Raw genomic sequence first — 144,179 nt, 5'->3', positions numbered from 1 at the left:
CAAGGAAGTGACAGTGGCTGCGCACGATTGCGTCGCATGAATGTGAAATGTGTAGCCTCTCAAATGACGTCAATGTATCCATATGCATTTGTATTTTAGCGTGCAGTTGCTGTTTGTTTGCTTTTCTTTTTTTAGCGAAGTGGGGGCTTGACTATGGCAGGCCTGAACTGTTTGAGATCAAGTTAAATATTTATTTAAAGCTTTCCTGAGGCCTAAAACTCCATTTGTGTTGTATCTGTGGAAATACGATTTCCCATCATCATTCTGTTGTTCTGTATACTGATGTCCATTTAAAGCAAGAATAACATCAGGAGAATGTGGCTGCTAATATTTAATTTCGCAACAGATGCTTAAGCTAGGGCAGCGCAAAATGCTGAAGCCAGTCTAGTGCTCAATAATACTGGGTGAGGTTAGAGCATTGAAGGATACTGGTTTATATGTACGGCACTCACACGCCATGCACGACTATCCTACGAGGGTGGAAGGAGCAAGCAGTCGGAGGTTGCAAGCCCAAGCCATGGATGACAACAAGGACAAGTGAGCAGATGTCTATACCATGAGGTAATGCTAATTTAAGCATCTAGATCATCATCATCATCCTCAGCCTGACTATATCCACTGCAGGGCGAAGGCGTCTCCCATATTCCTCCAATTAACCCGGTCCTGTGCGAGCTGCATCCGCTTGACCCCTGCAAACTTCTTAATCTCATTCACCCACCTAATTTTCTGCCGCCCCCTGCTACGCTTTCCTCCCCTTTGAATCCAGTTTGTTGCCCTAAGCGACCATCACTTATCCTTTCCTCGCGCTACATGTCCTGCCCATTCCCATTTCTTCTTCTTGATTTCCATTAGAATGTTAGTGACTTGAGTTACTTCTCTGACCCACTCTGCACGCTTCCTATCTCTTAACGTTATCTCTACCATTTTTCTTTCCATAGCCCTCTGCGTTGTCCTCAACTTTAGTAGAACCCTCTTTGTTAGCTTCCACGTTTCAGTCCCATAGGTAAGTACAAGTAAAATGCAACTGTTGTATGCTTTCCTCTTGAGCGATACCGATTAACTGCTAGTGATAATCTGGGAGTACTTGCCAAATGTGCTCCATCCCAGTCTTATTCTCCTTGTTATTTCCCTTTCATGGTCCGGATCTGCTGTTACTACCTGTCCTAAATAGATATATATTCGCCTACTACTTCCGGTGCTTCGCTACCTAACGTAAACTGTTTTTCCTTCCCTAGGCTATTAAACATTACCTTAGTCTTCTGCATATTGATTTTCAAGCCTACTTTTTTACTTTTCCTGTCTAGGTCATCATTATTTGCAATTCATCCCCTGAGTTACTTAGCAAGGCAATGTCATCAGCAAATCGCAGATTACTGAGGTATTCTCCATCTACTCTTATACCTAACTGCTCCCATTCTAGATGTCTTCTTTCTTAGATTCTAGCATCTAGATGTCACTACATAAATTGTTCATGGTTTTTTGTGCACCTATTTCTGCTTACAGCTTTTTCTTTGCTTGTAATGTAAATTATTTGTGTTTATTTGATGAATCCCCCCCCCCTATGTAATGCCCGCAAAGGCCCTTAGGGTATTTGAAATAAATAAATAAATAAAAAAAATATATGGGTGTGTAGTGCTAACAGTAAGTGCTGGAGTAGCTCGGTGCAGTAAGCAGCCAACAAGTGTGGCAGTTACGAGACGAGACGTAGTGTTGGGTTGAGCGCTGGGGTATTATAGTGTATAAGTGTGTATTGCAACCCAGATTCAATTTCAGTTTGGTGGAATGACTATACAGGTAATTCATTGGGTATAGGGTGTGGCATGTCCAGACAATACCAACGACAATGGCAACAATGTGGCCTCACAGATTGACACTCGTATGTTTTAATTGTAGCTATAAATGTTTTTCAGTCACTTAACAAATTGCTATCCATAGCAGAAACAATACTCATGCACTGAAAAATAAAATGAAAATACTGAATATAATGCACATATATATACATTGGTACATGTACTGTACATGTAGGAAGCCAAGGATGCGAAAGTTGTCCAGAATAAACGAGCGGCTGCGTCTCCAAGACTGCTGACAGTAAAAACAAAAAATGGCATAGACACATGTAAATACTGAAATGAAGTGAGTGCTCTACCAAGCAGTATTGCATATGAGATATCAGCCAAAGTTTATAGTCTACTAACACGTATACAGTAACAAGGCAGCTGCAAGTGACCTGAAGGAAGTTAAGCAAGCTACCTTCCTGGCCGCATTTTGGCAGCTCGCTGCATTCGTTACTCTGGGCCTCAAGCGAACTACTGTATATTGTGTCATAGTGTATATATATATTTTTTTTATTTTTACCTACCCTGTCCTTTCTCCTTCTCGTTCACCTCTTTGATTTCCTCTACCCCTTCCTCGCTATCCCTTCAATTCCACCGCCCCTGTTCAGGTGCTTCAGATATCAGATACCGGGGCTGGCAAACATCTTTTCTTTCCTTTTGTATATGTAATAAAATAACCACTAAAACAACAAATGCTGGTAATGCTAATCATCTTAAATTAGAATCAGATAAGCAGATAAGCAGCAAGCTGACACAGTATAGTGCCTACGTTGTCATGTTGCGCTGTCGCAAGCTCCTGATAGAAAAAAAAATGTATTTGCGCAAAGCTTTGTTGGAAACAATTTAATTCCTTCCAAAGTCATTTTTGCTATACTGTTTATATATCCATACATGTTCTGATAAAACACACGAGTTTTGCACCGTCTTCAGATTGCTTTCCAAAGCTAGAAGGTGGCATCCATGCCACAGAGATATAAGTAATTGACAAATTACACGCTAATTTCGATCTGTCATATCTGCAAGCTCAAAAACAATTAAGTACCAGGTTGCTGTTTAGCTTAATTCACTGCTAAATGACACCTCTCGCATTGATTTCGCGGACAAAAATGGACACGACGCCCACCTACCGCTGCACTCAGCGCACTATGTCAAAAAACAACAGCAATGAAAATGGCTTACGTGAGAAGCGACGGCCGATGTGAGATCGTTGACGCAGACATCGCAAATTTGCTCGGTACCCATGAATCGAACGTCCGACTTTTGCAGTTGAATGGTTTAATGTTAAGGGTGCGTTGCACTACCTCCGCTGCAGCAAAACCACGCCAATAAACTGAGAGACTTTACAAACACTGCCCGAATGCGCCGACGACGGCGTCGTCCAGAGCTCGTCATTCCAAAAGCTCTGGACGCCGTCGGCGACAACGAGGAAAGAGCCGAAAAGCCCGCCAGCCCGCCACGAATCTGGGGACAAATTCAGACTCAACTAGGCACATAATAGTCAGCATTTAGGTGCTTTGTAAAAACATGGCGTTCAATGCGCTTGGGGAAATCTAGGGACAAAATTTTAGCCGAAAAAAACCTATTCATGGCGGGTTTTAGTCTCGCCCCAGCTGGCATCGTTCCAAGGCACGGAGGTATAGGCTTCCAAAGCACCGTCGAGCGGCGCTGCTGCTCCTGACAGGGAGCGCCATCTCTGACAGAAAAATAGAAACTGGGGATAAACGCGGCGGCACCACCTAGGCATCCCGTGCAAGTTTTCTCCTTTCGCTCGCTCGCTTCTGCGCACGTGCAGACGTCTCGCGCTGCTTTTGTCGCGCGGACAGAAAAGCACGCACTGGACGCCGCCGGCTCAGCTCGCTGCCTTCACGGCGTGCGCCGTGCGCTTTCTCTCGCACGAGCACGCGCCTTGACGCGCCCCCGCAGGCGCACCGCGACATGCCACCTGCATTCCGGTTTTATTGGGCAACCTGACGCGTATTTACATGAAGGATACTTAATTATAGGTGGGAAACTTTTTATTCACATCTGCACTGTAGAGCAGACAACAGACGGGGATGAGTAAATATTGATTGTGAATGCGTCCTACGTTAGCAAACACGTAGGAAGTGCATCTCGAGGTAAGTCCGCTATGTATTTATATTGTCGTATATAATATGTTTAAAAACTGCTAAAGTATCTTCAGTACTGTGAAATAAAGTGGCCCGCTCGTTGACCATCGTTTTGGCCTGTAGCATGCGATCTATATACGAATTTCTTTTTTTATTATTACAACGTTACCAAAGAAAATCATGCAGTAGAAGAATAAGTATGTAGTCCGAAGAAGGTGTTTCTTCAAAGACAAGAACGCTAGCAATCTCAAAAGCCCATGCGTGCTCCGTGCGCTGCACGCGACATAACCGGCTCGCTGGCTCGGAAGGCAGGTGAAATCCAAGCTTGTACTACATAGTGTTTTATTTCAGTTCTTATTAAATGGTTGTGCTTCATTTATAAAATTTGGTTTGCACTCACGAATCCTTTGACGCGAATGGGGTGCTCCGTGCGAGTAGTGTCAGTCGAGCCATAGCTAGGATCACGTTTGTACTGCACTTCCGACATATCTTCGTTATTATTAATAATAATAATAATAATAATAATAATAATAATAATAATAATAATAATAATAATAATAATAATAATAATAATAATGATAATAATAATAATAATAATAATAATAATAATAATAATAATAATAATAATAATAATAATAATAATAACAACAATAACAATAATAATAATAGTAATAATAATAATAATAATAATAATAATAATAATTGGTTCACTTATTTGCCAATTTGCGAAAATCTGTAAAAGCGTCTCAGCAAGGCATGTTTTCCAACGCCATCCCCACCCTCGAAAAAAAAAAAGAAGGCCTCGTTGCTAGATATTTTCTTGGTCAATCTAAAAATGAAAAGGCAACTGTGGACACTTAGAGCACATTCACACATCAATCTCGATGGCGGACGTCGCATCAGGTGATTTGGTTGCTTTCAGAGCACCCACAAAGCAGGGAGAGAGCACAGAAAATCGCCGAAACTAGACACGCGGGGAGCGGAGGGCAGGATAATCTTCCACCATCTTCACTTTTTATGCATGGTGTTAAACCACTGTACTTTTTTGACGCCTCTCCAAGCCGTCTTTGTCAACTGTCAACATTTCTGAGTTTACAAAGAAAGGGGAAATTGGCTCTTTTCGTTTCCACAAAGAACGCGAGACTGCAAGAACGCTGCCATGCGGTTGGAAAACAGGTGTAGCGGACAGGCTTCCAAAGAAAACTGCGAAGTTTCACACGTGAGCCTCGTCTTTTGGTGCTTCGTCTACTATTGTGGCTTCCCATGACACAATGCTACTTAGTACATCCGTTTCACATCAGCGGAAGCGTTTTTGTGTCGCCAAATAAGCACCAGGCGCAACGCGATCGCCGCGCGTGCAAGGAAGCTAGCGGAGCGTCTGCTCCGGCGAAGCCCCATCGTTTCACATTTCGCCACCATGCCAGGAATGCGGCGCTGCCGTCGCGAGAATATAACGGAGGGACGGCCGCCGCGAGTATGAGCCGTTAAGGAGAAGCGTTTAGGGGTAGCTCGGCTGGAAACGCTGATTGGTGGACACGCCGCAGCCTGGCGTGACGTTTTTTGCGTCGGGCTTGACCGGACGTGACGTAGTCAAAAACTGGGTTTGCTTGTTTTTTTTTCGTCTCTAGACGCTCTAGGGAATCGTTAGGTGCCCCCCCGCTCTGGCAACGCGCGTTATTCCGGCATTCGGTTCGTGGATCTCGCTGCTACATGGCACCGGCGCGTTCGGTCACCGAGGTGCTCGACGATGGCGGGCCTGCGCGTTTACGTGAATGCGCTTTCGGCACGCCGATCCGTGCTTTACGTTGGGCGGAATGACGTTGATAATGGCGACGACCTGCGGGAGATCGCAAGCACCGTCAAGGTAAGTATAAATTGCGCAAAATTGTCTCGCATTTTGCTTATTTATAAGTGCTGTGTCGCTTGTCTCTCCCCACGTGCTTCCAGGACCTCGTGCAGCAGCAGCTCGTGGAATGGACGCTCCTAGTGTTCAAAAAAAAAAAAATCGGCCACGGCTATGGAGACCTCCACGAAAACATCCGCCGTCGGCAACTAACCGCTGCCTGGCTGCTATGCTGAGGCGCACGTCTGCCGTGCGCATTCTCAACCCTGATTGAGGTACAAGAACGCAGATTTCTTTCTCGAAGGTTTTGTAATATGTTGCGCATTCATCAAATCGCTATGTTCATAATGCAACTTTTTTCTACTCCTTTACAGCACCGTTTCCTGTATGCTGCGAAGAGGCCGAGGATTTTCTTTGTACGCAGCAGCCCATATGTCAGGGATCGCGGCATCGATCAGCTCTCCAAGATCATCGCCGCAACCCTCGTAAATGTCTACAGTAGAAGCATCGCTACAGCATCCAGGGCAGCATATAGGCACCGTGCAGGAGTAACTCGCGGTGCGACGCTCGCGCCCCTCGCGGCGGGAAGAACAGTTTGGTAGGGAGACGTGCGCCCGGCCGTGCAGCGGAGACGCGGCGGATCTGCTGAGCGTGGGGCACATTTCCCGTTCGTTCTTTCGATTCGCGACATTATATGGTTACAAATGAATTTCTAAGTTGCAGTCCTTCCATTGCTGCTGTTGCCCACATTTTCACTGGCCTGATAACATATTTTTCGCGTCACCGAATAAGCTTTACGACGCGATGAGACGCTAAGTGCGAATCGCTGCCTTCCAACGAGCAGTGAGCTGGCAATCATGCCCGGATATTGCCGCGTCCAGATTTACCGCGAAGCATTTTTTTTTCGAAAGAGGACACACTATACCTTTACCTGCATTAGCATCCTTTCTCAACATGCAAAAAAAAAAATAATAATAATATTTAAAGAAATTGGGCAACTCGCATCAGTGCTACTGGGACCTACGTGCGCGCCCAGTGGGCCGCGCTCGTGAACGCAGTTGTTCATTGCATAATATTTATGTATGCTGTCCTGTGGTCTATATTTCCCTGTCTACGATAGCTTGCATAAGCACCAGTACAATGCAGAGAGTAATCAGCAGGAATGGAGCGTTTTAATGGCGCTTTTACTATGTCTTGCGCATTAGTTTCGCGAATGTACCTTGTCAACTTTTTTTTTGCTTGCTTGCTTGCTTTCATTATTTTTTTCCTCCCTCTCAGCTCGCTCCTTTTTTTCTTTTCCTTCGCTGTCCGCTTCGTCCTCCTCTGTAGAAGTGATTCAGGAGATGTCTTTTTTTTTATTACGTCTTTATTTCTGCTTACGGTAGGCGTTTACCTTGCGGCAGAACTAAGTTGCTTCATGGATGTGGGGGGGGGGGGGGGAGCGGTCATTCCATACGCTTTAATCATTTAGTTGTGTTAATGACATTTCGATGTCTACTGAGCTGTTGAACCTCGAATGATAAGCTGTTTCTCATGCGATACTGCTCAATCGAGACTGTAGTAGTAAATAAGTAAAAAAAAATGAATGCATTTTTTTTTACGTATTTGTGGAGACTCTGAGCATATCTGGCATTCATTACATGCCATCCTACTCCAAACAAGTTGTCGAGCGGCTGACTGCCACCTGTTACCTTCCCCTGTCAAAACTTAATTTTGTGGCAGAGGACTTGAAAGTACCGCTAAAGAGGCATTAAGGATCGTTAAAAAAAACAAACGAAAGAAAACTAGCATTCAAGTCGGGATGAGGCAGGACGTTCTTTCGACGAAAAAGAAAATTAAGCATACTACAATTCTGACATGTGACAGAGAGGAAGACATGCATGTGTATTGGAAACTGTAGAGCGTTTGTGCAGTGCTGTAAGGGAGTTTTCATTCTCATAGCTGTGTCGCTGTATCAGTGACCGCGTGCTGTCTGCCATCCTTTCCTTTATCGTCGAGAAAAGTGGCAACCGCCTCACTAGAAAACAGCTTCATTCATTCCTATCCTTCTCCCATACTCGTTCCGTCCTTCTCGGCCGCTCGATTCCCCGCAGCTTTTTTTTTTTTTTTTTTCTCACCCACCCCCACTTGGGGCATTCGAGCTAGCCTTTGTGAAGCTGTACCACACTTGGGAGGAGGGGCGTTCGCCACAATTTTTTTTTTTGTATTTTTATACATTTTTACCGTGTTTTTACGCCCCCCACCCTCCTACCCCCTTCGTTGTTTGCTCGGCCTTTTCCAACTGCGCGCGCTTCTCCTGTCGTCTTCCGTTTCGCGTGTTTCTAGCCTAGAAATAAACGCCCAACAGGTGCCTAGGGCTCGTCTCTGTCTCTGCGTCTTGTGTCGTGTGGCTCTCGCATCGTTTGTGCTTCGCTACGTCGCTCGAGCTGGCTAAAACTGCTACCATTTCGTTGTGCAGGCCGCCTTTTCAAGCGCGCGCCCTGCCTAGGCGGCCGCGCGTCTCCCTATCAAACTGTTCCGGCGCTCACTCGTGGCGCTGCCTGTTCGCCGCGAGTGCTGCCCCCTGGGTTTCTGCACGGTGCCTATAACCAGGCACTGTGTACGACGTAGTGTACCACTGTTGACGGTGCACGGCAAAGGGCCACGGACGAGTGCAGGGCTTTGTGTTCGCCACGCCGTCACGTCGCTGCGCATCCAAACGGCCCTTTTCAGGGCCGCCCCAATGTTTCCTGGCAGACCGCAGACCTGCACATCCCGTACTCCTCTTCCCTCTCTACGTTGCACGTGGCTTCGTATCAATCGCCGCGGCCACCAAAATAACTTGCGCGCTAGGCCTCTTTACCAGGCTATACGTAAATACACGCATGCATAATCGTGTCAAATTTGATTTAATAAAGTGCTACAGTGCTTATTACCTGCTTCCCTCACGCATTCTTCCGAGTCTTCGTGCAGCAGCTGCAGAACACGTGGCAAGCGTCACTCTGCTGCCGCGACGAACGCTAACTAAGCCCATACAACAGGGTTAACAGCTAGAGTATTCTCAGTGTGGTGCGGCTTTGTTCAGCGATGTTAATGGAAGTATCGACATTTTATATAACAACTGCATAATCGTCTTGAATATTGCTTCATAAGGAACTGTACTGCTTAATTCTCACTTACCTCGTGCATTCCACAGCTGCTGCAGCTAGCACGTGGCCAGCGTCGTTCTCTTCAGTGCTGCAGTGACGACAAACTATAGGCCTCGCGATAGGCTACAATATACACCGCGGCTTTGTGCCGCTGTGTATTTTTTTTTTTATAAATGCATCACATTTCGAAAGTTATAGTTGCCATCCAAGGATCACTTAACTCGAGGGCACGGGAAAAGGCAGAAGTGTACGCACCTAGATTCGATGCTGTGTACAACGCCGTGTTATTTATTTTTTTTTTTACGAAAGCATCCTACGCGCTAGGCGTCCTAGACAAGGTTCAAGTGCAGTGTGCCTTTGTATAGTAACCATGTATGGGGTGAGCGGTTGCCATGTTTTCAGTTCACTTTTGTTGGCTGTTTCTTAAATAAAAATTGTCATTGGTCTCTGTGTCCGTCACTGTGTCTAAAAGCTGCTCTAGCCGAACCACGTACGTAGCGATGGATTGCACCGCGGCAGTATGGCTTTGTTCCAAGTTTAACAAAACAGTTGAGGCCAAATCAAAATCGGAAATGACCATTTCAAACTTGGATATCGGCCCCCAGTCAACAATTTGGAGTCCAATTCAATGGCAACACTTCAGCTCTGTGCCAACATTTCGTACAATTAAGGGAGTCGAAATTATGGAAATGGCATGCATTTGTGAACATCAAACATGCTTCCCATCCAATTAACATGTCATGCAATATAAAAGCTCAATATTCTATTGGGGAACTCAATGAAATCTGCTAGAGCATGGAGCACACGTTCGTAGAGATATTTTTTTTTTAATTACCAGCACTCGCAAAGACTCGAAAATAAAAAAAAAACGCGCATTTCGTACAGCGAAGCGACAAGGAAGCCCAAATGCGTGGGTAAAATACCATGAAGTTGAACACTTGTTCTTGGCCGCGATTGTTAAAGCTAAGCGCTCCTTCTACGAAGTCGACCTACCAAAAATGATAGTCGATAACCCCAAAAAATTCTGGAAAGTGATAAACCCAAAAGAAACGCGCGCTATCACCCTCACTAACAATGCCGGTGTTACAATGACTGATACCGAATGTGCAAACGCATTTAACACTGCTTTTTCGTCCGTATTTACTGACGAATCCGAATTGCCCTGTTCTACATTACCACTTGTTATCACCACAGCCATGGAACCCATTACTTTCAACAGTAGCGGAATTTCATGCATAATTGATAAAATAAAGAACTCATCCGCTACCGGCATAGATGATATAAACTCAAAAATGTTAAAGAACGCTAAACTAGCTTGCTCCAGTATCCTTTGTGCACTGTTTACGCAATCATTGTCCGAAGGAACCATACCTGACGACTGGAAAGTGGGGAAAGTGTTGTTCCCATCCACAAAACAGGTACTACTGATTCACCTTTTAATTATCGCCCTATTTCATTAACAAGTGTACCCTGCAAATTAATGGAACATGTCATTTACAGCCAAATCATACAATTCCTAGATTTCAATCACTTCTTCCATCCGTCCCAGCATGGATTTCGGAAAGGATTTTCCTGCGAAACTCAGCTAACCATTTTTCTTCATGACATTCACGCCAACCTTGACACTAACCTACAAACTGATGCCATATTCCTAGACTTTGCTAAGGCTTTCGACAAAGTATCTCATCAACGCTTGCTTCTCAAACTCTCTCAGCTGAACCTAGATCCAAACATCATCGCATGGATTAAAGAATTCCTCACGCATCGTTCTCAGTCTGTCTTCATTAATAATCAGCCCTCCCACCCGCTTCCAGTAACCTCCGGCGTCCCGCAGGGTTCCGTTCTCGGTCCTTTGTTATTCCTTATTTACATTAACGACCTACCCCAGCATGTATCTTGTCATATCCGTCTGTTTGCTGATGACTGCGTTATTTATCGTTCAGTCACTAACCCTTCTGACCAAGAATCCCTACAGGCTGACCTAAACCATGTGCAAAACTGGTGTTTGCAGCGGCTGATGACACTCAACACTAACAAATGTAAGTATATGTCTTTTCACCACCGCCGAAATCCTTTTGTTTTCCAGTACACAATTTCTAACTCCTCTGTCGACCTCGTCCAGTCGTACAAATACTTAGGTATCACCATTTCTAATGATTTATCCTGGCGTCTGCATGTGACTAACCTGATATCATCAGCTAATAAAACACTTGACTTCTTGAAACGTCACCTGCGGGATGCCACTCAACATGTAAGACTACAAGCATACATTTCACTCATCAGAACTAAACTGGAATTCGTATCGGCCATCTGGAACCCTCACCAAGCATATCTAACAAACGCCCTCGAAGCTGTGCAGAACAGGGCCACCAGATTCATTCATTCCTCGTATTCATACGACGTTAGCATATCATCTCTAAAATTGCAATCAGGTCTATCTAATCTTTTTGCTCGCCGTCGCACTGCCAGTCTCGTCTTATTTCACAAGTTTTTTTATTCGCCACTCAGACAAGAACCCTACATCTGCGCACCCCCGCCGCGCAGATCCCATCGCATCAGTCACCCTCTTCAAGTTTTGATCCCACGTGCCCGCACCACTCTTTTCTCTAATTCATTTTTTTTTTGCCGAGTAGCAGCTGACTGGAACGGCCTTCCCCACGATATCGCTGCCATCACCTGCCCTGGATTTTTCATGACTGCATTGAACACCTGTACTTCATAAAAACCCACCCCTTATGTAACACCCCGCAAGGGGTCTTTAAGGAAAATAAAGTGATGTGATGTGATGTGATATTGGAAATAATTCAGTCAAGTCCCATTCAAGGAATCAGATGAACAGTAACAAAAACTAATCATCCTTTATATATTTGGTTTAGTACCTTAATGAAGAGTATTAGGCACACTTTTGCTGAATTTGTACATAAATGACATAATTCATACTGACAACAGTGTTCAGCTCATCATGTATGCTGATAATAGTGTGTTTATTACTGGCTTTGATCTCAATGAGACTGTTTTACATTGAAATTATTTACTTGAAAAATCGTTTGCCTGGTCCAATTTCATGAAGAAATAAACACAGAAAAACTATTTTGTTTTGAGACTTTAATGGCTCATGCTGTCGTGGACGGGGTCGCCGACGAGAGGGGACGTGCTTCTCATCGGCCCCTGCTATTATGCCAATTAACGCAGTGTTAATTTACAGTTACCGCGATATATTTGGTACCAAAGTGTGCGCGAAGGTGCGGGGCATCGACCGGTACCAGTTTTGACCAAGTGGTACGTGATTATCCCGATTTACGAGGACTTTTCTCTGGTGCGGTGCGGACTTTTCTCTAAGCCTAACGTCGGCCTACCACGAGTACGGCCACCGGTGGTGACGGGCCCGGCCGCTAGGCCTAACCCGGCGACGAGTACGACCAAGATGGCGTCCGAAATGGAAGCGTCCGAAATGGAAGTGGCCACGTCGATGGGAGACAACATGACGTCAGCACCGAGCATCGGCAGTCTCGGCGGGCGTACGTGCATTGAAGTTCAAGGAGAGGACATTACACCGGAAGAAGTCGAAGGCTGGTCGGTCTCCGGCAAGCGCGTCAAGCAGATCATGGCCGGCAAGGAAAACGGTGAGTCCGCCGCCATTACTCGCCAGTCTAGACCCAAGACTAGGGCCAGCTTTGCTAAGAGAGTTGCAGCCTCGGTAACGAAAGCGGCGAGGATGCCGATGGACATGCCGAAGGAAGACACTAAGATAGTCATGAGACCACGGGGAGGTCTCAACGTAGCGAGAACTGAGGTTTCAATAATTATGTCGGCCGTCATGACGGCGGCTCGAGTAACGAAGGAAGAAGCCAAAGCAGACACCATCTGCACGAACGCGCAGCAAAACATCATCGTGGTCAGCACCCCGGACGAGAGGCGTGCCACGCTGTACTCTAAGGTCAAAACCCTTAACGTAGGAGACAGGCCATACGAAGTCAGCGCCTACCGAACGGCGCCGGACGGCACGGTCAAGGGAGTCATCCGAGGCATAGCCGTAGACGACACCCCGGAGGAGATAGCCGAAAACATCGTGAACCCGTGCAACCCCCTAGCGGTGGAGGCGCACAGAATCGGCAATACAACCACGGTGATAGTACTCTTCGCAGGAGAGAAAGTACCGAACTACGTCAAGTATGGCTCGATATTAGTCAGGTGCGGGCTTTACCGCAAGCACTTTGACGTGTGCAGGCAATGCGGCAAGATCGGCCATAGAAGAGACGTATGCCCGAATCCCAACACCAGAGTATGCTTCGGCTGCGGAATCGCGAACCCCAGCGAGGATCACAAACGCGAATGCAAGCCCAAGTGCAGGCTCTGTGGGGGACAGCATCCAACGGGCGAGAGGGAATGCAAGAACAAGTACAAGATGCCGTATGTGCTCAAAAAACGGCAATGGGAACGCAAGATGGAAGCCAAGCAGCAACAACTGGATCCGAAAAGCTTTCCGCCGCTGCGAGAGCCGTCTGCCGAGAGACCCCGCGGAGATTCGAGGCAGCGCGACAGCAGCCGCAAGAGGGACAACAGCAAGGGAGGCAGGAGCGCCAGCCGCCACAGACCGTCGCAATCGGGGGAAAGAGTCGCCTGGGCCGAAACAGTCAAGGCAAACATGGCAGAGAAGAGACAACCACCGGCCCAAAACGCCACGAAGAACTTCCAAGAAGAGAACGGGGTGGTAATAAAAGCCCTAAGAGACGAGAACGAGAAGCTAAAGCAGAGAATCGCCGAACAGGACGCAACCATCAAGGAAATCAACGCGAAGCTAACGACATTAATTGCGATGCAGCAAAAGCAGCAGCTGCTGCCGAAGCCCGCACAAGAGAGGAAACAAGAAGAGATAACCGAGGACGAACCAGAGGTCGAGGTGGACCCGAGAGCCACGAAAGCGGCGGGACCGGCTCCCAAGAGGAGAGCCATAGAGGGCGCCAGGGAACGAAAGACAATGGAGAGAATCGAAAAACAGGACGACAGACTCGACCGTCTCGAGGCGATCAGCAAGGTAACCAACGAAAGCCTTACTGCGCTCACGCAAACGGTTCAGCAGATGACAACGAACATACAGAGCACGATCCAGAACATGATGGCGCAAACGCAAGCACAGCTGCAGACGCAGATACAGGCACAAATACAAGGTATGGAAGCACAGATCACCGCCAAACTGCAGCAATCATGGACGGGACAGCACGTGCAGCAACATCCACACCACCAGTGAGAGACCTCTTGGTCTGGCACTGGAATTGCAACGGCTTTAACGGCAAGAGAGCGGTGCTGCAGCAACACTTGCAGCAACTAACGAGGAAACCAGACGTCATAATGATTCAAGAAACACACAGCGAAGAGACGCCGAGACTGCCGGGCTACCGGTCGCACGACAGCCCGCCGAGCAAAAGGGACACGTCCAAGGGCAAGGGCAGAGGGGTCTGCACCTTCGTTAGGAAAGGGATCACCTTCGTGGAACACGAAATGATCGGAAGAAGCGCCATCGAACACTGCACGGTGGAAGTAATCACGGGCAAGAAGAGGAAGGAGAGCACTTTCCTGGTGAACGTCTACAGCAATCCGTCCCACGGACAACAGAAATTCAAGGCACTGCTCCACAAGGCAACTTCAGTCGCGGGGAGCAATACGCTCGTAGTGTGCGGAGACTTTAACGCTCCGAGCCAAGACTGGGGCTACCACAGAACGACGGTCAAGGGGAGAGAGCTGATGCAAGACGCCACCGACGTCGGACTGAACCTAATCACGGATCCGGCCTTTCCCACCAGGATCGGCACTTCTGTTACGAGAGACACAACTCCGGACCTTACCTTCGTCAAAACTGACGGAGGATCAAGAGAAGCGAAATGGAGAAACACGGGCCAAGAGCTGGGCAGCGATCACTACATCGTGGAGGTCGTCGTACCGCTCGAAGGCCAAGGCAACACCGGCATAAGGAAGCATCGCATTACGGACTGGGACGCCTTTCGAAAGGCGCTATCTGCGGTGCAAGAGGACATTACGGACATCGAGCAATGGGCGGCCAACGTCGTTGAGAAGACGGAAGGAGCCACCAAAGAGCTAGAGACGGACGAACGGATAGACAAGATGGACAGTCGGCTGGCCCACCTGATAGAAGCCAAGCAGTCCATAAAGGCGAGGTGGCAGAGGCGACGAACCAACCGAAGTCTAAGGAAGAAGATCGCCGAGCTCAACAGGCAGATCGAGGTCCACTGCAGGGTGCTATGCACCCAACAGTGGAACGAGGCCTGCAACGAAGCCGACGGACAGATGCACAAGGGCAAGACGTGGAACATGCTGCGGAACCTCCTCGACGAAACCAAGACCAAGGGCCACCAACACAACAACCTGGCCAGGATCCTACACAAGGCAATCTGCGAACACGGGGAAGACGAGGTCAAGCGGCGCTTGGACGCCAAGTACCTGCCGACCACCCCCACGGAAAGACACCCGGATTACCAAGGCAAAGAGAACGAGACGCTAGATCGCGACATCCAGACCTGGGAAGTCAGAGTTGCCCTGCAGAATCTCAATGGAAGGTCTGCCGCGGGTCCCGATCGAGTGACCAACAGAGCGCTCAAGAACCTCAACGAAGCGGCCATCGAAACGCTCACGAACTTCTACAACAAGTGCTGGCAAGAAGGAAGGCTACCCAAGCAATGGAAAGCAGCCAAGACGATCCTCATCCCCAAGCCTGGCAGGCCACCCAACATAGAGAACCTCAGGCCGATCTCGCTCACTTCGTGCGTGGGAAAGGTCCTCGAGCACGTTCTCATGAACAGGTGGCAGCGTTACCTGGAAGAATCGGAGTTTTACCCAAATTCCATCATCGGGTTTCGGAACAAACTCGGGACGCAAGACGCCATGATCTTACTGAAGAACGAGATCATCGACGATACGACGGGCACCAAGGACAACAGAGCCGTACTCGGGCTAGACTTGCAGAGCGCCTTTGATAAAGTGAGGCACTCGGCTATCCTGGCCCAAGTATCCAGGCTAAACATGGGCAGGAGGACATACCAGTACATAAAAGACTTCCTGACGGAACGGACCACCGAAATCTGTGCGGGAGACCTGCAGCTCGAAGAGAAGAAGCTGGGCAGCGTCGGAACTCCGCAGGGGTCGGTAATCTCCCCGCTACTCTTCAACCTCGTGATGATCGGGGTGGCCACCCGGCTAGAAAGAGTAGCGGGAGTCCGGCACACCATCTACGCCGACGACGTTACGCTATGGGTACCGGGAGGAAGCGACGGACACATCGAGACAACGCTGCAAGAAGCGGTCAACGCCATCGAGGAGCAGCTGGACGGGTCTGGACTCGTTTGCTCTCCGGCCAAGTCAGAACTGCTGGTGATTCCCCCGAAAGGATCGGGCAGGAAAAGAAAGAATATGGAAGTCAAGTACGAGCGTCCCAAGATCACGGTCAAGACGGCAGGAGGACAAGTAATACCGGAGGTCGAGAAGATTCGAGTACTCGGGCTGCTCATCCAGCGAAACCGAGCCAACGGTGAAACGGTCAACAAGCTCGCGGGCAAAGCGGCTGCGGCAATGAGACTCATCAAGAGGGTGTCCAACAGAAAAGCGGGGATGAAGGAGGAGAGCCTGACTAGGCTCGTTCAATCCTTCGCAGTTAGCCACATAACGTACGTGGCCGCCTTCCACAACTGGAGGCCGAGTGAACGTAACAAGATAGACGCCACCATACGCAAGGCATATAAGGCGGCACTCGGTCTCCTCGGGAGCACGAGCACCGAAAAATTCATGGCGCTGGGAGTCCACAACACGCTGGACGAAATAGCCGAAGCACAGAGAACGGCGCAACTCGAGCGTCTCTCTGAAACGAGAACCGGAAGACAGATACTGCGGGACCTTGGCCTCGAACCGAGGGAAGGCAAGCAGCAGAAAGACGTACCTATACCAGATAGCATCAACAGAAAGCTCAGGGTCTTCCCGATCCCGAAGAACGTGAACCCCGAGCACAACAGGGAGCGGAGGTTGGCGAGGGCCAGGGCTCTCGTAGACCTCCACGCCAGAGAAGAAGGCGCCGCCTACGTGGACGCGGCGGAGTATCGAGGGAACACCGACGCATACGCGGCGGTGGTTGTCGGGGCATCGACGGGTGCAACGAAGACCGCGGTGAGCGTCCGGACTCGAGAAGCGCACCGGGCGGAGGAGGTGGCCATCGCCTTGGCCGTTTCCGACCCCGGATGCACTACAGTGTTGTGTGACTCTAGAACGGCAGTGAAGAACTACGCCAAGGGTAGGGTATGTAGTGAGGCCGCGCGCATACTGCGCAAGGCCGAAGACATCGAACGCAAAAGTCCTGTGGTGATCAAGTGGTTTCCGGCCCACATGGGCAGTGACGTGTCGGAACGCGGAAACGTGAACCACAACGAGACGGCCAACTCGGCCGCGCGAGGACTAACCAACCGCGCGGCTGCAAGCACGGCCGACTCGGAGTCTTGGTCGCGGCGCAGTGCCAAGGACAAGATGACCACCTTCAACGAAATAGTGAAATGGTACAGACTGAACAGACAGACTATGCCGCCACCTCACCCGGGGCTTACCCGGAAGGAGGCAGTGTTATACAGACAGTTACAGACAGGGTCCCTGCTTACCCCGGTGCTAGCTAAGCACATGTGTCCGAGTGTGCACGCGAGCGACATGTGTAGACTATGCGCGAAGGAGAGAGCCACCGCGGCTCACATCCTTTGGGACTGTAGAGTAAATCCGCGCGAAGCCAGCGAGAAGACGACGATCCCGCCGCAGCTAGAGGCTGCAACGAGGAGCTGTGATCAAGAGACACAACTCAAGGCCGTCCAGCAGGTCTCGGCAGCTCTAGAGAGGCAGCGACCGAGCGAAACCGAGGAGAGGGGGGGCAGCACCCCCAAGAAGGGGGCGGCGGCCCTCTCGAACCCGCGGAAGTAGCGAGGGACGTAACAAGACCTCAAGGAGCACAACGCACGAGACTGACGTAGTGGCCGCGTCGCGGTAAAAGCTCGTCCTCCCTGCGTGGAGGGAGCCTAACCGATTCTGCAGGCATTTTAAATAAAAGTTGTTCTCTCTCTCTCACTATTTTGTTTTGAGTCTGAAATAAGAAAATGATGTAAGAGATGGCTACCGATCTATAACAAAAATATTGACCTTGTAGAAACTCGCATAAGTCTTAGTGTGATTTTTTTTCATTTGAGATAGGAAATTTGTATAAACAACACTGCAAATAAAAAAAAAAGATTTCTTCAATGAGTGAGCTTTACCTTGATGTGGTACTGTCCTTGCCTTTAATTATGCAAGTCTCCACAGATAAGGTATTGCAGTTTTATGTGGGCAAGCACCACAAGAGCAAATATCAATAAAATGATAATTCTCAGTAAATTAAATGTGTGTTTCTTACATAACCGATATTGACTGCCGGTTTACGACATGACACCTCCGGGCAGAATACAGTATAATTATCTTTAACTATGAATGCCACTTGTTGAATGTTTCCTATTTTTCTTGGCAGGACAGTAAAAGCTTTCTTTACTCGATGGCACTGCTGCAATTTAGAGCCACTCCGTTTTTAACCCAAAACTCCAACCTCTGGTTTCTCCCGCACTTTCACACTTGGTGCAACCTGCAATCAATAAAACACAATCTAATGGTCTCACTGAATGAACTTAAACAGGTATTCCTGAAATTGTGAAAACAGCTATGAATACACTTTTTAGGGTTGTAAAATCAGAAATGTTGCAAAGTTAAAGAGCACATCAGAATCTGCATTGGAGCAATGCAAAAGAACGGATGGTGCTGCAACATTACATCACCCTCCATCGATTGACACCACTCATTAACCTCCACCACTTCTCAATTACTCACAACTGCTGCGGACATGATTTTGCAGACATGTTCTACGGATGCGGTGTGCGGACGCGGTCTGCGGACAGAAATCTGTGAAATCTGTGCGTTTTCCAGCGCTGTGTTAATGTATTTTATGTTATCACTTATACTACTTGAGAATTCGTTTAGTGTTCTATCAGTGTGTTGTGTTACCCTGCTAACAAGTTTCCTTATATCTTCTTTGCATGTGTTATTGTATGTAGTTGTATCCCCCCTACAATAATGCCTCATGGGCGCTGTAGGTACTTACAATAAATAAATAAATAAACATAGCAAAGTAATACTTTCGCATTAATAGATCTTCTAGACATAGGGTCTCTAATTCTTGCACTTTTTTAAATAATGTGTAATTCGGGGTTCAAATCCCGGTGCCGCGCAATTCTCCACCGGATGAAAAAAAAAAAAAAAAATCCGCGTGTCGATGGAATTGCATAAACAGGTTTGGGGTGCGACCTGATGCCGGTGAACACCTCCGGCAACGCACTCCCTCACCAGAACAGGAGTTGGCCACCCTGGTGCAGTAATTGGCCGCAACCTCCTATGATAAGCTCCATACAACCCCGGCCCTCAGTCACCAGCGGCTGCGGAACAACTGACCACGGCGGCGGTCAGACCTGTGACGCAGCAGGGGGTGCTAAGAAAGCCTGGCTCCGCTGGACAGGCCGCCATTGGAAACTGACCCTGGCAACGTTTAATGCTAGAACCCTAGCTAGTGAAGCTAGCTTAGCAGTGCTGTTAAAGGAACTAGAGGGCATGAAATGGGATGTCATAGGGCTTAGTGAGGTTAGGAGGCCGAATGAGGCATATACTGTACTCAAGGATGGGCATGTACTGTGTTATCGGGGATTACCAGAGAGGCGACAACTAGGAGTAGGTTTCCTTGTCAATAAGTATATAGCGGGCAATATAGATGAATTCTATAGTATTAATGAGAGGGTTGCAGGCATCGTAATTAGGCTTAATAAGCGGTATAAACTGAAGGTTGTACAGGCCTATGCACCTACATGTAGTTATGATGACCAGGCAGTTGAAAGCTTCTATGAAGATGTAGAATCGGCAATGCGAAAAGTAAAGACGCAGTATACAGTACTAATGGGCGATTTCAATGCCAAGGTAGGGAAAAAACAGGCAGGAGACAAGGCAGTAGGTGACTATGGCATTGGTTCTAGGAATAGCAGGGGGGAGTTACTAGTTGAGTTTGCAGAGCGCAATAACTTACGAATCATGAATACCTTCTTCAGCAAACGGAAGAACCGGAAATGGACATGGAAAAGTCCTAACGGAGAGACTAAAAATGAAATCGACTTCATAATGTGATCAACCCCCGCCATTATGCAAGATGTAGAGGCAATCGGGAAAGTGCGATGCAGTGACCACAGGATGGTGAGGTCCCGAATTAGCCTAAATCTGAAGAAGGAACGCAACAGATTAGTAAGAAAGAAACCCATCAACGAATTAGCGGTGAGGGGGAGGGCAGAAGAGTTCAGGATCTCGCTACAGAATAGGTTTTCAGCTCTAACTGATGATGGCGACATTACCCTAGAGGGAAGGAACAATAATTTCAGAGATATCATTACTGAGTGCGCGGTAGAAGTAGGCGGTAGGATAGTTAGAGAGGATACCGGCAAGCTGTCTAAGGAGACGAAAGATTTGATTAAGAAACGGCAGAATATGAAAGCTTCCAATCCAACAGACCAGATCGAATTGGCCGAGATATCAAAGCTAATCAATAAGCGCAAGGTGGCCGATATAAGGAAGTATAACATGGAGAAAATTGAGCATGCTGTAAAGAACGGGGGAAGCCTTAAAGCGGTAAAGAAGAAATTGGGCATAGGCAAAAACCAGATGTATGCGATAAAGGACAAGGCGGGCAACGTCATCACTAATATGGAAAAGATAGTCAAAGTAGCCGAAGAGTTCTATACAGATCTCTACAGTAGCCAAAGTAGTCAGGACCGTAATGAGATTGGCGGTAGGGAAAAACAGTCAGACGTTCCACCAGTGACGAAGGACGAGGTCAAGAAAGCACTAGAAACTATGAAAAGGGGGAAATCAGCTGGAGAGGATCAGATAACTACAGAATTGCTGAAGGACGGGGGGGATATCGTGCTAGAAAAACTGGCCACCCTGTATACGCAGTGCCTGGTGTCATCGACAGTACCGGAACCATGGAAGAATGCAAACATTATCCTCATTCACAAGAAAGGGGACTCTAAGGACCTTAAAAATTACAGACCAATCAGCTTACTGTCTGTTACGTATAAGGTATTTACTAAGGTAATCGCTAATAGAATCAGGACAACCTTAGACTGCAATCAAGCAAAGGATCAAGCAGGGTTTCGGAAACGGTACTCTACTATCGATCATATCCATACCATCAATCAGGTGATAGAAATATGCTCGGAATATAACCAGCCCTTATACATAGCATTCATTGATTACGAAAAAGCATTTGACTCAGTTGAAACCTCGGCGGTGATGCAGGCATTGCGAAATCAAGGGGTAGACGAGCCGTACGTGAAAGTGCTGGAAGATATATATAGTGGCTGCACAGCAACCATAGTTCTGCATAAAGAGAGTAACAAAATTCCCATAAAGAAAGGTGTTAGGCAAGGAGACACAATCTCCCCAGTACTATTCACAGCTTGTTTAGAGGAAGTATTCAGAGACTTGGAATGGGAGCAGTTAGGGATAAGGGTAGATGGAGAATACCTCAGTAATCTGCGATTTGCTGATGACATTGCCTTGCTAAGCAACTCGGGGGATGAACTGCAAATAATGATTGATGACCTAGACAGGAAAAGTAGTAAGGTAGGCTTGAAAATCAACATGCAGAAGACTAAGGTAATGTTCAACAGCCTCGGGAAGGAACAGCAGTTTACATTAGGTAGCGAAATACTGGAAGTAGTAGGCGAATATGTCTACTTAGGACAGGTAGTAACCGCAGATCCGGACCACGAAAAGGAAATAACAAGAAGAATACGATTGGGATGGAGCGCATTTGGCAAGCACTCGCAGATTATGACTAGCAGCTTACCGGTATCGCTCAAGAGGAAAGTATACAACAGTTGCATCTTGCCTGTACTCACTTATGGGGCTGAAACGTGGAGGCTAACCAAGAGAGTTCTACTTAAGTTGAGGACAACCCAGAGGGCTATGGAACGAAAAATGGTAGGGGTAACATTAAGAGATAGGAAGCGTGCAGAGTGGGTGAGAGAAATAATTCAAGTTACCGACATTCTAGTAGAAATTAAGAAGAAGAAATGGACATGGGCAGGACATGTAGTGCGAAGAGAGGATAACCGATGGTCGCTGAGGGTAACAAACTGGATTCCAAGGGAAGGAAAGCGTAGCAGGGGGCGGCAGAAAGTTAGGTGGGCGGATGAGATTAAGAAGTTCGCAGGGGTCAAGTGGATGCAGGTAGCAGAGAACCGGGTTAAGTGGAGAAATATGGGAGAGGCCTTCGCCCTGCAGTGGGTATAATCAGGCTGATGATGATGATGATGATGAATTTTTTTTATCCTACTGTGCAGCTAACGTCTGCTGCTCCTTTGTAAATGGGTCCAGGACCTAAGTGCATGAGTTACTCTCTGAAACATTTAATTTAGCTCTCGAGACTATCTAATATGCTTGAATTGAAATCATTGACTCCAGATTGGACTTTGAAATTAGTTTCAAAATTTTTAACGGCAAAGCCTATTGAAATCTAATATGTTTGGGTGTATTTTTACTAGGGAGCGAAATGCACCAGCTTCCTTTAACATCTTAGCCAGCACACACACAATGCATAATTGAAATGTAGTTTGAATTCCAGCTTCACCATGCATAACAATTGTCCATTCAGTTTGGATGTTCATTAGGAATATCAATTCTAACCCGTAAGATGACCATAACTTAGCAGCCCATAATAAAAATAAATTGCTTCTTTACAGAGAGTTAAAACTATGCAATTGGGACTAAGTACTTATTCCAGCTGGGAGGTCATCTGGAAACTGGAAGACATTTGATTATGGAAATTCAATTAGAACTGAAAATTCTAATTGGAAAGAATGAAAAGATGCCTAAATGGAATGAGGGCTTCTAGAGAAAGTGTAAATTCTGGAAACTCAATTGTATAATACAAGACTCTTTAGCAGGATCTGACACTGACAACATTTCTACATTACTTTGAAACAACCCAGGCAAAAATCCTAACTGATGTAAATGGTTTAAGGAACAAACTTCCAGTTCATACCAGTTGGATAACAATGGATCCCCAACTGGAATTCAACTGGGATCAACATTCATGCCTACAAGCTACCCGTTGCATGCGAGCCTTGCTACCTGTTCATGGTTTACAACTCAGAAAGAACACAAAAACGAGGGCACAAGTGCAGATAAGGCGCATGTTTGCAGTCTCCATGACCGGTTGTATTCGTTCCTCTGTATCCCATGAAAGCACTCCATACATCCGGTGCAATAACGTGGGGCAACCCCCCCCCCCCCCCCCCGCTCTTTTTCATGAACACACCTGAGCGCAATACCATCAACTACTTTGTCGTCAAGGCTTTCTTCGATTGGGGAAGTTCGTTTTTCGTATCGCACAACATGGTGCAAGCCGAGGCATATTTTTTTCATTCATTTCTTAACGTAACAAGCATACCCCACAACTGATAATAAGCTATATTACGAGGGGCATATGTCATATTTTTCTTTTCTTAAGAAAGGTGCATTTGTGAAGAACTAAGTAGAGGTTTTTGACAGATGAATTTCTAGATTGGGACCACTCAAATAAAAGGTCATATAAAAACCACAAGAATTGCAAACTTTGAGCATGTAGAAATACTTGGTAACACGCACAGTAACTAAAAAGTGGCAAACTGGCAGATGCGACCAGGATTATAACACGGTGCCATTGTGAACAATTTCGTTTACATCAGGCATAGCGCAGTGCCAGCAAAAGCCTTGAGAACTGGCCAATGTGCTGTATTGCAGTTCATATTTTTTATGCTTCCACAAACTCTTCATAAGGACTGTTGAAGGCTTTGAACATGCACAAGACAACTGCAATTACATCGGCCACAGTGACAAAGAATAAAGTAAATACGAACCAGCTAGAATGTTAGACTGGGCGTTCACATGCAAATATGGGTGTAGAAATGCCATTTGAGAAGTAAGCATGCTAATAGTGAAAGGACAGCTCGAACACACAGAAGAGAACTGAAGTTACAAAAACAAACAAGCAGTCATAATTGAGGCCTTCAACAACTACGCTGTAAAATCAAATTTTGCAGAGGGACAAGTGCATAATTAATCCTGCCGCACAAATGAAATAAGCATACCCCTCGATCAATTATAGAAATCGCTTGTGTACAAAAAGTGGGAAACACTGAAGTCATCTTGCTTTCAGCAACTAATTTCAGATATTATAAATCTTGTTTTGAAAGCTGGTATTGATCTAAAGAGCATAAAGCAAAAAAAAAATCCGACATGCCAACATTTTCATTTTCCGGTCTTTAAGGCTTCAAAGCTGCTACTCGGTTTGTCAAAATCAATGTTTTTTGCCAGCTCACCTACGAGAGATGATAATGCAAGATCTGAAAGCGTGCACTGACCCATCATAGGTCCTCTTCCTCACAGGACACAACCTCCTCCTCTCACAGGATACAACAGACACTTATATATTAGGAATAGTTGCAGGCTGGGGAGAGGCTCTAGAAAATCTCAATCTGGGGAACTCCAATGCTGTCCAACTGTTGGCCTCTTCGAGTCCAATGCTTGCCACTTTAATTAGAGGTGTTTCCTCAGCCAAGGCATTTCAATGAAATGTGTTCTATCAGACACCTTGTCGCACAAGGATGTAAGCTTCGGAATACATACTTTAAGGCTTGAGAGGTCCCTCAGTAGAATAAAGAAATCTCTTCACTTCAAGAGGACCAGATATGTTCTGCGGCTTCTAAAATCGCTTTTGATTTAATGCAGAGCTCGGCATAAAATCTACGAGTGCAGTCAAGCATCACCCCTTTTATTTTCTTCCTGCAATGAAAACCTTGAACCTCAGACACATTCCCCTACCATACTCTTTTTGAACTTCTGGGGTCTGTCTACTGATATTCTGAGCTCATTTGATTTTATGAATTTCTGCTCAATAGCCTTGCACACTGTGGCCATACATCATCTTTGAGAAAGAGCTTTAAATCATCCATCTTTGCCACCACTTTGTAAAGGTATAGGTGCTTTGTCTGCAAATGAAATTGTGCAGCATTTACTACTTCAGGTACTGCATGCTATAGGTGCAAGCAACATAAAAAAGCAATGGCACAGACTACTGTAGCCTCCATGCAAATAAAAAAGGTACCAATGAGCAGTGATGCCTTGCTAACAGAATACATTTAGTCTCAAAGTGGTCTTCAGCAGCGGGGTGATAGTGGGGGTCGTCAGGTTTGATTTCATGATGGACTGACTTGTATCTCTCATTTTAACAATAACCTTCTCTTACAGCAACAAAATAGAGAAAGCATTCTCTTGAGGAAAAGAACTTAAGGCCCACAGTATTGCAGCATGTGAATTGCCTTGCATATATTTCTCTAACTGCACTCTTTGCATTACCACCCTCTCCCCCCCCCCCCCCCATTTCCAGCCACACTTTCCTGAGCACTGAACCCAGTGCAGTCCTCACACCCCTATAGGGACAGAAAGGTGTCTAACCCCTCCTTTATGCTAAAAAAATGCCTTTTTATATCCTGAAAAGCAATCCCACAATGTCTGGACAGCCTGCAATTCAGCAAATACTCGTTTTACTCATCTTTGCACCTTAGTAATGTATAAGAATTTATTTTTTTTTTGGGCTGTTGACATATTAGTTGCATAAAAGGTGGCATATGCCCAGAAAATTTTGTTAAAAATTGGCTATAGTGCATGCTACCTTTCTCTTTCATAAGTCTTTTGCAAACTGAAGTGGTGGACCACATTAACTTATTCATCATTGCATTATGCCATCATTGTGCAATTAAAAAAGTGTCCACTTAGATATATTCACAAGTGCTGTTTGATAAATAATTGTTTTTAAACTCTGAGGTTGTGTGAAAGAGATACTAAATGGAAGGAAAATAGTGTAGCACATATATAACTTTATATGTGTTTGTAAGTGTAAGGTATAGCTAAATAAGAATGTAAAGAATTTCTGGACTGCAAGCAATCAATGTAACAAATGACAAACATTTACTCAAGGCAATGAAAGTTATTAAAGCATTTCAATGTTTTTATGAACGAAAATAAATGCAGTGTTTGAATATATAACAAACAAATTTGTGATGGCAGTCAGCAGTCTGTTTCAGGCTTCAGGTCCAGTTAAAAATCACAATTGACACATATGACGGATGCAAAACTTGCTGCCGTGAACGAAATGCAGAAGACGTAAGACGCTGTTTATTACATATTAGACATGCGAAGCCATGACAAGCTGAAATGGTCCATGCGTTGCATTAGAACAAGCACTAAGTCATTAAAAGATGCATGCATCACATGGATCTCAATTTGACAGCAAACATATGCTGACACTTACAAAACATACAATGCCATTACTCTTCATGTGATATACGCTGCCATATTTTCATTGTTTTCTAAAGGCTACACACAGTTCTGTACTACTTAAAAAGTACACATCTTATAATGCTCCTATAGTTACCCATATATAACATGACCGCCTTAGTAACAATGTACAACATTTCTTCTTGTTAGCCTGAAATCCTGAGGCTGAATGTTCTGAAATCCGGTTGTATTAATTGCGACTTTATGATATGCTCCATCAACGTTATTTAAGGTGGCGGTCCCACTCCAGCGGTGAAGAGACGACATTTTTGGCGATATTCATACGCCTACTGCGCCTCACTAGTTTAGTTTATAAATATTACTTTAATATATTTGTAAAGTTTATTTCCTCTCCTTTCTAATGGTGCATTTGATTGATAAATAGCTGCACCGATGTTTAAGCTGTAAAGGAGAACACAAAGGTATGAAACGGCTTTTCAGCTCTACTTGTCTCGGGAAAAACAAAATTGTGCAAAATCTTTTGCACCTAGGAAAACACCGTTTGAGATGTTTTGATATTAGATGTTAATGAACAAAGTTAAGCATTTTTATTACTGTGTATCGCATAGTTTATTAGCCACGCGCCTGTGAAAAGTGTATAAAACAGGTAATTATACATACAATAACTTTCAAGATACGCATTCTGCTGAGGAGATTTTTTGCGCAGTTGGAGGTCGTACATAGTTCGCTTATTCCTGAAAATATCATCTGTCTGCTTCATTTAGTGTAAAAGTTATTTGTGATCAAACTTTGCGTTTTTTGCAAAATGGCTTAAAGTATATGCTAAACTGTTCAAGTAATAAGCTCTTATCTGTGCTGAAATTTCGCGTGGAAAAACTTTGCACCTCGCTGTCAGAGGATAAGCATCGGTTTTGTTCTACGACTCTCGAGGAATGTGCACTGTGAGGATGATTTCAGCTAATTTTTTCGTGGTTCACTTGAAGCGCGCGAGCTCTTCATGAAATATTTTAAGCATGATTGAAATGCTCCATGGCTTGTTTGTTTCTGGCGAATATAACTTAAAGGTTCGGGCTTTCGTTCCCTTATTCAACCGGTAACAATTATCAACTACAAAGTCAAATAATAGTAAAATAACAGAGCCACGTGTGATAAACGTAGTAGGTAGCGCCATCTATGAAATTTCATGTACACTAAAATGTCGCAGTTCAGAAAAATTACGAGGATGGCGCCACAAACACCCTGAATCGAGGGGTATTTACGAGAAGGTATTGTGCTTCTACAACGTTTTCCCTTTGCCCTTTCCTTTCCATCGGGCGAGAGAGGTAAGCACTGGCGAGTCGGGTCGAGTGGTCGGGTCGAACTGAGGTGCACGTGCTTCGCGCACTCAGGTGCTTCGCGCATGCGCAGTAGCGCTACTTGAAAATGGTCCCTTGACAAATGTACACTTGCTTGCTTTGAGATTTATTTATCGCCTCGAATTAAGTGTGTCATACTGTTTGTGTGCCGAAACGTTGCCAGCTAAGGCTCTCGCGCTACTTACTTACTCTACTTACTCAGCAAGATATAATCGTGGCGGAGATATTGAAATTTTTTTTCTTGTTTTGTTTTGTAGTCTTGTAGCGCCCCTCGCGCCGCGCTTTTATCACAAACAACGGAACGGCGCTGGACAAAGAAGAATTTGGCACTAAGCGTCTCAGTGAAAGCAGCAAAAAAAAAAAAAGACAGTTCGAACCCGAACGCTGTCGGAGCTGGTTATTCCTCGTCTTAGCTCCGCCACAAAGCTATCTTCAGATGTTCGCGGTGTTAGCATATATTGTGAGGATGTGGAATTTAGACTTTTTTTTTTCCAGTGGCAAGCAGGAAAAATATCTTCCCCTTTCTATGATAAAATGAATAGTAGGGCACGGAACTATAACACTGCATAAATTAATATAATATAATTTCAAAGAGCGTCTCCCTAGGAGAAATTGCACGAATACTTGTACCCTCTGCCACTTTACTGGTACAGATAAAATGTTTCGACAGTCTGCCAAGTACAACTTGAAAACCTGAACATGCACAAGCATGCCTCTTCAACCTTCCCACTGAAGTTCCTATATGGCTCCAAAGAAAAGGAGAAAAAATGATATAGTGGGCAGCCGAAGATAATCACCAGCGTTTCAGTCATGTTTTTTTTTTCTTTCCTTTTTTTTTTCCGAATGTTGCGTTCCGGTGATGATAGTAAAGGTGCCGCAGTAGCTGCCGGGGATGTTTTCGGTGAATGGGCAAGTAGGAAACAGCCATGTGAAGCTTCTCCAATACAAAAATGTGATGTTGAATCGGGTTTTGTCACTGCATTTCCGTCATTCCCCTCACTTAAAATTAAAAAAAAATTATGAGGCTCAACGCAACCGAATGTCGAGCTTAGCTCAAATGAGAGAAACCACTGTAATCAAGAGTTCGACGAAATGCAGTCTGATCAGGTGGTGGCATAAAAAAATATGCAGGCTCACTGACCAAGTCAAAGTTTCATGAAAACGTACTATCGTTTCGGCAGCCCTACAGCTTGCTTGTTCGAGAAACCAGACAAAAAGCATTCGTTTATATCTTCTTCAAATACTTTGACTTGATCAATGGCCCTATATATATATATATATATATATATATATATATATATATATATGAAAACACTGAATTGGTTTCCCGTTTGATGTTTTTATTTGCGCTTACTTTATTTATTTTATACGTGCATGATGTCCCGTCCTCTTCCCAGGTAATTCCGCTTCTTGGAGGGGGATATACCGCGGATTGTCCGAAGCATTATGGCGTCTAGGGTAAACCGTTGATGCATTCGGCAGGGAAACTGGTTTGGCGTTCATTTTGCTATAATGCTATACTTGCCTAGCATCGCCTGCTACCGCGCTTTGCCGCTGTGGCCGGGGGCTTGGGGAGTTCGGTCTAGTTTGCCTGGGCACAGTGAAGACGGCGATATTGCTATGGTGATGGCTCTGTTTACGATTCTTAGAAAAACGCGCCACTCGCGCAAGTGAGCAACAGAGCTAACGCTCTAAAAGCCCGTCGGCAGGCAGAGCGTTTCCAAAAGAATGGGGCCCTTATCTCGAGTAAGGTAGATACCGTGTCAGCCAGGCGTCCACTCACTCGCCGTCTCAACGCCCAATTTATTGACTTTATATTTGAACCTTGTTTGAAGCAACTCGACTTCCTGTGCTCTGAAAGGTATCCGATCATGTTAGCAAAAGTGACATAGAAGCGTGTGAGAATTTCGAAGCATACAAAGAACGTGCTTCCGTTTGACCACATGAAGCAAAACCGCTGTACTGCATTGGTATGGACAAATTCACAAATTATAGCACATGCCAAATCTGACCGAACGCGATCTGATCGATGCGTCTAATCGTTTGGCATTTGCAGGAAAACATTTGGTAAGCATGGGCGCTCTTGCATGGAGTAAAAATTGGGCTCTGATTATTATGTTGCAAATGTGTGAATGTACAAGTGCCACATCACGAAATTATTTACTACCAACACATGAAGCCAAAAGGCGGGCTCAACACTAAAGTATACTTGTTGCATACGTGTGTGCGCCCTGTAAAATGAGTACAATAAAGTAGGCTACAAGCTACAGTAGTCCACCTAATATATTGGTTCAGAAACCGCATACATCATCACGGGAAGCTGCAGCAGGACAGGTCAGCGTCTTCCATAGCATGCTACTTTTCACATCAGATTTCAGTGTCGAGTGAAATTCTGCAGGAGAAAAATGTTTCTAGGGGATTGATTGTTAAAATTTTATTCTAATTGCCTGAAAATACTGTGTTCCTTTAATTGCACACACACACACACACACACACACACACACACACACACACACACACACACACACACACACACACACACACACACACACACACACACACACACACACACACACACACACACACACACACACACACACACACACACACACACACACACACACACACACACGCGCGCGCGCACGCACACGCGCAGCACGCGCGAGCGAATAAATAAAATGAAGACTGTGGAGCATCCAACTGGGAGTGGGGAAGTGGCCGCCATAAGCGCCTAAAAAACTGTCCCCGTTAGGTCCTTTCTTCTGACAACCTTCCTTTACAACCCCTTCTCCCCTTCCCCCATTTCCCACATAGTTTAGTGTGAATGCGCCTCCTCAGTGCCGAAGAGAGCATGAATGCATGCCGGCCTCCTGCGCGATACATAGCCTCTTGGTGGATTTCACATCTATTTCGGAATATCGATTCATCTCAAAAGGAAAAAATTGGCAATCATTCACTTATTTGCACATTGTAACTTACCAGCTCTAGTTTCCAAGATTGGACAAGCACGAACAAAAAATAAACAAGGGCGACTGTTGACTGAAGTTCAGCTAATTAAAGCTATATTATCATATTTGTAATCACGTTTGATAAAGCAAATTTCTGGTGACCGCAAGAGCTGACAGCTTCCACTACAGTCAAGGAATGTTCCGATCCTTACTATATCTATGGCATCAACAATAGGGAGGTTTGCCCTGTCCCCCTACCGCTTAGGGGGACAGGGCAATAGCGCGGGTGACAGTAGGAGAACAATTCTCTATTATAGCGCGCACGCTCCGCTATTACTCTATCCCACTTACGGATAGGGTCGCCGTATTCTAAAGCTCGCTAATGATCACTCGATTGCACAGCCCAAAAGACGAGGATCAAAAGAACACAAGACAGGCGCCGACTTCAACTAAGGTTCATTGACGAAGTGTGCAGAAATAGTGCCATTCGCTTTTACTTTTCACTCGTACTAAGACTGCACTGTGCAATCATGTTGACACCCTGTTTTATTTGTGTTCAGTCAAGCTAGCCTACTGCAGTCCAGTACCCCCTCACGCTCGGCGGGTAGGAGCAATGTTCGTGGCTCTACAGCGGAAACTATACTTCGTCTCACAAGATATCTGCAGCACTGCGAAAGGCAGAGGAGCCCTTTCAATTGTGCTCCTAAGTGCCTCTAGCCTGTGCGCACTATAATAGAGAATTGTGCTCCTACTCTCACCGCCGCCAATTTGGGGGGGCGAGAGGCGCTTAGAAGCACAATTGCCTATTGTACGCGTGATCCTGGTTGGACCGGCTGGGGTGCCTCTGCTTTTCGCTGTGCTGCAAACATCTTGTGAGACGAAGTATAGGCAAGAGAGGGAAGCCTCTTGTCCAATTGTCAGGGCGCGTATTGTTCGAAGTAGTGGTGCGGTGGGTTGAAGAGGGGAGTTCAATGGGGCAGCCCATGCTGCGCAGGACGGGGACAAAAATTCTTCCCTTCTCTGCCTGGACACTGCTGTGAAAAATCTTTGAAAGTCCACGCAGCAACACAAGAAAAGCGTTCAGGCAGCTCAAGTCGAGAGGGCTGAGTGGCTGGGTACTCAATTCCTCGTCATGGATTAGTGGCGTAGCCTGGTGACAGAATCTGAACTACTTCCAAGATGGCGACCGTAGAACCGCCACCTTAAGGTATGAAGGCATTATGCTCCAAGTGCAAGATGGCGATTTGCTTTATTAACCTTAATCTAAAACAAGCCCTGATCAATGTGAAATGACTTACATAGTTTTATAATAATCATAGCCCAAATGAGAATAGGATATTTATTAGGCACCTAATTGTTTTTAACAACAGGGTAACCAAAACAGTGAGAGGTCATCCTTTAATACTACAGCTTATTTAGTTTTTTTTTTTTTTTCCTAATCGACATATCACTCCCAGCAACACAATTCTGACCTAAAAAATTTGTAGAGTCGAATGACCTACGTATCTCTATTCCCTTTGTCCTCAAAGCTTTTTTTTTTTTTTTTGCCCCCTGCAGTCATGGACTAGCTAGCTATTGCAGCTAGGATGTGCTTATAATAGCGCCGGCGCCGCGGTGTTGCCGGCCGGCATTATATGCATTCGCCGGCGCATTAGTTTGGAGGGAGAAAATTAGGCCCTTTTTAGCCAATAAGAGCGGTCACCGAGCACATTTCTGGTTAAAACAATTCATAATGTACTATTTCGCTTAGAAAAAGTGCGAATTATATCGGGACGCGTGGCAACGGGACGGACGACCGTTGCCGACAGCCTGCGCACGTTTTGCAAATATATACGAAATGTGCAGAAGAGCGGAATCACCGCAAGCATGGTGTACAGTTGTCACTGGAAAATTCGCCCGGCCGGCCTACGAACAGGTCACACTGCGTTGGCGAACCTCGATTGTTTTTGTCGCCGAAAGGTCTCACACAGATCTAGGTAAAGGAAAAGCAATTGAACTGTAATTTCCCCGGCAATTCGTGTGGTGTGACAAGCTGGTTCGGAAACCTCTTCACGGCTCGAAGCGTGCATATGTTATTTGACATCGCTGCCGTTTCCACGGTGTCCGCACTGCCTGCAAGCTAGGCCTCGTGCCTCTCCGCCGACGGCCATCGGCTGGGCAGCTTCCGTTTGCTTGCGGCGCGCCGCCAACACCGCCGGCCATGCCGCCGGGTCGCGCCCGGGCGCTCTGAAAAGCATGGGGAATCCAGGGACAGTCTAGGGAAAACACGTGCGCCCTACATCCGGACATGACATCATAAAATATCACGTGACCCATGACGTTGTTTGTGACGTCATATATGACGTCACAAATTTTGGGCCAATCAGCGTTTCCAGTCGAGCTACCCCTAAACGCTTGTCATTAAGGTGGCGGTTCTACGGTCGCCATCTTGGAAGTAGTTCAGATTCTGCCACCAGGCTACGCCACTAATCCATGACTGAGCATGGATTAGGAAAGCATGAGCAATCACTTAAGGCCAAAGGGAAAAGGGATGCCGGGATAATGAAGCATAAGGCATTGTGGGGATACAATAGGTATGAGGTTTTGAGGGGTATTTGGAAAGGAATTATGGTGCCCGGACTTACTTTCAGAAATGCGGTTTTGTGCCTAAAATCAGAGGTACAGTCGACATTAGAAACAAATCAGAGATCCGTTGGACGATTAGCACTAGGTGCCCACGGCAAAACTACAAATGACGCGGTACAGGGAGATATGGGCTGGGCATCTTTCGAAGTACGGGAAGCTCAGAGTAAAATATTATATGAGGAACGCCTGAGGAAATTGGACAGTAACAGATGGGCAGCTAAAGTATTTAAATACCTGTACCTAAAAAGCGTTGACTCACAATGGAGGAAAATAACTAGGAAACTAACTAGTAAGTATGCTAGTAACAAGGACGGAGAAATAAAGAGCATTAAGCAACAGGTGAAAAACACAGAAGGTAAAAATTGGATAAATTCGATGGAAAAGAAACAGAGTGTGGAATTATACCGAAAGTGGAAAATGCAGATCAGGAAGGAAGATTTCTTTGATAACTCAAGAGGCAGCGCCCTACTTTTTGAAGCTAGATCAGGGTGCCTTAGAACACGCAGCTACAAAAAGAAATTTAACAATGGAGATGACGCATGTGCTGTATGTGGAAACTCCAGTGAAACAATTGCCCATATTATACTCGAATGTAATGGTATCCATCCGGAAGTTGGTGCAGGCGCAATCACTGTTCCTGAAGCTCTGGGGTTTAGAAATAACAGTGGCCGGGTGAATAAACCGGCGGTGGAAATTAGCAAAAAACGACTGGAAGATTGGTGGCGTAAAAGCGGAGAAGTGACATAATGTTAGTAATGTAGGAACAAAATTTAATAAATAGAATGATGGTTTAGTTAACCATTCTAAATCAGTAATTAAGATATAGGGAGAAAAATGAGCATGATAGCTACTGCTACCACCCCGTTTCAAAGGGGACGCTCCTATATTCCATCCATCCATCCATGAGGAATTGAGTACCCAGCCACCCAGCCCTCTTGACGTGAGCTGCCTGAACGCTTTTCTTGTGTTGCTGCCGCGGACTTTCAAAGGTTTTCGCGGCTCCACAGCAGTGTCCAGGCAGAGAAGGGGAGGGATTTTGTCCCCGTCCTGCGCAGCATGGGCTGCCCCATTGAACTCCCCTCTTCACCCCACCGCACCACTACTTCGAACAATACGCGCCCCGACAATTGGACAAGAGCCTTCCCTCTCTTGCCTATAATTCGTCTCACACAAGATGTTCGCAGCACAGCGAAAGGCAGAGGCACCCCAGCCGGTCCAACCAGGATCACGGGTACAATAGGCAATTGTGCTTCTAAGCGCCTCTCGCCCCCCCCCCCCCCCCCCAAATTGGCGGGAGTGACAGTAGGAGCACAATTCTCTATTATAGTGCGCACAGGCGAAAGGCACTTAGGAGCACAATTGAAAGGGCTCCTCTGCCTTTCGCAGTGCTGCAGATATCTTGTGAGACGAAGTATAGTTTCCGCTGGAGAGCCACGAACCCGACTGCTCCTACCCGCCGAGCGTGAGGGGGTTGGACTGGACTGCAGTAGGCTAGCTTGACTGAACACAAATAAAACAGGGTGTCAACATGATTGCACAGTGCAATCTTAGTGCGAGTTAAAAGGAAAAGCGAATGGCATTATTTCTGCACACTTCGTCAATGAACCTTAGTTGCGATACACAGTAATAAAAATGCTTAACTTTGTTTATTAACATCTAATCTCAAAACATCTCGAACGGTTTTTTTTCTAGGTGCAAAAGATTTTGCACAATTTTGCTTTTCCCGAGACAAGTAGAGCTGAAAAGCCGATTCTTACCTTTGTGTTTTCCTTTACAGCTTAAACATCGTTGCAGCTATTTATAAACCAAATGCACCATTAGAAAGGAGAGGAAATAAACTTTACAAATATATTAAAGTCACATTTATAAACAAAACTAGTGAGGCGCAGTAGGCATATGAATATCGCCAAAAATGTCGTCTCTTCACCGCTGGAGTGGGACCGCCACCTTAAAGGCTTTCGCCTTGAAAACAGAGGCCGACGAAATTAAGCCCCAGTTGAAAGCGACCGAATTAGCTAAGCCGTGCGAACTAGCCCAGCAGCCGGCAGCTCGCCTGAGCCCGCGCTCACCCGCGCGCGCACTCGCCGGCGACCGCATCCCGACCATAGAGTAAGATGTATGTCCCGACTACGTACAGCACCACCGCTGCATGCATTACAGAGGCGGCCCATCCGCAGGCGCGAGACGCAAGACTAGCAAGTTTTTCCAAGGACCGTAATATTGCAGCGCTCCCAACAAGATTTGGAACGAACGAAACGTGCGCGGTCACCGTGCTCAAGTGAGCGGCCGCCACTCATTTTAATGGCTGCATCACGACACAAACACACACAAAAAAAAAACGACCCTGCGTTGAATTAGGCGACTTGAGCGCTTTTTCTTAATTTTTTGTTCCGTCAGTGTGACAGCTCGATATAATCTTCATACGAGATTGCGGTCGCTGGCCTGCCCATCGCTGATCGTGGCTCGGGCTTTCTGTGTTCCAGCAAAATGCGCGGACGCAGTTTTGAGACTACGCTGATAGTAGCGTTCGTCGAACGCTTATTTCGAGATGGGGAGTGTGCACACCTCGTTAATTCAAAACGCGCTTGAACGCAGGGCAATACAGTAGCGCAAGGCCGCAGTCATGTTATTTTATTTTTCATATTTCGCGGGCTGAAATGTTTTTAAATGCTGCTAAACGATCACGTAGGAAGTAAGGTAATAGAAAACTCGGGATCGGTTGTATCTTGACCTACAACTTAGTGAAGTGTACTTGGCCCTGAAGTGAATGATAGTTTTTACCTGATCCATCTAAGTTAATTCGGTAATTGAGCTGAATGTAAAAATACTCCGAGGAGCACTACATGACGAAAAACAATATGTCCTTGATCTCAGCTAGCCAGAAGTTTCGCGTTTTTTTTTAAAATCTTTGGTTCAAGTTCTGTGAAACACCTATATATCAAATGTAACCAAGGTTTCAAAAATATACTGTGAGCCCTAGCCCTAGTAAACCAATTTGCTCGTGTGACAAGGGTATAAGAGTTGTTCACAGTCCTCTATACTAATCTACTGTATTTTTTTCGTTCATCAAAGTTAATTAATTACGAAAGACATTAGCTACCTTTACTTATTGGATTAAAAACAAAGTGTGAATCGAGAAGTTTTTTTTTTCGAAAAGTTTGCCACGAGGCATAAGTTGAGAAAGGGGGATTGGGATGCAGAAGATAGAAAAGTTAAAAGAAGGAGTGAAGTCCAGTTGCGCTTTTGTATTCGCAGAGGTTGGCAGTGTAGCGATTGTCCACTTCTCGTAATCACAATCGCGATTCCACCGCAGGCCCACCTTCATGAGCATCCGTTGTCTAATGTGCGTCGTTGATGGACACGTCCACAACAAGTGACGCACATCGCAGACGTCAGGGGCAGTGTCACAGTAGGGCTCCTGTCACTCACTGGTAGACCTTTATCCCGCCATCGATGTCGTACAGATGGGGTCAGAGCCGCTGTCACCCGTTAATAATTAGGGGGGATTATTAACGATGCGCCCTTAACGGTGCGCACACTCCCAGACACGCTTAGAGTGAGGGGGGGTAGCTGTTCCGGTCGCAAAGGAGATGCCCTCGACCTGCGTGGCAAGCTCAGCCGGAATTCAACTACCTTGTAGGGACAGAAGGGGGTGGCCGTTTGGTGCCCAGCTGTCGCCGGTTCGAACCAGAGTAAGGATCGGAGTCAGAAGTAATAAACAAAACAAACTTTATGCACAGCAAGAGACGATACAGAGGAATACACAAACAGTAAAATTGCACAGACCAGAGGTTCACAGAAAAACAAACGCTAAGCATGCAACTACAGAGGTATTCAATAACATAGAGGCTTTACAACACAGATGAAACACGAGAGAGTTACATAAACAAACACCAAATTGTTCACCGGGCACTGTTGCAGTCCGACGCCTCAAGAGTCACGATGTGGCCGCCATACAAGACGAGCGCCGCTCCCTCGCAGGTCCGTGGGCTTGCCAGCAGCGGGTGATCCCCGGGAGTCCAGTCGAAGCACTGGCGAACACGCCGCAACCACTGACTGACTGACTGACTGACTGACTGACTGACTGACTGACTGACTGACTGACTGACTGACTGACTGACTGACTGACTGACTGACTGACTGACTGACTGACTGACTGACTGACTACACAAGCGGCGCGGTCTCTCTAAGCCGCGCGTCATCATTGGCCCCCAACCGTAGCAAATTCTGGAGATATCTGGCATATTCCTGTCTGATGAGTCACCGTCATCCCCGGGCAATGGGAAAGAGGGTGACGGCGACGCGTACAAAGCTACGCGCTCCCTCGTGCGGAGAAGGAGGCTTTTTGTCGAACTTGTGGAACCGTCCATGCGGCGCCGCGGGGGCCTCGCGCCGCGCCGGCTTGATAAAAATGTGCGCCGATTTCGTGACACTGCCGCTCCCTTAAAGAATATTGTCCTACAATATTCACAACAACCACGAACATCGCGCGCACATGCATGCGCTCACAAATATATATGGGGCAAATGTCCACTTCACGCACATACATTGCACTAATTTCACAAATTGCAACCACAAATTGCAAAGCACACATCAGAAGTCTCACAAGTTTCTCAGACTCTGATGACAATTTTTTTCACACATCACTACATGACCCCGCAGGGGGCATCTGTTAAAGCAGATGCTTGCGTGTACTGTGCGACACCACGGACCCCGAGCACCCACGCTTAGCCGTGCGTGGCATCGCCGTGTCTGGGGAAAAGGGGATTCTGGTGGTTGAGCCGATGCCGAGTGTTTGGACCTTTAAGGCCCCTCGACGGAGGCAACACACCACTTTGGCCCACGCTTCCCACAGACGGCACCTCCGGGCTGGCCCACCCGGGGGAAATCGGCAGTTGCCTTTTCCTGTCCTCCCCTCCATCTTTCACTTTCCTATCCCCTCTCTTACAACTGTCCTGTCTTCTCTTACCTTCTTCGTTTCTTCCTACTTCCAGGCGGCGAGGGTTAACCTTGTGTGGCTAACCACCCTGAGTTACGCCATATTGGGTTATAGTTACGGTGTACAGCTGGCGTGGGCAGGACTTGATTGCCAATTCCTGTCCCGTCCCCTCGTTGGGCTCCGTGGTGGGTAGCTGGCACCGCAGCCGAACAATATACATTTTCTATGGCTTCCTCTTCTTCTTTAACTGATAGCCCTCCTTCGAAACGAGGGCGCACCGACCAAACTGCCCAGTTCTTTTTGAAAACAAAGAGCACCTTCCCACACTTTCATGTAGTTCATAGTGAGCACTCAGAAAAGACAGCAAGACAAGCCTCACCGTTCATTGTTGCAAAGACACTGACTGAAGCTATAGGCAAGGGTTACAAGATCAAGAAGCTTGCAAATGGAGACCTGCTGTTGGAACTTTTATATCATCATCAGTATGAGAAACTCTCAGGAGTCAGCACTTTTGGTGACATTCCTGTTGTGATTAGCCCACATCGTTCTTTGAATACTGTTCGTGGTGTTCTTTCTGACCAAGATCTAAAGTACATGACAGAGGAGGAACTGCTGGAAGGGCTGAAAGAGCAACACGTGACAAATGTATACCGAATAAAAATAAGACGTGACAACAAAGAAATCGAGACTAAACACTTTGTCCTTACCTTTGCACTGAGCGTACTCCCCGAGTCTGTGGAGGTGGGGTACACAAAAGTCAACCTGGGACCATACATTCCGAACCCACGACGTTGCTTTAACTGCCAGAAGTACGGTCACGGTGCTCAGAGCTGCCGAGGCCGACTCACTTGTGCAAAGTGTGCTGCACATGAGCACCAAACCGATGACTGCCAAACTCAACCCCATTTCTGTGCAAACTGTCAGGGCAACCATCCTGCTTATTCGCGTAGCTGTCCGGTGTGGAAGACTGAAAAGGACATAATCACTATAAAGGTAAAAGAAAACATCACGTTCACCGAAGCACGCAAACGATATTCAATCCAACACCCTTCCTATTCCTCTGTGGCGCAGCAGGGCGCGGCACCACAGGAGTCTTCAGCACCTACCCAGGCCACGAAAAATGAGTCTGGGGTGGTGCCATCCGCGTCCCTGGTGGAAGTAGCTGGTGCTGCTCCACTACCCCCAAAACAGGCTGCGCTGACCCCCAGGTCAGCGGGCCCGAAGGCCTTGTCCCAAGGGGCAAGGTCAAAAACAAGTGTATCCGTGCCTTCTGCACGAAGGTCCAGCACATCTGAAGATGTGATGGACACATCGCCCCCCTCGCCTCCGCAGCAGCGGCGGCAAAGCTCTCTCGAGCGTAAAAGAAGGGACAAAGTCCCAATAACGGGTCCAAAAGACCCAACAACATAGATTTTCAACCCTATCCCCAACTAATCCGCCACCATGGCATTTCTAGTTCACTGGAACTGTCGCGGGCTTTTACACAACTACACTGATATAACTGACATTTTAAATTCATTTTCTCCAGTTGCGTTGTGTCTCCAGGAGACCAATCTCGGACCACAGAACAAAAACTTTCTTAAAAAATATCAAGTCTTCCGTTGTGACCGACAGAATTCAAGCAGGCTCTCCGGAGGCACTGCTATTTTGGTCCAAGGTGGCGTTGCGACACGAGGAATCAACCTTAAAACCTCAATTGAAGCTGTTGCAGTCACCGTGGTGCATTTTAAAACAATAACAATATGTTCTTTATACATCGAACTGCATCCTCAGGAGGAAGTCTTCCAAATACACTTAAGGCTTAGCCGCTAAGGCAAGTGCTCAAAATGGTAGCACATTCACTGTCTGTCCAATTTGCATTTATGGTGATCCTTTCGAAGCGCAAGAGGAACGCGTCGAGATCGTCTCTTCTCTCGTCGTACTTCGGAATCAATTTACTTGCGTCTATCCGCAAGCTGCTATGTCTTTCACTGGAGCTATGCACTTCAACCAAACCATTGTTGTTCCCTGAACTTTGGAGCTGAAGTTTCATAGTAAGTAATTCCTTTTCCCGCTGAAATTCCTCTTCCCACTCATTCGAGCCCTCTCTCGTTCTCCCTCGGCTTCTTTTCGAGCCCTCTCTCGTTCTTTCTCGGCTTCCTTTCGAGCCCTCTCTCGTTTTTCCTCGTTTTCTTTTCGAGCCCTCTCTCGTTCTTCGTTTTCCCTCTCTCTTTCCTCTTTTTCTCTCTGGCTAACCCATTTGCGCAGTTCGGCACCGGACAACCCCAGCTGGGTGCCAGCCTCAATTAGCTCTTTCAAATTCATATCTGAAGCGCGAACCGTTTGGGTGTAGCCCAGTCTGCTTAGCGAACCTCGCCTAAACGCTTCCGCGCGGCACTACCTCTCGCTACCGCTCTGCTGCTACACAGTTTACGACCTCTTCGTAAACTCTTCCAACTCTTTCTCCGTCCACAGAGATTGAGTGCACCAAACGTCCTGTCGCGGACGCCGGAATAATTGTCACCCATTAATTTATTAGGGGGATTATTAACGATGCGCCCTTAACGGTGCGCACACTCCCAGACACGCTTAGAGTGAGTGGGGGTAGCTGTTCCGGTCGCAAAGAAGATTCCCTCGACCTGCATGGCAAGCTCAGCCGGAATTCAACTACCTTGTAGTGACAGAAGGGGGTGGCCGTTTGGTGCCCAGCTGTCGCCGGTTCAAGCCAGAGTAGGGGTTGGAGTCAGAAGTAGCAAACAAAACAAACTTTATACACAGCAAGAGACGATACAGAGGAATACACAAAAAGTAAAATTGCACAGACGAGAGGTTCACAGAAAAACAAACGCTAAGCATGCAACTACACAGGTATTCAATAACATAGAGGCTTTACAACACAGGTGAAACACGAGAGAGTTACATAAACAAACACCAAATTGTTCACCGGGCACTGTTGCAGTCCGACGCCTCAAGAGTCACGATGTGGCCGCCATACAAGACGAGCGCCGCTCCCTCGCAGGTCCGTGAGCTTGCCAGCAGCGGGTGATCCCCGGGAGTCCAGTCGAAGCACTGGCGAACACGCCGCAACCACTGACTGACTGACTGACTGCACAAGCGGCGCGGTCTCTTTAAATAGGGCGAGCCGCGTCTGTCTGTTAACACGCGCCAAAGCTAGCGCGCACACAGAACTAGCTTCGCTGGTTAGAGCGCTCCCTTTTCCTCCCATCGAGCCGCGCGTCATCATTGGCCACGACCCGTAGAAAATTCTGGAGATCTCTGTCATATTCCTGTCTAATGAGTCACCGTCATCCCCGGGCAATGGGAAAGATGGTGACGGCGACGCTTACAAAGCTACGCGCTCCCTCGCGCGGGAAGGAGGCTTTTTGTCGAACTTTGTGGAACCGTCCATGCGGCGCCGCGGGGGCCTCGCGCCGCGCCGGCTTGATAAAAATGTGCGCCGATTTCGTGACAGCCGCCTCTGACCGAATCCGGCGCACTGTTACCTCCTCCTGCCGAGTAAGACCAGTAAGACTACGGGGGAGAGGGTGCGAACACGGAGGAATGAGAGCGCGTGTTCGCTGGCGCAGAACTTGAGAATCGGAAACGTGGGACAGGAACGGATCTGGGGGAAGAGGGGAAGGTGGTGGTTGGTGGCTAGTGGTGGATCGCCTGATGTATTTATGTGCGTCATAGAATCCGCTTGAATATTATGTGGATCGCGAGCATGGCCGCGAATCTAGTGTATGCGCACAAGACATGGGTACTTTGAACAGAACAAATTAATGGACTGTGTTATTTGGAATGTGCGTCGAACGGCCTTAAGCTGTTTAAGGGCAGTGAGAGAGTCTATGTAAAGATGAACTGCATTGAATGTAGGAACTGGCGGAAGGGAATATATGACATTCTAAATGGCTTGAAGTTCCAGTATCAGAGAGGTGCACGTATCCGCGGTATATGTCACGTAAGTGTTGAGATGTGGATGAGAGGGACTATACACATAAGTAACTCCTCGCTCTGCAGTATGTGATGTATCGGTATATAATATGCACCCTTCAGGCAGATGTGCGGATGATACCGACGGGGAAGCAGTGGGGTGATTGTCCGTGAGCTGGCAGTACGACCATGGAGGTAGTGTCTTTAAACGATGGAGTTGTAAAGACTGTTTGCGAGCTCTGTTTGCCATCCGCTGATCAATGAGTTCAGTGAGCGTATTTAGCTGGGCGTACTCCCGAAGTACTGGTATGGGTGTTAGGCGGGGAAGACATGTTATTGCACGCATAGCCTCACGATTGATGGCCTCGAGGGAGTTCCACTGTCTGCGGGTGAGACGTTGAAACTGTGCCTGGTAGATTACATGCGGCTGGAGGACAGAGCGAACAAGCTGGCGGGCCGTGCGAGCACGCGCGCCGCCAGAGCGCATAGCTATGCGATGAATCAGACCTAGAGTAGCGTGAGCGGCATTACGGATGGCTGTCAGCCACGGGGTGCCAGTCCCAGAGGAATGAAGAAGAAGACCAAGAATGCGAACGGTTTGTGCCTGAGGAATCGGGGTATTATCTCTCATAAAATTTATAGGGGGAGCTTTCCGTAAGCCAGCTTTATTTCCAATGCGAATGAAACAGGATTTTGTATGCGAAAGAGTTAGACCCAAAGGAGGGAGGCGAAATGTCAATACATCCAGCGCATGCTGGAGGGCCGCCTGATGGGCAGACGTATCTGGGTGACAGCACCACAAGGTTATAATCGGCATACGCAAGCACGCGTATAGAAGGGATGGCCTCTAGGGCTCGAACAAGCGGAATGAAGGCCACATAAATAATGTAGGGGCGAGAACAGAGCCCTGGGGCACTCCTCTGTTTGAGGGGAAGTGACCAAAGGGCTTTCCATGGACCCGCACATTGAACGTTCTATTTGTTAAAAGGCGTGAATGGAGAGGAGAAACCTTTGAGGGAGACCAAGAGTTTGTAGGGAGGCAAGAATGGCTGAGTGAAGGATGTTATCATATGCCTTTGTTATATCTGTAGCGATAACGGTTCTAACAAGATGACTGTGCGGAGAGTGGTGAAGCACGTCAGCAGCCAAAGTAGCAAGACCGTCCTCCGTTCCTATTTTTGGGCGAAAGCCAATTTGGGATTCTGTATAACAATCATGGGATTACAACCACCACGATAAGCGAGTGGCGAGAATATTTTTGTAAAGCTTGCAGATTGTTGGCGTCAGGGAAATTGGACGAAGGGCCGAGAGAGATACTGGAGGATGACCTGACTTCGGTATTGGAACAACAATAGAATGCTTCCACTCGTCCGGCATGACACCAGCATGCCACACGTCATTGGATGCATCAAGCAGGGCCGGCAAAGCAGTCCCTTCCAAGTTGCGGAATAAAGAGTTAGGTATGCTGCCGTGCCCGGGAGCAGAGTTAGATTTCAGGCGTTAAATGGAGGCCAGCAGCTCTTCCATGGTTAGGTCAGAAGTAATCTCATCGGGGGGTTCGGTAACCGGTAAGCAAGGTGGAGAAGTCGAGGTGGAATCTTAGTGGGGAAAAAACTGTCTGGCCGCCTGTTTTGCAAATGTGTCCTCATCCACATTCATTGCAAGGCGAATGCTCTCTGTGTAATCAGAAACTTGAGAAGAGCGCTCCATGGCGTGAAACACTCGCCAAAGTTGTCGATTACCCTGCTTGGAGGACAGGCGCTCTCACCATGAAGCCCAACGTTGCCTTCCTAGACGCTTTTCATACCGCCTCGCACGTGCGGTAGCCCGGTGAAGAGCGGGGATAGCCGATGGGTCATCGGGGTTACGAGCAGCCTAATGATCCGCCTGGCGACGCAGAGCCCAAAGATTCAGGAGATGGATGTCCGGGTTTGGCTCGTCTTCATTTACAGTGGTGGTCATCGTGTGGGACGCAAGAACAGCAGAGCGAGTAGACAATGCTGATGATGGGGTGAAATCAGATAAGCGATTGTCTGCGCGTGCAGAGTCCCATGATGTTATTCGTACGCTACGGCGTATTTTACGTATGCGCGAAGGAGTGAGAGAGATAAAGATAGGACTGTGATCACTACCTCAGGTATCTGGTTCAACAGCCCAATGAGGGCTACCAGGGCCTAACCACCAAGTCAAATCAGATGAATAAGGCCCACCTCGTGGACGGGTAGATGTATGCGGGTGGTTTAAAAGATGAAAAGAATTATCTGAAAAGCTGCCCTGGATGTGTGCACCCCTGGGAGAATCCGATGGGTAACCCCCACAAGGTGTGTGCGCCGTTGAAGTCTCCACCGTCTAGAATAGGGATACCCGAGTAGGTAGAACGCAGAAAACGAAACCATCCAAGATTAGGAGATGCGGAACCAGGACGGCCATAAAAGGAAACTAGAATAAGTGGCGTGCGTACAGGCTTAACTAGGAGTGCTACCACCTCTTGGCGTGTGTTACACCACCGTGAAAGGTCGATCGGTGTGTGGAGAACTGAAGTGTGAATATAAATTACAGATTTACCTGGGCTGAGGGATGAGGTGATACAACGGCGATCAGGAATGGAAGGTGAATGGTAAGCGCAGAATCCTGAAAGGCGAGGAAGTGAGTTATGCTTTTGAAGTAGGAAGGTCCGCGCCTTTAGACTTTTGTCGCGAAGACGGATGTTCACTTCAGAGGCTTTATTCGCAAAGCCTCGACAATTCCACTGCACCACCAGAGACAGTGCATTATCCATTGCGAGGCCGACGAGCTTCTACGATGAGTGAGGTCACCTGCTCCATAAGGAGGGTAATATTTTATCCACTGTCGGGGTAGTCGGGGTTAACGGGTTGTCTGCACGTGATTGGGGTTTGATGCTTGTTGGAGGTGATTCATCTCAAAATCTTATCACGAGGTATTAGACTTCTTCGAGGGGGGTGAGAGCGAAGCTGTTCTCGGAGCTGGGTGAGTTCGTCTAGACGTTGGCGAGCCTCTGCAATGGCATTGTCTAAAACAGCGTCTTCATTTGCGGCATCCACATGTGACTGGTGCACTGGACGTTTTGGTGTACCATTTGATCCACGAGGGTGAGTCGCTTGTGCGTATGAACGATGCTGAGAAGACGTACGATGAGCAGGTGGGTCAAGTAAAGGAAGTGCAGGGAAGTCGGTTTCATCACATGTAAGAGCAGCGAAGCGATTACTTGTAGGAATATCTGTTTTTCCAGGCGGCTTGCGCGACGGCCTCGTTCGCTTCTTCTTTGGACAAACGGGGGAGCGCATGTCATGGTCCGCCGATTTGCATAGGGCACAAAGCGCTATTGGTTCATTCATGTCGGCCACAGCTGCCGGATTAGGGCAGGTATTTTGCATGTGCCCTTCTTTATGGCAGTGATAATAAAATATACGACGAGGTCGGAAGGGCTGTGGTTTGATAATCTCACCATAATACGTTAGGTACTCAGGCAGAGTCAACGGGTCTTGTAGGGTGAGTAGGTATGAACCCCGGCGCCCTAGAGGCCGTGCTTGCAACACTGCGTGAGTTGAACAGCGAATGTTTGCTCGCACCTCCTCGGACTTCTGCTGTCGACATGGTAAACGACGCAGCGGAGGATGTCAGGGCCAGAGGCAAAATATATTTTCACTGGGACATGCTCATTCGCATCCAGGGGAATTTGAGTAACTGCACACATTTTCTGGGCGTCCACCAAGGATGGAAAGTTCACCGTAATGGTGTTCGATAGGCGATGGACGACAAATCCACAGTAGTTAGTAGAACCTAGAACTTGGTCAATTGTGGCTTGGACACACCGGAGAGGTATAGTCGTTATATCAAAGCGCCATGTAGGCTTGATGGTAACGCGGAACGAGTTAGCAGCAAGTGGAAGCGAGGCTCGACTCACTGGCGGCATCTGTGGTAGTGTCAGGGGCTGACACGCTGTAGTTGGCCTTGAAAGGGAAGACTGAACCGGTGCGACGGGCACAGTTCCTTGAGGGAGGGTTACAGGCACAGAGGCGGCGGAGCTATCCATGGGACAAGCCGAAGTCGTTCCATCCGAAGGCGAAGCAGAGTGGGGGCATGTAGGCGTTGATGATTGCGTGGACGTGGATGCTGCGTCAGGTTGTAACACAGCGGAAATCCGCACAGAAGTTGTATATCGACAAGTTGTATATCTACTTGAAAAAGCGCTAGCTTATGTTGTTTTCATCAAGCTATCATTTACGCAAAGCAATTTTTTTTTTTTTGCTAACCAGAAACGATACCTGGAGCTATTCGCGGCGAGATCGACCTAGAGGTGCCGTCATTCCGGTAGTGTGGATCGGCAGCCGGCGGCGCTCGCAGAAACGCACGCTGCGTAGGTCTGCTTCCGAGTTTACGGCGGGTTTGTTGGCGATGAAAACGTGTTTTCTACAGTATTTCTGCGATACTGCAGAAAAAAATCCAAGGATTTTGCCAATGCAGCAGAAGAAGCGCTGATTTTAGGAAAACAAAGCACGCAACCACCAGTCTTCTAGATTTACTTTGCACGTTTCTTGCGCTGTACCGCGCTCACGCGCCTAATACTTGGGCCTGCCTAATGACAGCTTTGTTTTTCTTATCGACTTTTAAACAGTTTGCGCGTATCTCATGCAAGTGAGACCGGCGAATTTAGTGTCAAGCCCGATACAAGGTTCGTGCTCTGGCCTGCAGTACTTTAGATTGAATTGAGAAAGCCTGGTTCATTATATCGTACTTGACTGGAGGATTAAGCAGGTTAAATGTAGCACTGGCAGCATACTGCATTATGGCGAGTTGCTTTAGATTGAGTGCACATCAACTCTGGCCCAGGCAACCACGCACAAGTATTCCCCCAAAATGAGATCACGCCGACACTATAATGGGAAACCTCGCCGCACAGGAAAGCTGATTGTTCACGTGTACAGCGCTGAATGGATTGAATTTGCTGAGATGCTTTTTGCGGCCATTGTCATAGAATGTGATAGTGTATTACTGCATGCGCCACTAACTGTAAATGATTTCCTGAAACCAAGAAAAGTATAAGAGATTTCCGACTGTGATGTTAATATATAATGATAAATTAGTAGTGTAATTATTTTGTTTTGCAGTGCCAATAAATTTCACTGTGTGAGAGAACTTTTACACACTTCACAGAATTTCCAATAATCAGCGATTAATTTTCATAACGTTAAAGTGCAAGCTGCAAATTACTCGCTGCGAAGACATCGTTATAAACTGTGCATGAGCACTGTAATGTTCTGGGAAGCAATTTTAAATGCTGAAAATTTCTTATCACTAATTATTTAGCAGTGACTAAATCTTATGCGAAGTAAATTATTAGGCTTGCTTCCAAAACAGGTGCCGGATATAAAACTATTTCGAAAGAAATGGAGGTCATCTTATCATGCGACTATAAAAATGTATTTATTCCCGAACTAAACACTGATATTTAAGCCCGCATGAAGCTGTTTTACTCCCCTTGTCTGAAACGACGAGTTTGCTCGGAAGACAGCACTTGGACGAAAAGGGATTATAATGATTATAATAGGCTACCAGTGAAGTACATCATTCTAGGTGTATTATGTAATATTTAGTGTAACAATTAGGTGCAAGGAAGATGTTTCCCAAACATTGCAGCATTTCTCTAAATCAAAATGTGCTCACTACTACTTTTACGGATGCACAGAAGCCCTAAACAGCAAAAAATAAAAAAAAAGAAAAGAAAAGGAATGCATATTGGCCCGGGTTTAACGCATAAAAGCGGCATCGGCTATGACGGGTGATTGCAGAGGCTGGTTTTGATGTCTTTTTTTTTTTTCATTATTAACACCACACTTATCACGTGGGATTGTTTATTGTGCAGTCAAATCCCACAGCAGAGGAGCACCTTTCGAAACGGTCGTGACTGAATTCCCCGTTCTCGAAATCAGCAGTCGAGCGCCCTTACCATTGAGACACCGCGACAGATGTTTAAAAGCAAAAAAAAAAAAAAAGTCTATCGTGCATACAGAAGGCATAGCAGGCATAGAATTGTTTGCTCAAACCACCGGTCGTGGTTCAAACTACATTCTGCTATATGAAGCAGTCTGCGGTGGCATATGTTTTGGTAGCTGCGGTATTCCAAACAGAAACGGGAATATGCGATTTCTGAGCGTTTGCATTAACTTTTATTGGCAGCAGCGACCTGTTTTGCTTTGACACGGCGCTAACGACAGTACCACTTCGTTTGAGATATTGCGCGTGCCAAAGGATCTCAAGCGCCGAAGACCGCAATGGATGATGTCCTTATCCAAGCATGACATGCTCGATACAGACAACTATTTTTTTTTTAATGAAGCGTGGGGTTATAGACTGTTCATATTTATTTTGCAAGATGCATATAGGTAAGCAAAAGCTCACAGGAACTGCGAAACAAACAAAACCACTCCTGTACACGCCGCACGCGCGCGTAAATCACTGCGGGCTGGCACGCGACGCGAAAACGCATCCACACTGAGTAGGTTTCACCGCTGAGCCGCAAGGTGGAGACTCTGCTCCATTTCGAGGCCAAAAAAAAAAAAAAAAAAGAAAACTTCCTCGTGACGTCAGCGCCACTTTAAAGCACCGAGACGCGTCCTGTATAAAATCTGCTTTTCTCTTTGTCGCTCTCTTCGATGAAGCTAGGAGAGAGAGAGAGAAAGAGAAAGAAAAGACTTTATTTACATGGAGCTCGGGGCAGGATCTCAGCCAGGGGGAGGGTCTCGATCCTTGCCGGCTCTCCTGCGCAGTGGCCGCAGAAAAGGTCTTGAAGTAAGCCTCCTCCGCCTGGCGTAGGACATTCTTTTGTTCATCCGCATTTTCGCTGCGGATGTAGGACTCCCAGGTAATTTCATCAAGGGGATCAGTTTCTTTAGCTCCCGGAGAATCGGGGCGTTGCCAGATTAGATGATTTGGACTCAGAGGTACGTTGCAGAGATTGCAAGGATATCACCTGTCAACGTATGCAGAGTAACATGAGGAAAGAAACGATTGGCCTGAATTTTTCGCCAGGCCCTGCATTCATGACAAGGAACGAAGACAGCATAGAGCAAAATTTATTCAAAGCAAACTAATAAACGCCCTCCTGAGTAATCAGCCTATTGCGATACTGCCTGCGGACTAGAAGGCGCCGCGGTCATAGCAGTGGTAGATGAGAACCACTCCCAGAAAGTAATTTGATCCATTAATATGCGTAACGCTTTATTAGCTGAAGAGGCCGCGATAGCGCTAGCATGTACAGGCACTAAAGCAAAAACGATCGTCTCAGATAATAAGGTGGCTGTTAGGAACTTCGGCAAAGGCCTAATTTCCAAGCAGGCGGCCAGTCTACTGAGAAAGCACCCGCTAAACCGGGAGGTTTTAGTCATCTGGATTCCAGGGGGTCTACCGGGCAATGAGGCTGCACATCACCTCGCTCGAGATGTATGCACCAGAGCGGCCATAGAGACCCCGCTACCCGGAGACAAAGAGCCCCTCATCACCTACAAGGAGCTCTCTGAGGTGAAATATTTAAATTACTGCTGATCACGTGACGGCTTCTTTTTTTTTTTTTTTTTTTTTTTTTTTTTTTTTTTTGGAGAGCCTAAGAACTGCAGATGAAGTTATGTGATGTAAGTGAGAGACCAGAAAGCATGGCGTGATATGGTCCATAGGGTCACGAAGAGTCGGACACGACTGAACGACTGAGCTAAACTGAAGATTACAGCTCCGTAAATCGCAGTATGATGAAAACTAAGTGGAAAACTCAAGCGCTACAACTTTGGAGTTGACCATTTTTTCTTCGAGCCAGTAATTAAAAAAAAAATATCCGATTAGTCTAATTACTTAACCATGATGAGCGAAAAAAAAAACACTACATTAGGATCGGATATTCACGGTAACCTATCCTATAGGTTCATTTCACATGACGTCATCGTACCACATGACGTCATGGCACGAGCGCCGTCCGCCATTTCTTTTGGTCACGTGCGCAACGCTGCCCGGTCGTCGCACACCAAAGTTGGCGTATGGTGGAGTCACATGACGGACAAAATCGTGAAGCACTATCGCGATCTGGCATTGCGTGACTATAGTGAGCTAGAATATTCTAGCATACTGTAGACGTGGCCCTTAAGTCAGCGATTTCCACCGCTTTGTTTCCGTCCGCGAGCAGCGTTTTCGCAGTTCGGATTCATGCACGAAAAACACTTTCCCTTTGCTTTTATTTCATTTTCTTTTTGTAGCGGAAAGCATTCCAGCCAAATTTTGAAACCCAAGCATGCACAGCGTAACATGTACAGTGTCTGCTCGTGGAAGACAGCTGGTGCTAGCAGCGGCGATGACGGTGCGCAGCGATTTCAGTGACCTGGCGTAACTGAATGAGGCTCAAGCGCTCAAGGATATAAAAAGGAAAACAGCATGAGTAAGGAAATATCCATTGTCATGATTCTATCTGCTCGTTCAATTTACACATTCGACAGCCGCTGGCGCGCATACCTCGATCGTCACCACCGCAAAACGCCAAGCCCCGTTCGGGGCAACGTTGCAGGGAAAAGACGAGTTCGTTACATGCCTGGTCGTCTGGGAGAGCTGAAATTGCTGCCCTATCACGTAGGCGCTTTTATATTTCACGAGAGCTTTTCGAAGACCAATAAATAAATTAAGCTACGTAAATCGTATACCTAGTTTGACGGACGTAAAACGTATAGCTAGCCGTTTTTCGGGGCCATTTACAACTTTTGCCCTGACACCATCTTTCTCAAGGCAAAAAATAAAAAAAAAAATATATATAGATGATTTTTCTTTTTAATACTAGTCAACATGAGCGAACGAAAAAAAAATAAAAAAGACTGTAGACTGGGATAGCCGACCCTCAACAGCTCTGAGTAGATTTCACGGGGCTAGTGTGCACGGATGCCGACTGCTCCCGGGCTCGAGCCTCCCAGAGCCACTTTGGCCTCACCCTCCCCTTCGCCCGCACACACGTGTTAATGTGATCTAACGAACTGGGCGCGCGCGTTTGTGAAATCATTGAATCAATTCATCGCAGTTATTTAGCATAAAATATAAGAATGCTTAAATACGAAATGAGTGTCTCTTTTGCTGACTGAAGATGGTCCCATGTGCTCTTGAGGATAAAAACAGTTAATATTTTTTAAAATTTCGCTGCCAACAAAATTCACTCCGTCTCGGAAGCTGTTTGCAGCACTGCGAAAGCAGGAGAGACACCGCCCGACCAGGATTATGCACGCCATAATAGATATTTGTACTCCTACGCACCTCTCGCCCCTGAAATTGCGGAGGTGACAGTGGGAGTACATCGATTATAATGCCTATTGTGCAGATAAGAACAGGGATGAGGAGGAGGAGGAGGTAAACTTTATTAAAGAAGAGGTCGTAGGCGCGGGGTGGGTTGGCGTTCCCGTCCAAGAACAGGGATGGGGATAGGCTACCGGCGGATTTCAAGTTACCCGCCACTAGCAATATTGTGACGCGACCAAAGCGACATCTTTTGAACGCCAGCTGCGCAGAGATTGATTGGACAAAAAAAAGTGTTGCACTCTATAAAAATGAAAAAAAAAATATTGTGGTAATATTTTTTATAACGAAATTGTTTTTTCCAACTTGTGCAAAGCTTTTGGTACTTTTGTGTTTTACGGGAAGTGATCGCCACAAGCCACACAGGCCAGACCGAGCCGCAACTAGTTCGTATTTCTTCTTAAGTCTCAGTCGACGAATTGACCACCAGTTTTACACTACAGTTATAATTACAATCAGCGAGCATATTTACTCACTGGCGGCCTACGTACTTCGGCCAAGCGACCATGAACAGTAAGTAATGTTTTAGTGTGCTTATTTCTCAGCTTGCATCGCGGTTCAACCATTCAACCAGAACTTCAGGAGCCCGACGCGCATTTTTCGATTCTCCGTCTGTCCGTGCCACCGTGGTCCGTGCACATGTCCGTGCGGCTCGTTTATTTCTCAGCTGTCCGCATTTTAGCATTATAATTTAAGGAGCTCGATGCGCATTTCTCGGTTCTCCGTCTGTCCGCGCACATGACCGTGCGGTTGGCTTATTTCTCAGCTGTACGTATTTTAGCATTATAATTTAAGTGATAGCACTGTAACGCCTAAAATATACTACAGGGTCTTGAATATTAGGGGGCTGGGATTTAAAAAATTCCTACGCAAAATCTACTACCCCATTCGAGCTGAAATAACGTTCACAAAGTAGCAAAATATAGTCTACGTTATCTGATAAGTGATTCAACATCTATATTTGCCTAGATTTTCCGAAATCGAGAAAAAACTGCTCTCGGTGGCGTGCACAATTTTCGCAGAAGAATCGAAAAGCTATTTTGACATGGTGCGTCATCTGTTGGGCAGCGAGGCAAGCGCGTCAACGATGGAGCTTGCCTCACTGCTCGACAGATGACGTATCATTTCAAAGCAGCGTTTCGACTCTCTTCTGCGAAAATTGTGCACGCCGCCGAGAGCGGTTTTTCCTCGATTTCGGAAAATCTAGGCAAGTACCGATGTTGAATAACTTATCAGATAACATAGACGATATTTTGCTACTTTGTGAACGTTATTTCAGCTCAAGTGGGGTAGTAGATATTGCATAGGAATTTTTTTAATCTCAGCCCCGAAATATTCAAGACCCTGTAGAGCACGTCAAACTTTGCCTGTTATGTTTGTGTGGTCGACAATGCATGCGCATTTGTTTCACTGTGCCTTACATGGTTTCAAAATGCAAGGCTTGTTCGTACTGACAACGTACTGGGCTTGCGTACAGGTGAGCCATTTCTTCGGCCCCGGTAATGATGCATATTTTAATGTTTTTTGAGAGCTATAGTCTCTAGTGTTGTCGCAAATTCGAAGTTGTTGTTGACGTTGCTTTGTTGTGTGGCTAGTGTTTTTATTACTGTGCATGCTCGTGTTCGTGTATCTCTTTCACATGTTACTGAATGTTCCCGTCTGGCCTTAGCGGTTTTCACCTTGGAAGCTTAAGGTTATTGCCAGCCCAAAAGGAAGGTTGGTACTGGTGTTGGTGGCGTCGACAGCCGTGTAATGTTTGGTTTTCCCTTTCGTTTGCGTTTTTCACTGTAGTATGTACTGGTGAACGCGGACACTCCTATGGATGGCTAGCTAAACCAGGCTTGTCTTTACGCCTGGAGAGTGGCGAAAGGCTCAAAACAATTTCAGTTTTCTTGCCGGTAGTAATGTCGGCACCCGATGGCTTCATTGAGAGAACCAGGATTGTTTTCCCAGAGTTCATTTCTCTGCATGCTGCCACTTCTGTTCCGAAGTGGCAGTATTCAGAACTGCCGCTTTTTTTTTTTCGTAGATTAAAAAAAAAAAAAAAAAAGATTGATTGTTAAACTCTTCTTTCAAAGACAGCCTCTGTAAAATATGTTTCTAATGTGAAACTGTGGTGTAAAAATTTCTAGATGAAGTCAGTCCCGCACTACTTGGAGCTTAGACATGGACAAATGCATTTCACCTTGCACCTGTGCATACGTGCTTGCCTACAATCATTTTACTGTTCACTGAGATTGTTTACATTGCTATCAAAGGCTTGCATGTCGTCATGCAGTCATGGGCTTTTACTATTTTTTTATGTAATCGTATATGGGAGACGCCTTCACCCTGCAGTGGGTATAGTCAGGCTGATGAAAAAAAAATCGTACTAGAGAAGGGTCTTGAATGGGGTAGGCAGCCACTGACACCAAGCAGATGGTTGAAATTTTCCATTTATTTTTGTGTTGATCAATGTAAATTAATGTACTTGTGGATAAAATAGATTAGAAAGTAGAGTGAACCAACTGCATGCTGCTGGAGAGATCCAAACTACTACCTTAGAATTTTGTATCCGGTGCTTTGCTGACTAAGCTACAGAGGCATCTGTTTAACCTTCTACTTTCTTTCTTATTTATAGACAAGTGTCAGCCCGTGACGACAGTGGAGATACGGCGGTGCTAGTTACAGCGGGGACTTTCGGGGTATAGGCAAAAGCCCTGGCCGTCTGCATTGGATGTGCGGCACTTGCTTTGTTTTTGAGCATAATTCACGATATTTTGGCAAGCTGTGGTGCGGTTAGTCGGGGCATTAGACACAAGAGAGAAAAAAGATTGGCTGTGGTTAAACCTAGGGTTACTCGAGAGCAATCTGCATGGCTATGATTAGGTCCGGCTTGAAAGTAAAGACATGGCTTTTGCACATAGCAGTTTGCTCTCTTTATTTATTTCATAGGGTAATCACTTCACGTATGAGCACCCCTTGCCTCTCGTAGTTGACCATTCTCATCATCATCATCATCATCATCAGCCTGACTATACCCACTGCAGGGCGAAGGCCTCTCCCATATTTCTCCACTTAACCCGGTTCTGTGCTAGCGGCATCCACTTGACCCCTGCGAACTTCTTAACCTCATCCGCCCACCTAACTTTCTGCCGCCCCCTGCTACGCTTTCCTTCCCTTGGAATCCAGTTTGTTACCCTAAGTGACCATCGGTTATCCTCTCTTCGCCCTACATGTCCTGCCCATGCCCATTTCTTCTTAATTTCCACTAGAATGTCGGTAACTTGAGTTATTTCTCTGACCCACTCTGCACGCTTCCTATCTCTTAATGTTACCCCTACCATTTTTCGTTCCATAGCCCTCTGGGTTGTCCTCAACTTAAGTAGAACTCTCTTGGTTAGCCTCCATGTTTCAGCCCCATAGGTGAGTACAGGTAAGATGCAACTGTTGTATACTTTCCTCTTGAGCGATAATGGTAAGCTGCTAGTCATAATCTGCGAGTGCTTGCCAAATGCGCTCCATCCCAATCTTATTCTTCTTATTATTTCCTTTTCATGGTCCGGATCTGTGGTTACTACCTGTCCTAAGTAGACATATTCACCTACTACTTCCAGTACTTCGCTACCTAATGTAAACTGCTGTTCCTTCCCAAGACTGTTGAACATTACCTTAGTCTTCTGCATATTGATTTTCAAGCTTACCTTTCTACTTTTCCTGTCTAGGTCATCAATCATTATTTGCAGTTCATCCCCTGAGTTGCTTAACAAGGCAATGTCATCAGCAAATCGCAGATTCTCAATCGGGTGTAAAAGACATCTAGTGGTATGACATTATCTCTACGTCGAACTCCAGAGCACACCGTGGTCACAACATTCAAATGAACCTTCTATCCTAGCAACTTGCTGCTGTTGTTTGCCTGTATTAACTCCCGAGTTATCTATCTTCTTCTTTCTCTTCTTTTTCTTGTTCTCACGGACAGGCAAGGCAAAATGACGAGACTGTGGCCAGTGTAGCTCTCGCTACAAAATGGCGGATAGAGATCAAATTGAAGGGCAGCGGTGGGGAGTGCGGCAAGTAGACTCATTGGTGACGGATCACCTTTGGGGCTAATGTGCGTTGCACGTCTGTATTGACACTTGATCGGTTCATCTGTGGCTATTCCTCATGGTTGCTCTTCGGTCGTGCGATGTATGGGGCAATAACAAGCGCCTGCAGCTCATGCATGTTTTTTTGCACTCTCAATATAAGAACTTTAGTTGCGATAATTCTTGTGTTTGTGATCTTAAGTCAAATGCACGAAGCCCCATTGAAATTCTGTTCACTTGTGCTACTGCCTGAGCATCTTTTCGTTCAGAAAAGGACACAGAAACTCCTGCCAATCACCTTGAGTGGCCACACCGTGAGCCGGTCACATCGAACTTCTAAGCACTATGTTGCCAAATGAGCACCAGGCTTATGAAGTAGCACACATTTCTCTCTGTTCACTTTAGCGAGCTTTGAGTGACTCTTTCATCTTCACTCCTAGAAATTGAGTAAACGTCACTAAGATCTCGACAAAGCCATGCAGTGTTATGTCCCAAATTACCTGAATTTTCTTATTGAAGGTCAATCAGAACCTGGCAAACACACAAAACATCCATGTATGTATACTCAGATCAAGTGGAATAGGGGTATATAAGTACCGAAGGGATATCGGCTATGCGGCATTTGAAATATGCAGAGTAAAATGATGCATTTGAATAGGCAAGCCAAAGTATTATCGTGATTCACGGGTAGCGTGGTGTTGGGTTGGGACCAGCAATCAAGTGGGCGATAGGAGGCAGAATTAGGAGAAACAAAGGAAAAGAGCTTTATACAGCTATATACAGTATGAACAAAGAACTCGGAGAGCAGGACGGCAGCCTGCCTCCATTGAGAGCTTCTCGAGCAATCTCTCAGTCGCCTCGCAACACGCTCGTCCGAAAACACTCTCATCTTCCTCTCGTCCGGCCCTGCCCACAACACAGTCACATATCACTGTCAGGCAGCAGGCGGTCCAGATGCAGCTGCAGGTCCCAAGGTCGCAGGAATGGGGCACAGGTCCTGGGACCCATTTCGAAGCCAATGGTAACAAGCGTCCGATAGGCGGCCGCGCATCCAGGCCTGTGCACACTGGAGCAGCCACGCTGGTTTCTTCTCTCCCGCTTGCCGAGGTCGCGTTCCTCCCGAAACCGCAAACGTAGGGGGAGAACAAAGTCCATCCCGCGTCACCGGGCTGTGTGGCGCCGCCGTGTCGCGGTGAAGCTTGGCCGGCCCAAATGCCCGAGGGCTTCAGCCGGCCTGGCACAACAGTATATAGAAAAGGCTAAGTAGAGTGAGCGTATTTTTCGCTGCAGGTTACTGGAAAATGTTTGCGTTTGCGCCCATGCATCTCTCCTATAAAGTCAAGTGAGGAACAAAATAAGAGCATTCTTTTAGACCTTCATGTGCGCATTAACCTAGCTGGGAACAGTTGCATCTTGCCTGTACTTACCTATGGGGCTGAAACGTGGAAGCTAACAAAGAGTGTTCTACTTAAGTTGAGGACAACGCAGAGGGCTATGGAAAGAAAAATGGTAGGGATAACTTTAAGAGATAGGAAACATGCAGAGTGGGTCAGAGAAATAACTCAAGTCACGGACACTCTAGTGGAAATCAGGAAGAAGAAATGGGCGTGGGCAACCCCGCCGCGGTGGCGCAATGGTTACGGCACTCGACTACTTTTCCCAAGGACGCAGGATCGAATCCCGGCCTCGGCAGCAGCTTTTCAGTGGAGGCGAAAAGCAAGGCGCCCGTGTGCTGTGCGATGTCAGTGCACGTTAAAGAACCCCAGGTGGTCCAAATTTCCGGAGTCCTCCACTACGGCGTCTCACATAGCCTGAGTTGCTTTGGGACGTTAAACCCCAAAAACCAACCAAATGGGCATGGGCAGGACATGTAGCGTGAAGAAGGGATAACTGATGGTCGCTTAGGTTAACAAACTGGATTCCAAGGGAAGAAAAGCGTCGCAGGAGGTGGCAGAAAATTAGGTGGGTGAGCGAGGTTAAGAAAATTGCAGGGGTAAAGTGGATGCAGCTCGCACAGGACCGTGTTAATTGGAGGAATATGAGAGAGGCCTTCGCCCTGCAGTGGTTATAGTCAGGCTGAGGATGATGATGATGATGAATTACTTTGACTAGTACCTCAAACATTTATTTCATTGAGCAGAATAAAACAAGTAATTGGCTGTGAACTAGGCAAAGTTACAAAGAACAAAACAGCAGCTTTATGACGCTGCTGATAATTTTCTACCTTCGCTAGAGTGAAGGTGCTTGGAGAAGCAAAAAAAAACCCATCAAAAGGTTTGTCATATGAAGAAGATGCTTCCAGTTGTTCATGGTGTCGTCCTCTTTCTTGAATGCGCTAGTAATAGGCCTGGAAGTTGAGTGTAAACTGTTAATCCTTGCCTTTTCTCATTTTCATGTTATTGAATCAGTTACTGTACAGTTGCCTACTGTAGCTGCAATTTCAGTGAGAAATAGCTCCTATCCTGTGGAACAAAGGGCCTTGTTTTAAATGTATTATATCCAAACTGTGCATCTGAAGACTATTTTGTTAAAATATGTGATATATAATTCAGCACAACTGTTGCTGACTTGAAAACCTTGCTGATTGGCGGCAAGGATCTATGAGTAATGACTGCAAATATTTTGCATAACGTCTTTATTGATGAAGTTGGAATGACGTACAGCATCCCCAGGCAGCGGGAGAAAAGTCTAAGGAATCTACTGCTCTCAAGTGTTATTGAACGCAGGTTTTTTATTTGTTTTTACTAATGCTTTAGTCATTCCCAGATTTTCCACTGTGTCTGTAAAATTAGCACACCCTCCTGGTACTTATGAAATATGTCGACAAATTTGAAGTGAGTCATGAAGAAAAAAAATGCAAGTAATACTGTATATCCATGAGGCTAAGCTCTTGCTGCAGCCAGCATAATTCACATCACACTGTTCTCCAAGTGACTTGCATTTCCTAGTATGATAACTGATGAGTCAACAGATGATGTAAGTCTTTACATAAATATTTTTGAGTGCCCTTTAAGTGTGTCAGGTTCTAGGGGTTAAAACTAGGTTTATTTCTTCAAACGAAAAACACGTCCGTGCCGCAAAACGTCAGTCCCATACTCATTAGTCTACTCCGCTGACCAGCGGCCCAGTTAAAACACCGCACCGCACCACAGATCACACACGCTTCTTCCGTTGTCCCGACACCATCTTCCTTCCTTCCCGCGCACTCCTAGCCTCGATCCCAAACCACCGCTTCGCTACCCTAGTAACTGCTGGGCACCTCACATCCTCCCTCCCTTATCATGTGTACATTATCAATCTGAATAATATGGTATGAGTTGATCCACATTATCTTTCTCGCACTGCCGGCTCGTCTGGGGATCTCTAAGCTTGTAAATCCTTAGTGTTCAACGGATGGGGAAAACTCTGCACTGCCTGCACTTTTTCTGGGTCGGGGCAGCAGTTGGCAGGGGAGATAATATGTCCAAGAAATTTCAGGGTGCATTTGCAGAGCTGAACCTTAGCTGGGTTTTTATGAGGCCAGCCGCTTGTATCCGCTTTAGCACCTCTTGCAGATGTTCAATGTGCGCCTCGAAGGACTCCGAGTAGAGGAGCATGTCATCAAGGAAGGCCATACAGTACTTGGGCTTGATGCCTTGCAGGATCTTGTCCATTAGAATTTGGAAGGTGGCTGGGGCCCCGGCCAAAGCAAATGGCATCCGTTTAAACTGGAATGAGCCTTGAGGGCATAAGAAGGTGGTCTTGGAGATGTCCTCCAGGGCAACCTGAATCTGGAAGAAGCCCTGCGACAAATCGAGGCTGGTAAACCACTGCACTTTTCTTAGTTGGGCGAGCACCCAGTCCGTTCTTGGCATAGGGTACACTGGTACCCTTGGCTTGGCATTCAGACTTCCGTAATCGATCGCAAGGCAGTATCCACCAGACTTTTTGGGGACCAAGGCAGGTACACTTCCCCAAGGGCTTGTACTGAGTTCTATAAGTCCCGCATTGAGCAGCTCTTGAAGGCACTGCTCCATGGCCTCTCTTTTCTTGGCATTCACTGGGCAGAGCTTGCAACGTGGTGGTACATTGTCTTCCGTGACAATCTTATACTCCACGAGGGTGGCGAGTCCCGGCTTTGCACTAAAGGCGGCCTTAAAGTCATCGAACACTGTTAACACACGCCTGTCCAAGCCCTCAGGCTGGCTGCTCACTCTGCTTTCAGTGTGCTGTGGCACTGGCTCTTGAAGGAGAGTGTCCAGGGCATACACATCATAGGTCTGTACAGACTGTGTAGGCCTAGTCACTTCGGACGCACAAACTTGATGAGAGAATACAGGTCTGTGCCAACTCTCCACCCACCACGGCCCATATGAATACACATGTCTTATGCCACGAGGAAGTCTCTTCCTAGAACCACATCCCTACACAGTCCCGGCATGTGCAAGAAGCGCTGCTTGCAACTGGCCCCTGCCCAGCAAAACCAACCGAGTAGTGCCAGTCCACCCTGTCGCTAGACGGAGAGAATGAGATTCTTCTCTAGGAATGGCACCTGCCAACTCTGCTGCTGCCATAGCAGAGTCACCAAAAAGGCTTACACTTTATCTGGCATTCAGGAGTGCGAAGACTATCGCCAACTGCTATTCCAAGCAAAGGCTCTTTGCTTCCAGCCGCAGCTGCCACTTGCAGCGTTGCTACGTAGGAGCCGGCTGGAGCAGCACCTATACCCGAGCGTTTCTTGGGCAGTTGGCTCTAGTATGCTCAGCCCTGTTGCATTGAAAGGAATGGGGGCTGTCTTGACTACCTCATAGCAGAATGCCTAGCAAAGTGGCCTGCACCTCCACAACAATGGCAGAGTTGTTGCTGCGAGTGCTGTCAAGGTGCCTCGGGGGCGCTACTTGGTGAATACCGCCACATACTGTTGGGAGGCAATGGCAATGTGGCCGAATTTGTAACATCGCCTGTGCCACTTGCGTTACCCACTGTTCCCGGCCAGCAGTCACTTGATGCAAGCATGCTTGCGAAATGGGTAGTTTGCAAAGCTGATGGGAGAAAAGGCCTCTTATACGCAGGGAAATTTAAAGAGCTCTGGTTGCTTTGTCTGCCTCCTTGAGCTGCTGCAACGTAGTTGACAATGGCTAGATCTTGGGCAACTTCGTTACTTTGAGGAGGGGGTAGCACATAGTTGAGGCGGCTTCACTCCTTCTTCATCAACGTTCCCGCCGCCTTCGCCATATTGCGCAGGTTCTTAACTGCATGTTTTCCACTAGATCTTAGAACTGAGGGTGCATGAGTTTCGTGGCTGTATGAACCTTTTCCTCTGCAGGTATAGGCTCACCAATTCTCTCATAATATTCCGCTATCACATAAATGAAGTGGCGGAGATTCTTCTGCGGGTGCTGTGTGCAGCTCCGCTTTCAAGCGCTCATTATAGTCGATGGACGCAAACTCGGCCTGAAACTGCTGGACGAACGCTGCCCAGGTATCAAAATTGCCTGTGAAGCGCAGCCACAGTTTTGCGCTGCCTTCCAAGACCGCCGGAACTACTTGACGCAGGCGCTGTTCTTCTGTGATACCCGAGATGTCGCAAAACTCCTCTAACCGCTGCAAGAATTTATCCGGCGTTTGGTGGTCTTCGAAGCCTGAAAACTTCGGCATTTCCAAGGCGCGGACGGCACAACCGCCGCATCAGTTGGATGTAGGCCTAGCTGTGCCACCTGGCCTACTAGGCTGGAGTCCACCGGTGTCTGGAGGGACAAAGTGTGAACCTCCCCTGCGATTTGCTCCCATGCCAGAGTTGAACCGTCGGTGTGTGACAGCAGGGCCTGGATTACACTGTGAGCCACGACTGGGTGCGGCGCCTGCGGCTCGTCGCCTTGTTCCACACCTGTGTCCATGGTGATGCTTAGGATGAGCCCCCAATTTTTCCGGTTCTAGGGGTTAAAAATGGGGTTATTGCTTCAAATGAAAAACACATTCATGAAGCAAAACGTCAATCCCACACATAAGTCCGCTCCGCTGACCAATGGCTCAGTTCAAACACTGCACCACAGACAACACACGCTTCTTCCGTTGTCTCGATACCATCTTCCTTCCTCCCCGTGCACACCTAGCCTCGACCCCAAACCATCGTCTTGCTACCCTCATGACCGCTGGGCACCTCACAAGTGTCTCGCCCCGCAGGGGCACCTGTTAAAGCAGGTGTTTGCGTGTACTGTGCGACACCACGGACCCCAGCACCCACGCTTAGCCGTGCGTGGCATCGCCGTGTCTGGGGAAAAGGGGATCCTGGTGGTTGAGCCGATGCCGAGTGCTTGGACCTTTAAGGCCCCTCGGCGGAGGCAACACGAGGCCCACGAGGCCCACGCTTCCCATAGACGGCACCTCCGGGCTGACCCACCCGTGGGAAATCGGCAGTCGCCTTTTCCTATCCTCCCCTCCATCTTTTGCTTTCCTATCTTCTTTCTTATAACTGTCCTGTCTTCTCCTATCTTCAATTCTTCCTGCTTCCGGGCGGCAAGGGTTAACCTTGTGTGGCTAACCACCCTGCGTTACGCCATATTTGGTTATAGTCAGGGTGTACAACTGGCGTGGGCAGGACTATCTTCCAAGTTCCTGTCCAGTCCCCTTGTTGGACTCCGTGGTGGGTGGTTGCCACCCTGGCCGAAAAACATACTATTTTATGGCTTCTTCTAAACTTTCAACCGATTGCCTCCCTGCGAAGCGGGGGCGCACCGAGTTCACTGCTCAGTTTTTTGTGAAGACTGCAAACAGCTTTCCCCGATACCATGTAATTCATAGTGGGCACACTGAAAAAACTGCAAGACACATCTCCCATTCATTGTGTCAAAGACTCTAACCGATGCCATAGGGCAAGGATACAAAATAAAGAAACTAGGAAACGGAGACCTTCTTTTGGAAGTGCTGTACCACCACCAGTTCGAGAAACTCTCAGCAGTCACTGCATTTGGACACACACATTGTTATAAGCCTGCACCGTTCGTGGTGTCCTCTCAGACAATGACCTCAAATACATGACCGAAGAAGAGCTTCTGGAGGGACTGAAAGATCAAAACGTCACAAACGTCCACATGATAAGAATCAGACGAGACAACAAGGAAATCGACACCAAACACTTTGTCCTCACCTTCGCTTTGAGCACACTTCCAGACTCGGTGCAGGTGGGGTACACAAAAATCAGCATTAGACCCTACATCCCTAATCCGCGACGTTGCTTCAAGTGCCAAAAGTATGGTCACGGTGCACAGAGCTGCCGAGGCCGACCCACCTGTGCTAAATGTGCCGCTCATGAGCATGAAATTGAAGATTGCAATGTTCAACCACACCTTTGTGCAAACTGTGAGGGCGCCCATCCTGCCTACTCATGAAGCTGCCCAGTATTGAAAAGAGAAAAAGATATACTAACCCTCAAGGTCAAAGAAAACCTAACATTCAAAGAAGCGCGGACAAAGCTTGAGAATCAAAACCCAACATACTCCGTTGTGACGCAGAAGGGCGTAGCATCACAGCGGATTTCGGCGCCTGCCCAGGCCACGCACAGTGAGCCAGGAGCAGCGCCATCTGCGCCCTTGGCGGAAGCAGCTGCCGCTGCTCTGCCGCGCGAACCTCTCGGTCAGCCGGCCCCAAGGCACCGTCACACATGGGGAAGTCTAAAACAGACCTATCCATCCCCTGTACACAATCTTCCAGCACATCTGACGATGTGATGGATACAACCCCGCCTCCGCTGCAGCGGTGGCAGAGCTCTCTGGAGCATAAAAGAAGGGACAAAATCCCTATTACAGGTCCAAAGGACCAACCAACATAAGTTTTTTTTTAACTTTTTCACCGTTTTCTAAACATGTTATTCCTAATCCACTGGAATTGTTGTGGCCTTTTAAAAAACTACAATGACGTAACAGACCTTTTAAATTCACTGTCCCCTGTGGTGCTATGCCTACAAGAGACCAATCTGGGACCTCAACAAAAAAAAAATCTTAAAAAAGCGCAAAGTGTTTCGATGTGACAGAGAGCAAGCAGGTCGCCTCTCCGGAGGCGTTGCTATTGTTGTGCAGAGCAGTATTGCAACGCGAGAAGTTCATCTCAAAACTAATTTCGAAGCTGTTGCAGTTACTGTTGTTCATTATAAAATAATCACAATATGTTCTGTCTACCTTCAACCTCATGTCATTGTTACCCTTCACGATTTAGAGGAACTTTTACAACAGTTACCTGAACCATATATTTTAGTTGGAGATTTTAATGCACACTCCTCCTTTTGAGGGAGTGAGCAAACAGACAGTAGAGGACGTATTTTAGAAGCTTTTTGCTGTGCAACAACGTCTGCCTCCTGAATACAGGTAAACAAACATATTGCTCCCCAAGCTCAGGAAAAATGAGCTGCTTAGATCTATCATTTTGTTCACCATCAATTTTCACCGATCTTAAATGGGACGTTCTCGACGACCCATATGGAAGTGATCATTTACCTGTCATAATAAGTCTAACATCCTCACCATCCATCACTCTAACCAAACCACGGCGATGGAAACTTCACTTGGCAGATTGGACACTTTTCCTGTCCAAAGCTGACCTCATAAAAGTATTTTCAGAAAATCTCAGCATAGATGAGCTGAATGAAGAGATTACAGCTTGTATTATTGCTGCAGCACACCTAGCTATTCCACAGTCCTCGGGAACTGTATAGCAAAACCATAAAGTGTGGTATACACAAGAGTGCAAAGAGGCAAAAAGAAAACAAAATAAAGCTTGGGGAATATTCCGGAGATATCCCACACATGAGCACCTTATAACTTTTAAAAAGGCCAGGGCTAAAGCACGGTGCATTCGCCACAAAGCTGGAAAAGCCTCATGGCAAAATTATGTGTCATCAATAAATAGCTCAACCACATCTAAAAAAATGTGGGAGCAGGTTAATAAACTAGACGGCAAATACTATATCCTTTCACGATTCCACTTTTAACAACTCCTGGTACACAAATGAGTGTAGAAGAACAAGCAAACATATTGGAGGAACATTTCGCTACAATCTCTAGTTCGGCACACTATACACATTCCTTTATAAAGTATAAAAAAGCAGCTGAAAAACAGACTCCCAATAGCTGGAGGCACAAATTAACCTTTTAACTTTTTAATTACACTTGAAGAAATAACTAGAGTATTAAATGCCGGCAAACAAACTGCACCAGGTCCAGATGAAATACATTATGAAATGCTTGCTCATTTGACTCCATTGTCAGTAGATGCATTATTGAAATTTTTTAATAAAATATGGATATCTGGAACAATACCAGAAGCCTGGAAGACAGCCGTTATAGTACCACTCTTAAAGCCTGGCAAGCCCCCGGACTCCCCAGGCAGTTATAGGCCAATAGCCCTGACGAGCTACCTTGCAAAAGCTTTTGAAAGCATTGTAAATACAAGGCTCATGTTTGTTCTTGAATCCCGGAAACTTCTTGATACCCATCAGTGCGGCTACAAAAAAGCATGTTCAACTATTGATCACCTTGCCCGACTGGAAAATACTATCCGAGAAGCCTTTATCCATAAACAGCATTGCCTTGCCGTATTTTTTGACCTCGAAAAAGCCTATGACACCACGTGGAGGTTTGGGATCCTGCGTGATTTGGGAGAGCTTGGCATTCGCGGCAGGATGCTAAAATGTATAAGCGACTTTCTCTCTCAACGCTCATTTAAAGTACGTCTCGGTTCTGCCCTTTCTAAAACCTTCATACAAGAAAATGGTGTGCCTCAAGGATGTATTTTAAGTACTACTCTGTTTATAGTAAAAATTAACAGTATAGCAAAAATAATCCCAAAATCCGTTATGTACTCTGTCTACGTAGACGACCTTCAGATTGCATGTACATCCTCCAATGTGTCAACATGTGAGAGGCAAATACAGCTCACAGTAAATAGACTGGCAACGTGGGCAGATAGGAATGGCTTCAGGTTTTCTACTCAAAAGTCGGTAGTCGTTTTGTTCTCTCTCAGAAGAGGACTGCACATTGATCCCACCATCCACCTTAATGATGTTAAGCTACCTGTAAAGCACGAACATAAATTTCTAGGGCTAACTTTTGACAGAAAGCTTTCATTCCTTCCCCACATAAACAACCTAAAAAAGAAAGCTTCAAAATCTCTCAATATATTGAAAGTCCTTTCACATAAACACTGGGGATCTGACAGAACATGTCTTTTAAAAGTTTACCGCTCTGTGGTTCGCTCATGTTTAGATTATGGCTGCATAATATATGGATCTGCAAGGCCGTCATATTTAAAACGACTGGACTCCGTACACAATTCAGGCTTGCATATTTCAACTAGTGCATATAGGACATCCCCCATAAACAGCTTATATGTAGAAACCAATGAACCATCACTTACAAGCTGAGGAAACATGCTCACATGCTCATACATTCTAAAGATCCGTTCACTGCCAAACCATATCTGTTACCCAATAGTTACAAAGTGCCAGTCTCGAACACTGTTCATAAACAAACCTCAAAAAATAAAACCACTTCTGCTCCGCTTTGAAGAGAAATGTCAAGTTTTAGACTTAATAGACTCATTACCTAATATTACCCGAAAACCTGATCCACTTCCACCATGGTACTGCCTGCCATCTGTATGTGACTTCACATTAAACCAATTCCAGAAAAAACAAACACCACGTGAACACATATTGCAGGAATTTTTAGCCCTAAGTGAAAAATACAGAGAATATGTGGCATTCTATACAGATGGTTCAAAATCTGCACAATACGTCGGAAGCGCAGTGGTCCAAAACAATTGGAATAGAACAGTACGGCTACCACAATGTGCATCCATTTTCACTGCCGAGTGTTATGCAGTCCTCATGGCCCTAGAAAAAATTAAAATTGAAAACATAGAGAATAGTGTCATTTACACTGATTCTTTGAGCATACTAACAGCATATAATCATAAAAATGCAGGCAAATCGCTTATTGGTGACATCATACACAGCATAAAAACAGCCACAACCCAGGGACATACCGTAAAGCTTTGCTGGGTTCCGAGTCACATAGGAATTGATGGAAATGAAAGCACTGATATATGCGTTGCACAAGCTCGACATATAGAAATGAAGAAAGTGCACGTTCCCTACAAAGAAGCAGTCAAATTAATGCAGTCTAAGCTAAGAGATAGATGGCAGTCTAAATGGAATAATGAAGAAAATAATAAGCTACACCTAGTAAAACCTGTCATATCTGAATGGAAGTCATGCACACACCAAGAACGATTCACTGAAGTCATTTTATGTCGCCTCCGTATTGGACATACACACCTTACACATGGTTATATTCTTAGAAAAGAGGAAATACCAACATGCAACCTTTGCGGAGAAACAATCACAATTAATCACATTTTATATTCCTGTACAAAGCTCGAAGAACTAAGAAAGAAGCATTTTCCAATATTTTATTCAGAATATATTCCTATTCACCCTAGCTTACTCATAGGAGAAAATGCTCTTGTTAATATATCATGCGTTTTTATGTTCTTAAAAGATGCCAACCTTCTTAACAAATTATGAGTTTTTTTTTTTAACCATATTCAATACATCTGCTGCATGGACAGCAGATCTCATCATGTGTTTGGCGCATGATAGCCTTAGATGCTTATGCGCCATAAAACACAACACACAACACAACAACAAGTGTCTCGTTAGCTGTTGCTTCTTTTCAGAAGCTATCCTGGTGGACAGACATCACGCCAGCACAGGCTTGTATGCGGTACAGCAGGCCACTGCAAAATTGCGGAAAAACTGCCCCTTATGTCACTGCTGCAAGCGGGTTTGAAGAATTTGATCTGCTGTGGTCAGAACCTGTCCTTATTTTTTTCTTTCAAAGCCAGCATGCACACTTGACAAGATATCGGGAAATGTGTTTTTCTTTGCTAGGACCAACTAGAACGTAAATAATTGCATAGTTGCAGTGTCAGGTGACACGAGGGCATGCTAAAGCACTGAAATGCAGCATGTGCTATTGTCTTCATTGTGACTTGCAGTGCCCAGAAGCATGGCCACAGCGTTTCCCGGAAGCACGTTGGAGTCGACAAGTGGAGCCAGTGAACACGGAGGGGAAGGATTTTGTTCTTCCAACTGTCGGCGTTCTTCTCTGCATACTCGGGTCTGTTCTTGGCAGTATCAAAGTGTTCTGTCTAGTTGGAGCACTGTCACATCACTGGTGCCTGCGTCATCATGTCTGCATGACAACAGTGCAAGGCGCGCGGTGCAATTGAGCCTGTTTACTGTCATGAGCGTTTATCATGCCTGAATTTTGCACTCAGGATGTAGCAAGTCTGGGAATAGAGCAGCTTGCGTTTCACTCACAGCGTGATTGCGGCATGCAGTAAACGCTGTGTGTGGTCAAGGCTTTATGATTTCCGATTGCATTGAGCAGACGATGCGGGGGTTCCAGCTGACTGCTAGGGCAGAGGAATCTTTTCCACTTTTTCAAATTCATTGCTTGCGATACAACTGTGCACCTGGAAAGCACTGACCACATGCTCGCTGGCTGCAAGTCATATTAAACGCAATGTACAAACAGGACCAGGAAAGGGCATGTGTCATATCATCCTTGTCGGGTTTTAGTGTGCTATTTGTTTGTCATCTTGTTTTGGAAGAATGCAGGCAGCGGCATCAGCTGTAGTGGAGTGCCTCCTAGAGGGCCCTGCTAGGGAGTGAGAGGAAAATTGCTAGTAAAACCTCTTTACAAGAGACACTCAAGGGACCCGAATACGGTGTCTCTTTTAACCAAGGTCTCTCGTAACCAAAAGTTCGTACCAACTAGTATGTGCAGCACTTTAGATTTCCATAGCAAAATTCTGTTCCTCATTAGCGTCCTTTTACGTTGCAATATGTCACCAACTGAGGAGTGCCACCTCTTGACTGGAAAGTCAAAATGTCCCCGTTATATCAGCCACACAGGAATGTGATGTGAGTGGTTGAAACTGCGGGGACATTTTGATTTTTCAGTCAAGAGAAGTCACTCCTTTGTTCCTGACATGTTGCAACATAAAAGGACACTAATGAGGAACAGAATTTTGCTATGGAAATCTAAATTGCCACAGATACGAATTGATGAGTCAGCTGCGTTACATGAGCGTACCTGGGTTAATTGTAATTCTTCTAAATAGTGATGAAGTTACTTAGGACCCGGAAATGTTGCCCTAGTAACAAAGTGTAACCAACCAGTGTAACTTAGTAACCAACCAACCATTTTCAAGTGCCTTTTATAACCGAGTGTCTCTTGTAATGCGATTTTACTGTAATTGAGTGGTGAAAAATTGTTTGCTTATGTCATAATTAGCACAGTTTTCTGCTGTAGTTGCATGAAGTAAGAGCTTGCGTTGACCATATTTGCGGCTTTGCGATAGAATGCCTGCCTGCTGATCATAAGGTCCAGCACAGTGAGTCTATCTTTGCCATATGCTACTTCCTGTTCCCGTGAAATTTGACTTGAGCTAAGTTTAGGCAAGTGGCATAGAAAGGACAAGTCTGGGCTTAATTTGAGGCCTTAAAATGTTGTATTAGCTCTGGTATATTCTGCTTGTGTGCTTTGAACGCTTTTTGTATGGTGGTACGTTTTCTTATTTCTAAGCGTAGGGAACTGTTTAGCACACTCTTTATCACTATAGAAGTTTGTTCAGGGGACTGTTGATTAGCTCCCATTGTTTACACTCATGCTTTGCCATTAAAGCATCCAGTGCAGGGAATAAAAGGACCGTTATGTATACATAATTGCAAAACAGAACAGGTTTATTTTGTTAGAAGCCCCTTGTTTATTAACCCAGAACAACAGAGATGCCTTTTTAATTATGAAATGGGCCCTTTCATTGAGATAATAAATAATGCACTACAAAAATGTATGGCTGTTTGCAGTTGTTGCAGTTTGATCCAATTCATTTAAGACAAGTCCTCAATGCTGGTGGCACAAAAAGAGGTTGTTTATATGATTTTGTGCATTGGCATGCATAAGTTAGCAGCTGTTTTTCATCTTCTGGTTGTGGACAAAAAATGTAGGTTAGTTTGCATAAATACAGAACTTTGCACCGCAGCATGTAGTAAATACTACAGAAAATAGTCATTTTTGATTTTTGTGCCTTGATGCAGATTGCAGCAGAAGACAAATAACGAAGGCTTGCAGCAGAGCTTCATGAGATGAGCAATTAGGTGAATACTTCCTGTTTTCTGTTATGAGAGCCGCAACTTTCGCAGTTCAGCTGTGCCTATAAATTTGGTTATAGGCAAAAGAAAAAACCACAATGGCAAGTGGTGCATTTTGTGATAACTGTCTTCACACCCCTGTATTCATCTTTATCATGCACTGAATACAGTGCCATGTGCCACAGGTGACAGTTATAAAACTGCCATCGTTGAAGCCAGTCTTATTTCGTTTGAGCAGGGTTCTCAAGTTCTTTTGCTCAACAGCCTTCGGTATTTACCACGGAACCACTCACACTGTCACAAAAAGGCAATGTTGCTTGCATATGAACTCCTGGTTTTCTTTTTTCTATTTATTTTGTAAGCATTTTTTTAATGTTGCTTGCATATTAACTCCTGGGTTACTTTTTTTTTCTGTTTATTTTGTAAGCATTTTTTTAATGTTACTGGCATAACTCCTGGTTTTCATTTTTTCTATTTATTTTGTAAGCATTTTTTGTTTTCTTGAGTTTGGCTACATGCTTTGACGTGCATCATGGCACGATGCCAAGATCTGGGCTGCGGATGATGCCTACGCTGATGGTGCGAAACTGAGAAACAAGCTAGGATAAGGAAATCTAATGCTCTGAAATAGGCTTAAAAGACCCGTGCATTGTGCCTGACTCACTAGCATAGCAAGGAGTGGGACAGGAGCATTGGGGGAAAAGGTGTGGGGAAGACAGGGAAAAAGCTGTCTTTCCTCCTGCGGTATGACGCAGGTATAAAAAATACGGTTCGCTGAAGGCAATACTAGTGCCAGTAAGGCTTCAGTATTGCCAATGGAGGTGGCACTGCCCACCAAGTGCTGTTTTGGCTGCAGATGGTTCATTGAAAAGCCATTCTTCTATTTATTTTGTAAGCATTTTTTGTTTTCTTGAGTTTGGCTACATGCTTTGACGTGCATCATGGCACGATGCCAAGATCTGGGCTGCGGATGATGCCTACGCTGATGGTGCGAAACTGAGAAACAAGCTAGGATAAGGAAATCTAATGCTCTGAAATAGGCTTAAAAGACCCGTGCATTGTGCCTGACTCACTAGCATAGCAAGGAGTGGGACAGGAGCATTGGGGGAAAAGGTGTGGGGAAGACAGGGAAAAAGCTGTCTTTCCTCCTGCGGTATGACGCAGGTATAAAAAATACGGTTCGCTGAAGGCAATACTAGTGCCAGTAAGGCTTCAGTATTGCCAATGGAGGTGGCACTGCCCACCAAGTGCTGTTTTGGCTGCAGATGGTTCATTGAAAAGCCATGAACTGCTACGTGGCTGGCTGCATAACTTAATTTCCCGTGGCACTGTATGTTAAAGTTCATGTTTCTTTGTTGCTATGAGAGCTTTGACACACCTTTTAGCCGTACATGCTTATTAGAGCTGATCCTTGTACAGTCATGAACAAAGTTTGCAAGGTGCAGATTTGCAAAAAATATATGCCTCAAGAATCCGCGTATAATACAAGCTCGTTATAATACAAGGTGCAATTTTGGGATAGTAAAAACGGAAAAAAAAATTTTCAACCACGTCTGATACAAGCGAGGAAAAATCAGTGAAGCATTGATTGCACTATATTTCGCAGTTGGCTCATCGTTTTTGCGTCCAACACCACCCCACAACAGACATTCAATAATGCTGTGAACCTTCATGTGCCGATGCTGGTTCACTTCTCTACTTGTGCTGACACTCTTGGTCAGAGAATTTTATGCGTCATGAGAAGAGCAGCTCATATTTGCCCCAGTAATCGCAGAAGCCACAAGGTCCTACGGTTGTTCTAATATCTAAAACTAGTAGGCCGCTCCCGGCTCGGACGTAGAATGGCAGCGCACGAGCTACCGACCATCATGCACCGTGCTCGCGCCTGTTCACGTCAACATCTCATGCAGATGCGTGGTGTGTGCACCCAGGAAGTGTTCTCAGGTCCAGGGTTTTTATTTTTTTTTATTTATTTATTTACATTACCCCTCAGGGCCAGAGGCATTACAGAGGGGGAGTGGTAAATACACAAAAAATGAACAGAGTACAGTATGTAAGTACATGAATGTCAAATAGCACCTGAGTATACAATGTTAGCTAGAGCTACGCGGAACTGCTCATAGTTAGTAATGCCAACAATTTTTGCGGGAAGGTGGTTCCAGTCTCGTGAGGTTCGCGGCAGGAAAGATTGTGAGAAGCATTTCGTGTTACATGATAAAATTCCAACTTTGTGTTGATGGTCAATGCGATGGGATACATAAATTGGACGGGGAATGAGGCGATCACGAAGAGCGGGATGATGGTACAACTTCTGGTACGTGTATTGTCTGCCGAGAGTCCTTTGCTGGAGCTATCTATCAGTTAAGGTCTTTGTCGGTACTTCTAAATGCGTTCAGTATCCCGCATTTCTTGAAAGCACGACCAATGTGCTCCTTGGGAATACTGTTCAAACGTCTGTGGCTCAGCTGTAGGGCGTGGCAAGCACGACTGGAGAGGCCCGTGAGAGACCTGTGCAATGTGCCAGGTGATCCTTTCTCTATCCGCATAATTCATATCCTGAGTCTCTTTGAGAAGCTAAACCCTCAAAACCAAACCAAACCTTTCTTTATTCTTCATCCCTACATCGTGCGAGGTGTGGCCGACCTTCCGGCCGTGTGTGCGTCGCGGGCACCATAGTCGCAAGAATCGTGATAAAACCGAAGCCACCAAAACAGTCAGCCTATACCACCTCTAGATAGTGCCTCGTCTCGCTGAAAGCCTGATGCTGATGGCATTGATTGATAATGAGACCAGAACTGTGAATTTAGGGTGAAGTTTGTTTGGATCTGCATATAATGGAAGGCAGAAATCTGACATGATAAGATTGGGGGAAATAACCTCATATTATACGAGGCTTTTACAATATTTTATTTCAGTATTGTCTCACTAGCCAGTCAGATGGCATTTGTTCCAGCAGATATAGCACTCAGTTCTCCTCATGCTTCTACACTTTTTTTTCTTTCTTTTCCCGCCGGGGTGGCGCAGTGGTTACGGCGCTCGACTACTGTTCCCAAGGACGCGGGATCGAATCCCGGCCTTGGCGGCCGCTTTTCGGTGGAGGCGAAAAGCAAGGCGCCCGTGTGCTGTGCGATGTCAGTGCACGTTAAAGAACCCCAGGTGGTCGAAATTTACGAAGTCCTCCACTACGGCATCTCTCATAGCCCGAGTCGCTTTGGGACGTTAAACCCCACAAAAGCAAACAAAACCAAACTTTTTTTCGAGCCTGCAACATTTGTGCGGAGATATGTAAATACAAGTTTACATTTCACTTTATCCGAGAGGGATAATTAGTGTTTTTCAACATTGACACATTGTCACCACATAAACATTCTTTTTCTTGGACTATCACAGGCTCCTCACTAATCTTCTCATGTCGCAGAACACTTTGATGGTGCACATTACATGTGTAGGGTCTAAATATTGTCCAAAGTAAAGCCTGTATGCTATTTGTTATTAGTGTTAATACAATTCAGACTGGTCCAGGACAATTTATTTATATACTTACATCTCAGTTTTTATTGTGTTATGCTTAAATTCAGTAAAATAGCTATTGGTTTTAATCTTGGTTTCTGCCCTGAAAACCTTACCTGCAGAAGCTGCCTGAAGCTTGCCAGTGCTATTTTGGAGAGGTGTGTGCTTTGCAACTAGTTCAGTCTCCCTTAGCACTATATACTGATAAAAGAATGCAGATTTGCTTAGTCCTTCCAGGGGTAACCAGCAGCCCTTTTGCCTTTTTGTGAGGCCATAAAGGTCATAGTCATCGCATACTATTTTAGTTGATATCATGCTATAGCATTGTTGCTCGTGCTATCATCTTACATACTTTAATTGCATCCATTTGGGCTGATACATGTATGCTGGAAAGTATGCATCAAATTAAGGGTCAAATATACATTACTGGCTATAGGCAACATACCGTTATTGCATTACTGCAGTTTACCTTTGGTTGTGAGCACCAGCTAATTCCAACTTAAATCGTAGGGCAAATGCATATTTAACATATGCGATAAAGGACTGTGATGTGGACTGAAAGCTGCAGGTCTTGACCATTGGTTTCAACCTCCATGGGCTGCTAGAGTGCTGCCTGAAACCGCTTGCGCAGCCTGAGAAATTCCAGCCCCAGTAGCAGATAACTTGCCATCTGCATTAATGAGCCAATTTTATGTAACAGTTGCATAATAAGGCAGTGCAAGCAGAAGCCTACAGTGCCTAAGGAACATCTTAGCCAAAGCTACAGTGTCCTAGAAGGGGGCAGTGGGCTTACTCAGCTGCTTCTCTGATGCAGTCCGCGTTACATCTAAGAGGTGGCACCACAAGCAACTTCAGTGTAAGCTTCTTGCAGCTTTCGTTTTCCTGACGTGTCTCTTGATTTCAGATTAAGTTGTTAAGTCCTTTTTTTTGCTTTTAGTTTTGAAACACTTGAGGTTCTTCTTTAGCAAGCAGCACAGTTGTTTAGGCCACATGATATTTCGCTTCATAGTACCTTGTGTAAAAGGACGACAGCAACTCCGGTGATTTGCCTATCCTAACCGTGAGAGATTTTATTGAAATAAGTCGTAGCCGACGAATTTTGTTCATGCGGAATTAGTAGGTGGTTATTTTATTATATATCCAAACGAAAGGAAAAGATGTTTGCCAGCCCCGGTATCTGCTATCTGGTATCAAGCACCGTAACTGAGGTGGTGGAAATAAAGCGATAGTGAGGAAGTGATGGAGGAAATTAGACAGGTGAGTGACAGGGAGAAAGGACAGGCTTTTAAGTTTTCTGAATTATCAGGCGACAATAAAAAAATTATGTAACAAATCTTGCATTAGAGGATCGGTGGGCAAATATACTGTTTCGTTGCGTGTCGACTAAATTAATTTTGTATCAAGGTTATGTCTGGTAGTCCACCAGTGAATTAAAAAAAAAAGCGCGTATACTTCCTAGCCGAGCTATAAAAGCAGACATGCTAGTGAAGTTTGTGAATTTGCTAAGCCAGAATGAAATATTGGGTGTATGGCTTAAATATTTCCTGCATTTGTTACCCACCATACAGTTACAATATTGTGTCATGGGTTACGTACGTACAGTAATATAAGTGAAACCCAAATGAATATAACAGGGCTGTTACTGACTTGCAGCTTTTATTTCCGAGAACTGAAGTGCAACATCCAGCCATTGATTCATGCATATGTGCAACGGCTCAACTTGAGCTGCTTAGCCCTCTAGCTATCGCTCACTGTAAGTCAGCAATTGTAAGTTCCTTCACGTTGAAATGATGTATGATGCCATAAAAACTAATTATTTCAGCTGTGAGGGTAGGAGCGTGTGCATCACAAACTAGTTCGACGGAAAGTCTGCTCTGAACAGCTGCCAGCTAGTATTTCCATTATGCTAGCTCGCCCTGATCAGAAGCATATTGGTCCGTGATGAGACCCTCGCTTTTTCATGAAGCTCTACAGCTGAATGAATGTATAAAGGAGGCTTCTTCGGTCACAGTAGTTCGTTAGCCTCTCCTGTTTGCTGTTCTCACCTCTCTTTTTTGGAGGATGTGCACCTAAACACTGAGCAGATATCACGTGGCTCGAAATGGAGCTCGCATACTGCGCTCATGTTGTCCAGGCACTCGTCAGCGCTGTGGTCTGCGGTCTGTTGAGGTTTGCCTACTCTTACCGCCTATTTCCATCTTGGAAACGCCAAATAAAGACAACTTCTGTCCACCCTTCACGTAAGCGTAGCCCCCCCCCCCCCCCCCCCCCCCCCCTTCCGCCCGCCACACGTATCAGTTTTTTTATATCGCCATTGCTCGTGGCTCAGTCACCCCAAAGCACACTTATCTCTTGCATGCCGTGTGCGACAAAAACATTGAAGAAAAAAAAAAAAGAAACCTTGCGACGACGTTCACAGCAAACTAATGCAAATCAGCAACCTGGGCTATACACGCGGGCTGCTGCACTACAGTAGCTGGGCTGTGCCACTGCTTCCATGTTCCATTGAAGCTGACAACAGTGGCGCCACTCGGCCTCATATTGTCGACGTCACGGAGCTGGCACTCCGCATAGCATCAGCCGGCGAGTAAGCTTATCATGGTGTTTCCGAGACCAGATTGTAGGGGAGCGTTAACTTAGCATTATCTGAGCTTGAGTACTTCTAATAATGTCTGACAGCTTAGTCAAGCTGGTTTGTAGATGGCTTGTTTGGCTGGACTAGCTGAAAACACAAATGTCTTGAAAATGGCAGTGAGACTTGCAGCCATAATTCGCATGCATGTGCCATTTTGATTGTTGAAGGGCTCTGTTTTGAAAGATACATTGATTGAAGTGAGGTCTTATAGAAGATCTACTACTGCCTCGTTGTATGTTGCATATCCTGCCTATATGTTTTCTTGCTTCTTTAAATGCAACAAATATTTCCTGAGGGCTACCTCTTTAGATGCCATTGGCAGGACGCTTGCATGGCGAAACGCAATGCAATGCTGTAGTCACTGTGGCCGTACTGCCACCCGAAAATTTCGCGCAAGTGCAGTGGGCAGCAGACAACGCACCGAGCCTCGCCTCCATAGCTGCAACAAAGCTGCGCATCAAAGCTCGGGGGAAGTGTGCTCAGAAAGAAGAAACTTAAAAAACTTGCGTCATGCTTGTTCGCTGCGGCTGTGGCGCACTTTTTTTTTTTATTTATTTTTTGGTGCGCTACAGGAAAATAGGCAGACACTGCTTGGACCCATAGCCAGCGGCTAGTAAAGGGTCCAATGGAAAAAGTTCATAGGTTGCAGGCACCCAATCGTCAAAGTTAGAGACATCAGAAGCAGTTAACGTTACAATAAACATAAGAAAGTTAGTTATCGCTTATACATTTGTAAAATTACCAATGAAGAGAAGAAAACATAAACTAAAACCTCACAAATCAAACAAAAGCGCGTAGAACTTATACAAGAATTAAAGCAAAGAAAGATGAATGCATAATGTCACCACACTATAACAATACATAATGTCACATGTCGCGGAGAAATAACGCATCAGATAAAATACAGGTATATGTAGGGGTTACATGGGTAATACCAGGCGAACAATGTAAAGTTAAGTAGGCAAATGCGAGTTTAGACTCAAAGTGTTTCATTCATTTTAAGGCAGTATTCTTTTATTGCAATGGAAAAGTTCTTGGCAAGCTTTACGTCACAGGGTAGAGAATTCCAGATTTTGAAGCCCGTAAACTGCAGCATACGCTCACCATAAACGTTTCTTTTTATGGGTAAATTAAAATTTCCGTAAGTGTGGCTTCGGGTTGCACGTGACGGGATGTTAAATATAGATATATCGAAGGGGAGGTTGTTACTTACTATTTTGTGAATACATTCAGCAGTGTTTTTCTGACGAAGCAGGTCAAAAGGCAGCACGCGTAGTTTAATAAATAGTGGTTTGCTGGGTCTAGAGTAGTCTGAAAACGAGATTATTCTGAGTGCTCGCTTTTGTGAACGTCTAATGGGTTCTAGGTAAGTATTGTACGTCCAACCCCACGACTCAATGCAGTATGACAGGTGAGTATGTACTAATGTGAAGTAAAGGATTCTCAGAATATTGACATCAAAATATTGACGAAATTGATGCAGAGCATAGCAACCCGATGCAATCTTCGTGCAAATGGAGTCAATCTGATGTTGCCAATGTAAATGGTTATCTAGGGTCACTCCAAGGTACGTAAAGACAGTGGTTGGTTCAAGCTGGGTCTGACTGATAGTTAATCTAATATCACTCGAGTCCAGTGATTTTTTTCCGTGAATGGAACAGTATGTATTTAGTTTTCTTAGTGTTCAATGTTAATTTGTTCGCAAGATACCAGTCTGCAATTTTTTTCAATTCTGTGTTTGCGATGCTTTCTAGTTCGGCAGTATGACAAGCAGTAACGATAATGGCAGTGTCATCGGCATACATGAGAGCTCTGGCTGAGGATAATATCTGAGGAAAATCGTTGACGTAAAGTGAGAACAGTAACCGACCGAGTGTTGACCCTTGCGGTACTCCTGTGTATAAGCACCGCACATTTGATGTTAGGTTATTCATTGAGGCAACTTGTTTGCGATCAGTAAGGTAACTAGAAAAAAAGTCGAGCACCCTATCACGAAATCCATATATCCTTAATTTATTAAGCATGATGCCGTGGTTCACTGTGTCGAAGGCTTTTCTTATGTCCAGAAATATAACAGCGGCCAGCTCATTGTTATCTAATGCACTGTTAATTGCCTGGGTGAGTGTAATGACTGCTGAGCTAGTAGAGTGCTTTGGGCGAAATCCATGTTGCTGGGGGCAGATAATATTATATTTCTCAAGAAAAAGGAGAATACGTTTGGACAGAATTTTTTCAAATATGTTATTAATAACGCTAAGTACGGAAATAGGCCTGTAACTAGAGGGGTCAGAAGGGTCACCATCTTTAAATACGGGGGTAACTCGGGCTACCTTTAAGGGTGATGGGTATGTGTAATTCAGCAGGGAATGATTGAACAGCCGGCATAGTATGGGCCCTAAGATATCAATATTTTCCTTAATAAGCTTTGCAGGAATACCGTCCAAGCCTGCTGCCTTGTTTGTTTTCAACTCCATGACAACCGACAACACCTCATTGATTTCAACTTCGTGCAGAGTGAAAGAATTAACAACTGACGCTGGAAGATTATTGTCTGCACTGGCATCAGGAAGCTTTGCAGCTAGATCTGGACCGACACTTGTGAAAAATGTATTGAATTCATCAACAGCTTTTTCAGTGATATTAGAGGGAAGTGTGGGACATCTTTTCAAGTTTTGTGTTACCTCATTCATAACTTCCCACATTTTTTTTGGATTTCCAGCAGAACCTTGAATTCGGCTAGTAAAATATTCTTTTTTTTGGGCGCTCATTAAGGACACTGATTTATTACGCACGCATTTGTACTGATACAGATAATATTCGTTGCCTTTATGATGTAGCCATTTATGACACCAATAGTCCTTTCTTCTTAATATGTTCAATATTTCTTCGGTCATCCAGGGACAAATTGGTTTATGACGCTGGGAAGACTCTACACTTTGGCTGCTGCGATTTATAAGGTCAACCAGAGCGCTAATCAAGTTAGAGAACTCTATATTCACATCTTCATGATATATTAAGTCAGTATTGAGTAATAACAATTTGTTACGGAATAATTCATAATTTAACTTGGTTGTATTTCTTGGTTTCATACCTTTTACTTTTGTAGGTGTGTCTACCTTAACAAAAATTGACAAGTGATCCGAAATTGGTGTTTGGTAGACGCCAGCATGTACACCGGTGTCAATATTTGTCGGTGCATGATCGATAGATGTTGCCGAAAGGGTGGTTATGCGTGTTGGAGAAGCAATCAAGTTGCGGAAGTTGTATGATTGAAGAAGGTATGTGTAATCTGGGGCACTCGTGGAACTAGTATCAATATTCATGTCACCAACGATAATAACTCGGTTTTTGTAGCTTTTAGTTAAAGAGGACAAGATTGATTCCAGTTTATCAAAAAAATCAGCAAGATTTGAATTCGGAGGTCGGTAGACTACGCCCACTATAAGCCCGCATTCAAGTTTCACAAATAATGCTTCAAGTTCGGGTGAACAACAAGAGACTGATGATAAGATAGTGTAGTGAAGGCTTTCTGTCACGAATAATGCCACACCGCGAAACTGCGTGTCCCATGGGCGTGATATTGTTGCATAGCCGGGAATTGATATATGTTCATGTTTCCTGAGCCACGTTTCAGTGGTCGCTATGATTTCAAAAAACTCTCCATTGCTGACGATAAAAGAATTTAAAGAGTTCAAGTTTCTGTTTATGCTGCGAACGTTACTGTGAAGTACAGATATGCCTTTTCTGGGAGCCATCATGAGCTAGAGTCGGTGTAGCTAGCATCGTTTAGTAGCTGTTCGCCAGAAATATTGGCTATTCTTTCCAGATCTGCTTCACAGGTAACGTGGACTACTTTCGATTTTTCGGCTTTCCTCATTAATATTTTTCCGTCGGAGACCCAAGCGAACTTCCAGCCTTTAGCGCGTTTAGTTTGAATTGCTTTTCCCAAGAGTATCTTATTTTCTGGGCATAGGTGTTCGTTGACGAATATAGGATCCGTTCCTTCAAATCCAAGCATCGATGTGTTCAGTCGCGTTTTTTTTTGCCGCCAGCAAAAATCTATCTCGGTTAGCCCATAAGGCAAACCGTACAACAACATTTGGTGGCCCTTTAGCCTTTGTAGGCACACGATGTGCGATTTCAATGTCATGGCTGGATAGTTCTGTGCACAAACATGAAGCGACTGCCTCAACAACCTTATTAAGGTCCTCATTTTCAGCGACAGGTATGCCCTTCAGTTCGAGATTGCTCTTTCTACTGTACTGCTTCAGTTCGATCAATTGTTTTTTGGTGTCGCTGAGTTCGTTACTTATTTTTCGGTTTTCTTTCTGGCACTCAAGAATCAGTTGTTTTGCATCTTCAAGTTCTTTACGGAGTGTCTTTACTTCGGCCCTGAATTCTTCAAAGTTCTCGTTGATGTAGTTCATTCCTGTTTTGACCGATGTGAGTTCTTCCTGTATAGCTGTGTTTGATGACTGCAGCTTCTTTACCTCATTCTTTAGTTCTGTCATAACTTCCACGAATCTGGAAGTCATATCAGTCAAAACTCTGACTATTTCTTTTATACTACTTGGTGTTTTTTCGGCAAGTGTCTGTGCAAATTCGGTTAAAACATCCCTGGTTTTGCTTCCCATCGTGGCAGGGTGTACCGCTTACAGCCTGTGCGAGAGTACAACACTGGCAAATTCAGAGCAGTCCAGCAGCCATAAACTACAAAAACAGAACAGATAATAACTTTGTTTTGCCACCTGCTACAAGCGAGGGCAGCGATTTAGCAGAAGTGGTAGCCACGGCTGCCGGTACCGCTCTGAATGTGCCTTGGTCGATGATCCATGGCTTTATATAGGTGAAGGTGACGCCTCCAGACGTTGGGCCGCCACAGTAGAAAGGCACGTGTCTTGATGATGACGTCCGTTGCGCATGCGTGTAGCTCCTGATGTCCTTGCTGTTGACGACCTTTTCTTATCGGATGCCTGCAACAAGCGAGGGCAGCGATTTAGCAGAAGTGGTAGCCACGGCTGCCGGTACCCGCCCTGAATGTGCCTTGGTCGATGATCCATGGCTTTATATAGGTGAAGGTGACGCCTCCAGACGTTGGGCCGCCGCAGTAGAAAGGCACATGTCTTGATGATGACGTCCGTTGCGCATGCGCGTAGCTCCTGATGTCCTTGCTGTTGACGACCTTTTCTTATCGGATGCCTGCAACAAGCGAGGGCAGCAATTTAGCAGAAGTGGTAGCCACGGCTGCCGGTACCGCTCTGAATGTCTTCGATTGTGAACCAGGGTACAGTGTGGTATGTTGTGTGTGCATATAATTGCAGAGATTTGTAAGCTCACATTCTGTTGACATGCCAGATTTGTCACAAATCGCCATTTCCTGTCTAGGGAACATGTCTGTGTGTGGCTTCCTTGCGATAAACTTTGGCAGAAGGGGCGGTGGGCTGCATCTTGTTTGGAAGGTTTGAGATAAACCTGGGCGGTCTTATTCTGCATGACTGCATGGCAGAGATGGTAGGTTACGCAGCATTATCTGTGGTGAACTAGGACTTTATCAGTGCAGTGTCTGTGCTACGAAGGCGGGTTGCATTCTGTACGTCTGCACATTTATCTGTAAATATAAATAGTATTCGGAATGGATACTAGTTGCATGAAGCATGTTTTGCAAGAATGTTGACCTGTCATGTTGCGATATTTCTCTTCAGTGACCTGAAAATGTCTAAGGTGCTTCTTTTGGGTTGAACTCACTCATTAACATACCCATTAGCATGTTTACAGCTACCTTGTTTACCTTATTTCTTGCATGTATGAGTGGTTCATTGTTGGGCCCTGTTTGTAGGTTTCTTAAGTTCTGTGACCAGTAGTAATAATTTTGGCAGATTGTTTTCAGCAGGTGATGTGTCTACCTTGAAAAAGAAGTTGACAGCACGGACTTCATGGTTGTCATATGGAATCGGGAGGTGTGCCCTTAGTTATTGCAGGGCTGCTTTGTTCTTGGTGTTCCCCTGAAACCTTGCAGCTCAGTCTGCTTTTTTTCATCTACTGTTTGAAGCAGTGGGAATAACCTTTGCCTATGTGCAGTACCTACTCTTGTTGGTCATCGGGATGCGTCTGTTGCTAGCCTATTGGAATTTTGTCAAATATTGCTGCGCTTGGAAACAATGCATTCTATGAAAATTATCCCGAATGTTTGTAAGGCTTTGGTTGCATTATGTGGTGATGTTTCAAGGAAAAACATGGAACCTATGGTTCATGCATGCTACCTTGTGTCCTTAAATGATGTAAAGCTAGGATCCAATCCCTCTCGTGCAGCTCACAGATGTAAAAATGAATATATGAGTGGTTTGACTGGTTTTGACGCTGTTTCTGTTTTCATTGAGCAAGAGAATCCTCTGCTGTCTCTTGAATATGTGTCATGTTACAGCAAAGTATAGTGGCTGTCTGTGTACAGTCAAATCTCGATATAATGAATCATGCTGGACCGCAAAAAAATTATTCGTTATTTTGAAACATTGTTGGGTTGAAAAACTGGCGGGTATAGTCAGTGGACCGGAAAGCGTGGCGTGACATGGTCCATAGGGTCACGAAGAGTCGGACACGACTGAACGCCTGAACTGAACTGATAGTCAGTGGTAAAACCTAGGTGCAAAAATGATGTACCTTGGCAGTAGGCATGCATGCAGACAGGCAAAAGCTCAAATGAAAATGTTAAACTTGAAAGCTGATTTATTTGAAGAAATCAGTTATTTTCTTCTGCTGCATGCAGCACACACGACAGCGCACTGCACCCTCCACTTTGCACAACAGCTCATATGGTATGCGATGCACCGAGTGATGAAAGTTTGGACTTTGCCCATGCGCAATAAAACAGTTAAATTTGACCTTCAGTGCTCAGTGTAGTCTTCTTTGTCTTCAGAATGATCGCGACGGTCGATAGGGCAATGCTCAGCTGTTCGCAGAGGCCGATTTGCCTTTTCCTTGCATCAGTTTCTTCCAGCGAAAACTGCTTTCGTATCTTTTTGGTGCCGTCATTGGCTGCAATCATCGTTGAATCGCGCGCACAACTTCGAAATAAGATAATTCACGCCCCAACAATACTTTCCTGCACGCACGTATGGCACAACTGACTGGGAAACAACAAACAACACTGAGAAGGAAAAAAAGGCAAGCGGCTAGGCCTGCTGGCTACTGCATATTACTGTGCAGCTTTGTGGTGGCACTAGTAGCTGGCGCTAGAGGCTGAGTACAGTCTGAGAAGTGATCATGAACATATTAACCTGCAGTTGGAGGTCCTCTTCAAAAGGAAAGTGTGGGAGGGACAAAAAGGAAATGCACAGTTAAACGAGGAATAAATAAAGCTAATAGCACCAGGTATAGAGCAAGCAATAGAGAAATGTCCCATGGCAAAGTGGGATTATAAGCAGGTAGAGGCAGTCATAAGTATGAAAACTAAAGTGGGCTGTGCTGATTCCACAGGTAGTCTAGCTGGCTGATTCATCGCACGGGACATCATGGGAGGTGGAGCGTCCATTTTGTTCACCGGCAACAGCTGTGACAACCTCCAGACTGTACAAAAGGGACAGTCAACCACGCAGCAACTTCAGTGGTTTCAATGGCACCTTCCGAAACGCAATGCGCAGCCCTATGCTTGTCTTCATGCAGGTTGATGGCAGAGGTTTTTTTTTTTTCTAAATGCCTGAGAACCAGTTGTGTTGGATTAGTGGTGTTGCCGAGCCCCTATTTTTTACTGTTGCTGCTGGGAATCATTTTATGCTATGTGTTTGCTACTACAACTGAGCAGTGGCGATATGGACGGAAATTCTTGGCCTAAGATTGACGATGCTCTCAGGGTGGTTACTGAAATTCAGGTCTCTCAGACTTCTTCAAAATGGATTACAGGATGAGCAAGTGAGGCTGACAGTTATGGAAGGAGGGCTCACATCACTTCGTTTACTAAGGAAGGTGGAAAAGTGCGAGGTAACAACTGCTGCTGTACAGAAACTCCACATATAGCCAGAAAAGTACATTACCTAAAAATAGGAGCCGCCACAATAAGCTCGTTATCTTTACCTTAAAGGAAGACTGAGAAGATACTACATCCTTCGAAAAACATTTCACAGAGAGCATGTTTAAGGATGCATCATGATCGCTACAGATACCTGGTTGCAACTCTTGGTAGCCATGACTCCTAAGTAGTTTGTGTAGTTTGTGTCTTATAGCATACTTATTGTGATGGTCGCAGTGTGGGCGTAGCTCTAGTAATCAAAAACAGTATTTCATTTCAAAAACGTAATGGCATAGCTGGACACGAAAGTGTATGGTGCACCCTTAACTCGTACAGCACGTCAGTTCTGATATGTCGTGAGTACAGGCGTCCTAACACTGCTGTCGAATACATGATGCAATTGCATGATTTCCTTCTCACCACGCTGAATGACAGAACCAAACTGATACCGTATTTTCTTGCATAATGCTCGCACCCCCCACATTGGGCGTCAAAAATCTGAATTTGTTTTTTCCTCGTATAATCATCGCACCACCAATATTACCACCGCGAGAGTCGTCTGTTAGTAGTAGCAAGTGCCATCTTTGTAGCGGTATTGAGCCTAGCTGGCCTCGTTGTGTGCGGCATTCAGGCCAACACCGTGCCCATGGTTCTTTGAAAAACCTCGGTAAAGACAGCCTGCCAGGTTGGCTCTCTGTTTAAAAAAAATAATAAAAAGTCGTAGGCATCTAAAGCGGTTTTTTATTTATGTCAGGCTAAACAGCCAGTGAGTGACTGTACAAGGGGCAGTTCATGAATTACATATTTACGAGACACACTTGTTGGGGCAAAATTTGGATTAGCGTTTGTGCACGCTGATGTCGGCCGATCAGCTGCACTGCGTCACAGTGTATAATTTACAGAACACATATAGTTCATAGAACAAATATATAGAACGCATGGGCAATGTTACACAGGTGCCTGGCCACCAAATAATGTCCTGGCTTGGTAATGTCATGATCGCAGAAGGGAAGACACGGGGTGCCTTGCCGGCTTGCAGAGGCTACAGGTGCCGTAAGCAGCCTTCTCTTTCCGGTGCCAAACCAGTTGTGGTGCATTGGAGAATGGGCAGTATTGCTAACACCTAGCCAATCAAGGGCATTCCAGCCTGCATCTGCGCCGTCGTACGCTTGGAGGTCCCCGCAGGTAGGTGACCATGTCATGTCAGGTTAATTGAGGGCACTGGCTCACTCTTCAGGTGGCTCTAAAGGGAAGCCGTACACCTTCACTTTTCGATTTTGTGAAAAAGTAAAAAATTACCTGTCAAAAAGTTATTTAAAAAAGAAAGCATCTGTTTGCCGTTGTCTAACACATCGCGCAAAATAATGGTTGTGAGCCATCCCTCATAGCCTAAGGCAAGTTGGGAAATTATGCCTAAAGAACCGAAATGCTATCTAGAGAGCGTTTTTGTGCGATCTGTATTCTTCTGTGAGATATATTGAACAACTGCTCCTAGGTGCTGGTGCTCGAAAGCTGCATTTCCATTTAGAGCAGTGAAGCAATGCATTAGTCATTCACCTTTGTGTGTTGTTATATTTCAGAATTTTCGAAAAGTAATGAAGGAACGAAATCTTTTTTGCAGCTGCAGCTGAAATTTTGTTGCAGCTGCAGCAGTATCGAAAGTACAGAATTTGGTTTTTCTTGCACAGTTAAAGCCACAAAGTTGGGCGCCTTTACCGATTTTGACACTGTTCTCTCCTTTGCGTTTTGAAGAGAAGGGCTTTTCTGAAGCTGGCGTCCTTTTCACACCTAGAACAGTCAAATCACAGCACCAGCAAGGAATCCCGACACCTTTTTATCGAAGCATATAAGGCACTATTGCACCAGAAAGGTGCTTAAGTTTTTTCTACTGAGGTAGGGCTCTGCTCCACCAAAAGACATTTAAATGATGTGGCATTGGCCCGAGAAAATTGTCAGTGATATAAATACCAATACCAAAATAGCCCCTGCAGACAATGTATGCTTCGTTTAGATAAAGCTAAGCATATATTTGCCTAATTTAATGCGCTGTTTAGATAAACACACAGCGCTTGTATATTGAAACTATAACGAGATAACAGGTGAAGATATTTATTTGTTAGGTATGGGGATGGCTAACACATATGTATACTTTGCAACATGTGTAGTAAGACTTCCAGTTATAAGCTTTATGGAATCAGCAATGCTTCCTCTGCAACCGCAGCTCAGTACGTCAGAAGGGCTCGGTGCTTACCGCCATTGTTAACTGAACACACTGTCAGCATCTCTAGAAAGGTGCACGTGAAACTGCTTCTTCCAAACAGCATCCGTGCTTAGCTTTCTTCTCATCTCGGGACATCCACTGCGGAACTGTGTTCCAAGTTTCAGCCAAGAACACAACCGTAGGCACTTGCTCACGGAGGGTACACTATCAGGCATGGCTTCTCATGCCATGGCATGGCATGATTACATGGCATGCCATGGCATGGTGTGGAACTGTATGGTATGATATAGAATGATACAGTGTTGTATGTTATGGTATGTAGGGCTTACCCTCTGGAAGCGACGCTTGAACTACAAGACAACCTGATGTCCTCTTAAGCGCACAGACATCGCAAAGCAAATGAGCATGTTTACATTTCAACCCCATTGAAATGTGGCTGCCACAGCTTGCATCCCGGGGTCAGCACACGGTTAAAGAAGCCGCAGAAGCGCTGTCCGTTCTGGAAGAATTCTGCGAGCAAATTACCGATGGTGTGCATGCCACGGAGCATCTGGCAGCGATTAGCGCTATTGTCCCGGTCAAATTCTCCCGAAAAAACAGATGGTGATAACTAACTTCTTTACCAAATAAAGGTAACTCATCCAGGGGCTCATTTCGTTTTTTTTTGTTTTGTTTTGTTTTGTTTTCATTCAATAATTCGATCTACAATTTTTCACAATCCCGTTGATGTCGAATTAACGAGCTTTTATTGTATTGATTTTTTCAATTTATTTCACAAATCTGCAGGCCCAACTGGCCCAGACACGGGGGAGGGCGGGATGAAATGGAAATGTAACGTATGAAAATAACGATAATCACACATTATCTAATCGACTTCCATGCACCTCCCCTTTGTTCTTTTCCTCTACAGCTTGCAATTAAAAAATTATAGAAACTTCAGTGGAACCTGCCCCACATGTTTGGGACGTAAAAAATTTCAACTGGTTTATAAGAAAGTTGGGCAGTACCTGTCGCATTTCTCTGTCGACTCCTAAGCCGCACCATAAAGCTAGGGAGGAAGGTGGGATTCAGAGAAGAGAAAAAAAGGAGTGCCGCGTTGGAGGGCTGTGGAATAGTTTCGACTGTGCGTTGCCGTCACCCAACATAATGGCGCATTTCCGTTTCATCTCCATCGAAACACGGCCGCCCACGGTCAGGTTCGAACCTTGGTCGTTTCAGTGGCCTAGCGTCGTCACCACTGAGCCACCACGGGTGTGTTTGGCTCGTCACTGTGATCTCTTTTGGTTGTATAGGGTATTTATGTTAAAGCGGGTAATATGGAAAACAGTCCGTGCAGACTGGGGCTTAGTGCTCAGTGGTGACACGAATGTATGGTGTTTTTAGTCCTGGTGTAGACATGATATTAATGAGTGGCACTGCAGCTAGCAATTCGCAACTAAGCTATGTGTCTGGTAACACTACAAGATTTAAAGGTATAACGAGAAGAAGATGGCTTACACGGTATGAAAAAGCACTGAACAGGGGTAGAGGTAGGGCAGCCTCAGTTCGCAGGTCGAGCCAACGTTTTGACAAGCGGACTTGTCTCGTCTGGGCCCAGTGATCATCACTGGCAGGGGTTTAAATACGCTTTTGCTTCTGAAGAAGAAAAGCTAAGGAGGAGGAGAATGGGGGGAGAAGAATGTAGGTCAAGGAGTGTGGAGGGGGATGGTGGGTAAGAAAATAGGTCAAGGAAAAAAAAAGATAAAGAAATATAAAAAAGTGTTTTTTCAGTATGTATTTCTCAGCCTGGAACCATTGATCTTGTGGCCTGAAAAACAAATAAAAGCAGCAGTACCAGGAAAAACTACAATGCTGGGTGGATGATTAGTCACCACTTAAGCAGGTTCCCTGCAGACACACCTTTCTTAAAAAGGGACAGGCTTTGCAGAGGGTCCTGATAAGGAATTATCTGCAGGGAAACAATTCTTAAAACTTTCTGCAAAGGAAGGGGGGGGGGGGGGGGGGGACAAAGAAACAATAATAACAGCACTTTGAACCACAGCTGGCACACCCAAGAAAAGAAAAAGATTAAAGGGCCAGCTCAAGTAGGAAAGTAGGCAGTGATAATAAGGAAATGTGTTTGGAGAAACAGGTGCAGTTTATGCTATTGCGGAGGGGGAATAGAGTGCACATACTGTGAATAAACTGTACAGTTAACGCTATATGGGATTGTTTCTCCGAATAGTTATGGTACAGAGGGAATATATTTAAGGGATTCTAACGGTCATTGAGAGGTATTTATTTCTGCTGGTTTCTGTTTTTTTAATTATGGATTAGATAGGCCTCTCAATATTTTCTGTCCCTTGTAGAGAGAGAGGCATATTAATATTATTAATATAGAGATGCATATATAGAGGCACCCGTTTTAGTAGAAAGATGACTTCATGAGGTGAAACGTGGTGGCTTCTTTTGCTGTGCCTTAGGGACATAGGGATGAACTTTTTGATAACTACAACTATAGTGAAAGCTGGTTAATTTGAAATGGCGCCATGACTGATGCGGCGGCTAGCTGCGCCAGAGGGTAGAGTTGGCGGCTACAGCGACCTGCCCTTCCGTAAAACCTCCAAAGAGTACAACTAAATACTCGTTAATTCAACCTCCGTTAATTTGGTAATACCGATAAGTATTTATGTCGGCGTGGTCCCAGCTAATGCCCATGAAAGGCTATGATGTCGGTTGGGCGCTACAGGGTTCCAAATATAAAAAACCAAATCTTTACGCGGGAAAAACGCTTTTCTTTTTTTTCTACTGTCATCCATTGTTCCACCCATAAGTCATCAACGAAAGCATGTGGTCAGTCGCGATCGTGATGCCGGCTTTAAGCATTGTTTGCTTCAAAAGACACTTGCACTATTGTGCGTTTCAGTGATTGTGCGGCAGTGGACGACACCTGCCCCAAACGCGATGCGAAGTGAAACAAAGGCCTGCGCAACAGGACGAGCGCTGGCACGCTGCCAAGCTGCCAAGTTGCCCTCCCTTCCCCCCTCGGCTCCACTTTCTTTTTCCCGATAGAGCTTGAAAAGGTTTAAACACCGTGATATTATCACGGCGCAGTGTCTTGGTGCACTGCCAAAAGATGTGCGGTGGAACTGAGTGACGGCGTGAAATGGAGGAATGCGCTAATGAACACATTCTCTTTTTTTCTTTTTCTTTTTTTTTCAAATTCTCAGTGGCAAAAGTGGAGGGTGGGTTCATTATTGGAAGCGGTTGTTATGCGAGTAAATACAGTAACTTTACTATAATGCAAATCGCTCTTGTCAGTTTTTTCGAGGCCATTCAGTAATTCAAACTTTTTTTCTGGTCCCATGAAGCTCAAAATAACAAACTTTCACTCTATTCGCTTGCTTAAGAGCTGGCCAGGTCTGGGAAAGCAACATGATCAAAAGCACGGTGACTGTAAGCCATCGCGATGGCTTCTCCACGTCACTGGTGTTAGGGGGCAAAGTAGCAAAGTATCCTGAAACAATTAAGCAAGTGATCCTGGCTCGTCATTCCTTCTGCGAACCCTTAGGATAACGCAAATACGAACTGAATTCAGCTATAGATAAAAAAAAGAAATGCTCATCTACACTTTATGCAGTGAAAGTCTCAATTTTAAATGTCTTTTGTGTCTCACTCAGCAGTTAATTTTTTAAATATTAGGCAATAGTGTCATACGTTTTTCCGGATACGTTTTTTGCCAGCATTTTTATAAAAAAGGTGGCAACGAGGTTTTACTGTATTCAGGAATTTCCTTCGTGGAGGCTTGTTGCATCCAGGTTTAACAGTACATCCAGAAGTCCCTTTTAGTTAATGTCAAACTCTGCTGAAGGAGCCTAAGTGTCTGGAGAGGTCATTGTTGGTTCCATCTTCACACTACATCAATATGATGTGTTTACAGCATTGTGCCTGGTATGAGGCGATGGGAGATGCCTTTTTCAATTAAAGGTCATGCTACCAATGATACCAAGCAACTAAAACCTAAAGTTTCAGCTCAATTGAAGCTGCAGATATTTTTAAATGTATTTTTTTTTTCATCCATTTACGACAGCTTGCTGATGTGGCAACCGGCGCAGCTGGTGACGACATAGGCCGACACTGCATTCTCTGCTGCATGTTCTGTCCACGAGTAGCGTCAACCGCGGCACATTTGTCACGCGAAGGTGCGGTAAACCGATGTGGCGGACTAAACAGCAGTCATTCAGCTAACCGCGTTTAACCTAAACTGAGCTTTTCAATCCCTCTATGAAATAGCGGCATCTGTGAGCAGGACTCAAATGTACGTGTTGGCACTTGAGTACGAAGGGCGCACGAGCTGGCCCGCTAACATACATAATATACACTGAAACATGTCTCGAATGCAGTGGAAAGCAACACTTAAAAATGCAGTTCATTGAGTGCCTACCGACGGCGCTTTTTTGCAAACTGCAAGTACCACCCGATGACGCAGCAGTGTAGTGCGCCGCACTACATCGAGGCACCCAATACCTGCCCCATCTCAGCAGCATAGTTCGCACTGCTCAGTCGTTGTCAGGCCTGAGTCTGGTTCCCAACTGCATAATGAAAGCAGAAGATAAGGTCATAATGACGGACGGTCGCACTCTTGATGCCTGGTTTTCCCTAATTGTCGCTAGGCCTATAGATTGCTTTGCATGGAAGCCACAGCGGATGGCACTTTGTAATTGATCAGCAACACATTATAGTGACGGCTACTCGATCATGAAACTTCCTTACTCTCAACCGCACTGTTTCTTAGTAAAAGAAATTATTTTCGGCGATGCCTTAGCACCGGAGCAAGCGTATTCAAGAACACGGGCGCGGCGCCAGCAGAAGGTGCGGCTGTGAGCAGAAACTCCCACCGTATGGGTCAACATTGCATTCATTTTTAAAATTATTTTCCCAGGACCTACTATTATTGTAATAAAAACAAATTTAGCATGCCTTTCTGACACCGGCGCAAGGATTTGCTGTATCACAATTAAGGCACGGCCGGTGCAGCCATCGCAGCGGTGTTAACGGCACGGCAGTGCTCCCATCGGACATTAGGCGGCGGTCGCACCGGATGTGGATCTCTCAGCAGGACTAAATGCACTTCACTACAGTCTGTGTTTTGTTACCAGATACATGCTCACTAGGGTCTTTTAAAGCAAGCGCGAACACAGTACAGCTCGTCGGCGGCTTCTCAGAGCCAGCAAAGCAGCAGATGACGTGGGGGCCAGTGTCAACCTGTGACGTCACTAAGCATTTCAAAATTGTGATCGCTCTCGGTAAGAGAAGCTTCGCGGCAAGCTCAAATTTCGGAAATAAAGTAAGTTCTAGTATTATCCACCAGACTACAAAACTGCAATATAATGGACGACCGTGGCATGACCCCTTTAACCATTTCGCTGTCATAAACAAACCGGTACATTCTCTATCGTGCATTCAAAACTTTGCGCCTGAGCGCGAAGCTGCGCGCGTGGACAGGCTGCGCCATCTGTTAAATCTTTCAGCAAGCTCGTAGTTTTGCCCCGCGTTGTGTTGGTACGTATATACTGAATATTATGGAGTAACCGCACCCACCCCCGCCACCTTTTTTGCGGGTAGACGTGGTCACTCCGCGCACGCTACTCTATCGCCCTAAGCGCGTTTCGCGGCGCGTGCATGCGGTCACGGGTTCAAGGGTTGTTCTGTCTTCTGCCGAAGGTTTGCAGGTTTTTATTTTGTTCTGTTGGCGTGTCTGCTGCTACGCATCACGTTCAGGGGCTCCTGCCGTTGCCTCTCCAATACGTCGACACATGACTCGATCGCTGCTTTCGCTCTCTCTTGACGCGCGCTTGCTTGCGGCTAGCAGCAGCAAAGGAGGCTGTTTTAGCCTCTTTCTATCTCCCTTTGTCATCTCGATTTCACAACATGCCATTTATCTCCGTTGTGTGGGTCACTGAAAGTGCGCCTTCCGTGCGCAAAATTACTTTCGGATGGCTGACCGCGCGGAACCTTTGACTGAATACTGGCGCAATGGCTCTTTTGATTATTAATAAGAGTCGAGCTCGGATTCGGTCTCTCAAGAAGTATTGAGCAGTTTTTCTTATATTATTCTCATTTAATTTATAATCAGGCTGATAATGATATTAATACCCAACACCTGCAGAACACTGAAATGCACCTTAAAAGCTTTAATTGTTGGGCTAGTTGGTGATCAGTCCTAAACTTCAGCTTGTTTAGTGCAAAAGGACAGGGCACACAGTAAGAAGACACGTACACCACAAACACTACTCACAACTGATTTATTGAAGCCTAAAATGCGCATATATGTACTCACAGGCCTGCTTGCACGCAGCCTAGCAAGTGAGGCATGTTAGTGACACCTCAGTTGCTCTGTACAATGCAAAGATGGAATTTCTTTCGTGCCATGTGGGACGACTTTCTGCGTGCTGTACTCAGATTACTTGCTAGGCTGTGTGTGCGGAGGCCTGTGAGTATATATATGCACATCTTAGGCTTCAATAAATCGGTTGTGAGTAGCGCTTGTGGTGTACGTGTCTTCTTACTGTGTGTCCTGTGCTTTTGCACTAAAGAAGATCAATTTTAACACTGAAATGTGCATATTTCAGTGACTATGTTATTTGCATAGCAATCATAATCAAAAATAAATCTCTATGCTCGTTCCCTGAAACCAAGCCAACACTGGGGGTGCGTCACGGCCAGAAACGCCCGACAGCGAAAGAGTTAATGAGCAAGGCTGCATTTTTCATACTGCTACTCTTCTGTTGTGGAGGTGTCAAACTAAAACTCGGGCTTGATAAGCATTCTATAGTAGCTGCTGGAAGACCAGATGTAAATTAAGCAAAAGTTGAGATCGGTTGAGGAATACTAGGCTCAAAACAAGACTGCTGTGAGGGCACTTCGAATGTGGGTGGAAAATCTGGAAGTATCTGGAAATCTGGAATGGGGTGGAACCGTGATTGTGATTAGGAGAAGTGGAAAATGGACAATCACTACACCGCCAACCTCTGCGACTACCTTAGTGAAACTGGACTTCACTCTTTCTTTTAAATCTCCTGCATTCCATTCCCCCTTTCTCAACTTATGCCTTATGGCAAATTTCTTGATTAAAAAAAAAATCTGGAAGAGCAGATTGGCCTTGTTGATGAGCTGATGATTGGATTGGAAAAACTTTATTGACGTTTAGTTAATGGGGACCTTGTAGACCTTGCTATATGGCCATCAGTCGATGTTGATGGCTGCACATTGGGCTCTGGCCTTGGCCTCGAGGCGAGTTTCCAGGTTGCAGCTGGGCAGCAAGGTTTCTCTACAGGCCCAGTTGCGCGAGCTGAGGAGCACTGTTGACGAATATCATGAAACTAATCGGTTGCAACAAACCAAGTTGCGGAGCCTGCAGGTAAACATTGGTGACCTTTAGAATAGGGGTTGGCATTTAAATTTTTTTTTCTGTGAGTTCCATATCGCGGTCTTCACTATTTCGTTACCCATGAAAGCAATGTTATTGCATCGCGTGACACGTCTATTTGTTCATGGCATGAGCATGACCTACGGTTGTGTCGCAGTACATCGTAAAGTGGCACGGACATGAAAGCATGACTGCCTGATATAGCCCGACTGGAGAGTTATTTAGTTATAGCTTAGCATGATTCGCCTCATGCTAATCTATAATCAGCTTCTAAGTGGAAGACTGCTTCAGAAGAAAATATTTTTATACTCAATGAATATGCATACCGTATTTTCCAGTTTATAAGACGCACCCCTCAGATTTAGAGGTTTTGAATAAAAATATTGGTATACAAGGTGCACCCTTGCCTAAGACGCACCCAAATTTATTCAGGTTAGGACAATACCGACTCGAGAGTATAGGCTTGCTCGACCATTGTGTTCGACGTTCCTGAATAAAATTTTTTACATGTGCTTGCGAATGATAGACGAAAATTGAGGCAACACTTATGCATGAAAATCTCTCCCTCAGTGAGAGCAGAAACATTTTATTACCATAAAAACCCGAATATAATACGGACCCACGTTTAATATGAGGCGCAGTTTGGGGGTAGCAAAACGGGGGAAAAAAGGTTTCACCCACGTATAATGCGAGCGAAGAAAATTTTTTGAAAGCCTTTATTTTCAGAGCCTTTCACTCTCTTCATTTCATTGTCAGCCGTCGTCTGTCGAACTTTCTTCGGAAAGTCCTTTGTCAGACATATCCTCTCTTAAGAGGTTGTCTTCTGTCCCGTCGAGTGCATTGGGAATGCTGCATTATTTAAAAGAGCGGCATACAAGCTCCTCAGAAATGCTGGCCCAAGCATCCACGATCCAGCCACAAATGATCGCTGGGTAGGCCCGCTTGAGCCGCCTGGAAGCGGTTACTTCGGGGTCTCCTGACCTCATCCACTCCTGGTAACACCGCTTGTCAGCATTCCTAAATGGCTTGTTAATACAAACATCTAGCGGCTGTAACTACGACTTCATCCCTCCCGAAATGATGAGTTTGCTGCACTATTCATGCAGTAGCCTCTTTACTGAGTCGGCCAGGTGGCAGCAGAACGCATCCAACACGAGCAATGATCTGAACCCCCCCAGTGCTTCGAGCCGCCGGCACCACACAGACTTGACCCAGTCAAGAACTAAAGTCTCGTCCATCCACCCCTTGTTCTAACACTGGACGACAACATTTTTTGGGAGTTTCACACCTTCAGGCTGCGTTTTTCGTTTAAATACAACATAAGGTGGAAGCTTGTGGGTCCATCTGCAGTGCAGGCCAGCATTACTGTAAGCCGCGTCTTCTCATTTCCTGTCGATCAGACACAAACCTGCTTGCCGCCTCTTTTGTGCACTGTGAGCGCCGACGGCATGTTAAGATACTCGGGAGTTTGGTCAGCATTCCTGATTTTGCCCACCTGGAAATCATGACTCTTCTGCAGTGATATTACATGTCGCTGGAAGGCCACAAGCTATTCCTCGTAACTTGCGAGCAGTTTCTGAAGGATGGACATTTGCCAACACAACGAAAACCCTGCTCAGCGGATAAAACGACACACCCAATTTTTGCTTGCTTTAAGTCGCTCCGCGGAATGCCTTTATTCTTGGCAATCTCCCTCACTTTAACTTGGAGCAGCTCGATACTTGCTGCTAGGTATGCTGCACGCTGTTCTTGGACGAAGGCTGCGAGATCTTGCTCATCTTTGGGGAACAGTCCACTCTTTCATCCCCGAAAACTCTTCCTCTTGCCGCTGCATGCAAATAGGACTTCCTTCTGTTTTCTCCAGCCCCGCACGCTGCCCTCAGTGATTCCAAATTGCCGCTCAGCTACACAATTCCCGATGGTCGCGGCAGCGAGCATAACCTTCCTTTTAAGGGGGGATGCGACCTTTGAAAACCGAAAAATTGCGAAGCAGTCGATATTTGGAAGATTATATATTCCAGTAGGACGTCTTATAAACTACCCTTTCCGTAATTATTAATGCCCAACTCGTTGTAGAAATCATCATCATCAGCCTGACTGCAGGGCGAAGGCCTCTCTCATATTTCTCTACTTAACCCGGCTCTGTGCTAGCTGCATCCACTTGACCCCTGCAAACTTCTTAACCTCATCCGCCCACCTAACTTTCTGCCGCCCCCTGCTATGCTTTCCTTCCTTTGGAATCCAGTTTGTTACCCTAAGCGACCATCGGTTATCCTCACTTCGCACTACATGTCCTGCCCATGCCCATTTCTTCTTATTATTATTTAAAACTTTATTGCCACCGATACAGGATGTTTCCCTACTCCCCCACCCAGGTACGCAGACCTGAATAGGGGGCTGGGACTCCGCGACTAGAAGCGCGCAAGGATACATTGATTCTTGGCGGCGGCCTCTGCCGCCAGGCGGAAGACTTCTTATTGGGTCTCAAGGGTTTCTCGCTTTGGAGAAGGGATTCCCAAGCTTCCGTGTCATGAATGTTGGCCACTGCCTCAGGCGAAAAGGGGCATTGCCAAATTATGTGATCTAGTGTACCTCTCTGTCCGCAGTGTTTACAGTTTTCGTGTTGTCTGTCATCTACTTTTAAATGGTGCAGCCATACCGGGTTGGGGTAATTTCCGGCCTGTAGTCTGCGCAAACTTTTGGCCTCTTCGTTGGGGGTTGGCCAGGTTGGGGGAAGCCTGTACCCATTTTTTACCCGTTTGGTGGCTGGCAGTGTGGATCGAACCTCGAACCTCGCACCTCCCGCAGCCGAGACGGGCGACCAAACCACTGGACCACGGCTGCAGTGCAAGTGGCATCTCAAGCCGATTTGTGTATATCGAATTATCGATATATTGAACTATTTTGTGATCCCTTTTCGAGTTCGATATATCTGGGTTCAACTGTATACGAAAACTCCTGATTTGAGTTAAACCTCTATGTAAAAAACCTCCATGTAGTGAATACTTTTATATTACAAAGCTATTCAATTCCTCTATGCCACCCCATTGAAGTGCACATATTTGAAAACTCCATGTAATGAACATGTCATGGCAGTTGACATTAATACAGTCAAACCCGGATAGATCAAATTCGAAGGGGATCGCAAAATAGTTGGATATGTAGATAATTTTATATACAGAAATCGGCTTGAGACGCTACCTGTGATCATGAAAAATGCTGTATTTGCCGCGTAATCAACATACTCGCATAATGAACTCACTCCCCACTTTTGCCGCCGAGAATTTGAAAAAAAAAAAATGCGTTCTATGGCACGTCCCTCCGTTCCGACCATCACATCCACAGTTCACTTACTGGCAGTGCGCCAAGATGCTACTCGGGGATAGCGTCTCGGCGTGTTTATCTTTTGACTATATAGATCATGCGGTGGCAGGGAGCGAACTTGGCAAAGTGCCCGTGATGGCTTGATTGCACTAGCCTGGTTCGATTTATCACGCTACGCTTAAGGCCGGCGGAGTCCACTGCCGCAAAATCATTGAAAAGCGTGATATCTCCAAATGCCGTTTGAAGCAAACAGTGCCAAAAGACAGTGTCATGATCATAGCCGACTGCATTTTTTCGTTGATTTATAGAAGAATGGACAACTCTCGCAAAAGAAACGAAAACCACTACCTCCCATTAACGTCCGCAGCACGCTGCGCCTCACGTTCAGCGCAAGGACAGCTCTCCCAACAGAAAAAAAAAGAACTGCAGCTTCCTAACGTCTGCAGCTGCCATAACATCGGCTATGCCGCACCTTCAGCACGATGGCAAGAATGAACGACTCCTGAAAAAAAAAAAAAACCCTCACTGCTTAGTGTTCGCAGCCGCAGCACGACGACATGAGACACGCATCGCACTTCAGTCAGCCACCGCGCGCAGAAAGTTCGCAACACACACTTGAGAAAGCATCTACCACGAGCTGAGCTGGCTTGTCCGCACTTGTGTAGTGCGTGCTGCTGCGAACGAAGAACTGGAAAAAGAGAGGAAGGGGAGAGATAAAGCTCTGCAGGAGAGTGGGCACACCCTTGCACTTCGCTCTATCGCCTTTTTCCCCTGTCCTGAACACCACGGCTGCATTGATTCCCTCTCGTTCCTTCACGCACATGGCTTCAAAACGTCACGTGCTAGCGCGCCTTTGGGGAAAGAGCGCGGCACTGCCCTGGAAAAATTTATCGAGGGGCTTTACCCGAGACCAGCCATCGCTGAACTGTGCCCTCTCTTTCCTTCTGCGCATGGCTTGAAAATGTCACGTGGCCAAAGGCCGAGGGTGATGCGATCATCTTTGGGGAAGGCGCACCGTCCAATGCGTGGTGCGGAGTTCAATATATCGAACGACCGGTGAAATTGTGTTTGATATGCGACGCAGCTTTCCTATATTTTTACATGTGATTTTCAAGGGGATATTCTGTCAGTTCGATATAACCAAAATTGAATTATTTGGGTTACATATATCCAAGTTCGACTGTATAGGCTCATTCCATGTGAAATGCCCCAGGCCCCAAAAGCGGCCACCACCAATTCTGTGGAAAAATATTGGGGTAATTGTTGATCATGTGAATACTGTTTTGGTAAACTAATTTCATGAAAAGTTTTTATTCACGTAAGCGATTGTTAAAGTTTTTGCAAACACACAAAAGCTGCTTGCAGTTCAATATATTTAAATCAGCTGCACAAACAGATAGTACTAGAGCAGATTCTGTTCTATATTATCGCATATAAGTTGATCTTCGCTATAACTTCATAATTGACCCTGTATAAGGCTTTTCTGCGTTTCCTTGGTTCAGTAAAGAAACAAAAAAAATGTGCATTTTGGTACTTTTTTATTGTAAAATTCTTTTATGTTTGAGTCATAAATAATTTTTATTTCATTTCTCGGTTGTTAGAGTTGTTGCCAAAAATGATCTAAACTTTCTCCCAAAGTTGGCAAAAAAACATTTTTGTTCAATTGTGAGTTAAATTAAGCATAAAGGCCCTCGAGGTAAAAGTATGTGACATAGCTCATCAAACACACAAGTTTCTGAGCTTACAGTCCAGAACTTTTTTCTTAGGTAAATTTTGCCCGAAGCGAGAAAAACTTTTTGACATTCACAATCAGTGGCATGGCTCGGCACTGCTAAACTGTGCTTTCACTGCATAAGACCTGCGCCTCACTGCGAATTTCGGAATTCCCATAAACTCCGGTTCAATATATGTGGGTGCATGATATTTTCTGAGTAAGAAATGGCAGTAAAATCACAATCTAGGCCATTGCAGTGCTTTTTTATACTCTACTAATAGCATTTTAATAGTACACATTTGTGTGAAAAAACAAACTAAATATTTCATGTCTTCGTCTAGACTGAAGAATTATCAGACATGAGATACATTCTGGATGGCCCTGATTCATTGTTTCATATATAAAACAGCTTAGCTTGTTACGACTCATGCAAGAGCCTGATTCTTGCCCGTAAGCATAGGTCGGCACCATGAGGAGTGGCTCACACTCACGACCAATGACACTCGACCCCACTCACTTGCACTCACACTCATGCCCGCTGCCATTCACCGCCACTCACTCACAGTGACACTCATGGCCACTCTCGCTCACGACCACTCACTCACACTCACGGTCACTCTGGTACATGCCCACTCATTCACACATGCCCGCTCCCATTCACAGCCACTCACACTCATGCCCGTCCACACTCGAATCCACTCACTCGCACTCACACTCATGGTTGCTCCCATTTGCGGCCACTCACTCACACTTATGACTGCTCCCTTTCCCGGCCACTCACTCACGACCACTCTCATACGCATCCACTCTCAGGGGCGTGATATGAGTGCACTCATGAGTGAGTGCGCATGTTCCATCAATGCATGGTGTCAGCATTATTGTCTCACACATCCTCAGACTAACACTGCTTGCCAGTTTGAAGCAGTTTTTGCAAGTCATCGCAAAACGAAAAATTCAATGGTTGAACAGATGGGAGGATGAGGAAACAAAATGCAGAGCAGACGAATGGACGAGTGTAGACAAGTTTTCTATTTGCAGGCTTACCCTCCTTCTATATATGTCCATAGATCCGTTCAAGCTATCATTTTGCTCTTCTGTGAGTCAGGAGAAGTTATGAATGACGACGTGATTCTTCTGCCTCTGCAAAGTTGACTGTCGCACAATAGGGCTTTCTTTGCATTCCTGACCATGCCAAGGCCAAAAGTGTGTGTCAAACTCTGGAAAGTGCGTCGTTCAGGATCGACTTTTGTAGGCATCAACTGATTGAGAGAGTGTTGGCTTGGGAAAACATGCGTGTGGAGAAAAGGTTGGCACTGCACATGTGAAAGCGCAGATCGAAAGTGCGTTCCAGCTACACTGGTTGTGAAGTTTAAAAATATCTAACGCGTAAGGACTCAAGCAAATTGTGGATTGCAGGCTAAGATGTGGTTAATGAGCTATCTCACTTATTTTTATCTCCAGGGCCTTTATGTTTAATTTTGGTCTTAATCTAAGAAAAGCATCACTTTTTGCGAACTTTGGGACTTAATTTTCTAGAAGGTCCTTTTTAAAGAAAGCTTAAATTATATTTGTAAAACTCTACCGACGGATGAACGGTGAAAATATCTCTTGTGATTAAACCATGAACGATGTTTGTGATAAAAAATACTGAAAACGCACAATTTTTTTTGCTTTACTGAGCCATGAAAATGCACAAAATGTTTATATGGAGGCACTAATTAAGGTTAAAGTCAATTCAGCTGTGGTATTATGAAATAGAGTCTGGTATTTTATCTACTTTCACACTTCATTGAAAAATATTGAATGCAAGCATCTTTTGAGTCAGCGAAAACATCGAAAGACGCTTATGTCGGCACAGTTTTTTGTGAAAAAATAATTTGGTGAAGCAGTATTCACACAATCGACAATTACCCCAATTTCTTCTGAGAGAATTAGTGATAGCCTTTTTTAGGGTCTGGGACGTTTCAACTGGAATACTGTATAGCAAACTCGTTGCACCGAGTATCTGTTAGCTGGTGCTGAATTACTGGGAATTTGGCGGCACCCCAAAAGTTTCAAGATGATAAAACATAAACTTATGTACATGAGAAGAATGCCTACAATAGCAGCAAGTGCTGTAGTTGATACAACATTCCATGTTTCAGCGCCTATGTCACATCTACGTTGCAAATCCAGCAGTTTGCTGTATTCACTTTTGGAATGTGGCACAGAATAATTCATGCTTAAAAGCAACGAAAAGTAGCAGAAAAAAGACGTGGGGCGAGTTGTGTGCATTCATCACTGCCACATGGTTGCTGGCAAGCTCCCGCGCATTGGAAGCGGTAACAGTGGAGCCTGGCAGCGATGCGATGCAGTCGGTTTCCTGGGGCAATGACAGTGGGCGAGCAGGAACATGCTTGAAGACACTGGCATCTCCTCCTCCTTGCTTGGCGGCTGCGCAAACGTACACGCTGTCCCCCAGTCTGATTCCTCTTTCACCCTCTTCTGCACTCTCTTGTAGACAGTTTGCACAAGCTGCGGCAGAGGCTGCTGCAGTCGTGCTGCATCCTTGGCACGATCACGAAATATTTCGCCACTTCTATAACCTCTAATAATTATAAGCAGATAAATGAAGGGAAAATAAGGGTGCTCGTTATAATACATGAAGGAAAGAAGCCAACAGTCGGCGAGGCCAAGGAAAGCATTGGGGATTATGTTTTATGTCTTTTTTTTTCAATTTTTACTTGAATAATCACAGAAATGAGTAATGTAATCTGCTTAGGGGAAAGATAATTAAACGCAAAGTAGAAGAAAAAACAACGTGCCGATGGTGGGGACTGAACCCATGACATCTGAATATCGCGCCCGGTGCTCCTCCAACTGAGCCACATCGGCCGCTGTCCCCCCTGCTACTTTCTCGGGTATTAATGTTGCCTGTATACGAACCTTGAGAGTGTTCATCAGCGCTACCCTCAACCATAGCGGCGGACGTGGAACGTCCTGTGTTACCGCCAGCGTCACGTAGAACGTGATCAAGAGCGAGGGCGAAAGCTGTGCTAGAACCCTCTTACGCTACCTATGGCTTCAAGACTGCCAGAACCGAGACCCCCGTAAGCTACAAGCAGATAAATGAAGGGAAAATGAGGGTGCTCGTTATAATGCATGAAGGAAAGAAGCCAACAGTCGGCGAGGCCAAGGAAAGCGTTGGGGATTATGTTTTATGTCTTTTTTTTGTAATGTTTACTTGAATAATCACAGAAATGAGTAATGTAATCTGCTTAGGGGAAAGATAATTAAACACAAAGTAGAAGAAAAAACAATGTGCCGATGGTGGGGACCGAACCCACGACCTCCGAATATCACGTCCGGTGCTCTTCCAACTGAGCTACATCGGCCGCTGTCCCCCCTGCTACTTTCTTCGGTATTAATGTTGTCTGTATACGAACCTTGAGGTTACATTACTCATTACAGATACATTACGCCACTAGCAGCGGGCTGAATCTGAGGCCAGCCCTCAACCTACCTTCTGCAGGGCAAGAGAAGCTGTGATGAGCTGGTTCCTGGCAGCTTGTGGCCAAGCACACGCAGGGGCACGCTCCACTGCATTGGCCTACAGCCCCCTGGCCCATTCCCACAACAGCACCCTGCCACAGCAGCAAGGCCCAACCAGGAAGAGGCGCACGACTGTCATTTTCTATGCTGTGCCTGAGCATTTTGTCAGCCGTATTGAGATGACTAAGGTTAGCAGGCAGTAGCTGTCTGTTGAACAAAAATGGTTGCTGAAGAAGGGAGAACTATAGCACTTCAGCAAGTGGCTGCAGCACAGTGTGTCTCGTATTTTCCAAGCTGACTAATCTTGGGAATTTATATTTTTTATTGTATAAATTTTCATTCATTCGTTCCTTCCTTCTTAATATGTGTATGGTTTAATTATCTTGCTTAATTTATGCATATGTTCAACAAGCATGCACTGAGATGTGTTTCATTTAATGTATATTGATTCCGATCACTTGTTTATGTGCGTAGTAATAAAAAAATCTCGTGGTGAGAAAATGACCAGTGCATAGCTGTTGCAAATTTCTCTATCACACACCATCCGTCCACAGTTTTTGCATAGTGTCTCTGTCATTTACTATGAAGAGGAAAGAATACATGTATTTTTCAAGAGAACACTGAAAGGCTATATGATTTATGCACCAGTATTCCTTGCTTATGCCGTAATGACAGGCAGTTAAGATTTTGCAATACCGAAAGGGTGCTGTTAAGCCTGTTAAAGCTCAAGGTTTGATATGCGCTGATATGTACAGTCAAACCCAAATATATCGAACCCAGATATATCCAATTTTGGTTATATCGAACTCACGGAATACCCCCTTGAAAATCCCATGTAAATGTATAGGAAAGCCACGTCATATATTGATCTCAATTTCACCGGTCGTTCGATATATCGAACTCCACACCACACACTGGAAAGTGCGCTTTCCTCAAAGACGATCGCATCACCCTCGGCTGTTTGCCACGTGATGTTTTCAAGCCACGCACGGAAGGAATGAGAGGGGACAGTTCAGCGACGGCTGGTCTAGGGCAGCGCTGCGCCCATTCCTCAAAGGCACGCGCATCTGCAGTTATCGTTTCCTGTGCGCCAGCACGTGACGTTTGCAAGCCATGTGCATGGATGAAGCAGAGTGAACCGGTGGGACCGAGAGGGGAAAACCGCAATAGAGTGAAGCGCAAGGGTGTGCCCATTCTTTTGCCTAGCTATCTCTCTCGCTCTCTCCCTGCCTTCGTTCACAGTAGCACGCGCCAAGCAAGCTCAGCTCGTTTTCAGACAGAAGGTCGGACGCTTTCTCCAGCGTGTGTTGCGAACGCTCTGCTGAAGTGGCTACGGCACCAGCCAACTTAAAGAAGCGGCAGATCTCTCTCTTTTTTTTTGAGAGCCGTTTATTATCCTTGTGCTGTACGTGCGGCGTAGCATAGATATGGTGGCTGCGGGCAGACGTTAAGAAGCGGCAGGGTTTCTTTTTTTGCGGGAGTTGTTCATCCTTGCATGTATGAATCAATGAAAGCACGCGGTCAGCTGCGATCATGACACTGGCTTTTCGCATTTTTCGCTTCAAACAGCTTGCGCAATCAAGCCATCCCGGGCACTCTGCCAAGTTCGCTCCCCACCACTGCAGGAGCTATCAAAAGATAGACACGCCGTGACATTATCGCTGCGCAGCATCTTTGCACGCTACCAAGAAATGAGCTGTGAATGAGACAACCGAAACGGAGTGGCCCGCACCATCCACATGCAAGCGAAAACGCTTGCAATTTCTGCGGCGACACAGAAACCTTATTTTGAGCTGCCGCGGTGCTAGAGCAGCGAGAGGGACGCAGTTCCAACCAATTGGAAATTTTTCGCTCTGTCACTGCCGCTCGTCACTGAGATCGCTCAATCGCTTGCATGTGAGCGAGCCGGCCTTAACGGTTTTTTTTTTCCAAATTCTTGGGTGCAAAAGTGGACAGTGGGTTCATTATGCTAGTAGGTTGATTATGCGACAAATACGGTATTGTTTTTTCGCATTGTAAGTGCTGTCACAAGCCGATTTCTGTATATCGAACTATTTCGCGATCCCCTCAGAGTTCGATATATCCGGGTTCGACTATCTGAATAGCTTCACTTCAGAATGCACCTTCTGTTAGTGACTCTAAACTACATAAAGCTGGGGAGTTTTCAAAACCTGCAGCAGAGTTGTGTGAATAGAAATGTTGGCTACAACCATTAAGATTGGCTTAGACAATATTTAATGAGAATTAGTTTGCTGTGTCTTAATTAGAGCACTTGTGCACTAGCAATGCATTCTTCACTGCACATCATTTACAATATACGTAGCGTTCTGCAACTTCATTGGATGCATTTTGAAAAATTCTTCCTCAACAATCGAAGGCTCATTTGCATTCAAACAGCTCAGAAAGCTTGCGCGCTGTTGTTTCTTTTGTTGTGTAATAAGTCTTACAGCGGTTCTTACCTTGTTTAGTACCACATGATAGGAAACCAGGACCATCTGTGACGAGACTGAAGGAGCGAAAGACTCACGCCAATTTTCCACCGAAGGTCAGCAGTGCCGCTATCTAGCACCATTACAGGAACGTGCAATGTTTGCCTGGGTGTTTTTGAACTGCAGCGCTTTCCTCCAGCGACTCCAGATGACGCCACAGCTGCCTTTTGCTGGAAACTGCATTGGCTTCTTTTTCTCAGTCTCGTTGCAGACGGTTCTGGTTTCGTATAAAGCACGGCCAAACCAAGTAAGCACCATGGTCATACCTCGTAAAAAAGGGGACAACAATGTGCAAGCTTTGTGCATGGTTTCAGTGCAAATAGCCTCTGGCTGAGGCAGGAGAATTTCTCAAAACGCATACAATAAAGTTGCAAAACACTGTATAATGCCCTCACTGAAGTGTACTAGAAGGGGGCGGTAGGCTTACTCCCCAGCTGAGCTCACGCTAGCGGTGGCGCCGCAAATGTCAACGAATTTTGTTTCTCCAAGTGGTCACGTCGCGGCACTGATGTCAAGATCACTAGCGCTTGGCCATGCCGACCACATTAAAACCTGTGCGCATGTGCTGTCATCGCGTTTTCCTAAACATCTTGCTCCTCGCATTTTGTCTATGAAATTTTGCTTTTCATTAAAATGAAGGAAAGGCGCTTGCAGCGAATGTGACGAAGATTTCGCGCAAATTTGTTTAGCATGACTCAGTGTCGAAAAAACTTGTTACGTGTCAAGGAAGAGGACAGGTTATGTTTGCATCAAGGGTGCCCCAAATATATTTTCTGAAGTCCCGAGAAACAGAGTTGCGGGAAGAATGGGAGAAGAACATGCACTGCAGTCCTAGTTGTTAGAAATCTGCTCAGATAATAATATACAAGTTGACCTTACCCTGACCCTCCCAGCCTTCATGCAACCAGCTCGGCAGTAAAGACATCTTTGCCTGCACAAGCATTTCTGTCTGACCGTAGCATGTCGCTAGCAGTTAATACTAGGTAATAGTTCATATTTCAGGTTTTGTTGGGTGTCGATACGTGATGAAAAGAGGAAGCAAAGTTTGTAGGCACTCCTCACAATGGCATCACCAGAGGATATGACTTCCAGTTCGCTTGGTTAACACATTTTCTTTAAAAAGGAAGGGGGAGAATGCTATACCCGTCGAGTCTGCTGTCGGCTTCGCCAGCAGTCTAAAATATGCTCACTAAATGCTTGAGTTGCCATTAACTGCTGACTGCAACGTCCACTATGTGCCGACAGTTGTGAAAGCAAGATTGGGGCAAGAGGTTGGCTGCTTAGCTCACTTTTGCACGCGTACCTATTTTTGTGCCATGATCCTCAACTTTTATATAATCACTCAGCTGCACTTTTTTGTGAAAGCAATAAATTCTAAGAAGATGGGTAAGGGAGTTAAGCAAATCATCTTAAGCTGACTCGTTCCTCATGACGTGAATGAATAAGTGCTTTAAGTTCATATAGCTTGAAATAATTTTTGAGGTCTGGCAATGAATTACTTTTGCTAGGCCCCTCTTTTCACAGTGCACATATTTATTAGCTAAACCAATGCTAGGAGGGCATGAAAGAAGGTAAAATAGAAACATGCATAAGGTTCACTGCACACTCGATTAGTTGACGCCTATTTAAATTTTGTTATCCAAGAGAACATTCAACAAATGCTGCATCTGCTAAAAATTTTCGTTGACAACAAGGACCAGCATAGATTTCATCATACAGTTAGAGCTAAAACTTGTAATGAAAGTGTCGTAAATGGTTCAAAGTACCATCACACTCGCGCGTTGTATTTCTAACTGACGTGCAAGAAGTTAAAAATAAAAGGCTGGATGAGCTCTGGCTAACTATGTGATCGGTATCATCCCACTTAAAACCATGAAGTTAGCAGCAAGCAAAATTCGACGCAAAAACGGGAAAAAAAAATTACATTTTGACACTAGGTTCTACCATCAAGCCGTACATATTGCTGATTGCATGTCGCGCCACATCTCGCCCTGCCTGCGACATCAAGTAACGCTAAACAAAGAATGTCATTATAGATCGATCATGTACCGACAGTCCGTCAGCCGTTCGCTCCATCAAAGTAGGTACAAGAATTAAAGCAACGCGTACCTAACTGCGTGCCACTGCACAGCGCCGTAGGCTGGACCAGCAAGCTTATTACCATTTCCTGAAAACTGCAGCAACGCAGCCAGGATGTGACTGTATGACAACGGTTACACTGTACAATTACCTTCATCGTAATCAATTCCTGTCTTCAGTGAGTGTATATTACCTTTAGGTTGCGTTTAGAGACAGCTCTTAGCAACAATCGCCTTTTAACATGCTTTAAACTCTTTTCTATGGATTTACGCTGTTGCGATTTTTCAAGTTAGCTTATTGAACATCGCAAATATGGTGCGACGGACGCCACCGATGTATTATGCTGTTTACAGTAAGTTATTTTAGTCCATAAGAGTATTTTATTAATATTACTCTTCAGTTTCCGTACTGCACTTCATGCTCGAAAAAAACGTAAGGTTGTGTTTTATTTTTAGTGACACACCCGGCACTTCTGTTGCTGCAGTTTTTGGGGAACGGCAATACGCAAGTTCTCAATTTTGTAGTACTGTTATATGGTTTTGTTTAGTCTTTTTAAGGAAAAAGCCTCACTTGACTATGTGAAAACGTGTCAGCAAGACGCGGAAGCAAAACATGGAAGCAAAATGTAACGTGTGATATGATATCACATTAAGACAGCACTGGTAGTATGAATGTGTACGTAATGACAAGTGGTATATAAATGCCACATCATGCCTAGCATGTCATGAGTCATTATAGTTGTCGAGTCAGACCAAAGATCTAATGTGCATGACTATGGAGTCCGTGACTTGTGAAAGTCAGTCATGAGCATGACTAGTGTCTAGGTATAGCACTCAAAAATGTTGAGTCCCGACACTCAAATGTGCTGAATCACAACACACGAAGGTGCCAAGTCCCGGCACATAAAAGTGCTGAGTCATGCCACTCTAGGAGCTATTAAAAGTCAGCCCACACGCTTTTGCATTTCTTTGATGCAGACCTTTTCAGTACTGTTTTTTGGGTTTATAGTCCCAAAGTTACTCAGCCTTGAGATGCCATAGCAGAGGGCTCCAGAAATTTCGACCGCCTTGCAGACATTACACAGCATATGAGCACCATGCTTTTTGCCTCCATAAAAAAGCAGCCACTGCGACCAGGATTCGATCCCACATCTGGGCACAGCAGTCGAGCACCCTAATCACTATGCCATCAAGGTAGGGGTAAAGTGTACTAGAAGAGGGCAGTGGGCTCACTGGCGCCCATTCCTTAACGCCGTTCATATCTAGTATGAGAGGTGGCGCCACAAGTGACTTCACTGTAGCTTCTTGCAATGTACACCCAAAAAAACATAAAACTTTATTGACTTCCTTTTCTTTGTTTTAATTTTTAGTGACGCCACCTGGCACTTCCGTTGCTGCAGTTTTCAGGGAATGGTAATACGCGAAATATAGAAATTACGAGAACAAGAGAGTATAATGTGGCATCATTCCACTAAAAAATTTTCCAAATCACTGCTTCATATAGTTCAAAAAAGGAAAATTTTTGTCACATAATGAAAGTGAGAATACTGAAATTTCCACATCCCCTGCAATGTGCAGCGTGTGTGCACTTTTGTCCAGGACTTGACGAATTTAAAACATTGCGAGTTTGCAGCCTGGATTTAGCCTATCGAAAGTAACGCGACATGCTGCGTTCCATGCAGAAAGCAGCTCTCGCTCGGCAACATAAGAGGAAGAGCAGTGACAAGTCACGCCATAACGAGAGCTGGTACGCCCTCTGTAGCTTCATTTTTTACACCACCAGCCACCGTTGTGAGCGATGTCGGGTCAGTGCCATCAGTTTCTACTCAGCCTTCAAGTGCTTCAAATATGGCGATGGAAAGAAAGTGCAGCTTGGCAAACACAAGGTAGAATATACTATTGTCTAGCCTTACACCTTTTTTCAATGAAAACTTTGTCGGAAGTTTGCTGTCGGAAGCAGCATTTGGCCAATCGGTAAAGAAAGTTGCACAAAAAGAGCAAATGGATGTGTTTGCGTTTGGTCGGATGCAGAGCAGAGCGTGACAATGCGCTGTCTTCATGGTTCTGGAGCACATACAAGCTGAAGAATTAGTGTCTGCTTTTAAAAGTGCCACAGATGAACTCCCACGATAAAGAAATCTTCAGATATGTGTGGGCCAAACATCAACATAAAATTTCTCCCTGAGGTCAAGCAAAAAATGAATCCAGTGATGGCCGTCGTATGCTCAAAGTTGGAAGCTGGGACCTTCATGTTGTGAACGGTTCTTTCAAAACGCCATGGCAACAGGGTGGCAACTCGTGGAATTTCTTCGTGCTTTATACACTTGTTCAAATGCTTACCTGCCCGATGCACTGAATATGCACGCATAACCGGGAGGTTTTGCTTTGTGCAGTGGCTTGAGAATGTTCCTTTAAAGCTATTGAGATTCTACCGTACCTAAAAGTGTGTGTCAAATCGTGTCAAAATGAGGACAACCAACTGACCAGCACTAGTTACTGCTAGGTTTATTAGCCATTTGTGATTCTCTGCTGTCTGCAAAGCTAACCTTCATGCTTGGCATTGCGGAGGAACTTCAGTCATTCTTGACTCAGTTCCGGACCGATTTGCCTATGCTTCCATTTCTTGGCACAGAAATGGCAAACCTTTTCTGATCAGTAATGAGCATAATATTAAAGAAAGAAGTTATAATGGCAGCAGACAGTCCTTTGAAGTTTATGAAAATGGACATGGACCTGACTGCGAATGTGGTTGTGATACCAAAGGCTGACCTTGGCTGTGCAAAGAATGTGCTTTGAAAGGTCTCGAAAGTTTCAGATTTGGATATCCTTGGGTTCAGAAAGTACAGCACCACTTTCGCGAAGAATTGTGCCAAAATGGTCATGGAGAGGTCGCTTTTGAAGTTCAAGCTAGCGAGGGGATCGTCACCTCTGGACCTTGTGTGCCTGCTGATTCTTGACCTTTGGGGAAAGGCATCTAACTGATGCACTCCAAGTTCTAATGGAATACCAATGAACGACCGGAACAGAAGCTGATCTGGCTGTGCATTCCTACAAGCATGTATGCTCCTTAGCCTCGACGCAAGCGGTACAGTAAAACCTCATTACAAGAGACACTCAAGGGACCCGAAAAAGTTGTTTCTTGTAAGCAAGGTCTCTTGTAACCGAAAATTCTAAAAACACTGTGTTGATCAGTTGACTGCACATCAGCATATAAATGCATTGACACACATTAACAGGAAATTGTTCAGGAAGGTTTAAAAAAGTTAATCATACTAGTATGTATTTTTTTAGTGCAGAGTGTATTCCTTCCCAAATTCTGGAGGTAAAGCACTTCACTTTGCAAGCCTTCCTGTTGGTCTAATACCTTTGCTCTTACATGCTTGTCACTCTCACATGGTGACACTTTTCCTCTGAAATGGCCTCATATTCATCCTCTATGGCACATGTGTAATTTACTTGTGCGAGAATTGCACAGTCTGTAAGCTCTTCAGGAGCACACAAGATCCACATCTGCCGATACGAATTTTTCAAAAGTTTTTGGTAACTCACCAGTCTCATGGATGCTCGCCCAAGCTTCATGTTCAAGAAATCTTTCCACAGTATCTTTATATAGGCCCTCCTACATCATATCGCAACATTTAAAGCCTACTTGTCTGTAACGGTTTTTCACAGCTTCACTTCTCAGGCCATTCCAGACACCTGAACTCACCTGAAAACAAACTTTGCATCAATTACTATTATACAGCCATGTTGCCTGTCGAGCAACAGGTGTTCTACCAACTTTGCTTTGTACTGCAACTTGACAGAGTGCATAATGCCTTTGTCTATTGGTTGAAGGTAGGGTGCGGAATTAGAGGGAAAAATTAACTTTGGCAGCTTTGAGCACGAGAACTTTGTTGCTGCAAGAAGCATTGTCCACGAAGAGAAACGCATCAGGCTTCTGAGCTTTCATCTTGCAATCAAATTTTACCAGCGCGAGTTAAAAATGCTGGATGCCATTCATGCATTCTGATTTGCTTCGTAGGTGGCAGTAATGTGATGCCAGTGGCTGAAATAACGGGGTCGTTTTCACTTTTCAATCATGGGGAAGCACTCCTTCTCAGTTCCTGACATATACAATAAAAAGGATGCTGATATGAAACAGAATTTAGCTAAGGGAATTTGAAGTACATCATGTACGAGTTGTTACACTTCAGCTGCGTTGCACGAGCCCACCTGGGTTGTGTCTCTTCTAAATAGTGAATTTACTCCAGGGACTTGAAAAAGTTGCCCTTAGTAATCAAGTGTCTCTTGTAACCATGCATGTCTCTTGTATACAATGTTGTTAACATGGCAGACATAGGAAAACCAACGAAGCCATTTTCAAATGTCTCTTATAACTGATTTTCTCTTGTAACTGTGTCTCTTGTAACGAGATTTAACTGTATTAATGTTTTTATTTTTTAACATGCTTACTGGAGTTATATCATCAGGCAGCTTTGTGTCGGCCTGTTTTAGCATAAAAGTAATACTATGTCGCTCGGAGGATATTACAAATGCAATTAGGGAAAACCTGGAAAACTTAGCTTGGTAGACACCCTGCTTTTTTGATTTCACACAGTGCAAAAGAATGATGGTTTGGTTAGATAGTTTTAGACAAACAAGGTCTGGATTAGTGACTGGAAAAGGGAAAAATCACTTTTGCCTGATGAGGCCCTATAAAAAATTATTCAGCACATTATCTAAAGGTGCACTTTAACAGCAAATAATGCTGCATGACAACATAATACATGATTTACATGTAAGGAAGTGTTGATTTCCACTGATCAGTATACATAATGATATGAAAGGATGATGGCACGCAATTTTTAACATCAGTACAAGTGCATCAGGTTGGTGTTAAATTTTCATACTTGGATGTTCAGGAAGTAGCAGACGAGAAGTTTCAAATGTATACAGTTGCTCTAGTTTTGAAAACTATGTGCCACTCAGGTATTGCACTGCACATTACTAAATTATATATTTGATGAAGTATAATTTAATTAAAAATACGAATTGCTTATTTCTGTGATTATTTATTCAGCTAGCAGCGTATAAAAATGGATAGGCATGGCTCATTTGTTCACAGCCTCTTTACTTCTGCAATACTGCAAGCCTTTAATCGTGTCCCTGTTGTAGATCCTCATATTGAAAGAGTAATAGAAATCAGAATTAACAAATGCAAATTATGTTAACCATCTGGAAGACAAATGGCTATAAGGACACTGTGCAAGTCTTGCCATAGCAAGATGGGTTTTCTAAATCATCTGTACTTAGCTTTAGAGACTGGGGAAAAGTTCGAATTATCGGATGTTTGAATTGGAGGTCATGCAGCACGATAGCAGGTGCCACCATAGCCAATAACCCCTACCCTTCAGCACCACCGGCCATTGCACCTGTCATTGCACCAGTTAGGCATTACTCACTCGTGGTTTTAGCTGGTTTTATCCTGTCCCTGCTTTGAATGCTTCAGCCTCGTAACTATGCTGCAATATTGCAGGGGCATTGCTTTGACCATGTGCTGGGCACCATGCCGGCCAGACACTGTGGTGCCTGTTTGAATTATCAATAACAGAACTGGCTCATGTTCATATTGATACACAGACCTCTATGAGGTTGGCTAGACCAATTACCATAGTTTGAATTATCCAAGAATTCAAATTAGCTTACTCAAATTACTTATTTCTGGTTTATAAGACGCACTCATCATATTTAGAGGCTTTCAACAAAAAATTGCTTTGTAACATGCTCCTCAATACGTACAGGTTAGGGCAATAGGACCTGACTATATGTGTTTGAACAACCATCGCGTGCTATGTGCCTGAAAGAAAATTTGTTACGTGCACATGCGAATGATAGAAAAAAAGAGCTGACAGTTATGTGCGAGAAAAACTCTTGCTCAGTAAGAGCAGGAATACTTTGTTATTACTCGAATACTTTATTATTGCTGATTTCTCGCGATTGCACTCAGGCATCCTCTTTGCACTCAAATCATGGTGCTGATTGTTGCTGTGTGCGAGTGCTCTGACTCGCGTGCAAAGCACATGCAGGAAACACACATGCAATAGCCACCAAACAATGTTGTAAATCATAACTGCAAAAGAGAGTCGGCTTGATCGGGCTTGTCTTGGCAGTGTGGAAAGGGCGAGGAGCATGAACGTCGTGACCCAAGGAAGCAGGATTGAATTCCGGCTTTGGCGGCCGCTTTTCGGTGGAGGCGAAAAGCTAGGTGCCCGTGTGCTGTGCGATGTCAGTGCACGTTAAAGAACCCCAGGTGGTCGAAATTTCCGGAGCCCTCCCACTACAGCGTCTCTCATAGCCTGAGCCACTTTGGGGCGTTAAACCCCAAAACCAAACCAAACCTCTTGGTACTCTGCCAGTGAAACGGCTGTACAATTCTAAAACACTATAACAACTGTAAATATTGTAATCACTGGCGTCGCTACTGATACCGTTTCACGATAAAGTTCGCCTATGAACATTGTGAAAAAAAAAAAAGCACATAAGATGCATCGTTGTATAGGACACACTATCAAAAGTTTTATAAAATAACCACGTCTTATACACCGGAAAATATGTTATATTGAGATGCATTCATACACAAAGTACTGCAATTCGTCGTGGATGCTAAGTTAAGGATGTCTGTGTCTGCCTTAACTTCTAGAATATTGCCAATGAATCGTGGTGATTGTGCTCGAAGTGGGTGTCACATTGCACAAACAAGTATTTGATTTCAAATTTGTTGTGGCAATTTCAAGTGCTCTGTAATTATAATTGCCCTATTTTGATATCCTGCCTTTGCACGTTAGAATCATGCAGTACCTTTTGTTTAGTTTGGTTGATGGGGTTCATAACGTCCTAAAGCTGCTCAGGCTATGTGAGACATAGTGGAGGGCTCCAGAAATTTTAACCACCTGGGTTTCATTAACATATGCACTGACATCGCAGAGTACATGGGCACCTTTCCGCCTCCATTGCAGAGCGGCCACCGTGACTAGGATCAGTGCCTTTGAATATGTTTGCATTTCATGAAAGCAGGTGGGAAGACGTACGATGAAAGGCTCTAAGCGACACCTTCACGCTAAGTTGCTGCTGCCGGAAAACACCTGCCTCTATAGTGGTTGACAGGCTAAGTTGGTGACACGACGTCATCGGGGATTTTCAGATAGCCGCACCTCCTTGCTGTATTGAGCTGCACAATGCTAGCATGATATACACTGCATGGCCAGTTTTATAGTCAATTAAGAGTAGCCGTTGGAACTGCCTTCCACAGGTTGAAGCTTCCCTTTATAACAACCTGCTACAGGGTACATATGTGCATGGCTGCATGGCACAACCCAAGGCTCCAAGGTCAAGGTCATGGACTGGTGGTACAAGGGTAGCAATCACTGCAGCTGTGGCTATGAAGTGTTGCCCCTGCACAAATTTACGTAATTCATATGGCAGTACTTTGTCAAGGGTGTTGCTAGCGCATGTGCGTGCAGCACTCAAATGCTGTAGAAATCAGTGCTTTTCTTGTTCATTTATGTTAATGCTGTAGTATACACTTGACCGCACGGTTTATTTGTGTCAAACCATGTATACACAGGTGTAGTGCAGTAAAAATGAAGATAGCATGTTTCAAGCCAGCGCGTCATATGTCCTCAGACAGCTGTAATTATATTATTTGCGAAATAAACACATTCATTTTCCGAACATGTTCCATGTGCAAGAAATGTAATTTACAGCATAGTACAGTGAAATCGAGCCCATGCACATGGGTACCACTGCCGTAATATGAAATGCATGGTGCTGTCGGGCTGCAACTATTTTGAACTTGGAACACATACACACTTGTTTCAGTTTCAACTTGCACCAGCTGGCAAACCAGCGCTATTGCATCTGGGTCATTCCGTTTCAAATGTTCTGTGTAGCACTTGACCAGCTTTGATTTCTTTTTAAAAATGCACGGTTGAGGTGTGTCTTGAAAAATAAGGCTTGGTGAAAATATGGAAATCAGAAAAATATTTTTAAATCTGCATTTTTAAAATGCACATCACTGAACAGTTTTTTCTCCATTGTCAAATGTTCTTTCATACTTCAGTTTAATCTAGTGACGAATTTTTAAGAGAAAGGTGAATAGCACCAACCAAGTTCTTTTACAGAAAAAAAAAATGTTTCAGAACTGGCTCAGTTCCTTCTGTAACTATGGGCAAGGCACAACTTGGCTTGTTAGCAACCCGTATGTATGACCTTCAGGTCAATGCACGCAAACCATGGATGCAAGAACGGGAAGCCCCCCCCCCCCCCCCCCTTATTGATAAGGGTGAAGGGCAAGCTTGGCTTTTTAAGCCCCTCTGTGGATGATCTTTGGGCCAGTCCACACACCATGGATGTAAAAAGGGCGAAAGGGGTCTCCCTGGGGAACCCTTCCCCCTACATCCATGGCTTGCATGCATTGGCCTCGCTCATAGTCGCACGATGAAGGAACTGAGCTGGCTTTGAAACATTTTTATTTTTGTAAAAGAACTAATTGTTTGGCGTTATTCACCTTTCTCTTAAATTTCCTAGCCAGACAGACTTCTGTCAAATGTTTCCGAGCATTAGTCATTTTGTTCCTTGAGTCCTAGCAATTCTTCCATTGTTAAATAAAGAAGGTTGTTATCAGAGATTACACCTTGTGTAGGTAGTATATAGTGATCAATGCAGTTTTAAGAAAAGGGCAAAAAGATTCATCTTAAATATTGGAAAACAGCTGATCTTGCTGCCACCGGGTTCAGAACCTGGGCTGGGTGCAGTTTGGCCATGTTTATTTTTTATATGGATTTAGCTTCATACACAACAGGTTAATTTGACAGAATGGAAGCTTGGGCGAGTTAGTGATGGTTCACTTGTCACATAGCACTAAACAGACACGGACACAGTACATCTCGCTCTGTCCATGTCTGTTTAGCTCTATGTGGCAAGTGAAACAGCTTAATGTCAGATTGAGAGCTCATGTTAAATGATCGCAGGATTAAGGCAGTTGTAGCATGCACAAAATTGAGATAACTGGAAAAACGTAAGAAGGCCATTTGCTCTGTGGTTGGCATTGTCAAATAGATAATGATAATTAGTAGAAAGCCGAGAAGTTTATTTAACCTTAGATAGATGGGACCTTGCGCTACTAATAAAGCTGAGCATATCTGCATGATTCTCTAAACAGCTGAATGGTCATAATCCTGAAAGTATATCTGACTACAGAAGCTAACTGGAAACCAGCACCCTTGCTCAAATTCATGGCTTATCTATCAGGCAGCTTGCAGTATGTATTTCTCAAACAACACCTACAGGAGTATGATCCACAAAAGTTCTCTCTACTCAGTATGTCACTTATTAACTTATGCTAGCATTTAGCAGCATAAAAATTGCTGCATTGCAACGAGTCTTTAATGACTTACTAGCCCTGATGTGACTTTACATGGACAGAGTGGCCAATCTTAGTTTTTGTTGCCACTCGAACACAGGTCTCCTGCTATACACACAGGTTGAAAAATAAGTTAACATGTATTGTCTTATGAGCTGCATAGATAAAACTAAGATTGTAAATAAGTTCTGCATGCAGAAATCAGTTTCTTTGTACACCTCTTGCAGGTGCAATTACTGTGCATGATGTGCATTGATGCAAGTGGTAATGACTGGATAATTTTAGATTTATGCAGCCTTGAGCTGCTAATACAACTGGGCATCTTGTCTCATTTTTTTTAAATTCTTGGCAGAGTCCATAGTCAGTTGAAGTATATCTGACCACTCAAACTGATGTTAGACCAATACCCTAGGCTCCAAGTTACTTTGTCTCTCAGGTAGACTGCAGTACATGTTTCCTAAGCCATCTTTGCATGAGTATGTCCCATCGAAGTGCTTGATACTTAGTATGCAGGCTGGCTTAAAAATTTATGCTGACATTTAGCAGCATGTAAAATATGCAGCCACATAGTTATAAAATGTTTAAGCTTAGCCTTCATGTGATTTCATAATTTCTTATCTTCCTGGCACCTTGGTGAATGGCAAACCGTTTTCATTGGCTGAGTGTTATGAATTAGGAAGACACTGTTACAAGTCTTAGTTTTACTGGCTGCTCATGAGCACAGGTTTGATTGCTCAACGTACAAGTAAAAATAGTTTTTGGCATGTGCTGTCTAAACTGCACGAACAAAGATAGTGATAAGCTTTGCACATTAATTTATTGACATGAAACATGAGGTTTTGGTATCAGTTCATCTAGCGGGGCAACCCCATTTCTTCTTTAACTTTCTCGATGTCTGCTGCTGTAACACCATAATCTTCATACAATATTTTCATGACCTCTTCTTCAAATGCCTTTGCAATTTCATTTGCACAAATGAAAGCCAACCTGTGTGCTGTCTCCAACTGAAAAAAAAGATGTTCTTTTTAAGTTTTGACACAACAATGATGAGCACAATGATAATGCATCTGCTTAAATCTCCAGTCACAACAATTCTTCAGAATGAAAGGTAGTGTTAAGAATGTGTCCTGTCATTGGTGTGCACTCAGTGGCACTTAACATTCCAAAGCATGCACGTGTTCCAAAGCAAGACAAGGGCAGCAAGAGACACTATATTGAATGACTTCAGGTTAATTTAGACCATCTGGGGCTCTTTATATGTGAGATGGTACAGTGCATGCATGTTTTTGCATTTCAACTCCATCGAAATGCAGGAGCCACAGCCTGAACTGGATCCTGCATCAAAATCAGAGCCAAAAGCTGAAGCTGTAAAGCCAACATGGGGATTGTGTCTTGTAAATAATGTAAATTTATGATTATCAATGGTCTGTATACTGATGAGAGCAGCAGCAAAGGAATATGCATATACTGCCAGCATTCCACAGCAATCAATTATCAGACTGTATACATGTACTTTTGAACAGAAGAAATACATGGCTAACAGTTTAAACTGGTAAAAATACACCGAAAAACCAACAAAAACTCAGAAGACTTTTATATCTATATCTTCGAGTAAGCAAGTCTATTGATTGCAAGGTTAGCAAAACATACAACACTGGTTTTTTCTGGGCTAATCACTCAAAGTGTTGAATATTTGTTGCATAAGAACTACATCTAGTCAGTGACTGAACAGTATAATTTCCTGTACATTATGAGAGCTCTGATAGAAGCAAGCTCGAACAAAAATTATGAGTAAAATTACTTCATACGTACTTGCCAAAAAAAGCTTGTACTAATCAATACATTACTACTTTCATGTCTATTATGTTGAGATCATGTATCATCTGCAGCAAAGGTTTCTGTACACGAGTATATGAACATCATTTTATTTTGTCGTGGTCATATAACTCACTTGTCTGAAATGTTGCGAGGTTTGGGAGGGGCTGTATATATATTATCTCTACGAGTAGCTGGTGTGTTAGGCAGAGCTGCATTTGAATGTAAACTTTGCTGCTTACTGCATCTATTTAAGACACACAAAATTACTGTCTTTCAGTCATTTTTTTATTTTATTTTTGCTGATTAGAACTGCCTGTGTTCACAAGCTGTTGCCATACCTCTTAATGACAATTTTTTTTACCTGCATTGTCTGTATATGTTACAATTTTATGAATGTCTACATATACAATATATTCCCTTCATCAGTTCAGTTCAGGCGTTCAGTCGTGTCCGACTCTTCGTGACCCTATGGACCATGTCACGCCACGCTTTCCGGTCTCTCACTATCTTCCTAACATCACATAACTTCATCTGCAGTGCCTCGAGGATGCCATCTAACCATCGCGTTCGCTGCCTACCCCTTCTCCGGCGACCCTCAACCTTTCCCAACATCAAATCTTTCTCCAGCGACTCCTCTCTTCTCATCAGATGACCAAAGTAGCTCAGCTTTAACTTTAAAATTTGACCCTCCAATGAGCAGTCAGGGTTTATGGTCGACAATATTGACTGATTTGATCTTCTGGCAGTCCAAGGAACTCTCAAGAGTCTTCGCCAGCACGACAATTCAAACGCGTCAATTCTTCAGCGGTCAGCCTTTTTCACAGTCCAACTCTCGCATCCATACATGACAACTGGAAAGACCATAGCACGAGTTATACGGATCTTGGTTGGTAGACTAATGTCTCTGCTCTTTACTAGGCGGTCAAGGCTAACCATTGCTCTCTTTCCCAGAAGCAGGCGTCTCCTAATGTCATGGCTGCAGTCTCCTTCCGAGGTAATCTTCGAGCCCAAGAAGAGAAAATTTGTCACAGCTTCCACTTCTTGTCCCTTGATGCTCCAGGACTTGATAGGGCAAGACGCCATGATCTTTGTCTTTTTAATGTTCAGTTTAAGCCCAAACTTGTCACTCTCTTCTTGTACGCGCATCACAAGTCTCTTGAGTTCCACTTCACTTTCTGCCATTAAAGTGGTATCATCCGCATATCTAAGGTTGTTGATACGTTTTCCAGCAATCTTCACTCCAGCTGAAGACTCGTCCAGACCGGCCTTCCTCATGATGCACTCTGCATATAGGTTAAATAGACAGGGCGACAGTATGCAGCCTTGCTTCACTCCTTTCTCAATCGGAAACCAATCAGTAAGACAATGCCCAGTTCTGACTGTGGCCTCTTGCCCTTCATACAGGTTCCTGAGGAGACAGACGAGGTGAATTGGAACTCCCATCTCTTGGAGAGCTTGCCACAATCTGCTATGATCTACGCAGTCAAACGCTTTCGCATAATCAATAAAGCAGAGGTAGATGGGTTTCTGGAACTGTCTTGCTTTTTCCATGATCCAGCGAAGGTTGGCAATTTGGTCTCTAGTTCCTCTGCCCTTGCGAAACCCAGCTTGCACGTCCGGAAGCTCCCGATCCACATACTGCTGCAGCCTACCTTGGAGGATTTTCAACATTACCTTGCTAGCATGTGAAATAAGCCCGATCGTGCGGTAGTTGGAACAATCTTTGGCACTGCCTTTCTTTGGAATGGGGATGTAAACTGACCTCCTCCAATCCTGTGGCCACTGCAGGGTTGTCCAAATCTTCTGACATAATGTATGCAGAATGTTAACAGCGTCATGGTTGAGGTTTTGAAGCAACTCAGCTGGAATGCCATCAATTCCGCTAGCTTTGTTCTTAGCAAGGCTGGCTAAGGCCCATTCAACTTCATTCTTCAGGATTTCCGGCTCGAGATCAGTGATCACAACCGTCTTATGTTGGGTTTGCACATTCGGGTCCTTCTTGTACAGTTCTGTGTATTCCTGCCACCTCTTCTTTATCTCTGAGGCTTCAGTGAGGTCCTTGCCTCGTTGCTCCTTTATCACGCCTAGCTTAGCACAGAAGCTTCCTTTGATATCTTTGATTGTCTTATACAGAGCACTTGTGTTCCTTAATTGGCTGTTGTCCTCAACTGCTTGGCACTGTATGTTCAGGAAGGCATTCTTATCTCTCCTTGCTAGTTTCTGAAAATCCGCATTGAGAACCTTGTATCTTTCTCTTTCCCCCATAACTTTTGCCATCCTTCTTTCCTCAGCTATTTGCAAAGCCTCTTCAGATAACCAGTTTGCTTTCTTGCATTTCTTTTGCTTTGGAACTACCTTAGTAGCAACTTCTTGTATTATATCACGAACATCAGTCCACATCTCTTTGGGCTCTTTGTCTTCTAGATCTAATTCTTGAAATCGATTCCTCACTTCCACAGCATATTCTAATGGAATTTGATCCAGATCATACCTGAAAGGCCTTCTAGTTTTCTGCGTTTTCCTCAATCGAAGCTTAATTTTGGCAACAAGAAGCTGATGATCAGTGCCACAATCGGCCCTAGGCCTTGTTTTTACTGCTTGTATAGCGCTTCTCCATCTCTGCCGGCAAATAATATAATCGATCTGATTCCTGTACAGACCGTCCGGTGAAGTCCATGTGTACAGGCGCCTCTTGTGCTGTTGAAAATGAGTATTCGCTATGGTCAGGTTGTTTTCTTGACAAAACTCTACTAGCCTCTGCCCAGCTTCATTTAGCTCACCAAGACCGAACTTGCCTGTAATTCCGGATATTTCTTCACTCCCTACCTTAGCATGCCAGTCTCCTATGAGAAAAACGACGTCTGATGATGGGGTGCGATCTAAAAGGCATTGTAGGTCCGCATAAAATCTCTCAACGTCAGCTTCTTCACCAGTAGTGGTCGGTGCATAGACTTGGATAACTGTTATGTTCAAAGGGTGACCTTGGATCCGAAGTGACATCATTCGGTCGTTTTTGGGGTTGTACCCTAGCACTGCTTTGCCCATTCTTCTATTTACTATGAGAGCGACCCCATTCCTTCTCTTGGATTCGTGCCCACAATAAAAGACATAATGGTCGCCGGAGTTAAATTCTCCCATTCCGGTCCACTTGAGCTCGCTGATACCTAAGATAACAATGTTCAATCTGTCCATTTCTCGCTTGACGATATCCAGTTTACCTTGCGTCATATATCTTACATTCCATGTTGCTATGTGATATATCTCCTTGCAACATCGGACTTTCCGGTCGCTTCCCAACACATCCACAACTGAGCGTCCTTTTGGCTTTAGCCCAGCCGCTTCATTCGTCCTGGAGCTACTAGAAATCGCCCTTTGTTCATCCCCAGTAACATGTGGGACGCCTTCCAACCTGGGGGGCTCATCTTCCGGCGCCATATCATTAATGGTATTGTGACTGGCCATAGGGTTTTCTTGGCAGGAAATACTGGAGTGGGTTGCCATTACCTTCTCCAGTGAATCACATTTTGTCAGAACTCTCTGCCGTGACCTGTCTATCTTGGGTGGCCCTACACAGCAGAGCTCACGACTTCATCGAGTTTCGCAAGCCCCTCCGCCACGACAAGGCAGTGATCCATGAAGGGGATATTCCCTTCATACTTCACAACAATAATTTGTCAAGATAAAACAATTTTTTTCATCGCTGAGGTCTTAAAAAATAAGGCTTGGTGAAAATTGCAGTCAGCTGCAAGCCTCATGAGCGCTCCTACGTAGGCATTTACAGTTTCGCCTTCCAGTTGATCTCGTCGCTGGAAGCGGGCTCAGCTGTAAACTTCTGATGGCCTCGGGTCGTAGTGCTTTTGAAGTGCTTCAACAATGTCATCATAAGGCACTTCCGCTGGTGTGCTTGGCTGGATAAGGGCGCAGATAGTGTCGTAAGTCTGCTCCCCGCACAACGTTAGCAGATCAGCCCTCTTCAAGGCTGGGTCGCTGATGTTAGCTTCAAAATAGAACTGAAGGCATCCAATCCACGATGACCACGAGCCGTTGAATTCTGGTATCTGGTTCGGAAACCCTTGCGTGTCAATAGCGTTGCGTAGCGCGGGTAGTCTGTAGAATCCATTTTCTCGTCGCCACTGTCGTGTTTGCGCGTTGTCAATGCAGAAAAGACGTACGCGCTACTGTTAACTTTGTTTATTAACCAGACAAGAGGGTGCGACCAGCCTCGGCCGAGGTGAAAGCCGAACTGGCCGGCCGAAAAATGGAGGGAACGCACGCGTCCACAGATGGGACTTGCTTCCCTGAACAACAGGAGGGTGAGGGAGCCCGCCGTGAGGGAAGTCCCGCTGGGCGCGGACAAGGAGCGAGTTCTCGCGGCGACGCGTGGAGAGGAGTGCCGAGGGTCTGTTCACTGCTCTATTCTCAGAACGGACCGAGAACACAGCACTTCGAACACAACAATATAATACGAACACCGCGAACATCTGAAGATAGCTTTGAGGCTGTCGGAGCTGAGACGAGGAATAACCAGCTCGGACATTGTTCGGGTTCTAACTGTTAAAAGGCTAAAGGTACGTCGGACGGACCCGATCAATGGTCTTAAAGGTACATCCGACGGACCCGGTGCGTTTTTCTTCGGGATACGTCGGACGCACCAGGGAAATATTTTTCAGAGGTACGGCGGACGGACCCAGTTGGCAGGGTTTTCTCCGGGATACGCAAGGTAGATGGATGGGGATGGGCCGTTTGGACTTGGGATACGTCGGGAAAGCCGGATGTGTAGATTGTAGTGGTTACTTGCATAGAGTTAATACAAAGGCTTTGTATTAACTCTATGGTTACTTGGTAGCGACAGCCAAATGTAGCCAAATTGAAGTTGATACGAGGTGTGCAAGGTCCAAGTAGTCCAAGTACGGTGGTTCCATGCATACGTGAAATGTGAAATTACGAAGAACAGTACAGTGGCAAGAATAGTGCCTAAAATGGGTGATATATTTACGTGAGTTGGACAGCGACAGGGTGGCAAGCACGACATACCAGAGCGCAAGCGCATGTAATCGCGGTGTTGACAGCCAGCCCGCAGCCCGCACGCCCGCTCATTTAGTCCTCGTCATGTGGATGATCGTCTACGACGTTAGTTATGTAGTTTTGATTCCACAAAGTTTCCTCACTTGAATCTGCGATGAGATGCATCACGTAACGCGTTGCTTTCTGCTCGTATTGAAGTTTCTATGTGCTTTGTGGTGCTGCAAGTTCTAAATACATACAAGCGGCGCTGAAAAAGCTGGGTACCGCCGATGTGTCTCTAGCCCAAGCATCGCGTCATCCTTGTTTGTTGTGCGAATGGAGGTGTAGGCATCGGTTTGTGTTTTCCGTGAGGTGTTAATGATGTCCATGCTACGTCGTAACGAAAGTGCTGTGTGAGACTACGAGTGTGCCGTTATGATGTGATGCATGCGCCGATGTCCGGACGGACATCAGCGTGTCCATTCATGATCGCCGATGTTCCGAGTGCATGCTAGTATTTATTAGGTGCAGTGGTAAGTCCAAAAACGTGGCGTGATGAGATTCACACGCGTTGTGCAACAGTCGACGACAATAAGTCATCGACAATCAGACTGCACTACAGAGCTCAAAACTCGGAAAATGTGGTGTTTCTGCAAAGTACACGCCTGTTGTTTACGTTAGTGCGTTTTGAAGGTTCGAAAAAAAAAAAAATAAATAGCAATACTTTAACCTGGCCTTGCACAAAGTTGTTGGGAATACACATGATGCAGTTTTTGCATGTTGGAGTAGACAGAAAAATACGTGCCCAGCCCACACTGTCGAGATACGCATTACTACAGGTGAAATGGTTCAGGCTTCTGGGAAATATATCAGCTGCCTGGCATAGCATCTTCCTAAATGTTCAGGCTTTGTACTATTGTTGAAGGCCACTTTATCATTAATAAAGGAACGAATATGGTTTATGTGTTAATAACTAGTGCTTTTTCAATGTATTATGTTCTTTTTTTTTTAGTTTTTCCCTTAATTTCTTTTGCTTTTTGATGCTAGACAAACTCAAATGGTACACTTTTAAACTTCTCTGTCCAAAGCTGAACATGAATATCTGCCATGCATGTGACAGCTGTAATGCTGGAAAGGTTACACACTGCCACATCTCAGTGACAGGTACAGCTACTTGCCCCAAGGTCGTGCTATTTAATCCCAGTGATAACAGCCGCACTTTAGTGGAGGCTAAATGCAACCGCATTTGTTTCCTGTGAGATGTCAACGCAAAGTGGAAAGTCCAGGGAGTCAATTTATCTAGAGCTCTCCACTGCAGTATTCTTCATAGCTACATGTGTCACTTTAGGATGTGAAACCCTACATGCCACATGTAGGATGTGTTGGTTTTTAGATTTTGGAACCTCATCTATGTTGCACAACATTTGGCTAATTGTAGTTCTCAAACAGTTGTTGAAGATGAAACCAAAGCAGTTATTGGCATGTTTACCCGCTTGGATTAATTTGCTAAATGCAGTTTTCTGAAACTTGCATCACTGCTAGACAGTTCAAATAGCAGGCAGTTGGATTACAAGAATGATGTGGATCATGCATTTCAGTTGACAAATGGAAAGTAATGGTCCCCTACATGCATGCACAGGTGCCCACAGATAAATACATAATTGGGTGTGTGATTGTGACATATCAAGGGTCTACAGAAAGCCATGTCGAGCCAGTGTGATATTCTTCATGAAGACTAAAATAAAATTGTACAACAGCTGCTGTCCATTGCAGAAAAATTTGGTCATTTTGTGTGTGATTAACTGACCATGAATAGCATTTTAATCAGAGTGATATATAATATCTGGTTTAGCATCCTAAAACAACTATGAGGGACGCAACAGTTGAGGGCTCCTGTACAATTTTGACCAAGTGGGGTTCTTTTACATGCACTGACACTGCAGAGTGCATGACAGCATATTGTTTTGCCTCTATTGAAATGCCTCTGCTGTGGCTGGAATCAAATCTGCATCCATGGGTTCAGCAACCAGGCACTTTAACTACCGAGCCAGCACAACGGAGTCAAGTAATAAAATGCACGCCATTACATTTCCTTCACAGAACTAATGTATACAAGAAAAAGCACATAGCAAAAAAAAAAAAACCAGTTTTATTGCACATTATATTCACATGTCAGTAACATCCTCTAGGAAGTTCTCGTAATATTTGCATAGAAACAATGAACAACTTACAAAAAAAAATGGACTTACTGCACTTCATATGTTAATGGGCAAGGTTGCATCTATGCTACTAGACTGCACTTCTCACAAAAAAAAAAACCACAAGCCCCATCTGCTTTAGCCAATCACTTGATCAAACTAACAGAGACAGATGTCGCACACCACAGGCTGGTTGTCTCGCAACATATCTGCATTTGTTGCATTTCAATTTCATGCCTTTCCACTTAGCTTCAACTGTTGCCAGCATTACTAGTCACCCATCTTTTGTGAAATATTTTTTTAAGCTGTTCAGATCAGCATCCTTGTTAACGATGGTCTCGGGCATTCCTGATGCTATCATTTTCACATCTTCCTCACCTGGAAGAATGAAGAAAATGAAAAGCCTTGAGCATACAAAAAATTAGGGAGGCACCTAATCTCCACCTGTAAGGGTATGATGCACCAGCATTAATGGCTCTTGTCAGCAGATCCCACTGTGGATTCCCATTCATTTACATGCCCTTTGCTACAAACTTAATCACTAATTCCTTAGTTCATGTCTCTGTTATCTCACACATACTCATTAGCATATGGTCGTAGGTGGCCCTGTTATGTGATAGGCAACCTGGCATAGATTTCTTACTCGAAGCTGAAACGTCCCGCAACATATTTCAAAATATAACTTTGTAAGCTCGAGTTAACAGCTCCTGCCATGTCGTGTGGTCTCGTGACAGTTGGCTCGTGGTACTTTTGGCTTGTGCACAGGGTCTGTCTGTTAATCATAATGGCTAACATGCATGAAAAATACATTTTTGCACAAACATTGGTGGCAAATGGTCAAGTGGTGCACTGCAGACTCTGAAATGTACACCTATATGCATGCAAGGGCGGCATCATCACATAGCATAATCAAGAGTTCTGTCAGTACCTGCAGTTGCATGGCACTCCAATGCCCATTAAAGGGCCACCTCAGACAATGGTTGTTGTTACCACAAGACCGGTTCTAACAGCGTGCTGGCACCATTCCACTGAGCGATGGGCATATATATGCATACATTAGATAGCTCATGATTATGGGTCTCATTATGACTTCCAAGGAGTTCCTGTCGTCAGAATCCCTACACTTTATGAAAGCGGGACAGCTGTCTTGAAAGGTGATGAAAAGAAATAACCAGGTTACCTTACCACAACGTTAATTTACAGAGGGTGAATATGCTGCATGAAGATACCAAGAGGCTTGTACAAAGAACATTGAGAGTGAAATGGCAGGATTTTTGAAACATTGAAATAAACAAAAAACTAAACTTTGTCAAACCTGTGATCGAGGAATGGAAATCATGCAGTCATCAAAAACACACCATGGAGTACATTTCAGGTAATCTTCACAAAAGACACACCCACACATGACACACAGCTTCATACTTATGAAAGATGACAAACGAATATGCAAGGAGTGTGGATATGAACTAACAATAAACCATGTCTTACTTACATCTGTGCCAGACTCGAGAAAAAAGGAGGAGAACATTTTGTACAATTTTGCAACATCCTTTTCCATCCCAGTATGATCCTAGGAGAGACTGCACTAGTCCGAATTCCCTGCATTTTTGGTTTCCTAAAATGACTCAACGTTCCTGAACAAGCCACATCCTAAAGAACACTAGTCATTACACACAAAATAAATACATTAAACCTTATTCTTGGTGCATGGCCGCATTAGTCGGGTATGCATCATAAAAACCAACACAACGCTTATAAGCTTTCAGTCTTGTGTGGTCCTTATTTACGTGACAGCGCTGTCATGTGGGTCTAATGTCCCAGCGATCAGAAAGTGAACTTTTCTAAATGGTAGCATAAATTTAAAAACCGTGAAGTCGATTCTACAGATCTCAAAAAACACGCGGGTGTTTGGCTTCGACTGTAGTACTCGAGTGTCTTATCAGCGTTCACCTTTGTTGGAAAGCCTGTAGCGAAAGTGTTAAAGAGAAGACATTTTTGAACAGTGCGTTTCTGAAGGCGTTGCTTTACTTTACGGGGCCCACAAAATGAAGCTCAATGTCAAACGCCGCCTAGGTAGGTTTTCTAGCAAGACAGCGATGTAGCGTGGAAAATCGCTCCGCCGGACCAGCGCTGACCGCGGACTTGAAAGGCGAACTGTTCAAACTTTTAGCTACTGACCACACCTAAATGAGTTTTGCATGGTCAAGGCAGAATTTTTCCACTGAGAACTGGTATACCATCGATTTTGCACCCAATATTATGAAAATCCGTCCTCTCTTCAGTGGAGCTATGCGCATCAGGGTAGGCCAGCCATAGGAACACGCAACGATCGCTTGCATGACACTCTCTGCACAATTCCAAGAATCAGCGTCTGCAACGAAATGTGCAGCTCACATTTTCTACCGCGTACCGAAGTCCGGCGACGCATGCATATCTCCCGCGCTCGTTCAGGTCACGCTAACCTCGAGCATGCGGGCGTTTAAATTGAACGACGAGAAAAAGATGCAGGCTGAGTACTTGCCTAGACTTCCTCTAAATACCAAAAACTATTGCTGTTTGTAGGGAAATGGATCATTCGCGCTTCTGGCTTTCCGGTTGTGCACACATGTATTGCGGTGAAGCGGGTCTTCATCTCGACGAGTCGACGTGCAGCTCGCCGCTGTAACTGCGCAGGCTTCTAGTAGATTCGGCGTGTCTTTTGCCACCTACAGCTCTGAGGTAGAATCTAAAGGAAAGATTTAACTAGGATCATTCTATTTCTTCTGTTTGCATGTGAGGAACGAGCATATCACATATGTCACATACAGCATATATACATACTTTAGATGGCCGAATGTTCTGCACGGCGAGGTGTGTGTTTTGTGCCGGCGCTCGATCTTTGGAGGTCGATGCAGGGCCTAACGCAGCGTAAATGCTAGGAATAGCTCGCTTCCATTACAGGCGGATCGAGGTGATAGTTTAGTGCGAAACGAAAGCTGCTATGTGCGTATCTCGATGCCAACTGGTGGAGCTGGTGCAGTACGTCGCATAGCCTGCAGATGTGTGACAAGCGAAGCTTGCTGTACACAATCCTGAGTGAAGAGCGTGATCCGTGATCTCTGTTAGAATGGATGAACTCTTCTTAGATACTCATCGGGAGTCGCGGTGACAAACGCGTTCGACGTGCATATAGCCATGAGCCTGTATATCGACGTCCGCCGTATCTTTACGAGAATCGAATGGGTACGTCGGACGTATCAGACACTTCGTTTGATAATTGCCGATCCAATAGGTAGCTGCAAAGAGACACCGATACCGATGTCGCTGTTTCCAGCCTTACAGAACACGCCGGGCATGGTGAAGTACACAGGACCGCTATTTCTGACCGCCAACGTTTGTTTGTCACTCAGGGAAACAAGAGAGCAAGTCTAGCGAAAAGAGCGAGCAAATAAAATAAACGAACCCAACAAAAAGAAAGGGGAGCACAAAAGGCAAAGGTGGGGTCATTTTAGCTGCTACCACCCCGCCAACCGTTTTTTTTTCCTCCCTCGGCTGGACTATCTTGCCTAAGTAGTGTACGATGATTGAACGGGACTGCGGCAGCAAAGTCGAAGTTTATTGGTTTATTCGCACTTTTATAACATTTTTTCCTGTCTTGCCTAAGATGTGGAAAATAAACCAACAGCAATGTATTTAGGCTGATACCAGTAAATAAACTACAGTTTAGCATCCGATGCATTCTTTATCATGTGCTTGCAGAGCTGAATTTTAGTATTTCTTTTACCACTTTCATCTTTGTTGTGAACTCGTAAAATCTTCATATCATGCCATACATTTATGCGGCACGTAGCAACATCTTCTCCTCATTCGATAATTTCCATAGCATCAAGTTTTATTTTTCTTTCTAGGGTTTGCATGATACCGACCCTCTAACACGCAAGACTTCAACGCCTCACTTTCAGTGTAAACAGCAGTGTTCTTTGAATGGCTGATTCCACTCAGTCGTTTCTGTGAAAGGAAAAAGGCCTCTGTTCGTCGGTTTCCCAGTGTTCAGTGTGCTAGCGGTTATTCGCTTCTCGTGCGAGGCAGCGCCATGAGCAGCGAGATGCCATGCTTTTGCCAAACACAAGCATACATGATGTACGAAAAGCTAAAAACGATTAACGAAAGGCACTATTTGTACTGGACTGGGAGCAAGTTTCTTCCGCCGGGGTACAGTGTTGGCTGTAGCCGGGACGCACATCAGCAGCACGCGCGAGACCTAGCAGCATGGCCTCTGAGATCCGAAGGCCATGCTAGCAGACGCTCCTCGCGCGTGTGGAGCAGCCGCTTGCAGGCAACCTCCGCGATTTTTATTGGTCTTGAAGGTGTTTCAAACCAACAGAAAATCAAAAAAGGACTACGTATGGAAAAGCGCGCCTGCAAATGTTTGGCGCGCGCGCAACACATGTATTGGTATGGATGGATGGATAAGGCTGAACCCTTTGAATAGGGCGGCGGCGTCACAAGCCGCCTAGCCATTTTATAATATAGTTTGAACCTATTCTTGCCTAGCTTTCAGCCACCAATCAGCTAACTTTCGTTTGTTTATTTCCACCCTTTTAAAGTCTATTTTTACTCCATTATCCTTAAAACCCCTCTCTGATTCTTCAACCTTTATCTTAATTGATAATTCCTGGCTGGTCCCCCTACTGCTGTTCAAATATTTGTTTGCCAGTTTTCTTGCCCGTCTTCTCCATCTTGTGTCAACATTCCTCATGTAGAGGTAGCTGAAGACTTTCCTAGCCCACCGCTTTCCTCCCATTTCTCTCAATCGTTGCTCAAACGCTATCTTGATGCTAGCTTCCCTGCTCTCAAAAGAAAAGCATCCCAAGTCACTCTGCACACCCTGGTTTGGCATATTCCCATGAGCTCCCAAAGCAAGCCTATCCACCCCGCGCTGCTTAATTTCCAACCGTGCTCGGACCTCTGTTCTCATACACAGGACTGCATTGGCAAAAGTTAAGACTAGGAACCATCACCCCTTTCGAAATCTATCGCACCACTTCATACCTATTGTAATTCCACAGTTGCCTGTTTAATTTTTTTTGCAAAATGGCTTGTTTTTATTAGTCCTCGTCCAAAAATCCGCACTTTGTGCATCAATAATGTACAAGGTTGCTTCTGAATTATATTCAAATGGCCTGAAACATGTCATGACACCATGTGACGTGACCCATGCATGGTGATATAGAGAAAAAGTAAAGTGAAAGAAATAAAGCAAACTTGAGGTAACTGAAAGAGGCCCCAACCCGGCCTACTTAAAAAATATGAAAGCGCAAAGTTTCATCACACTGTTCCCCACTCCAAATTCACTCAAACATAAGGAGAACAACAAGAAATAAATGAACTTAAAAAAACACCGGGCACTGTCCTCCCCCACACTTTCCCCATCTTCGCAATTCTTGGCCAGGCCACCCTGGTCCCCGCCCCCTTGCCCCTTGCAGACATGGAGAGTGCTTCATTGTCCCGACTCCTTGAGGAATTCTTCATAGGCTGCCGCGATTTCATCATCCATGTCGTCATTGCAGCAGTTGTTGCTTCCATCAGACACGTTGAGGTTCCCCATCTGTTCTGTGAGGAGAAGCTCATGGAAAAACCTCTCCTCTTCATTGGACACTGGAACACCGTCGGGGCCGCACGTAATGGGAAGGCTGTCTTCGCCTGGGCCAGCCGACGGGGAGCTCAAAGATGACGAAGAGCGGCCCCAGTTCATCTCGCGGAGCTCAAGGACATTCCGGACCATCAACGCCGCGGTCGGGTCGACGGCCTTCTTTAGAGAGATCTCGCGGAGCTTTTGAAACACGCTGTCGAGGGCGCTACTGTCGGCTGAAGCCGACGCAACTTTCTCATAGTTTTCCAGGTAGGCACCAATGAGCTTCAGCACCTGGATGGTACTCTTGATATTTTCCTTGGTGAGGGACTGCAGCAGAGCGTGCATCATGTTGGGAATGAAGGCTGCCAGGTGCTTCACCTTGTACGAGTTGTCTTCCCGCAAGAACGTCATCTGCGAGAAGAGCTCGGCAATAAAGAGGAGTAGCCCACGTAGGTAGGCATCATCAATTAAGTTGTCGGACCCCAAGTCATTCTGCTTGACGTACTCTTTGTGGCACCGGTCCAGGAGCAGGTTTGTGAAATCCTCCACGCCACGAATATGAAGGTTGCTCGCCAAGTGGTTGCACAAGCGTGCCCCGCTATACCTAAAGTTGGCTTCCTTTAAGCCCTGCTCGAAAATGGTGTCAACAACTTGACACAGGCCGCTTGCATCCGTAATTCCATTCAGTGTGCTGGTCAAATCCTCAATTTTGGAGTCAAACTCCGCAGGACACAGCGTTACGTCCTGAATGAAGCTCATGAGCCCCAGCATTGCATACTGGTTGGCATCCTGTGACTGAGGTGAAAGTGGGCACGGCTTGGCAACTTCCTGTGGCAGAGGGACTCGGAAGTGCCTCGGAACAAACTCGGGAGCATCAGGAGACAGGGTACTCTTGAGCACGAAGGATGGCATGCTTTTCCCTGACAGCTTGTCGTGTTGAGAAGTCGCACCGTCAGGGCAGTGCTTGTCCGACGCTTGTTCGGCGTTTCGAGTTTGCCTCAGCGGTGTGACCGCTGGTCCAGAAGCGACGCCGCTGGCTTTCGTTCGCGTGGACGCGTTCCCACTTGAATCCATTTTAAGCACAGTCTCTAAGCTGGGCGGACAGGCACAATTTCCTTCTAGCACTGGATTCCAAAATGGAACAAAATGGAGCACTGCCGATCAGTGTTGCCAACTTAAAAAATAGAAATCCTGCAACAAGAACTCTCAAAACCCGCTAAATGTATTTATGTGCCAAAAAGTTCATTTTTGTAGATTTTATTCAGTTTGTAAACAAGTATAACTAATGTAAAAAGAAAGAACGCACTTTTTTTTTCCTACTAAAAACCATTGAATATATTAAAGTTCTAAAAACTATTCTTTTTTTTTAAGTTTGCGAAATGGAAAGTACTGACTAGACACTGCTGAGGACGTCCTGCCTGACTGCAGGCACAATCACAGAAAGATGTCTGCTTCATCTGCAAACGACTGACTACTCGTACCGCTGGTACCAGGTACAGGTGGGCTTCCAGTGCTGTTGTCAGCGTATGCCTCCATCGTGCCTATCTTTTGAACTACATTTGGTGGCAGTTCGTAGTTTGAGCAGCATTTAGCCTGCAGGTTCGAGGAGTAGGTTCAAACGCACAGTTTTGAAAAGTGCCGCAGAAGTCGAGTCATGGTACCAGACCATCTTTTGGGATGATCCGTCGCTTCTGCGCATGCGCCAGCTGAAAGAAGTGAGGAGAAATAACTTGCCGGACGTGACGTAAAACTTATTTTATGTTTTGTTTGTAAAATGTCTGCCGTTTCTCGTCACCGTTTCTATAGTATTCTAGTTCACTATAGCCGTTTCTACGGCCTAGTGCGCTTGTATGGAGGCGCCACTGCTCCGGAACAAGTGGCGCCATCTCCCGCCGGCGCACCCGTATGTGGTACGTCTGCTCGTCGGAGGCGGCGGAGTGAACGCGAAGTCTACGCTTCTCGACAGCAAACTTGTTAGAACGAAGCTTTCTTCGGCCATTTCCTGCCTCGTGCCACATGCGCACGTAAGAGACATGTGTACCATGTGTTTGTGTTGAAAACTAAATCAAAATCAAAGCAAAGAAAGCCGCTACTCGTTTATGTCGTCTGGTAGAAGGCCGCCGGCGCTTGGGGCGCAGCGCATCGTCGGCGCGCGATCGCTTCTGCCGGCGGCTCTTCGTTTTTTTTTTTTCTTTTTGAAGTACGAATTTGAAATCCGCGGAATTTGGCAGTTTGAAAGTAAGTAGATCAATAAAACAAAAACTAAGCCAGTGTGCAATGCGCGCCACTGGCTTTTCCCCTCGATCGGTGGCAGTGCATGTGTAGACGGCATATGTTCGACTCCCCCGAACCGAAAGCCGAGTAAAGCTGGGCACCGTCAGTCAATGGAATCGCTCTTCAAAAAAAAAAAAAAAAAAAAGAAAAAAAAGCATGCTCTTTCGCAGGACAGGACGAGCCCAGGTTGTATCTGGAGATGTGCCCTAAGGCGCCGGGCCATGTGTGCACGTGCTTTTTCGCCACTTGGCAGTTCTGCCGTAATTTTTATTTTCTACTCGGTGCGTCGAAACGAGAGGTGACTTTTGACGGTGCAGTGCGCAGAAAAACAGGCATAGATGAGCAAGCTCCGCAGCGCGTGCTGTTCTGAGGTGGCGATCCTAGAATGTTGAGACATATTTTAAGAATAACTGCTTGGTGCGCGGTCAGAAACTGTACGAAGCCAGCACGTGTGTGGAGTGCGCGAGGAACTTCAGAGTGCAGAGGGGCCCTCGGATATCTTCGGAAAATGCATGCCTTCTACGACGTCAGCTTGGAGGTTAGTTTTATTCAGCCCTTTCGGCATCTCTTCACCACATGTGTAATTCGTTTTTTTTTCTTAATGTAGTTTTTGGCAAATTAACCCACGCAATATCACCGAGGCCAGTTGCATCTGCAAGGTCGGGGACCTCTGTTACTGATGAGTCGCATCCCTCTCGTATGATTTCCACGGAAACCGAAAACACTTTGATTTTCGGTTGCTTCCCGGCGGTTTTTTGATAACTATTAAGGAACCCATAAACACAGCAGTAAATCAAGCTGTAAGTCTCAAAGGAGGTTTTCTCTTTGCGGAGAGCCGTGAACGCGTGGCAAGAGCGTGCACTCCTGCAATGTGCTTCGCTCTCGATGTCGTACTTCTTCAGGCTAGATTTCCCAAAAACGAGCGCCGAGAACAGCTGGGAACTATAATTACGAAGTCATAAAAAAAAAAACAAAAAAAAAAAAAAACATCCCGCTGGGCAGGAAGACTGCGAGCTCTCTACAACACACAGGCCGTGTCCGAAGACGTGCCGAGCACTGGTTCCAAGCCTGCACGCATAGTACAACTCTTAGGGCTTCAGCTGAGTCCAGAAAAAAAAAAAAAAGCACTACCCCGTTTTTTTGTTTCTCGCATGCCGCGCACTCGATACAACCAAGCGATCGGTCGTGCGCATGTTTGAAAGAAACCTAGCGCGCAGTCCTGAAAAAAAACATGGGAAATGCGCAGCCGAAACGAAAAGCAATGGGTGCGATATCAGGTTGGAAATGACCATAATGACAACAGCAAGTAGAGGCTCTTGTTTCAGTCGGCGTTTATTTTTTTATTCTTACGGGGAACCAGGAACAAATCGGAACACCGCGTATACACGCTGCCCACTGCTGCGGATCCAGACAGCCGCCTTTCTCGACGGCGCCTCCCAGATGACGCCACATCTACGGCCAAAGCTGCAGCGCACCCAAGGCGCACCAGGCCAGATCGCTCGCAAGCCGGACTTGACTGTGGCGATGGTGGCGGACGGGATTCTTGGCATCGTAGTTTGAATACCGTAGCCGAGTGGCTGTGTGTGGCCGTGTTCCCAGGTGTTCCTTGAGCTCAGCCTCGCGTACTGCTGTTCGTCAAGCGGCATGCTGTGATAGCACTGTCTCCGACCTGTGGACTCTGCGACGCTAGTTCGCAAGCCTGTCAGCCCGCCCTTGTCGTTGGAACATGCCTGCAGTATGTTGCAAGTAACTGGTGTGGTCAGCATTCCATGTACTTACTTGCATTTCCCGAAATTTATACGAGTCACTGCCTTTGAATCATCCGAAAGTACGTATACAATTGTACTGAGGTGTACAGCGCAAGTAACGCAACACATGGGATGTGAAAAACTCAACTCCGATCGAGTGCGTAGTTGAATGGAATCTCGTTGTCATTTTTATCGTTGTCCTCGACTTCGACACCACTATTTAGGAGCAGTGGTAAACTTTAATCACCTCGAAATACCAGTATAAAAAGACCTGTAATTTGTACGAAATTGCTTCTCTATCCTGGATTTCAAGAGGTTGGTTAGTGTATCCGCAGGGCAATTGTTTTGCCATTTTCGTTGCCTTTATCGGATGTACAAACACGGAATTCGGTGTCCAATTGATGCAGGCAGCTTGGCACAGCTAATCTATTATGAAGCTCCGGTGCGGTAGCCAGCCCGGGACTAACCGGGAAATAGAACCTCAACCGGGAAGGCCAGCTATTCATCACAGCTCTCAAGCGACTCGCTGCCGGCCTACTGGACTAGTCATGCAACCGTGGAACCCAGGTTTATTTTCAAGTAAACTTCTGTACTTAGGAGTCCCGGGAGGTAGACCGCCCGCGCAAAGAAAAAATGCTCTCCACATCTCCCGACGCTGTCCTGCCTCTAGTTTTGCTCCTAAAGTTGAAGGCTCGAAGCGCAAGCTGTGAAAGTCCTGGTATTTTTGCACAGTATTTATCTTCCAGCTGCTCAAGCTCTAGATAGTTCTTGTGTCGAATTCCTGTAGTTTTTTTTTTTCCCAGAAAGCATCCCACAACATCCTATTTGATCGATGTTATTTCTACTTGCCCTGTTGTGCTTATCATTGTAGACGAGCATGTAGACGTGTCAAAACAATAACTAAACAGTGCTGCTTTCGTGATTCCATCTTTGTCCAGTCATTGCCCTTGCGACTAGTTGCAGCATGCGGCAAAAACAAAGTTTGCCAAGTAATTATTTCCTCTGCCTTAGGGAAAACAGGCCAGCTGTGAAAGCTGCAAAGATATGGACTCATATCCCTTCATATTGTTTCACACAATCATGTTAATGATGTGTTGCATCTTCAAAGATTTAAGCATTCTGCTTGCCAGCGCAAGACGGAACATTTATTGCGAACTGCATATTGGTTGTGTAGTGTCAAAATACACACATGCATCTCGATGTCACGACATACAATACCCTCGGGTGGTCACAAAGTACTCCATATGTCATGATAGCCAACTGCAGCTATGGAATAAAAAAGGTATATGGACATAAATCATTGCTAGAGTAACAAAACTGCGTAAATTTGCACTGTTAAAAATATTAAACACTACACAGTGAAAGTAGTTTTGCTAGAACCATTGCTGTGACTGACATGGCAAACAGTGCTTGTTGCCTTTAGTGATGTGTTGAGCACAAGGCCTGCATGGAGATTTTAATCCTATCAGTTAGGTGGAGTTATGTCCTGTTTTTGTTGTGTTGTCAAGCATGCAGGCCAAGGTAATGCCATATGGTCCTTGGTTCCAACGCTGCAATTCTGAAAAAGTGACTCCCAACACATGTCCAATGTACACAGTCCCACTGCTGACCGTGCATATTCCTAAGTGATGTCCAAGTCTTGGGCAGACACTTATCGACGCAGCTCACAAAGCAACATTCCTGCCAAGGTGGTTGCCTACCATAAAAACCACATGCCATAGCTGCCATTCATGGCAGCCCAGAGGTAATGAAGTGCTGACGAAACACATTTGAGGTGTTCAGTGAGTTTACACAAGAGGGAGTTGTTAATCTGGTTACTTAGTCATCCAGTGAAATTTACACTGTATTTATTTTGTTAAACAAAGCTCCTTTTGTGAAGTAAAACAAGCTCCTAGTAGCAACAGGCGCAAAGCAGGCAAATTGCAATTCATATTGAAATACTTATTGTGAATTGTTTTATTGTCGGATTCCTTTGAAGGGACACTAAGGAGGATGGAAAGCAGTTTTCCTGTATCACTAAGATACAGTGTTCTAATAAAGAGACCACACGAGTCGCTTTGGGACGTTAAACCCCACAAACCATTAAAGAGACCACTTAAAATGAAAGCAGAAGTTTTAAAAGGATGGAAAGACCAAGAAACCGAACAAAGATGCTGCCATTACCGGCTAATTTTGCAAGTAAAATGCATGCTTCCACACAGAAGTTTTGGTGCAGATTACTGCAAGATATATTGTGTCATGAGCCACTCTAATGTGGCAGTGACACGTCCTTTTCAGCAAGGTCATCATGAATTGACTCATGGGAAGGCTTCAATTTAAATTTTCTCACCAATAAATATTATATGCCACAATTGCTGCCAGACAACACAGCCATAACGAGAGAAATAATCAAATATTTACCGAGACCAATGACTCAATGGAGTTCTCCTCAGTGTCCCTTTAAAAGGGTGCACTTTAGTATTCAAGCAAAGTATGCACTGATGCATGTGAGAAAATATTCTGAGGTAACACAATCTTTGCTCCAAGAGAAGACTGGCAACTTCACCACAAAGAGGGAAAACAGCTGCCCGGGTACACTGGTACAGCACATACAGCAATCGCAATAATTAGCAGACATGCATTGCAATTCACAGAATGTCACGAAATGTGGTCGCTAGGTTAAATGTAATAGCATTAAATGTGCAAGCATATTTTGCAGATTGCTGAGTTTTATTTGTTGCTTCAATTATTTATTTCATATATACGGCAACACCTTTGGTCAACAAAAAAAAAAAGGGCGTGTAGGTGCCAGGAAAGGGGTCAGATTAGATGTGCTAGGTTTCTCTCCTGGAGGCGCAAGGAGAGAATCATTCTCCTGTAACCAGTTGACAGTGGATTCATCCGAATGTGAAGGTCTGATGTTCGACGACCCAAAAGTTACCTAAACGGGCATCTCTGCCAGCTGTCGACCGGAGTATATGCAAGAGATGTGGTCGTGTAGCCTAAGCACGGACGTCTGCACGAAAGAAGGAAAAAAAAAGCTCACATTTTGGGTATCACATCAAAAATATGTGTAAGCCCACTCAGCAACCAAAAATGACCTACACTGGGCATGCATACAACACATGAATATGTCAGCGCAACTTAACAGTGTTGGCCGTTCATGTCATATCGTAATTATGGTGCAGTGAGGCTTGCTGATGAATTAAACAGGCTCTGCTCATCGCAAACCTCTCAGCAACACCTTCCCACAATCAGTGTCCTGACCTTTCAATAAGACAGCTTTCTCCTCCTCGCATTGCTAGAATGCATCAGAACGTTCTTGCTCACAGCATATAAATGCGATCAATATGATAAAGCTCACCATGAATGTCATTACGGTTTTTTCCCCTCCCCCCTTATCATCTGCCTGTACTGTATGCACAGCTTTCTTGATCTATCCACATCTAAATGAGAACAACTTAAGGGAATAGTGAGGGCAAAATGAACTTGGTCTATACCAATGAATACTGTGTTCTAATAATGAAACACAGGCTTTTTCTATGGTAGAAGTTTTATAGATTACAAAAGTATGGAAACTAAAATACAGCTAAGCCACCAATGGCCACTTTTGTAAGTAAACCGTGGTGACGTTACTTAATGTTTACTCCTGCAGATCTCCAATGCACGACTACGCAGCCGTTCACTACTGATTGATGATAAGTGTGTTTTGCAGCATGAGCTGCATCTCCTATGGATTACAGAGCTCAAAACTCGGAAAATCTGGTGTTTCTACAAAGTACACGCCTATTGTTTACATTAGTGCGTTTTGAAGGTTCGAAAAAAAAAATAGCAATACTTTAACCTGGCCTTGCACGAAGTTGTTGGGAATGCACATGATACAGTTTTTGCATGTTGGACTAGATAGAAAAATAAGTGCCCAGCCCACACTGTCGAGGTACGCATTACTACAGGTGAAATGGTTCAGGCTTCTGGGAAATATCAGCTGCCTGACATAGCATCTTCCTAAATGTTCAAGCTTTGTACTATTGTTGAAGGCCACTTTATCATTAATAAAGGAACAAATATGGTTTATGTGTTAATAACTGGTGCTTTTTCAATGTATTATGTTCTTTTTTTTAGTTTTTCCCTTAATTTCTTTTGCTTTGTGATGCTAGACAAACTCTAATGGTACACTTTTAAACTTCTCTGTCCAAAGCTGAACATGTATATCTGCCATGCATGTGACAGCTGTAATACTAGAAAGGTTACACACTGCGACATCTCAGCGACAGGTACAGCTGCTTGCCCCAAGGTCGTGATATTTAATCCCAGTGATAACAGCCGCACTTTGGTGGAGGCTAAATGCAAACGCATTTGTTTCCTGCGAGATGTCAACGCAAAGTGGAAAGTCCAGGGAGTCAATTTATCTAGAGCTCTCCACTGCAGTATTCTTCATAGCTACATATGTCACTTTAGGATGTGAAACCCTACATGCCACATGTAGGATGTGTTGTTTCTTAGATTTTGGAACCTCTCATCTATGTTGCACAACATTTGGCTAATTGTAGTTCTCAAACAGTTGTTAAAGATGAAACCAAAGCAGTTATTGGCATGGTTTCCCGCTTGGATTAATTTGCTAATTGCAATCTTTTGAAACTCGCATCACTGCTAGACAGTTCAAATAGTAGGCAGTTGAATTACAAGAATGATGTGAATCATGCATTTCAGTTGACAAATGGAAAGTAATGGTCCCCTCCATGCATGCACAGGTGCCCATAGATAAGTACATAATTGGGTGTGTGATTGTGACATATCAAGGGTCTACAGAAAGCCATGTTGAGCCAGTGTGATATTCTTCATGAAGACTAAAATAAAATTGTACAACTGCTGCTGTCCATTGCAGAAAAATTTGGTCATTTTGTGTGTGATTAACTGACCATGAATAGCATTTTAATCAGAGTGATATATAATATGTGGTTTAGCATCCTAAAACAACTATGAGGGACGCAACAGTTGAGGCCTCCTGTACAATTTCGACCAAGTGGGGTTCTTTTACATGCACTGACACCGCACAGTGCATGACAGCCTATTGTTTTGCCTCTATTGAAATGCCTCTGCTGTAGCTGGAACCAAATCTGCATCCATGGGTTCGGCAGCCAAGCACTTTAACTACCGAGCCAGCACAATGGGGTCAAGTAATAAAATGCATGCCATTACATTTCCTTCACAGAACTAATGTATACAAGAAAAAGTACATAGCAAAAAAAAACGAGTTTTATTACACATTATATTCACATGTAAGTAACATCCTCTTGGAAGAAAGTTCTGATAATATTTTCATGGAAACAATGAACATGTTACAAAAAAAAAGCAATGCACTTGCTGCACTCCAATTGTTAATGGGCAAGGTTGCATCTATGCTACTAGACTGCACTTCTCACAAAAAAAAACAAAAAAACCACAAGCCCCATCTGCTTTAGCCAATCACTTGAAACTAACAGAGACAGATGTCGCACACCACAGGCTGGTTGTCTCGCAACATATCTGCATTTGTTGCGTTTCAATTTCATGCCTTTCCACTTAGCTTCAACTGTTGCCAGCATTACTAGTCAGCCATCTTTTGTGAAATATTTTTTAAGCTGTTCAGATCAGCATCCTTGTTAACGATGGTCTCGGGCATTCTTGATGCTATCATTTTCACATCTTCCTCACCTGGAAGAATGAAGAAAATGAAAAGCCTTGAGCATACAAAAAATTAGGGAGGCACCTAATCTCCACCTGTAAGGGTATGATGCACCAGCATTAATGGCTCTTGTCAGCAGATCCCACTGAGGATTCCCATTCATTTACATGCCCTTTGCTACAAACTTAATCACTAATTCCTTAGTTCATGTCTCTGTTATCTCACACATACTCATTAGCATATGGTCGTAGGTGGCCCTGTTATGTGATAGGCAACCTGGCATAGATTTCTTACTCGAAGCTGAAACGTCCCGCAACATATTTCAAAATATAACTTTGTAAGCTCGAGTTAACAGCTCCTGCCATGTCGTGTGGTCTCGTGACAGTTGGCTCGTGGTACTTTTGGCTTGTGCACAGGGTCTGTCTGTTAATCATAATGGCTAACATGCATGGAAAAGACATTTTTGCACAAACATTGGTGGCAAATGGTCAAGTGGTGCACTGCAGATTCTGAAATGTACACCTATATGCATGCAAGGGCGGCATCATCACATAGCATAATCAAGAGTTCTGTCAGTACCTGCAGTTGCATGGCACTCCAATGCCCATTAAAGGGCCACCTCTGACAATGGTTGTTGTTACCACAAGACCAGTTCTAACAGCGTGCTGGCACAATTCCACTGAGCGATGGGCATATATATACATACCTTAGATAGCTCATGATTATGGGTCTCATTATGACTTCCAAGGAGTTCCTGTCGTCAGAAGCCCTACACTTTATGAAAGCAGGACAGCTGTCTTGAAAGGTGATGAAAAGAAATAACCAGGTTACCTTACCACAACGTTAATTTACAGAGGGTGAATATGCTGCATGAAGATACCAAGAGGCTTGTACAAAGAACATTGAGAGTGAAATGGCAGGATTTTTGAAACATTGAAATAAACAAAAAACTAAACTTTGTCAAACCTGTCATCGAGGAATGGAAATCATGCAGTCATCAAAAACACACCATGGAGTACATTTCAGGTAATCTTCACAAAAGACACACCCACACATGACACACAGCTTCATACTTATGAAAGATGACAAACGAATATGCAAGGAGTGTGGATATGAACTAACAATAAACCATGTCTTACTTACATCTGTGCCAGACTCGAGAAAAAAGGAGGAGAATATTTTGTACAATTTTGCAACATCCTTTTCCATCCCAGCATGATCCTAGGAGAGACTGCACTAGTCCGAATTCCCTGCATTTTTGGTTTCCTAAAATGACTCAACGTTCCTGAACAAGCCACATCCTAAAGAACACTAGTCATTACACACAAAATAAATACATTAAACCTTATTCTTGGTGCATGGCCGCTTTAGTCGGGTATGCATCATAAAAACCAACACAACGCTTATAAGCTTTCAGTCTTGTGTGGTCCTTATTTACGTGACAGCGCTGTCATGTGGGTCTAATGTCGCAGCGATCAGAAAGTGAAATTTTCTAAATGGCAGCATAAATTTAAAAACCGTGAAGGCGATTCTACAGATCTCTAAAGACACGCGGGTGTTTTGCTTCGACTGGAGTACTCGAGTGTCTTATCAGCGTTCACCTTTGTCTGAAAGCCTGTAGTGAAAGTGTTAAAGAGAAGACATTTTTGAACAGTGCGTTTCTGAAGGCGTTGCTTCACTTTACGGGGCCCACAAAATGAAGCTGAATGTCAAACGCCGCCTAGGTAGGTTTTCTAGCAAGACAGCGATGTAGCGTGGAAAATCGCTCCGCCGGACCAGCGCTGACCGCGGATTTGAAAGGCGAACTGTTCAAACTTTTAGCTACTGACCACACCTAAATGAGTTGTGCATGGTCAAGGCAGAATTTTTCCACTGAGAACTGGTATACCATCGATTTTGCACCCAATATTATGAAAATCCGTCCTCTCTTCAGTGGAGCTATGCGCATCAGGGTAGGCCAGCCGTAGGAACACGGATGTGTGGTTGTAGCAACGATCGCTTGCATGACACTCTCTGCACAATTCCAAGAATCAGCGTCTGCAACGAAATGTGCAGCTCACATTTTCTACCGCGTACCGAAGTCCGGCGACGCATGCATATCTCCCGCGCTCGTTCAGATCACGCTAACCTCGAGCATGCGGGCGTTTAAACTACATGTACGCAAAATTGAACGACGAGAAAAAGATGCAGGCTGAGTACTTGCCTAGACTTCCTCTAAATACCAAAAACCATTGCTGTTTGTAGGGAAATGGATCATTCGCGCTTCTGGCTTTCCGGTTGTGCACTCATGTATAGCGGTGAAGCGGGTCTTCATCTCGACAAGTCGACGTGCAGCTCGCCGCAGTAACTGCGCAGGCTTCGAGTAGATTCGGCGTGTCTTTTGCCACCTACAGCTCTGAGGTAGAATCTAAAGGAAGGATTTAACTAGGATCATTCTATTTCTTCTGTTTGCATGTGAGGAGCGAGCATATGACATATGTCACATACAGCATATATACATACTTTAGATGGCCGAATGTTCTGCACGGCGAGGTGTGTGTTTTGTGCCGGCGCTCGATCTTCGGAGGTCGATGCAGGGCCTAACGCAGCGTAAATACTAGGAATAGCTCGCTTCCATTACAGGCGGATCGAGGTGATAGTTTAGTGCGAAACGAAAGCTGCTATGTGCGTATCTCGATGCCAACTGGTGGAGCTGGTGCAGTACGTCGCATAGCCTGCAGATGCGTGACAAGCGATGCTTGCCGTACACAATCCTGAGTGAAGAGCGTGATCCGTGATCTCTGTTAGAATGGATGAACTCTTCTTAGATACTCATCGGGAGTGGCGGTGACAAACGCGTTCGACGTGCATATAGCCATGAGCCTGTATATCGACGTCCGCCGTATCTTTACGAGAATCGAATGGGTACGTCGGACGTATCACACACTTCGTTTGATAATTGCCGATCCAATAGGTAGCTGCAAAGAGACACCGATACCGATGTCGCTGTTTCCAGCCTTACAGAACACGCCGGGCATGGTGAAGTGCACAGGACCGCTATTTCTGACCGCCAACGTTTGTCACTCAGGGAAACAAGAGAGCAAGTCTAGCGAAAAGAGCGAGCAAATAAAATAAACGAACCCAACAAAAAGAAAGGGGAGCACAAAAGGCAAAGGTGGGGTCATTTTAGCTGCTACCACCCCGCCAACCGTTTTTTTTTCCTCCCTCGGCTGGACTATCTTGCATAAGTAGTGTACGATGATTGAACGGGACTGCGGCAGCAAAGTCGAAGTTTATTGGTTTATTCGCACTTTTATAACATTTTTTCCTGTCTTGCCTAAGATGTGGAAAATAAACCAACAGCAATGTATTTAGGCTGATACCAGTAAATAAACTACAGTTTAGCATCCGATGCATTCTTTATCATGTGCTTGCAGAGCTGAATTTTAGTATTTCTTTTACCACTTTCATCTTTGTTGTGAACTCGTAAAATCTTCCTATCATGCCATACATTTATGCGGCACGTAGCAACATCTTCTGCTCATTCGATAATTTCCATAGCATCAAGTTTTATTTTTCTTTCTAGGGTTTGCATGATACCGACCCTCTAACACGCAAGACTTCAACGCCTCACTTTCAGTGTAAACAGCAGTGTTCTTTGAATGGCTGATTCCACTCAGTCGCTTCTGTGGAAGGAAAAAGGCCTCTGTTCGTCGGTTTCCCAGTGTTCAGTGTGCTAGCGGTTATTCGCTTCTCGTGCGAGGCAGCGCCATGAGCAGCGAGATGCCATGCTTTTGCCAAACACAAGCATACATGATGTACGAAAAGCTAAAAACGATTAACGAAAGGCGCTACT

At 45.2% G+C, this 144,179-nt stretch overlaps 2 protein-coding genes and 1 non-coding gene across 5 annotated transcripts; 1 reads left to right on the top strand and 2 right to left on the bottom strand.

The window, feature by feature from the left end:
- Positions 1-51,806: 51,806 nt before the first annotated feature.
- Positions 51,807-102,575, top strand: LOC146183636 (uncharacterized). 3 transcript variants are annotated; one of them, XM_084609171.1, is made up of 4 exons: positions 51,807-51,984; positions 67,569-67,690; positions 84,882-85,061; positions 101,994-102,130. In XM_084609171.1, the coding sequence occupies exons 1-4, from the start codon at positions 51,978-51,980 to the stop codon at positions 102,069-102,071; spliced, it is 387 nt and encodes a 128-aa protein (XP_084465297.1). In that variant the 5' UTR covers positions 51,807-51,977; the 3' UTR covers positions 102,072-102,130. The 3 variants fall into 3 exon arrangements, with proteins under 3 accessions (XP_084465297.1, XP_084465298.1, XP_084465295.1); XM_084609169.1 differs by having other exon boundaries at positions 51,814-51,984; positions 102,055-102,575; XM_084609172.1 differs by lacking the exon at positions 84,882-85,061 and having other exon boundaries at positions 51,813-51,984; positions 102,055-102,575.
- Positions 101,845-101,917, bottom strand: TRNAS-UGA (transfer RNA serine (anticodon UGA)). Its single transcript has one exon. It is a non-coding gene; the product is annotated as a tRNA-Ser (tRNA).
- Positions 102,576-130,072: 27,497 nt separating the features above from the next.
- LOC146183635 (polyadenylate-binding protein-interacting protein 1-like) lies at positions 130,073-131,799 on the bottom strand. The gene has a single exon (XM_084608733.1). It carries the CDS (start codon positions 131,750-131,752, stop codon positions 130,544-130,546), a length of 1,209 nt encoding a protein of 402 aa, XP_084464859.1. The 5' UTR covers positions 131,753-131,799; the 3' UTR covers positions 130,073-130,543.
- Between the last annotated feature and the right edge of the window lie 12,380 nt (positions 131,800-144,179).

Source organism: Amblyomma maculatum, chromosome 7 (assembly GCF_055883805.1).
Source record: "Amblyomma maculatum isolate TAMU_Amacu chromosome 7, ASM5588380v1, whole genome shotgun sequence".
NCBI lineage: Eukaryota > Metazoa > Arthropoda > Arachnida > Ixodida > Ixodidae > Amblyomma > Amblyomma maculatum.
The sequence above is the reverse complement of the archived record's forward strand: the minus strand, read 5'-3'. Positions and strand labels throughout refer to the sequence as shown.

Excerpts from the sequence above, each read along its gene's own strand:
- LOC146183636 (XM_084609169.1), top strand. Across the intron at positions 67,691-84,881 it reads GTTCTTCTCTGCATACTCGG|AAGGGAAGACACGGGGTGCC; the intron begins GTCTGTTCTTGG and ends TCATGATCGCAG. Across the intron at positions 85,062-102,054 it reads ACGCTTGGAGGTCCCCGCAG|GGCAAGAGAAGCTGTGATGA; the intron begins GTAGGTGACCAT and ends TACCTTCTGCAG.
- LOC146183635 (XM_084608733.1), bottom strand. The coding sequence starts at position 131,752 with ATGGATTCAAGTGGGAACGCGTCCACGCGAACGAAAGCCAGCGGCGTC.